We start from the raw sequence: 144,179 nt of genomic DNA, 5'->3' as shown, positions 1-144,179 counted from the left end.
TATTTATATATATATAATTTCTCCACTGTGAGACTAATAAAGGCATATCCAATCCTATATATATATATATATATATATATATATATATATATATATGGCTGCACAATACCTACTTACATATATTGTAAAAGAGATGAGGAGAATCACAAGATCATATATATATATATATATATATATATATATATATATATATATATATATATATATATATATATATATATATTCAAGCTGCCGTTTTGTCCAGAGAGAGAAAAAAAAACCTTGGAGGTCAAATGCAAGAGTCGTTCAAAATCGAGTCAAGCACACCAGTTAGGTCGCAACAAGCTTTGGCTGAATACTAGCACAGCTAAACATGTGGAGTTGCGCCTAAATCAGTCATCATCACGGCCATGGAGGCGAATAAGCTACATTTCTGATAAGTGTAATAATAAAGCACAGGAACTAAGTGTTAGTTACGATGATGCTTTTGATTCTCCTCATCTCTTTTACAATATATGTAAGTAGGTATTGTGCAGCCCCCTTCAAGGTCATGCCACTCACATCATAAAGAGCAGCACAATGTTTATTGAATTAATACAATAAAGAAAGAAAACGGTTGTGCTACAAATGCAGGAAAATATTTCCATCCATCCATTCTCCAGACCGCTTAATCCTCATTAGCATTGCGAAGGGTGCTGGAGCCTATCCCAGCCGTCTTCGGGCACTAGGCGGTGGACACTCTGATCTCTGGATGATTGTATCAAGTACAAAACTGCAGAGCAGAGTTCTATTTTTATTACAAAAACACATTGCTCTAATGGGTTGGAGTTTTTGAGGTTGCTGTGTGTCTAAAACTTGGTCCGGTAGGGTCGCTGTCCTGCTTGTTGTCCAGCTCTCTCAGGACCAACACATCTGATTCAAATAATCAGGATCGTTATAATGCTGCTTCAGAGATGGTTGATGAGATGATCGTTTAAATCAGGTGTCCTACAGCTGGGTGAGCTGGAAAACAGACAGGACAGCGGCCGAGTTTGGACAACCCCTGTTTTAAGGCATTTCAATGAATTTCAAGAGCCAACATTGATTTGAGACATGAATGGTAAATAGCTAGCATGGTCATATCGTGAAGTACATGTGTAAGTCAATGTATCACTGTATCTAAAAAGAATTGAGCAAAAAATAAAAACAGTCACAGCCGATGAATGTTTCAACCTGTCCAGAGTCTAAATTAATGGCAGTCTTTATGTACATCAAGAAGGTTAACCAGAGACTTAAAGACCGGAGAGATTATTTGCTGAGTAGAAGCCTTTGAAGATGGTGTTTCAAAATGACCAATTTAATGAAGTCATCAGACTTTTGCTCAGTGCTGCTGCGAAATGTACAAGTGACGACGATGCCCTGCGGTGGTTCAGATGCTTGTGGTCATCTGTCATTTGAAATCATTAAAACACTCCATTGCCAAGTTAAATCTAGAGCCAAGCATCTGCCTTGCCATTTCTGTCTTTTCCATTTATTGGCTCCTGGTGACTATTCAAGGTATGCTGATTACCTTCTTCAGGCATGGAGTGATGTCACTGATGACAACGGGCTAATTTGAAAGCCATCATTAGGTGGTTACTTGGACCGAATACAAGTGTTGGCCATCATTGTGGTGCGGGTGATCAGTCAGCAGACAGGCAGCAGCTCTGTCGTTTTGAATTTGAGCACTTTTACTATTGATATCATCCTACTGTCATCTGATGTGTTGGAAATCCTGAAGATAGCAGCTCATTCTTGTGAGGACAGAGACACAATACTGTACGACATGTCTTGTACATGTTCTGAGGGCTCTCATGAATTGCTCTTGCGATGAATGCATTCTCTCACTGAAAAGGGGCTTCCACTGAGTTATGCTAGTTACACCAGCTCTCTATAGACGTTGTCTCCCCCAAGACGGTGTGCGATTTAAGGCTGATACTTGTGACTTCGACATTATTTATCAGCAAGGCTAATTTGTTAAGATGTGAGCAATTTCTCCCTCAATTAAATGCTGATTACCTCATTTAAATACGTGCAAATACCACACTTTCTGGTTGGTATTGTAGTGACTCCTTCCACAATCTGCACATGCTTTGTGAACAAACATATGTTTGCTTAATTTCTTCCAGTTAGTACCATGCAAAATCCATGTGATTATTGATACTGAGCAAACAAAACCACAACACACCGCTTTTTTTTCTTCTGTAGGAAACTTGCAAGACATCTTTTGTTTAATTTTTTGGTTTTTATGTGATTGTTTTTTTTTTTTTTAATAATCTCAGATCATGATAAACAGTCAATATTCTTGTAAGCGCTGTTGTTAATATAACACATTCTTTCCATCCATTCACTTTCTACTGCTTATCCGGGGTTGGCTTGATGGGACACCCAGACTTCCCTCTCCCTCGCCACTTGTTCGAGGTCTTGAGGCATTCATGAGGCCAGCTGGGAGGCATACTCTCATCACCGTGTCCTGTCCCATCACTCGGGGCCTCCTGCTGGTCGGACATGCCTGGAACGCCTCACCAGAGAGGCATCCAGGAGGCATCCTAATCAGATGCTCAAGCCACCTCATATGATCCTTTTTCCACGTGGAGGAGAAGTGACTTGACTCGGATTCCATTCCGGATGGCTGACCTTCTCACCTTATCTTTTAGGGAGAGCCGAGAGACCCTATGGAGAAAGCTCATTTCTGCCACTTGTATCCGAAATCTCGTTTTTTCGGTCATAGCTCATGATTATAGGTGAGAGTTAAATAAGCTCCTTCTTCACCATGGCAAACCGATACAAAGTCCACATCACAACAGATTCATGGATGCACGGATCCACCTGTCACTCTCTCGCACCGTCTTGCACTCACTCAAGAACAAAATACTTAAACTCCTCCACTTGGAGTAAGATCTCACTCCTGACCTGAAGAGGGCATTCCATCTTTTTTTTCGACTGAGGACATATTCCATAAAAAGAAATAAACAAATAAATATGTAAAATGTTAATAAATAAATGAATAGATAAACAGATAAATAAATACAGTAAAGTCTCGTTATATCGATATCGGATATATCGATAGTCCCGGTTATATCGATACTATTTCTATGCACGCACGGAGAAAATTACATGAAAACAGGGTCGGATATATCGATAGTCCCGGTTATATCGATATTTTTTCGGACTCCCTTGAATATCGATATAACGAGACTTTACTGTACCTAAATAAATAAATGAATAAACAGGAACAATAAATAATTAAATAAATAAATAAATAAATAAATACATACATACATGTCGTAAGCAAAATATGTATGTTTATTAGTCAAATGGTGAGTATAGTTTTTGCATTTTTGAATGTTGCTGTGCCGATTACCATTTTGTGTTTGGGAGACTTTTACTGAGCGAGTTGCTTGTTCTGTAGCCACAAAGGGACATATGTCTTCTTGTGCCGGTCCCAAGCCCGGATAAATACAGAGGGTTGTGGCAGGAAGGGCATCTGACGTAAAAGCTTGGCCAAAACAAACATGCGGATCAAACCTCTAAAGATGGAGGACACTGATTTGCTGTGGCGACCCCTTGAAGGGAAAAGCCGAAAGGAAAAGAAGAAGAAGCAAATATGTATGTTCAAGTCCAACATTTTAATTATTCAACGACTTCAGAAAGCTCTTTCTTGCCTGAAGTAACTGTCAGTGAGGCCAGATCCAACACATTTGTCTTGAGGACAACATTGATGAAAAAAAATAGTTGGTTTCAGAATGGAAAAAAAAACATGTTTTTTTGATTGACATATGGGAATATTACATTACAATGTCTGATGAATCCATCTGGCTCGCAAATAAAACAAAATCTTCATTAATTGATTTTTTTCACTGCTCATTTCTTGTTCGGGTTGCAGTTGGCTGCAGGAGAAATTTTAATTGGATTATACAGTAGTGGCCTGTGGTGTCTGTTACTGTTGAAAAAGGTGAATGCCTACTTATGAATCAGCCAGCTTGGTCATTAGTTCAAAGTTAATGCTTCGACGAATAAAATAGCGAAAACAAAAAAAGATGACGAGTTCAAGATGAATAGACCGATTTGCCGTGGTGGAGAGAACAGGTTCTGCGGTGTGTTTAATTTTCTGTGACAAAATACCATCACTGAAACGGTCGAATGTAAGTGGCACTTTGACATGCTACGTTCGCATCAAAATACTGTACGCATGGTGTAAGCTTGCCAGCAGTAACTCTGCATATGCACCCAGCAGGCTGACTTTCATTCCGATTTTTTTTTGTTTTTCTGGATTTTTAGCAATCATCTGAACGGAAAACAATTCACATTAATGGTGAATATTTTAATAACTTTATGGCTCTCCCTGAAATAATTTTGCAAATATTTTGCTTTTATGGCTCTCTTAATCAAAAAGGTTCCCGACCCGCGCTATATGGAACTACAGTAAAGTCTCGTTATATCGATATCGGATATATCGATAGTCCTGGTTATATCGATACTATTTCTATGCACGCACGGAGAAAATTACATGCAAACAGGGTCGGATATATCGACAGTCCCGGTTATATCGATATTTTTTCGGACTCCCTTGAATATTGATATAACGAGACTTTACTGTATTCTAAAATGAATGGCAGGACCAAATCTATGTTGACCTCTGTTTATAATACATATTTGAAGCACATTATCTCTGATCTATGCCGTTATCATGTGTGTAGCATTAGAACTAGATTTAAATGCAGCGTATATTTATGAGACTGTAAGGAGACTGATTTTTGTGATACATTCAAACACCAGAGCAAAAGTCATAATGCATTCATTATTTTGCGCATATAATTTTTTGGCATATGCGTCAAAAGCAGAATGCAAGCAGTTCTACAGGGAAATGATCTTCAGAAAATAAATTTGTTATCTTTTGATGTCTTCCAGTGAGCCCTTCATGCGCTTCCAAGGCATGAATTTACATAATTAGGCAAAAGCCAAATTGATTCAAATAAACTGCAAATGTGTGCAGCAATCCGGCTGTTTACAGGTTTTTAACAAGAACCATTGAGGAAGTGTCCATGTTTACACACATCATTTACCGGAAAACAAAATGGTCCAGATGAGAATACAGTCATGCAGTGGGGTGCATTGAACACATTAACCCTCATATTATGCTAAAAAAAAAATCACGTTGATTATGTTGTGAGTCATTTTTACCCGTGTGTAAAAATCCACACAAAACAGTGAAATAATAGGTGACATCAGTATCAACTGTTTCTGAGATGTTTTAAACATTGAAAATATAGACAGCATATTTTGTATCCCATTGGGATATTTTTTTGTCGAAAGGGAAAGATGTGCAGTGCTTTAGTCAACACAAAAATGGAAATGGCCCCTTAACATAACATGAGGGTTAATCAAAGTGAGACATGTTGGCAACAAATATTATAATAATAATAATAATAATAATAATAATAATAATAATAATAATAATAATAATAATAATAATAATAATGATAATAATACAGTAAATTACTGACATTTAAGGAGACAGATCTGAGAGTAGACCGACATACCACTTACAATTTTTGTTTGAATGTGTCTGCAATACGCTTGCCAATGTTACGTTTTTTTTTTTTTTTTTTTTATGTGTGCAGATAAAAATGTCATCCTGTCGCCCAACACGAGTGCACGTTCTAATGCACTTACGCATTTATACAGTGAAGGGAACTGTTTATGGAAAAGAGCTGTTTACCTTATCCCGCCTGTGGCTTACATTCACTGACATTGCTGCACAAACTTGACCGTGTGACACAGGGGTGTCAAAGTCATTTTTTGCCGCGGGCCACATTGTAGTTATGGTTTCCTCTCGAGGGCCGTTATGAATTTGGGGAACCCATTAGAATGTTTCAATCCCTTCAAATATTACATATAGAGCACAGACCAAATTAATGAATAACTCGTTTTCAACTCTGAAGTCAAAAATAATGACTTTTATTGTGGTTGACATCCAAAAATATGAAATTTTGGCTCAGATTTTAGAAATCATCATGGAATTTAACAAGTTTGATTTGCTTTCGCGGGCCGAAAAAAAATGATGCGGCGGGCCGGATTTGGCCCGGGGGCCTTGACTTTGACACATGTGGTGTGACACGTTAAAGGACAACCGCTGACATCAGAAAAACATTTTATAGCATCTAAAATACCCAAAACACGCAGTATGATATTTTTTTTCTAATGCAAAACACCAATAAAAATGACTTAAAGTGTCCAAAATCTGTAGTGAAATACACCGGAAAATACGGTACTCAATTGCAATTGAACAAAAATATTTTGTTAAAAAAAAAAAACAACAAAAACCTGCAGGATCAATAAAGTACTACAAACGATGGCGGCTTCAACCCGAAAAAAAAAAAAACCAAAAATGAGAGCAAAAGGCAAGGATGAGATAAACTGAAATACATGAAACATGAAAAAACAAAACAAGGGTATATGTGACATGAACAAGAGAGATGATCCTTGGGAGATCAATACATTCAACAAATCCCTGAGCAAGATGAGAAATAATCTGACAGGAGATTTGGCAGACTGAAAGTCATTCAATGATCGACTGATCATGATTGGATTGGATTGGATATGCCTTTATTAGTCTCACAGTGGAGAAATTCACATTTCACAGCAGCAAAGTGATGAAAGTGATGAAGTGATTGGCAGCAGGTGTTCAGGCTGGACGCAATGATCTCCTCTGCCACCTATTGGATACACACAAAAACAGAATTATGACAGTAAAATGCATAAAAGACAAAAAAAGATATTGTCCCAAAACAAATGTTTTAAAAATAACTACAGTATTTCTTAAACATTAAACCTATAGGTTTAATATTTTTGAAATACTACTGAACATATTTTTAATCAATGCACTGTACAGAGAAAAATGTCCACAGATATGGAAGTGCTAATCCGTGTTTGTTCGTACACACTATGAGTTCGTACACACTGGCGACCAGTCAAGGGTTTGCACCCCACACCCGTCCTCTCGCCCCCATCTGGGAAAATCTTCAGGTCACCTGTGATGTTAATGCGAGTGACATAAAATTGATTGATGGAACAATACCAACATGTCCCTTTCCCAATATTTAGCTTGTGCTTGTGGTGTAAGAAAAGTTTCAGATGGTTGTTCATGATTGATTCTTGGCCACATCAAGTTCGGATCAAACGTTTTATTTCATATCCAATCTGAGCAGCATCCCTGTGTACAAAAAAAAAAAAAACTGTGTTCCTTCTCAAAAACTTTGATCTCCGCCCCCGCCGAGAACATTGTCAGCAATCAGCTGCTCGACTGACGGTATGCTCAATGGACTGACAGAAGGTGACGCCTTTGTCGAGCGGCGAACAAAAAAAATCCTCAAGATGGAAGCTGACAGATGCAAACAGCCTAGGAAAGGGGTAAAAAAAACAAGAAAAAGGTATGCGTAGGCGAATGTGATGAGATTTCAGGGGGGCTGGGTAGTTTTGAAGTTAAATCTCATTAGTATTCCACATGTGCTGTCTGCGAGGATTTTGAAGGATGAAGTCGTCTAAAAAGTAAAGCGACACAGTGGAGTTCGAAGGAAAAATCCAAGCTCGAGGGAGGGAAAGGTAAACATGCTGGTGGATGCTCATTCATAATTGCTTCTAAACAGCTTAGCTTTTTGTCTTGATTTTTAATTGCTCTTTGGTTTGTTAATTTCCAAATTATTGGCATATTTGTTCATTAAATGTCCAATTAAGTGCCACGGCTGCCACTGTGTTTGTTTAGATCAGGTGGCGTGCTGCAATTTCGGTAATCACTTTGCGTGAAATTACTCACGTTTCTACCTCCTGAGAGGCGACGCTTATCACTTAAGTAATTTGTTTGTTGGAGGGATGTATCTTTTCATCATGATTTTACAGTAATGTTTCCATCGAGGCTTCACAAGTTTGGCACTGATACTTTCATAGGCCAATAGTAATTTACACACTAACTTTTCCAGACAATTTCTAATTTTCTTCTGTTTATGCATTTTGTTTTGGCACCGGAAGAACGTTAAAATAAAATATAACAATGGTAAAGATCCATTGATTTATTTAACATATTTCTGCCACGGCAATTTTAGAATTCATTTTTAATTGCCATCCATTTTCCAATCCGCTTTAGCCACATATGGGTTGTGGGGGGGCAAGTGGGTGGGTGGGGCTATTGTTTTCCCAATGTCACCATTTTGGAAACATAACATTTTATACTACTGTATTGTTGTCACTCCTTTAACTATCTCCTTTAACGATAACTGGACTATATTGTTCTAACCTTATCATTGAGCCACAGCTTGAAACGGAACTGACCGTCAGCCTACCATAGTCTAGTAAAAACCTATAGTCAAACCTGGCACCCTGCCATTATAGATGGTGTGTCCTTTGTACATTGGCTGCTATTTCAAGAGAATTCACGGGGGAAAAATGGCATCACCGTCTTATAAAAGTTGATTCAAAGTAATAAGAAAGAGGGACAACAGAAAGGTCATCTTTTTACCATAACTTCTAACTGCAGTTTAAACAAGACTAGACAGCAAGACATGTCACACTAGGCGAGTAAACACTTTTTTTTACAACTGAACAAATATACTATAAGGAATCATACGAGCAGTTTTATTGTCAACCACAGCAGGAATAAAAAAAAGTCTTCTTTGCGCTTGACTAAATCTGTCAAGCTACGCAAGTAGTAATTTATGTGGTGAGAGACAATTCTTCCGAGTAGCAAAAAAGAAAAAATGGCATCTCACGTGACAATGTTATGCAATGAATGGAGTGTGGATCCCACAAACACAGACGATACAATGAGATCTGCAGAAAAGAAGGACTAACAAAGTGTAAACAGAAATTGCTGGCCCCAAAATTAGGAAAATCTTATATGACCAAAATGTGCCTGTAAAAGGCAATACAATTTGAATTACAGTCACAAAATAAAATGAATTCCGAATTCCGAAAATGCTAAATTTAAGATCAGAAACGAACTACAGTATACTGTAGACAGAAACAAGAGCTGCTATAAACATATTTAGAAATTATCTCTTGACCCAAACATCAAGATGAACAATATTCCAACAAGAGACTCGCCATCTTGAGACCTCTGAATTACTTGACTAAGACTTAATTGGTAATGAGACACAGGTGCACCACTGAAGAAGCACACCCTTCACTCCAGGTGCCAAAAAATCAAAACAAAGACAGATAAAAACATGACCAAGGTTTGATGAGAGGAAGGATTCACTCTCCCCCTCGACACAGACAGATTTACCTTGACAGGATCATGCTTCAAACACCAGAGCAGATGATAGAAGACATGACAAATTGGGCAAAGACAATTCCCAGATAGGCTCAATCTGTTCTTGTCCAATGTTGACATGGGAAGAGACTTGGCTGAATGAAGGTGTCATATTAAAAAATCCCTTGTAATCACAGTAATGGCCAGGTCTTATGTCGTACAAATAGACGAGATGTGGCTGCGATGCGGAGAATACAGAGTGATCCATAATGCATGAAGTCAATCAGGAATCATGTTGACGTCTGCTGGATACTTTCGTTGTATCTTTGATGTTGTTTTGGGTAGAGAGGAGACTGTTAAGAGCACAGGCTAACATGCATGTACTCTTCACTCATTCACTGCCAGACAATGTGCAAAAGAATTTGTAATTTTCAATCAAATTGCAGGACCCACAGAATCTTGAGTTTTAGGACTACATAAACATTCAATACGTTAGAAACCTTAAAGGACAACCAACGTCACTTATTTGTTTTTTAACTGACACCAGAAAAAACGTTTTATAGCATCTAAAATACCCAAAACACGCAGTATGATATTTTAGTAAAATGCAAAACACCAATAAAAATGACTTAAAGTGTCCAAAATCTGCAAAAAATTGAGCTGCGAATTGGGCATTTTCAGAAAGTCCCGCCCCCAGTTCGTGACGTCACCCCAAGACGTCTTGCATTGCTTGTGAATCAAAACAATGGCTTCAGATTCGGAGAATATGCTTTCTTGTTACACATCCATTATGAATATGATTCAAATAGTTCTGAAGAGGAAAGCATACATGTTTGCAATTGATTAAAGAATTTATTTGTGCCATTTTGAGGCAACATTGGGGGAAAGTCTCTCACCCAAAAAAGAGGCACAAAATGGCGACCTCTTGTGGCCACCTCCATTTCCACAGGCTGATAAATTCCTTATATGACGCTTGGACGCCCTCTTCTGGCCTTCTGGCGGCTTTTTGGTGCAACACGAGGTCCCCAGACCAAACAAGTCCAGCAAAATACATTGACGTGATGGAAGGACCGCTACAATGCGTCTTTTTTACGGTCAAGGGCGGTCCTTTAGTGACGTCACGTGTGGACTCGTCACCAACTCAAAAACAAGACTTCCTGAATATTCAGCGCAAGTCTTAAAACGTAAAATATAGCCATATGCGGTGGAATCTTATTAAAATACGCTCAGTCGAAGTCATTTGAAGCCATTTTACAAATTATGGACACAACCTGTCCGGAGACGTCGGTTGTCCTTTAATTCATCAGAAAGGACGAGTTCCTTCCTAAGTTATATGGGTTTGTAGTTATCTGAGCTTGAAATGGGGCGGCTGTACAAAAGGCAAATTCTGTGCCGTCGAGGGAGGGAAAACATTGCCAGAGGTCCGACCAGCGCTTTATCGGCACACCCTTTATCGGTTTTGGCATTTGGCAAGAAAAACCAAAACCCGAACAGTGGCACTGAATGAGGTAATGTATACTATATATATATATACACACACACACACACACACACACACACACACACACACACACACACACACACACACACACACACACACACACACACACACACACACACACACACAGTTACCCTGGTTTCTGGGTTTGGTCACGAGCCATTTGCAAGCTATGGCGGTCCAGGGCAAAATAGCCACCACCTGAGAAGATAAAAACAGGGGTCTTATTCTGTTTCAGTCACATAACCTTTCTGCTTTTGTTATTGTGAATTTAAACTGCATACAATTTTTAGAGATTTTTCATTAACTCTCTGTTAGGGATGCATTCACGAGCACACTAACGCTTACCACAGAAAACAATGCAGTGAGAGCACAATTAAGTAATTAGCTGCCCCGTGCAGGTTTCCTGCGCCGCATTAGCTGTGACCTAACACTGAGCATTTAGCATCTCCATGTGTGCCTCCGCCAACATTAGAATGCAGAGCAATTAGCGTCAGGCTAACCGATGCGAAGGAGAAACAACACGTCCGTAATCCAGTAGCCTTCTTCTGTTTATGGCTCAGAATGTAATTAACTACAAAGGCCTTCTGTAATTAGAAAGTACATTGCCCATAATTAAATTTCGGCTCATTACTGGCTGATTTTTACCCGGCGCACAAGGCTTCTGAGTATCATACCTTAACAAACAAACACAGAGACAAATCAAAAGCTGGCTTTGATTGATTATTGGCTGTTGGATTTGAAATGATCGTCTTTTTTTGTGGCGCCGTTCACACACAGCAGTGAGTTAATCCCAAATAGCAAACAAAGATGATAGTTTGAGATTGAACACAATTTGGTATACCTGTAGATGTAATGACATCACTGTGGCGTTAGCTATGGGCAGGCTAGGGGAAGGTAACACAACTTTCTCAGAGTTGTGTCCAAAGTGCAAATCTCACCATTAAAATGCAATCACATAATTTATTTAACATATTCAGAGACGTTTTGCTTGTTAGTTTGTTTCAGGAATTAAAGTCGCTCGTTGCTTTACTTGAAAAATAGTTGAATGTTTGTAACATGAATTCACTTTCTGTGCTTTCTGCATTTTCACGTTAACCCTAAATTGTATCCTGGTAACACTTGCTTGCAAATGCAAATATTTCTGATAGTTATAATGGGCATTACCTACACCAAAATAAAATAGCATGCAATATACATTTTCAGTGTTTAATTCAAGGAATGAAAGCTATCTAGCTAGATAGCTACATAGCTATCTAGCTAGATAGCCAGCTTTATATCTTGATAGCTAATTGATAGCAGATAGCTACATTGCCTGAGTGATAGCTAGCTAGATAGCTAGCTAAATAGCTCGCCAGATAGCTGGATAGCTCGATAAATAAAAAGAAGTGAAGAGTCCAAGATGTCGCCCGAGTCGGCAGCCGTCAGCAAGTGCTCTGATGAGCCTTGCTGTTTTTGTTGTTTTTGTCTTGTTTTGTGTTTTCTTTTGTCAATTTATGTTGTGCGTCGTGTGGAATATATACGGATTGTTTTTCAGCATTTTTGACCACGACATTTATCAAGGAGGAGACTGCACTGAGCGGTTGCACCTTTTCGGCAGCATGAAAATGCCAGTACTGTTTTTGAATGGGAGGAATCTCGGTGCCATTTGACTGTCATCACTGGACAGCTTTGGGGCCATTGTGCTTTTTTGCGGCTGTAATGGGCAGCATCTTGACAGCCCCGCTTTGTTCAGCGGAATGGTCGGTGCTTTTGGACAGTCTGCGTGGAGCGTCAGGGCAGAGCGCCGATGTACATGTGGAACTGTTGCGGCTTGGAATTGAAGCGGATTTATGTGGGACAGGAGATGTGAGACAATCTCTCTTCGTCAATGGATGCTACAGCTGAGTGTTTGCTTTCAACATTTAGCTTGTAGTCGACGTGCACATTCTACCATGATGTCCCTGATCCACTAGTGGAAAGACGCTTTGATCCTCTCCTCTTTCATCTAGAACTGCTTCATGCAACAAAGAGGGTACAGAAAGTGATTAAGAATGAATGACTGTGTCTTTGTGCTGTCATATTATTTGTTATTTAGTTTTTTTTGGGGGGTCTTTTGTCTTGAAGACGGCGCCGCGAGAGTGGCTGCCTTTCCAGCAGCTCACATATTTTGTTTTTCTACTTTCATTCCTTTCATCACTTTGCTGCTGTTAAATATACATTTATCCACTGCGAGACTAATAAAGGCAAATCCAATCCAATCCAATCCAAGAGAGGAAACCTTTCAGACACGCACAACCATTATGGTTGATTTACTGATCTATTTTTCTAACCATTTTTAGCTAGTTGTTTGTCAAGAGTAGTACTCAATGAAACCACTGAAGAAAAACTTTCATTTTTAACTTGTAGAAATAAGACAGTAACGCTGTTCTGGTGTCTTGTGACATAAAAGAGTATAAAGCTCCACAAAGAAAAAGGCTCTGTGAGGTCTTCTTAGATTAAAGCCAGTCGGAGTGTGTAAAAAAATGAACCCTGACCCACCATGTTTCTCAAGAGTTGATTGAGTGTCCATAAAACGCAGCTAAGTCGCACTATAAGCAATGCTGACATTCAAGTAAAAACTATTTAAGGTACAAATTCAAGAGAAAAACATTTTGTCACTTGTATTTGCAAGCTGGCTGAAGACATAGTGGCAATCGCTTATATGTCCTGTTCAGAATATTTAAAGTATTAATAATAATTTTGCCCCAGTACATTGAGGTTCAGAAATGTCATCATTTAACCTTGTTTTCATATCCTGCAGGAAAATAGTGCTTTCAGGGGTCAGTCGTGCTCCATTAATGACATCCACATTTTTTTCCCAAGCGACTACTATCTAAGATTTACAATAGAACTGATTTACGAACGTGGTCACGAAACACGTTACACTCGGCAGTTTGCAGGACACTGGATAGACTGGTTCAATTTACTGTCCAGCTATGTATCCAACCTTAGAAGTCTTCAGGCAAAATCAATGTTAAAATGAAGTTTACTGTTGGTCCAGTTACAACCTTGGGAGCACCACCCTCAAAATGCTGATTATGCCTAATTAGTTAATGTATGCATTTTACGGCAGCCATTGATTAGCATGTCAACCTCAGAGTGCCGAAAAACCTTCAATTCCAGCTCTGGCGCCTCCCTGTGTGGAGTTTGCATGTTCTCCCCAGTCCTGTGTGGCATTTCTTTGGGTACTCGGGTTTCCTTGCACATTCCCAAACAACGAATGGCAGACTGATTGAACACACTGAGTTGACCTTCGATGTGACTGTGAATGCTTGTTTGTTTCTGTGTGCCCTGGGATTGGCTGGCTGCCGGTTTAGGGTGTCCCTCGTCTATTGCCCAAAGGACTGTCATGAGGACAAGCAGATTGGAAAATTGGATGAAAGAATGCATGTTCTTGTTAGTTGCTATGTTGCTAGTATCGCCTTCCTGCCTCGACTGGGATTACCACCTTAATGTGGTGAGGCACTTTGCGCGTCCCCATGACCCCGGGAGCTACGTCCCCATGACCCCGAGAACTATGTCGGCCGCAGTCTTGTACTCCTGGCAGGATCACCCAAGCCGAAGAGTAGAGGCCAGACAAAGAGTGATCCAAACCCGCACCCAGGGGTAGGCATAGGCGGAGTCCCAACAGACGGACTACAGGCATTCCCCTGCAATCCCTGTATATTGTCATGCCACTTGAAACTCACCTGGTAGGAGTGAAGATGGTGGGAGTGAGGACTGTGAACCCACACCCTCACCTTAATCTATACCTTTGCACAAGATTCTTGCCCCACTCCTACTCCCCCCTCCTGGAGCAAGCGTCATCGTCATCATGACAGACAGCAAACCAGTATCGCCTTCCAAATATGAATTGGTGGATTTAGTGTGTGACACCAATAAGTCTCCAGTATCTTCCTCTCCCACAACGAATGATGGAGTACAGGCTCATTAGCAACAATGTGGAATTGAGTCTCATTAAGGCGCCCAAATGGATAGATTTATCTAATTACATTTGACACCTCATTAAGTACATATAATGCAGTAGAAAGCATGTGCACCAAGACAAAATCAAGTAATGTCTGGGGGAATTGTCAAGATTTAAGTATTGCCTGCAAAAGCACAAAAGAATATTACATAATAATGACCCGTCCATGGCAGGTGTTACATTCCAAAACCATCCTGTAATAAATGAAGCTTTTACATAAAAAGTTACTTATATGAATACTCTAAAAGTCATGTTTTTAGAACATTTATGACACACTTGAAACAATAACACAATTATTTTCTTTCCATGCTTCTTTGTACAATTTTGGCACCATCTCAAACCAAATAGTTGTGGCTCCATCCCATTGGTAGTGGTCAAAAGTGCAATTACAGTGCATCAAATAAACAGGAGAGTTCCAAATAGAGTATCTGCGAAATACCGGGATCGCGAACCTTGAGCACATGACAAACATTGATTTGCTATACCTGTCAACATACTTCCACATGGCTGCATATCATTTATGTTCTCCGATATTTAACCCTTTTAGGAGTAACGATAACGGGAATGGATAGCTTATGTTATCAGGTTACAGCAGGGGTTGGGAACGTATGGCTCGCGAGCCATATATGGCTCTTTTAATGACGACATATGGCTCGCCAATCAATCATAAAATAAACGAAGATAGGACTGAAGCCAAGGTTTATTGACAACAAGTTTTGGTGGTTTTGGTGCCAGGAGCTTCCCACCCACAAAAAAAAAACTTCTGTCTGATGGATAAAAGTTTAATTTTAATCAACGAAGCTACTGTCCGTTGTTTTCATCGGCCAATAATAGCCTATGTGATCATTGCTTGGTAAAGTGGTAACTGCCCACTTTTCAATCAGTCCGCAAAGCGGTAAAATAACCCCCCCCCCCCCCCCCCCCCGACGCAGACAATGGCGAAAAGAAAAACAAGACTATCGTTCATTCAAAGAGGAATGGACAGAAGAATTTGCTTTTATTGAAAGAGCGGGTTCTGTGGTGTGTTACAGGGTGCATGAAAAGGTTAAATAGTTGTCTTATGGGGCAAGGCAGGACCCTGGACTGGTCACCAGCCCATGATGCTCGCGTCAAGATAACGTCCGAGTTTTCACTGAACCTCACGTGTGTTTCTGGGATGAGGGAGGAAGTGAGATTACCCCAAAAATGTGAACCCGCATAGGTAGGCCCAAGACTGGATTCAGCCCACCAACCACAGGATGTCAGTTGGGTGTTCTAATGACTCAACCCTGTCGGGATTAGTAAACAGAAATCTAGTTTTAGGCCAGTAAGGCGACTGTGAATGTATCAAAATAGTCTCAAAGTCATCATTGGGCCATTCTTTGCTCCTTAGCAGGCCTGGATAAAGTCGTTTATGCTGTTCCTTAGTTCTAGAACAGCAAGTTGTGCAAGAACAACAGAAAAAAAAACATTGGACCAATGAAAAGTTGATTGAATATGTGCATTCAATTTTTTCAGAAGGTAGCAGTTTAAATTCACCCGTAAAGGTTTGAGCATATTTTATGTATGCCATGCAATAAAAATACAATAAATATCCCTCATTCATTGTGAGATATGCATATATGTACATTTTGTACATTCCGCACACAAAGAGCTATTGTAACCATATTTGGCCTCCACCTTGTTTCCTCTACCCAACAATAAACTTGGCACCTGTTCATGCATATCAGCTAATATGTGAACATTATCCACTGTGGAAATGTAAATGCATGACATGCAAATTGAATTCCATGCGTGTGGATGTTTGCGCTATACAACGACACTCATTTGCGTTGCTCTTTCTTCTCTAAAGAAAGTTGTCTTTGAATGCAATAGCCAATCTTCAAGACTTTAGTTACCACTCAGCGTTGGGCATTTAATTGTGATCTAATGTGAGAAGGCAATGTAAATCGGCTGAAGGCTGCCGAATGGGAAAAGAGGAACATGGGACGCCGGTGATTTATGCCGCCATTAATATTTAGTATGCGTATTGTATATCTGTCATACACTGTTTCATTATTTAACAGCTTAACAGTGATGGTTCAGTAATGCAACCAGCACACTTGTCATCATGTGTCTACCATTATCTCTTTTACTTGGCAATTGGTAATAATATTTCGCCTGCATCACTGAAATACACTCATCACATTATTTAATTATGATTCTTAAATGTGTTGGTACAAATAAAGACTGCACTGAAAATCGAACAAAATTTAACTTGTGTGAATCCTTGTGGGTGATCCAGATCCGTGCAATTTATTAGACCGATCCGATCTGCATAGATGTTTTGCAACATACACTACAAGTATTGTATTTTTGTTATTCTATTCAACAGTGGCGAGCCGTGGACTTCATCGCTCGGCCTTCAGTAGTGCTACGTCTGAACCAATCCAGACTGAAACAAGTGTGGTGTGATTTGCTACAAGTCCACGAAAGGGAACCATTAGTTGAGAAATAACTCTGAGTTGTTTAATCATGTCCATCTTTTCTTGAAAAGTTCGTTTTGAAAATGGCTTTAGCAGTAAATCTCCAACCAAATCAATTTCTTCTCCTTCAGTCATTGTGGGTTGACCAAACTGCTATTAAACCAACACTATATATTTGCTTATTCAGCTAGCTACTGATACAGCGTGCTAGCTCTGGCCAGTATGCTCTTGTCACTAGTGGATTGTGGTAAGAGCAGTTTTCGCAAACTATGACTGGCTAGTGACTAGACAATATAGTTTGAGAAAACTCTGACATTGACCAGCACCTGCAAGAAGGCATTGGTACTCCTTTTGGGTTGCCTACTCAAAATCTGATTGGGTAGAGCAACAGTTCGATCGAGACATTTGATGCGACAGGGCCCGCAAAACTGATTATAAAGGCGTCCAAGTAGATTTCTGACCCTGAGAAAATATAATTAACATCAGCCTCTGATTCAGATATTTTTAAGCCAGCAAAGAAGGCTTTGCAGGTCTTGATGGTCCACCACTGCTATTAAATATACACAGCCCACTCTTTGGGGCAATACGCATACACAGAATTAAACATTGAACTTCCCATGTGAAAACAGGAAGCCATGTCCCATCAGAGTGCTCTGCAGCCACGAATGCCCTTTGATTCAGATCACTTAGAATCTATGAGAACAGAGCTTTTTTTCTCTTCTGCAAAACAGACATTCTTCTTCATTGAATCTGTTTTCTTTTCTTCTTCTCACTTTGGCCAACATTCACCTTAAACTTGCTCAGCTCCCAATCTGCATCCTTAGCCAACTAGATTCCTGCTTGTAATGCGGCTCCTTGATCGAATGGAACACTGTGGTTAAAAGGAGCTTAACAGGATGGAGAGTGGTGACCTTTTGCCATGAGAGAAGGATCCCTGCTGCTTGAAGTCAGTCGGGTTAAAACGAGCCGAATCTGGTCTTTGGAGAAAAGCTCAAAGCTAAGGGCTATTTTGAAATAGTGATGGACTGCTGGCACGAAAAAAAAATCTTCCACGTGAGCCGGAGCAAGAAGTGAGGTACACCTTGAAATACACTCCACTCGTCATCGTCCTCTGAATTGCTTGTACATTTACCCCCAACCAGGCCACATTTAATGACTCACACTTACTTTCAGCCTCCACCTGGCTGTCTCAAGGATGCTTTACCAAGATCTTTCGTACTTTCATTATCATTCTCTACAGTGCCTGTTACACTTTTCTTTGCTTCTCCCTATAATTTTAGCCATACTCCGAGGGTTAAGTGCACTGGCACCTGAGATGGAAAAGGGTAAAATAGGTTCTACTTGACCTTTTCATTGCACATGAACTTTGTTCAATGAAATCCCATCTGGGTTCATTTTATGCTTACTCCGGCACGCTATACATACTTCATTAACAGATATAGGTAGAATGACAATATTCTGTTGAGTTGGGCTGTTTCTAGTTCAATCCATCAGCACACACTTTTTTTACGATCTGAAATGCGTTTAACGACGACTGTATTTACAGTTTCGAGATCCACATAAATATATACTGTTACCTTTATGTTCCAGGGTTTCTCTAGTTACCTTCTGAGCCGTTGGTATTTGTCTAGTTATACATGTTCGTTGTTTATGATGTGTCCATCACATTGGACATTCACTACAATGGCTTTCCTCTGACTTGTATCTATGATCACAATATATGGTTGCTTCGCCATTCACCTCTCGTCAGTCTGTATCTGGAAGTCCCATAGGATCTGGAGTTGATTCCCATTTTGACCTGGGCTTTCCAGTCCATACTGCGCACAGATGTTTAGGAAGACAATTCCAGTCACGTGGGTATGGAGCTCCATGTAGGCTTTTCCCTGCCAGCATCTTCCATCCATTGTCTCAGGTGCCTCACTGCACAACTGACTCCTTGGGTCTTGTCTGGTGTGGTATATCTGGGCCTCTACAGCTTTGGTGCTCAGGGACTGCTCCTGAGCAGTCAGGATAAGCGCCTCTGGGCTGTCTAGGGCTAGGCCAACCCTCTGAAATCCACTGTTAGGACTTCTGGAGATCATCCACTTCAGTTATGATCCGGTAATATATCACTTGTAAGGACTTGTCCTCCCTTGCGTGTCCCACTTCCAGCATCCCATCCTATGTTCCCCATTGTCTGAAACATTGGCCTCACATTGGTAAGAAGTTGCCTGTTACGTTTTTTTTGAAAGACATTTTTTTGTGCGGACTTTCTTCTTGCATATGACAAATTTGCCTTTTCTTAATGATCATGCCAGGACATGGTATTGTCCCCCCCTTTGTGAGTGTTTGGTATTCGTCTTTTGTTGTGATTTTTTGTCATTTCCAGTCTGTCTTTTCAAACACAAAAAAGATCAACATTTCAAACACAGACCATGTCAACAACAGCTGACTTCACATCCCTCCAATCATAATAATTATTTTGGTATTCAGTGTCCCGGTTTTCCTGTGATTGATTGCGATTGCCTATTTCTTACTCAATCAAAGTAATTTGGATGAGGGTCCAGTTACCCATTTCACCTTGAAGAAGACATACGTGGTGGAAAGTACAGTATGGCCAAAGGGTCTTGTGTCCTTTTTGTGGGGAGCCTATTATGTCACGACCTCCATCTTTTTGTTCACGCCCTTTTCCAAGTTCAATTTTCAGTCTCACTCACTTGTCCCGTGTCCCAGTCACAACACTGTCTCTTGGCACGGCGCAGTCGGTTTTGAGAGCTGAGCAAGATCGCCGGGGATTTCGATGTGCGTGACCCTGCCTGACTTTGAGCTTGATCGATACTTCGCCCAAATGCATTTTATTCGAGAAGGGAAGCCCGCTACCATCCACCCGTAGACTGTGGATATGACTTTTGCCAATCTATTAGTATTTTCTCAAGTGCAACTCGAATCACGCACAGCTTCATATATTTTTTAAAACAACCTTTTCTTCTGGCATGCTAAAAAAAAAACAGTCTCTGTGTTGAACCTCCTCAAAGAAGCTTTGGTCATCGTCTGACGAAGTAATGGCTGAAAATAAGTGTGAGATGCTGATGTAATGGTCTCTACGAAAGATCTGTTTATTTGTTGAATGGACCCTAAGCTATTAGTTAGGAATACAGAGGGAGAGAGAGAGCGAGAATTTCATTTGGTTGCACCGCCCCCACACCGCCAAATTGATTCAAGTGGCTTTGAAAGGAATTTGTCCTTTGTGGTATGTTTCGCAATACCACAATCAAAGTTTGCAGTGAAACCGAGGGACTACACGCTAAAAAGTACAATCTAACAAAGATTCAATATTGCAAATCAGGGTGAAGCATAATTTTTTCTGCCAAGAAAGTTTTTTCGCACCACGTCACTTATGGTGAGGATGTCCCCCCTCCCCCCCTCCCACATTTCCATAACCTCAGGCGTCCTAACTTGTTGAACTTTTATGACAGTGGTTATGAGTTTTGGAGAAAAAAATCTAATAATATATATGAATATGAAATATGAATGCACTAGTTTTAAGACATTATTTGTTGAGGCTGGATGTTTTTACTTTTTTTTTTTTTAAAGTGTGACTGTTAGCAAATCATTTGTCTTGAATAATAGAATATTCAATTCTATTTTATTCACTTATTTTTTGCAAATGCTTTTGCAGTTTTGACAGTCAGGTGTCAGATTAAAGTGTGTTCTTGTGAGGCGGCATTTCCATCACAACAAATAAAGGTTGTCATAGAAGGCAATTTCAATGCTGAGAGATAATGAGATGAGATTCCGCAACCAGTGGCAATTCCATATCGTAACAATCTGTGAGTAGCAGGGTGATAGTTATCAGTGATTACAAGCCTCTTTGGAAAGTCAGTTCTCCTGATCTTTATGCAATCTTTTCTGACCCTTTGTTGAAGCATTTTGTTGTTTTTTGATTGTTTGTTGTGCTTATGGGCTAACATAACTCGGGATCATTGGAGCTTTCAGCAAAATGTAATTCTTAAGCTCCGAAGAAATTCTGACGGCAGGTGGCAAGAAAAGATAACCTGTCACCAAGTTTCAGTCTGGTCTGTTTTTTTTTAAACCTGCCCTGAAGAGAACGGATGGCAGCGAGACGATAACAGCCAATTTGAAGAAACATATGAGATGGAATTTATTTATTTATTGTTCTTGACCACAGGGGGGACCACAACATGTTTTAAATGCAGAGTAAGTTGCATTGTTCAAAAAGTCAGATGACATGACTCATCTTAAAATGCTGATACATGCAAAAGACCAGAGATATCGAAAAGAGGACCGGGTCACTAATCTTTATCACATTCTGAAAAATTGCTAATGGTCGAGACTTTAAAACGGCAAATATTGATTGCATTTTGCTCACGGTAGGCCGAGTTTGTTAACTGCAAAGGTTTTGTACCAAATAAGCAAATACGTGTCATTGATCAAATTTTTTGGTTCATGTTCTTCTGGGAGGAGACCGTCCATATCGCAATCTACCCACCACCCAGCAACACGGTCATGGTGTCTTTTTTGTTTGCGTTTTCTAATAAAAATGCAACGCAGTTGAGAATCTTTCTCACACGATCCCACGCAACAAAAATGATTGCTATGAATGACAGATTTTGCAGTCTCGTGGGGTTAGATGATATTGATGACTTTTTATTGATTTGATTTTCCAGTCCACTAAAAAGCATTCATAGCATGAGCAGCATAATCTGCTTGGCATCGACAGTGGACATTTGGCACAGTTTACACATACTTGGTTGAGCTGCTCATCCCACAAATAGACTTTAAATTAGGCATCATTTAACAGTGACAGCAACAGAGCTACCATGCAGTGGTTTAAATTGCATTGGCAAAAAATGTGTGGGGAGAGAAAAAACAACAGATAATCGCAAGAGAATGGCACGTCCAATAAGTGACCACCTATTTTTAGTATAACACATTTATATTTTGTGTACAATACAAAACGTTCATCCGATCTCATCTGTGTTTACAAGTTTTCTTGGTAAATGTTGCAAATCAATCTGCGTTGTTGCAGCATATTCTCCAAATCGTAGTCTAAAGCCAGGTGACCTCCAAAGTGAAAGTAAGTCGCCGTGAGGCTTCAAGCGTCCTTCTCTTTGAGATATCAGTAAGCATCATCACCTTCGCTTTGACAGTAAGAAATGGGCAGCACTTGGGCTCACTTCACTCCTCCAGTGTGTCTCTGATGAGTGAGGACTGATGAAAAAAAATGGTTGCTTTTGATGTCTCAGCCCACCAATTGATGGAGTTCTCCCTGAACGGGAGTTATAATAGGAGTCACTTTGCCGGATGTATGTTGAATTTCAGTGCAATAATATGCGGTTATCTGAATTTAAAAAACACTTTCAGCTCAAATGTTTTGTAGTAACTACACAAAAATTTTGTCTTGTTACCACGGCAACCATTCATTGTATAGATCAGTCATTTTCAAACAATGTGCCGCAGCACACTAGTGTGCCGTGAGAGATCGTCATGTGTGCTGTGAGAAATTATCTAATGTCACTTTTTTAAAATTTGAAAAATATATATTAATCATTTACTGCCAATATTATGTCATTGTCCGTGCTATAAAGACTGGGAGGGTAGTTTAATATTCATCTGTGTGGCAACACGTAGTTGATTGCCTAGTTCCACCGAGATTGTTCGTGGTGTGCCGCAAAAAAATTCCAATGTAAAAAGACGTGCCCTGGCTCAAAAAAAGGTTGAAAAACACTGGTATCGATGATCATTCTGACACCCTGAATTGATTGCTAGCCAATTTCAGGGCATGCAGAAACGAAGAACCATTCACACTCACACCAAGGGGCAATTTGGAGTTCAATCAGCGTTTTTGAGATGTGGGAGGAAACTGGAGGACCTGAAGAAAACCAAAGCGAGCTGGGAGAGAACATGCAAATTCCACACAAGGACTCCACACTGGGTCTTGAACTCACAACCTCTGAACTCTGAAGCCAGCGTGCTAACGACTCGACTACCAGGACGCCTCAGTAAACAAAATACAAAATATATTTCAAATGCCATAACGAGATTTGAAGCAACTATTTGGGATTGATCCAATTAATTTTGCTTGACGCTCGATCTCCAGGGAGCAAGTGTGTCATTGTCACAATTAGCTTCACTTTGACACATTCAAAGTGGCATTGACCTATTCAAGGAGGTGTTTTTATATGTGTACAGTAAAGTCTCGTTATATCGATATCGGATATATCGATAGTCCCGGTTATATCGATACTATTTCTATGCACGCACGGAGAAAATTACATGCAAACAGGGTCGGATATATCGATAGTCCCGGTTATATCGATATTTTTTCGGACTCCCTTGAATATCGATATAACGAGACTTTACTGTATGTACATGTTTTCATTGATAATGCTTGTGGTTGTTTCAAACGGTGACATTCAAGACTAGTGAATGGAAGTGGCAGTCGCCCAACAGCTGAGCTGCAACTGTTGAGAAAGTGCAATATAAAGTGAAATGTATTATATATAGAGCAAAGTAAATGCTGTATCTAGGGCACTTATAATAATTGACGAGTCAGGACCAAGCAGGTCATGAGAAGCGGACATTGACATCAATAGAAATTATGACCTGAGAAAATCAAAGTAACATGTGAACTAAATACAAGTAATGTGAAGAGACGAGGCACATCTGCACAAGGTCAAAGTGATAAAAACGTAAAGTGGCCATGCTGAAGTGAATTGTTATTAAACAAAAGTCTAATGATCAAGACCTGATTCGAAATGGACACAGAGAAATCATGAAACAAACCCAAATCAATTCAAAAGCAAATTAACTAAAACAAAACTCAGAACATACTTTGAGCATATCTGATTGCCTCCTTTAAGTTTCAGGAAGTATAACTCACTAAATACTGCTGAAACTGTAGACATACATTTTTTACATCAGGGGTGGTTCCATTTTATGGTCATTGCATAGAAACACAATGACATTGCACATATCCCCTCTACATAAAAAAACACATCAAAACATCAGCAACCATATGGAAATACACAAAATAGAGCATAAGATTTAAAATTTCTGTGATGAATATGACTAAAGCACAATTATCTTTATGGGCAATAGGCACATAAAAAATATTCATTTCCCTTACATATGTAATGTGCTGGTGCCTATGATGTATGATGGTGATTCAAGAAGTTAATGGGTTTTGGGGGGGAAAAAACTGGGCGTGCACGATCTTAGTGACCGGTATCGCCATCCTGATGGCAAAAGAGTGAAAAGGTGATGTTTGGGGTGAGAAGTTTCTGTGATGATGTTCATGACTCTCATGCAATAATCTTCTGACCACCTTACTGAGTTTACGAAGAAAAAGAAAACACCCAAGAAATGTTTACGTTCTGTGATTCGCCATTGTTAATGAATGTATTGACGTCTCTCCAGTGGTGGGCCGGGCATGTCAACACGAGGCCTTCAGAACTACGTCTGAATCATTCCACAGCTGCGAGTGTGTTGTGATATACTACATGTCCACTAGAATATGCCGTGAGCTAGGAAATAGCTTCAGAGCTGTCCAACCTTTCTTAATGATGCCCATCTATTTTTGTAAAGTCCGTCTTGAAAATGGCTTTAACTGTAAATCTGCAACCAAATCAATTTCCTCTTCTCCTTCAGCCATTGTGGGTTGACAAAACCACGATTAAATCAACACATCAATATATTTGCTTATGCAGCTCGCTACAGAAACTGTGTGCTAGCAATGGCCAGTATGTTCTTATCACTAGCAGCTAATGATGACGATTAGCTAGCGACTAGCCAATCATGTGACTAGCCAATCATAGTTTGCAAAACCTCTGACGTTTCCAGTGCCTTCCAGAATGCCTTGGGTTGCCAACTCGTCTATGTCGAGTGAGCAGTGGTGCCTTGAGATACGAGTTACAAATGTTTTTCAATCAAAAGAAGCAACAGTTCACCAGATAGTGAACAATTAAGAAGAAGGCCTATCTTTCCTTTTTTTCCCAGACATAAATGATCTGTGCTGATTGGATGAGAGTGCAGCATTTCTGAGTCTCACGAAAACCAGAGCAACCAAAAAGCAAACGCGCCCTGCGCTCTCCATTAGTCTGTTTTAGTTTGATGGATGCACTCTGAGTTGTTGCATTACGCCTCTGTGTGAACGCAACATATAAGAGGCTGGAAATGCTTCACAATTGATCATCCCTGTTGGCGCTCAAAATAATTTGTATTGTTCAATGAGAGTGAGTCACAAAAAACACCTATGAAGCCATTACGGATACACCGAGAATCCATTAGTCGTAGCGAGTCCTAATAGTATCTTTGAAACCCTGATACTGAAAGCATCCTGGAGCCAGAAGCACTAAATTCAATATGATTCTTGCTCTGTCAAGAGGGAATCTGACGGTAATTTTTCAGTGAGGTGAGGTAGAAATTATATACATTTGAAAGGCGAACCATTTGACCCTTTTGTATTGGGATTCATTGGAAATGATTACTATGACCGAAAGATGTTTATCCCGCCATGTACTGTATGCTTGACTATGCTTGACTGGCGACCTGTGAATTTTATGCTCAAATTCAGCTGGGTTAGGCTCCGGCAACTCCTTGTAACCCAGTTCAGAATAAGCGCTTTTGAAAAAGGGTGGCTTAGATGGCTATATGTCCTCTTGTATGAATCCTTTAAAATGGGATTCTGATAATGGCCAGTTTTGAGTGTCGGAGTAAACAGAAAGTTTCGGAGGAAAACAGAAAACAACATTGAACTGATAACATTCTAGGCTTCTATTTTTCATTGACAGGCACATGCATACTGCACCTTAAATGTGGCATGGTTTGACTGGAAACTCACACAGTAGGTTTTCTAATTCCTTCTTTGAGGATCCGCATCGCTCGCTGAACAAAATGATGGATGAGATTTTGAAATGTTCACTTCAATCCTGATTTTCTGGCAAATGGTTCCTCTTGTGATTCACGAGACTAGTCCGGATTTGGGATTGGAAGTGATCATCAGCCTTGAGTTGATGACTGGAGGCTTTACATCAATAATCGACGAGTATTAACATGTGTGCACTTGAGGAAGGCCATGAGGATGTATCTTCCCTGATTAGAGTGCTCCACACGCACTCTCATTTATTCCTCTCAGGACAGCGCCATGCTGTTTATTTAACGACAGTTGGAGCCATATTTGGCCGACTTGAAAACTCACCACTTTGAAACGCGACACTGACTCTTTGAGAGAGCACAACAAAGAAAAGAATTAGGTGAAGCTGCTTGCCTCTTCAATCATTTGTCAAGTCCGGAAAATGGATAAGGAGGAGGGACAAGATAAGTATCAATCATAACAAAATCAAATGTCCTCTGTGCAGACTCTTAGCCAAGCGGAACGATGAGTCACTATTTTTTGAAAAGGACCCTGTTGCGATAATACATAGTCAATGTGGAAATATTAAATACCAGCTTTTTGACTTGTCAAAGATGAGACCAAGATCAATCATTTCAAAATGTTTACAATCGTTAATGTAATCTAACCTCCACAACACAAATGAAACAAAAAAGAATGTCTCAAAACGATTAAAGTTCTGCACCGGTGGATTTTTTTCCTCCTTTGCTTCCTTGTCACCATTTAAAAATAAATAAATACACAAGGACACAAGTACATAAGTGTGGCGTGTGTGGCTGGCGCTGCTCACCCGCAGAAAAACGTATCATGTGACTGTAAAGTGACCTTGAGAGTTTTGAACGGCGCTTAGAAATGAAATGTATTATTATTATTATTATTATTATTATTATTATTATTATTATTATTATCAGAATCAGAATCATCTTTATTGCCAAGTATGTAGAACACACAAGGAATTTGTTTCCGGTCGAACACGCTGCACTAGTATCGTTGTCAAAAAAACTGCTAAGTGGCACTATACAGTTCATTTTGGCTACTGTTGAAAGAGTTCAAAGAGTTAATGGCTTGGGGGAAGAAGCTGTTTAAATGTCTGCTGGATTTGGTGCGCATGGATCGGTAGCTCCTGCCTGAGGGGAGTAGCTGGAAAAGGTGGTGGGCAGGGTGCGGAGGGTCCAGTAGGATTTTCCGCGCCCTAGTTTGGATTCTCGCAGTGTGCAAGTCCTCGAGAGTGGGTAGGGTGGTGCCAATGATTTTTTCCGCCGTCCTAACTGTCCGTTGAAGTCGGATTTTGTCCATTTTTGTGGCGGCCCCGAACCAAACGGTGATGGAAGAACACAGGATGGATTCGATGACAGCCGTGTAGAAATGTTGCAGCACCTCCTGTGGCAGGCCATGCTTCTTTAGTAGCCTCAGGAAGTACATTCTCTGTTGGGCCTTTTTCAGGATAGAGTTGGTGTTGACCTCCCACTTCATGTCCTGGGAGACTGTGATTCCCAGGAACTTGAAGGTCTCAACGGTTGACACCAGGCAGTTGGATAGTGTGAGGGGTAGCTGTGGTGATGGATGTTTCCTGAAGTCCACCATCATCTCAACTGTCTTGAGCGTGTTCAGCTCCAGGTTGTGACGGCTGCACCAGAGCTCCAGCTGCTCCACTTGTTGTCGGTACGCAGACTCGTCGCCGTCTTTGATGAGACCGATGACCGTGGTGTCGTCTGCGAACTTTATGAATTTGACAGCTGGGTGCGTTGAGGTGCAGTCGTTTGTGTAGAGAGAGAAGAGCAATGGAGAGAGGACGCATCCCTGCGGGGCTCCAGTGCTCGTGGTTCGTGTTGCAGATGATATATTTATTACATACATACATACATACATACATACATACATACATACATATAAATAAAATAATTCATTGTCATACTTTTTCTTCAGTGCATTTTAATGGCTGTCCATTTATACATCAATTTACATCATCATCATTTACATTTATAAATCAATTTTCCCATCTCTGACTTTCATCAATTGCCACAATATTTGTCGCTTAATTTGATCATCAATTAGTTGTCAATTGATAATTTCATCAGTGTTATTGTTCAACGTTTTAGTGTGTGTCGACTACTGGTATTTGTGTTCGAGAAAGTATCTTAAAATTTGAATCACTTGAGAGCAAATCGTTGAGCCTCGAATGTGCAAAAGTTACCTCTTCCAAACTATGGAAAAATACACGAAAACAATCAAACAAGCTGTCGACCGACAGTCCCACTACACAGATGTTTACAGGCTCTTTCCTGTCTGCTCACGAGTTCCCTTCTCAGCTCCTGCATTTGTAAACTGTTTCATATTCATAATACGAGGTCGACGTAGGCGCCGTCTTTAGACTCCACTTTTTTTTTCCTTTAGCTTCCTCTTCTCACGCTGCAAGATGCATTATTAGAGGAAACTTATGAGTATGCTGCTGCACTTGCTCATCAAAACGCCCGGCCTAGAATGAGAACATCGCAATCACTTGTTCCCCTGGTGAACACATTGCCTCCGGCGCGTGCATATATGTGCGTGTGAGTGTGTGTCTGTGTGTGCGTGCGACTGGGTGAAAATAAACAACAAAACACGTCAATGTTTTGGCGAATGAAACCTCTGCGTCCTATCCAAATTTGATTGTATACAGGCGCAAAGAGCCCTGAAACAACTTTGTCATAAGTGCCATTCGATGCCACCCCCCCTCCCAAAAATATATGAAAAACATCAGCCCCTCATAATTAGCCAAGTACAACAGATTCATAGTTTCTGCGCGTTTCCTGAATAAATATAAAAACAAATCCAACTGTGTTTATTGTGCTGAGTCATTTGCTAATATGCATGGGCTACTACTGCCTCACTTGAGTAGGCAGTAAGGGAGTGACAGATTATTAAAAATCTATAAAGTGGTAAATTGAAAACTAATTTAATGAGTGGCAAAGGTTTTTTTTACTTAATTTTTAATTTGTGACAAACAGTCGGTTGTATGTTTCCCCCATTTGTAAATCCAATGGCCTGCACGTATTTGTGAAAATACCAACATCTAGTCAAACATGTCTCTATGCAGATTTACGCTGCATGCTGGGCCATATTTGCATCGGTCATGAAAGTAGAGCCCAAGGTGTTTTAAAGGACAACCGACGCCTCCGGACAAGTTGTGTCCATAATTTGTAAAATCAATTTAAATGACTTCCACTGAGCATATTTCACAAAGATTCCATATAGCTATAGTTTACGTTTTAAGACTTGCGCTGAATATTCAACAAGTCTTGTTTTCAAGTTGATGACGATGCCTGCCTGAATATTACATTTTTACTGCTGAAAATTGCTATATAAGTCGACGATCTTTGAAATAAAAATACTAACACGATGCTACGTTACCTTTTCTATGATATTTAATGTTTTCAAGATACATTTTGTTCTCTCTAAGTGGTAATTATTCCTGACCAACATACACAGTGTTCATGCCGAAGAGGGTGAAAATAAATATTTTCTATTCAAAGGCATTACACAAGCATAAAAACCAACCCAGATGAATACATGTTCTGGCTAAAGCTATGGTATGTGGACATGTGCACAGTAGGGATCAATATACATGTATTACAATTAAATTTGGTTAATATATTTAAACATATCTTTAATCAGAGTTTCAAGTAACATTTTGCTCAGATTCAGTTTTCTTATTTCTTCTTTTTCTTGTTATTATTACAAGGGCGGTACACTGGACAACTAGTAAGTACGTACATCAACGAGGTAATCGAATACCAAGCCAAGTCAAGTGAAAACAAGTTCAGCTTTATTGTTAAGCGTAGTCCAGGTGTGAATGCTATCTCTCGCCGATTTTGAATGACGATTGGGGTATACTTTTAACCAATCGGAGGACACAGATAAATTGCTTCAACTCAAGCATAATCCTTAATTTTAAACAATGGTTAAAGTTCCTTGGGTATTCTGATCCACGTCCATCCATTTCTGGTAGCAATTGTCCTTGTCTCTGCAAAACTTGGATTTAAGGTTCATTGAAGACCATAGATCAGTGGTTCTTAAACTGATTTCGATCGAACCCTATAGTTCGGTGAGTCGGTCTCAGGGGTTCGGTGGATCCTCTACAGCAGAGGTCCACCCCTCAGTCTCGTCTGCAGTTAGTAGGCACACTCATTGAAAGAAGGGTTCGGTGAATGAGCATATGAAACTGGTGAGGTACAGTGATTCGAACAAATTAAGAACCACTGCCATAGTGTTTATAGTAGTAAATAAAAGTGTGAGCGATTGCATGCATATGAGTGCCGTATGATTGGCTGGCAAAAGAGGAAACTCCATCTCTTGCCCAAAGTCAACTCCAGCCATGTAATGAGTTCAAGCAAAATACAGAGTCAATGGTTGGGGAAAAAAAGAAATCCACTCTAGTTTGGACCCATAACTCAAGGCTGTTGAATGTACTGTAACAAACGGCTGACAGTGATTGTCACACAAGCGAACACAGCGTGCTCTCCTTTTCTATTCCACAGCCTCTTCTCTCATTTAAAATGAAGCATATGTGTCTTTTCTTCTTCCGCGTCACTTTAGGGTCTCTTTACGTATGTGATATACTGTACAAGAAGATATATGGATCCAGATCAACCAGAATTATTTCATCCCCTGTGGCTTCACCGTCAACAACAGCCATGAAAAGATTTGCGATATAAAATATTAACAAATGTGGGCTACGGAGGATGCGCATGTGACAGACGCACCTCCTCCAACAGTCAGTGACCCGCCTTTGGACTTTGCACGCTCATTAGAGGATTTTGAAAAGAGGCCCCTTGACTGGCAGGAGCGCAAGCAGTCAACAAAGTCAGCAGCAATGATTGATTGCGCCGTGACGCCCTCATCACCGTTTGACTGCGTGGTGCTGATGTAGTGGTTTACTCGGCTCGTTTCGCTGTCAAATATGTGCAGACACACGATTGCACGCACACATTCACACACTTGCCCATGAAGGTACAAAAGCAGCAGTGTCACGACTCGTCAACATTGCATTTCATTGTGTAGCCAGCTATGTACTTTTATGATGGAGGGAAGGCTTTTTAAATTGTATTTATTTATTTATTTATTTATTTATTCATTCATTGGCAAATTATACTTCCGTGCAAAAAGCTGCTTTATTCTGACTTCTTTTTCATGTATTCCTACCTATTCACTTTCACAGGTCTTTTGTGTGATTAGTTTTCTTGAAATATGGCGTCTTTTATTTTAACTACAATTCAACATAATTTTTTTAATCAATACAACACTATTGTGTGTGTGTGTACGTGTGTGTACTTGTGTGTGTGTGATGCAGTTATTTTGAGTTACAAGCATTGTCACAGAAGCAAGAGAATGAAATAAATGTATTTTAATTATACTAATCAATGCATCGTGATACATTTTGACAATATCACTGTCATTAACTGTCTTCCTGGGGAAGCCAGTGAGGTTAACATCCCGTAGCATGCCTTAAACAGCGTTCCTTCCAAGACAGGTGAGATGTGATACATTTTTCAGTCTGCAGCAACTTTTTTAAAACCTTTTAGGCGGCGTACTACTTATGTCTGGGCCTAATCACAGCCAGACGTTTACCCCCTCCGTCTGTGGTTTTAGGACATGGTTTGCGATTGAATGTTTAGTCATTGTGAATCAAAGAGTCAATGGCTCTGCTCTCTCCCTCAGCTGAGAGGCTTACAAGTTATCAGGACTTAAAATGGCTCCATTTCCCCTCAGCATCAAGCATGCCCGTATACCCCCTCCCTACCACTACCACCACCACCCGAGGGAGCGTTTAGCTGAGCCAAAGGCCAATCAGGCAAGTCCAGGGGAACTGTAATGGCACACATCCAGAATCAATTTTCCCAGCTCACAGAATCAACTTCCCACTACCAAATTCACTTTGACACACAGTCAAAGCCATCCACTGAAAAATGGACACCATCAGATCAATAGAAGAATTGAAGAAGCAGAACAATACAACCCTTACCCTAAGAAGACCTATTGGATTTTTTTTGGAGAGCAATCAGAATCATCTTCCGATTATGTAGAACACACAAGGAATTTGTCTCCAACAATACAGGCTGCACTAGTGTCATCATAAACAAGCACATGACAAAGAAGTATGGAAGTAATATAAGTGCACCGTTGTGTGGTCGTACGTTCCACCCAATAGCAACTGTGAGACAATGTGCAAAGTATTAAGCAGAGGTAAAATGACCAGTGTAGAGCTGTCGTAGCACCTCCTGTAACAGGACCTGCTTCCTCAGCAGCCTCAGGAAGTACATCCTCTACTGGGTGTTGTTCAGGGTGATGTTCTTGTTGACCTCCCACTTCAAGTCCTGGGAGACCGTCATTCCCAGGAAGTTGAAGATCTTGACGGTTGACCAAGGGCAGTTTGGTGAAGGACGCTTCCAAAAGTCCAAGATCATCTCTAACATCTTAATCATGTTGATTGGCATGCTTCTCCACTGTTTGTCGGGAGTCAGACTTGTTGTCTTCTGCATTGTCTTTATTAATAAAAACAGAATGTTGGTGGATGGATAACAATTGCCTGCAGGGATGGTCAGCGTACTGTGAAGCACAGGGACCACAACAGTTCAAAAAAGAAGGAATCCGACTCGGATCAATGTCCAATAACTTCCAGAACACAATGTGAAGCATTTAATACATGCCACAGGGCCAGCATTGCCTTTTTTTTTTAAATCAAGTCAATTAATCAGTGATAAGAGTTCAGATCGCAAATGATTCTTCAGGTTGGTTTGAAAGCTGGATCTGACCACTGTTGACCCAAGGGGACACATTCTAAAAGTATTGCATATGTCCTCCCTCTAGTGGTATGCAAAACAATCACGGCCTAGCTATAGTCCTCTGTTAATAATAATAAGGTCAGGTAACTAACTCCCTTGAATTTCCAACAATGATTTAAAGGACAACCGACGTCTCCGGACAAGTTGTGTCCATAATTTGTAAAATGGCTTCAAATTACTTCTACTGAGCGTATTTTACAAAGATTCCACCGCATATAGCTATATTTTACATTTTAAGACTCACGCTGAATATTCTGGAAGTCATGTTTTTGAGTTGGTGACGAGTCTTCACCCTACGTCACTGAAGGAACGCCCCTGACCGAAAAAAGGACACATTGTAGCAATCCTTCCATCACGTCAATGCATTTTGTTGTACTTGTTTGGTCTGAAAACGTCGTGTTGCACCAAAAAGAGGCAGAAGAGGGCGGCAAAGCTCCATGTAAGGAATTTATCAGCCTGTGGAAACGGACTGATTAATTCCTCACACGGAGCTTGGTCGCTATTTTCTGCCTCTTTTTTGGTGATACACTTTCCCCCAATGTAGCCTCAAAATGGCATGGAATAAATTCTTTAATCGATTGCAAACATGTATGCTTTCCTCTTCAGAACTATTTGAATCATATTCATCACTGGATGTGGAACAAGAAAGCATATTCTCTGAATCTGAAGCCATTGTTTTGATTCACTAGCAATGCGAGACGTCTTGGTGTGACGTCACGAACTGGGGGCGGGACTTTCTGAAAATGCCCAATTCGCAGCTCAATTTTTTGCAGATTTTGGACACAAGTGATTTTTATTAGTGTTTTGCATTTGACTAAAAATATCATACTGCATGGTTTGGGTATATTAGATGCTATAAAACGTTTTTTCTGATGTCAATTAGGAAACAGAAAAGTAATGTCGGTTGTCCTTTAAAAGTGAATACATCGGTGGAAACGAACATGATGAAATCCAAAGCAAAAATCTGACACATCAAATAGTATCAAATAGATTCTGATAAATGAGTTTTTGAAGTCTACCTGCATATTGTTGAATTGTTTGGTCGCGGATACCCAAGTGGTTCTGCCTCTCTTTCTCAGCTTTTACTGCATCTTCCTGATGAAATCTATGAATGTTTTCACAACGTAATATAGGCCGGGGTTAGTTTGTCTGCGAAAGAAGGTGTTTGCAGTCATTTGCAGTCAACATCAACAACATCAATAACATCATGACATGAAGATGCGAATGTCAGGCAAGATGGCTTGTTTTAGTTTACTGCATATCAATGTTCTTAAGCTTATCCTCTGTTTTCTTTTGGGCTTGGCAAAAGGTGTTACCGGTCCACACTTTTGCGTGCGCCATCATATATATCCCCAGCAACAACAGCTCCTTTCTGCTGCCCTGACAACCAGTTCTCCCTGCTGCAACCTGCGTTCTTACCAATTATATCTCATCGACATGGCTACGCTCGAGGATATTTAGCTTGAGTTCATCCCTCCACAATTTCAATTGACAAGTTGTGCCTCATCTTGTAATAGTGACGCAAATCTACCACCAACTGAATACTTGCGAGCACATTTGTCACACTTGAATATCAGGTCAAGTTACCGGAAATGACTGCAAAACTTCAGTCATTCTGGCTTCCGTAGGAGTTCCGCGCCCGAATGATGATGGTGGTGGTGGTGGAAATGATGACATACTACTGGATTCATCTTTTCGGGTGGCTGCTTGTTTTTCATCCCCGCTTCCCAATGTGAAGTTGCATATGCGCCTACAGCGTGACTAAGACTGAGCTGGCAACCACCAGATTTAGTTCAATAGAAACAAACGTGGTCGAGTGGGATGCTTGCTGAGCCAAGCTATCCGTGTGAAATCGTTGTTTCCGGGCCCGCACCCAATTGGTACAATTTGGGTTTGACGGGTCTCATCCAAATAAGGGATCTTACAAGATAATGCAAATGAATCTTATTGAACTGCAAAATGTCTGTGAATATAGTTGTCTCCTCATCTACCAGTTTTGGAGGTATTATCCATTGTCATTGACTGTAATCATAGCGATTACTGTTTCTTTGTAGAGCAATGTGGAAACAGTATCGTAAGTTCGACTTGCGAATATGACTGCGGAAGTGACTATGTAAAAAAATGCCTACATACTATATTTTCCAATGCACACTTTTGTTTCACACATAACAAGGTAATTGCGCTCGCGAGTGAAATTGTTCATTGGGTTTATTAGCGATCTAATTGGCGAGCTGGCTATCTACCTGGCTATCTATCAGCTATATGGCTATCTAGCTGGCTGACTTTCTGTTAGCTATCTGTTAGCTATCTGGGTGGCTGGCTAGCTATCTATTGGCTATCTAGCTAGCTGGTTATCTAGCTATCTATCTATTAGCTAGCTAGCTCGCTTTCTATCTATTTGGGTGACTTCCGTGTTGAGTCAACGCTGGCGCGTGTGGCTGTCGCGTGTGGCTGCCGCTGCTCACCCACAGAAAAACCTATCCTGTGTCTGTAAAGTGACCTAGAGAGTTTTGAAAGGCGCTTATAAATTAAATGTATTATTATTATTATTATTATTAAATGATTTCCCATATTATGGTCATATGTATCGTTATTTTTCATATTTATGGCCTGGATGTATTTATTTTTTTTCATGCCATTTTTTTCCATTGTTTTTAATTGTAACGATTGGACAACTTTACTGCTGTGTAGGGTTTGGTCAATGGCAGACAATGACCCAGTATATGAATATTATGTTATTTATTTTTATTTTTTTTAACCCCACAATAGAGAGGAATTCTCCCATTTATCAATTTCGACACGGATGGTTTCATTAATTAATGTATTTATTTGTTTCGCAAATGTAAATGAGAGGGTTTCTTCAGCCATCATCTGTACTTCTATGAAGGTGTCGGATGTTTCGCTCCTCATCCAAAGAGCTTCATCAGCGTACTGAAGTTGTGCTGGTAACTCTGTCCCTATATACATCCTCTGCTCTGATCGGTTCCTTCTCTAAGGTTGGGGGAGCAGGAAACTACTCCCTGAAGCAATCTGATTACTTCTTAATATTAGTTCGAAAACATGGCAGAAATGTTTGCTTTTTCAATCTTTGGACTGTATTTGAATTTCTTTAAAATCCCTCCACAATGAGATTTTTGGTTTGTGATCTTTTTTTAATGCACAATTCCCCTCACAGGATGAACATGAGTCTTGATTCATTTGTTTTAATTTGGAGTTCTATTGTAAGACTTTTATTTGGTTTTAGGACGACTCGTAGGTTATTCTGAGAAATGCCTCCATGCCGTGAACCAATAACGTATAATTCAAAAATCTCTATGTAAAGCTGAAGGTTGCTAAGGTTAATTGAAACCCTTCTAGTGAGTTTGTCGGTAATGCAAAGGATTTGGACTTCAATGGCAGGATAAAAAATAAGCTTTGGAGTGTTCTTGGGCTCACATGCATAACCACTTTGTTCTTCCGTGTCTTGCACAATGATGGAGAGCAACTCTTTGAAGTGAGTTTTCCCACCGTGCTGCCATAGGATTCTATAGGTCAGAAAATGCAAGTGGCCAAGCTGCTGCTCCTGATACATCGAAAGCATTCATATCGATTTTCAAGATACACCTCAGAGGGGTGACAGGAGTCATCCGCAACAGCTCGGACACAAATTGTTGAGGTACCCAAGAAGTCAACCCCAACATTTTCTCTCCAATAATAAGTTCCATGCTCCAGCAACCTCCGCGACCCTTGTGAGGATAAGCGGACCAGAAAATGGGTAGAAGGATGGATGGCAAAAAAGTTCCATGCAGCCCAAGTAGTCCAATCAACTTATTTTTATTAATCTTGTTTTAATGGAATATGAGTTATGCAGTCAAATTCCATTTTATTTTTTTCTTTTCAGGGGCAGTCATTTTGCCACTTGCTCCTGACGAAAAATGACATCCCAGTTGCTCACTCGGTGAACAACCAATCGTGGCTCAGATTCAGAAAACAAGGATTTTGCTGCATAACTCAGGTTTGCAATAAACCCTGTTTCTAGTAGAGGCACATAAAGCATAGTATTGCATAAATAATTTAGGGTTCACTTCCTCTTTAACTCATTAATTGCCATTCCCGAATTTATTTGGGAATTTAGCACGTGACGCCATTGCCAAATTTGTTTGGGGTTTGTTTTGTTTTTTTGCGGGGGTTGCCTATAAAGTGCTGGTCAGACCACTGGCAATGTTTTTCCCTTCCACAAGGGGGCATCATTTCATTTTTTTCCATGTTAGCGCTTTGTTCGAGCTTCAGCTGTTGTAAAAGCGCTATATAAACCAATATGTATGTATTGCATTGTATTTTGGACATCCACCCTCATTTCAAGCTCATATAACCCCAGACCCATTTAACTCTTTTTTTCTGATAAAAGAAGATATCTTACGTTGCATTGAGTGTTTATGGAGCCCAAAAACTCAATATTCTGTGGGTCCTGGAATTTGAGTGACAATGACAAAAACCCTGGCACTGCAGTGGACACATTTTTGAACATCATCTGGCAGTGAATGAGTTAAGCAAAGCATGAATAAAATTGGGAGATTAATGTGACAAAAATATTTCAAGAAAGTGTCAGTCATGGTAGTAACATTAAAATCTTATAACGATGCAATGACAACAGTTGGAAAGCTTTTGCGATTAAATTAGTTTGAATAGTTTTATGACAGATGAGATGTTATACATGATAGCTATTTCTTTTCCCAAACTTTGGTTGTGCTGCGGCAAGGTAATTTTTATTTATTTATTTATTTATTTATTTATTTATTTATTTATTGTTAGAAAATGTGTTCAGAGTTGCAATTCAGATGCTTACGTTCACATGGGTTGTGTGTGGGAGGACAGATGAGTAACATTGATTCCTCCCCCTCCACTGGCCTCACTTCACCTTTGCTAAGTCGATGAGCGGCATCAGAGATCTTCTCATCGCCTCTCTCAGTGCTGCCATATTGTGATTTTGTGTGCGTCTCAGGCCTACTCACCTATACGTCAATGCCCCCAGGCAGTCACTATTAAGCTCAAGTTCATTTGGCTCTTTTAATAAGAAAAGAACTGGGGAAAAATGGGAAAAAGAACTGGAAAATATGTCCCAGAAATGTGGAATGTTGACCGACACCTGGTCCTACGCAACACTATTTAAAATTGATATGAATCAGCACCGAGCTAACGTAAATGCTGTTATGCGTGCACACGATTTTGAAGCAGCCTGAAAAAAAGGGGGGCCCCAGGAGTTCACCGTGGTTTATTTTCTGATCCTCGCGTCACAATAAAATGAGCAACACTCCTGTCAAGGCTTGTTTTCAGTTTATTCTTTTTTTTTTTGGTGGAAAAAATATTCTAAGGCCATAATTGAGCAGAATAAAATCTATTGTATTTCACTTGTGTCACGTTTCGGTTTGCGACCAACGGGTGGCAATGTCAGGCCCCGCCTGCCACTGCACAGGTGTTGGTCGTTTTAATCAGTGGCAGGTAAAAGGACTCCCGGCACGACCATTCAGGGGCGGTCATTGTTTCTTTCACCTTGTCATGTTTGTTTCTTCATGTCACGTGTTACTCATGGTTTTGTTTGCTACTTTGGGCCTTTTGTTCTGATGACTTTATTGTTTGAGGTTTTGTTGCTTTATTTAACACAATTTGTCAAATACATCCTGCCCCTTACTCCTGCCTGCTTTTGTATGTAAGAAATGTAAAATAATTTTGTTTTTGGTGGATGTCAGATGGGTGAACGGTGCACATTTATCTCTATCCAAAACAGTAGTGTCGGGCGACCACGAATTGTTTTAGAGAAGGGAATTGTAACCACCTGGGATTGGCCAATTGCCACTTGGACCTGATTGGCCTGAAGCTCAAGTGAACCACCTTTGAAAGAGGAATGAGGAAGGCACAGCCTGGAGAGCAATGCAAACTGTGGACTGCTAAAATCCGTCATCGGTTGCACCTTAAAATAAAGAAAACTCGAAATCTCCTTCCTGGATTTGGCTGAATGAACTTTTTATCTGAATAACATGGGGTCCACTACCACCGTGCAAATCGTGACAACTTGAGAGTTTCTACTGGTCGGCCCTGCAGGTCAGTGCAAGACTGATTGTTTCTGAATATCTGCTGCTTTTAACATATCACATTATCAAAGTTGCATTCTCCTTTGTATTCCTACTGACCTTTGTTGTTTACGGTTAAAGAAATGGTATGACACTAATGTATTTCACACAGTAGTGACTCAGCAGCAGCCTGAGTGGAATGAAGAGTCTTTGTGTACAAAAGCGACAAAATAAACAAGGATGTGCCGGAGCATCTTTTCAGATGAAATAGACCATAAATTATGGTGAATAAACAGTGACAGCTTCCTGAGAAACAATGCTGCAAAGTAAACATCAAATTATGCCACAGCTAATGAAGGCAAACATTATGAAATCGCTCTGTTCTCCAAATGACTTTCGTGTGTGAGTGTGTGTGCGTGTGTGTGTGTGTGTGCATACTCGAGAATATGAATGCAAGCTCCGCAAAGCCGACAAGAACTATAAACAAAACTTTGAGAAGTGTGACATTGACAAGTCCTGACGAGATCTTCTTCAAACAAATCCAGCTACTTATCACCTCTACTTCAAAACAATTGAATAAATATTTCATCGGCTGGATATTTTGTCCCTCTTAACTGAGATTCAGATTTTAGATTTGTCTTGGAAATGACAAGATGACAAAGTGGCTAAGTACTGCTAAGTGTTCACAATTGGAAGCATTTACTCTTGACCACCTTCGTTTTACAGCTTTAGTCTCACTCTTGGTCTCTTGATTAATTTCATCAGTGGAGTCTTAAGTTTTCTCATTCTGTAGTGGCACTAGATAGTTTCAGCGAATGAGAAAATGGATGGATGGGATAGATGGAATACATCCTGCATGTTGATTGAGCAACACCTCACAGTACAGAAGTCATGGGAATAATTCCTGGTCAGACCTTTCTGAGTGGAGTTTGTATGTTTTCTCTTTACCTCTATGGATTTTCTTCATCTATTTTAAAGTCCTTTAAATTGCCCTGAGGTGTGATTGTGAGCCTGTGGCTCGTTATTTGTCTCTGTGTGCCCTGTGATCGGATGGCAACCAGTTCAGGGTGTATCATGCCTACTCTCCAAAGACAGCATCTAATGTTGCTGAAAATCCATGTTCAAACCAGAGTTTGTTCAAGGTGAAAAATGTTCACAAAAAAGGCATTATTCTTTATTCTTGTCGCAAGGTCATTTGAAAAATAAACAGGCCAACCTCTTCTATGATTTGGTAACCGTTTGGTGAACATTTGAGTCCTTGAATGAACCCTAATGAACTGACGTAAAAGTAGCACTCGCTGGCTTTGAAAAACAATTGCACTTTTTGCTACTCCAATAATTGCAGGCTTAAATATGTTATTTTCACGTCTCCTGGCATATCTCACAATTTGGTGACAAATCCAGAATGAAAATAAAGGCCAGCAAAAACTGTATTTTAAATTATGATTTAACAAACAATCCCAAGAACAGTTAAAAATATAAATCATGATACTAAAGAAAGAAAAATAATTCTAGGAGAATGGCCTGAAGTTTAAAGATGGTGATTTTTTTTTTTATCATCATCCGAGGAGGAGAAGGAACTGTATGTAGAACTGTCACAGCTTGGAATTGAAGCGGATTTACATTGGACAGGAGATGTGAGCCAGTCTGTTTTTGTCAATGCATGCTACAGCTTCGTGTTTGCTTTCAACATTTTGCTTGTAGCTGACGTGCACATTTCACCATGACGTCCCTGATCCACTGGTGAAAATGACACTTTCCTCTCCTCTTTCACATAGAACTGCTTCATAGAACAAATGCGGTGCAGATTATGATTAAATGACTGTCCTTGTCTTTTGTGTTTTGCCAATTTTTTTTTGTGTTGACTTCAAAATGGTGCCGCGAGTGTGGCAGCAGCTCCTGTAGTTTGTTTTTCTACTAACTGCTGTGAAATGTAAATTTCTCCACTGTAAGGCTAAAAAAGGTTAATCCAATAATCATCATAATCCAAAATTACCTATAAATAAAATACTGTCCTACTCTTTGTGTCAATCATTCATTTAAAAAACTTGGAAAGGAACTTTGAAGCTAATTACATGTCAGTAGCACCTAAGCAAGACAAATGAACAAGGGAACAACAACGTCAAGAGGAAGTTTCTTTAAATTGCTGTCTTAACCAACACGATCATCCTGCCGGGTGGAGGCGGGCGTAGAAAAGGACCGTCGAGAGGACGGTCAGGTGGCAGCTGTGTCCCCACTCGCCGATCATCTGGCAAAGCAGCTGCTGCTTTTCCAATTTAGTGCCATGTTTCACAACCCTCCCTTCCCGAGTTCCGTCGCCCCGCCAGCCCAAATTAGCCAACATCTTTATTAATGTCTCATTAGAGCTGAGTCAGCCACTCTCGCCCCGAGCGACATTTCACTCACACACATACACACAAATGTGGTTCCATCTTTGCATCCATCTATCAGTATCCTTCCCAACTATATTCATTTTCTGTCAATTCCATGCCTCATTGCCTCTAATTCTGTGTGTTTATCTGGGAAAATGAGCCACAGTGTACTGAATAAATAAATTATCTCTTTATAATACAGCCGTTCCTCAAATTACGATTAACCTGATGTCCACGTTTTTAGAGACAAAACAACCAAATCCTTCATTAAACCGGTTTGGTGGGGTGAGGTTCAATTTGGATCGTTCATACAATAGCCTGCTTAGGCAACATAGGATTAGTAATACTGATGAGGTGATACCGGTCGAAATGGGGCAATCAGGCCAGCCGTTAGTCTGAACGACAGGAACTATCAGTGGAGCAGCTGCATGGAGTAGTTCTCTGCTCCCCCCCAACCTGAGAGCAGGGACCTACCATAGCAGAGTCCGGCACCGCCATGTCTGGACAGTGGATATATATATATATATATAGGGCCTAAACTACCAGTAAGACTTTAGTTTTCTGACAAAGCTTATTGGATAAGAAGCGAAACGTCCGACACCTTCAAAGAAGTACAGATGACGGCTGAAGAAACCTTTTCATCGATGGACCACTCCTGTACAACTGAGAGCTTACACAGACATTTTAGAAACAAGGTTCTAAATCGTCCTGGAAAACCTGGGAAATGAGTGGTCCATTTTCCAGTATTTTCCAAATTTTATGGGTGAATCTTTTTGTTTGTGTGTATAATAATAAGGTCAGGTAACTAACTCCCTTGAATTTCCAACAAGGATTTAAAGGACAACCGACGTCTCCGGACAAGTTGTGTCAATAATTTGTAAAATGGCTTCAAATGACTTCTACTGAGCGTATTTTACAAAGATTCCACTGCATATAGCTATATTTTACGTTTTAAGACTCGCGCTGAATATTCCGGAAGTCATGTTTTTGAGTTGGTGACGAGTCTTCACCCTACGTCACTGAAGGAACGCCAGTCTTCACCCTACGTCACTGAAGGAACGTCCCTGACCGAAAAAAGGACACATTGTAGCAGTCCTTCCATCACGTCAATGCATTTGGTTGTACTTGGCTGGTCTGAAAACTTCGTGTAGCACCAAAAAAGAGGCAGAAGAGGGCGACAAAGCTCCATGTAAGGAATTAATCAGCCTGTGGAAACGGGCTGATTAATTACTTACAGGAGCTTTGTCGCCATTTTCTGCCTCTTTTTGTGCTACATTTCCCGCCCCTGATGCCTCAAAATGACAGGGAATAAATTCTTTAATCGATTGCAAACATGGATGCTTTCCTCTTCAGAATTCAATTCATAATTGGATGAGTAACAAGAAAGCATATTCTCCGAATCTGAAGCCATTGTTTTGACGTCATGAACTGGGGGCGGGACTTTCGGAAATTCCCAGTTCGCAGCTCAATTTTTGTTGCAGATTTTGGACACTTTAAGTCATTTTTATTGGTGTTTTGCATTTGACTAAAAATATCATACTGCGTGTATTGGGTATTTTAGATGGTATACAACGTGTTTCTGATGTTTGTTAAGAAACAAAAAAGTGACGTTGGTTGTCCTTTAAATATAATGCCATTCAGTCCCCATTACGGACGTAACATCATTTTTCGGTTCAAAGGCAAGCTCTTCTAAAGTCTATCAGCAAAAGAGTCTGGACCAGCTAACTCGGCGAATGATACTCACACGCTCACCTTTCCCAACCTTTAAATTCACCCAGTGGCAATAATGCTGAACACAGGCGAGGATCACCACGCCAGGGAACATGAATTTATACATGTACTTATAAAACATGCAGAGACACGCAGCCAAATGTTATGCGAAGCTTTAACACCTGATCTCTATAAGACGTCCATGAAATCCTTGGGAAATTTGCTGTCCGCTTGCCATCACGAGGGAGAGAATTCGGAAAAAACCCCAGGTTTTGCTTTATGCTGGATTTCATTGTTAATGCTAATGACATTTTCAAAGTAAACACACGTGCCAAAGCCTTGCTGAACGGCCAGTATGAAAAACTCCAGGGGTTAATAAGACTAGACACCTACTGATCCCCTGTTGAGGCAATAAATGAGCTAATTACTGAAGCGGTAGCATATCTCATGAAGGAGACATTTTGCCTCATAACCCAAAGTCGACAGCTCTCGACTCGAAAAACTCATAAACTGGACCACTTGTCAGTCAAGGAACCGCTTTGTCACAATCTGTGATTTTGTTGATTTCGATTTTTAGTGTCTTTTTGGTGCCGTTACATTCTTGTTCTTCCCAGCAGTCCGATCTATTGAGTTGAACGATCCTTCATCTCATTGTCTTGTCCTGGTGTCACTCATTGTCTCACCAGTTTGCTTCTATTTTTTTCCCTGATTTCTCCTTGTCTTTGTTTCCAGTGGGATTATTGTTCCCTGAGCAACAGCTTTTTTTATTCAACTACTATATTATAAGTAAACTTATTTTTGTTTGTTTTTTAGAAACCGACTGAAGGGTGGTTGAGTATACTTGGCTTGCACTGAAAAGTACACAGACGGATATTTATGGAATACTTTTGAAATGTAATCTGTTCCAATTTAGTTAATTTAGGTACATTTATATACTTACACCATGGTAAACATTGTAAAATATACTATACACACAAATATTCTATATACAGTAAAGTCTCGTTATATCGATATTCAAGGGAGTCCGAAAAAATATCGATATAACCGGGACTATCGATATATCCGACCCCGTTTGCATGTAATTTTCTCCGTGCGTGCATAGAAATAGTATCGATATAACCGGGACTATCGATATATCCGATATCGATATAACGAGACTTTACTGTACTACTATTCTATATACCTTATGTATGATGTATACAATAGATTCTATATTTTTTTGTCAAATTTGTCATGTACGACAGATTTTTGAGTGTTTGTTTTTTGTTACCTTAATCCTTGATATTTGGACTTTTGTTTTTAACTTTTGAAAATCAACTCATTCACTGCCTTCCCAAATTTATTCGGGAATTGAAAATATCACTTCGAGTGCCATTCGCGAATTTGGTTGGGTTTTGGTTTTTCTTGCTGGGAAGCCGATAAAGCGCTGGCCAGACCTTTGGCAATGTTTTTACCTTCCACAAGGGGCAGCATTTCCCTTTTTTACATGTTAGCGCTTTGTTCGAGCTTCAGCTGTTGTTAAAGTGCTATATAAACCAATATACAGTAAAGTCTCGTTATATCGATATTCAAGGGAGTTCGAAAAAATATCGATATAACCGGGACTATCGATATATCCGACCCTGTTTGCATGTAATTTTCTCCGTGCGTGCATAGAAATAGTATCGATATAACCGGGACTATCGATATATCCGATATCGATATAACGAGACTTTACTGTATATGTATTGCATTATATTTTGGACATCCACCCTCATTTCAAACTCATATAACTCCAGACCCATTTAACTTTTTCCAAGTTACCGCTTTGTTCCAGCTTCATCATTACATTATATGACATTGATTTTTATGCTCCTGGGTCTGCAGAACTGACTGTGAAGGTAGATTTCTGGCCCTGGTAACAAATGATGGCTGAAATATTATTTGTTAAATGCTTAAATACGAAAACACACATCTGGAAGCAGCCCAACAGAGGAAAAGCAGTCTGAAACTCATGACAAAACGTTAGCGGACACCAGGGCAGACAACACTGAAAAGTTGCCTGCCCGTCTATAAAGTTGCCTGCCCGATATTTCAAAACTTGAAACACAATAAGACGACTAATTGCAAAAAAAACCAAAACATTGTTGCAAAGTATTAAGGATTGTTAATCAGAATATATAACAGAACAACACTTTAAAATTAAGTAATTGATGTACCTACCACAAATGGTCTCTTGCTTCATTTGTTGTAAATATCCTTTGCTGATGATTTTTCTTCAGTTGTCGTTTGTCCATACACTTCCCGGAAGGTTGCACAGTCCGTCGTCTGCTGCAAGCCACGTAAACTCATCTTTCCACAAAGCTCTCAATGTACGTTTACGTTTTGGAGCGTCATAAATTGTTAGCTTCTTTTGAGTCTCTCTTCTGGGGATGAGGTTTTGGCTTGATTCCGAACCACTTATCCATTTTTCTTGTGTTCTCTGTGCGTCTACTTTTGAAAATGATATGCAAATGCACCCGGAATTATGAAGTCATTCGATGCAGGCTTCTGATTGGCTGCCGAGTATGTCAATTGCCAAACAAACCGAAATTAAAAATTGACAAACGAACCGAAATTCCGAAATTTCAAAACAAGCGAATATTTCGAAGTCGGAATAAAGCAAACGTTTGATTTGATTTATTATTTTTATTTTATTTTTTGGGGGTAAAAAGTCAGCCACCTGGGCAGAGAAGTTCTGGAAGTTGTACGCCCGGCGTCAAAGTTACACGCCTCGAGCATCGGGGCAGACGGTATTTCAAACACTGGGAAAAGCAATGAAAGGAAGCTGAAAGACAATTTGGAATTATTTAACGAGAATTCATGGACAAAATATAATTCATTTTAGTCTGTGATTCAGATATTTTTAGGCCAGCAGGGAAGTCCTTGCAAGCCCTGATGGGCCACCGCTGCAATTAACACTGTATTTGCTCTCCTCCCCATCAAAAAAAAAGTACCCCCATATGTCATTCTGTGTGACTGAATACAGGACGGTCATGTGTGTTGGTGCAGTGTTGTTATTTGGAAACAAACTGGAGGTTGTCGGATCACGGAGAGTTACAGGCCCTCTCCGTGATGATGGGATGCCTTGTTCCTTTCCCTACCTCTGTCAAACGTGATTACTTCCATCTATCACTTTTAGTGCCTGTGTGTCTACCTTTAGCGTGTGTCTGTGCAACCTTACAAGCATGCACTCATTATCTTGGACACACAGACACTCTCATCTCTCGCCTGCTTGGGATTTATTTGCCACGGTGGATGGCTAGCGAGCTAACGAACAGATAGTTAATAAATAGCCATCTAGACAGCTAGCTAACAAGCAAGATAGCCACATAGCTAATAAATAGCCAGATACTTAGCTAGCTAACTAGCCAGATAGCTAATAGATAGCTAGGTAGCTAGCTAATAGCAAATAAATAGCTAGCTAGGTAGCTAGCGGGATAGCAAATAGATGGTTAGTTATGTAGATATCAAATGGATAGCCAGCTTGGTAGCTATCTAATAGATAGCAAATGGATCGTTAATAGATCGCCAGCTATGTAGGTAGCTAATAGATAGCAAATAGATAGCAAATGGATAGCCAGCCCCACTGCGTATCGGGAACTCTCGCGTCTTGGAATGAAAGCGGATTTACGTGGGACAGGAGATGTGAGATAATTTCTTTCGTCAGTAGATGCTACAACTTTGTGTTTGCTTTCAATATTTAGCTTGTAGCAGACATGCACATTTCACCATGCCGTTCTTCCTGCTGTGCAATTGTATTTTAGTGTAATATAAGATTTAAATAAAACCAGTGAAAGAAGGAGTGGCTCTTATAGCCTGAGGCGAGGGCGAGGATAGCGGTAGGGGGTCGGTGCCAGTAAGTGACTGATCTGACTGGGACTACATTTGCTTCAATTTGAGCCAGGACTTGTTCTGTTGCAGTTTGCAGCTTTCATCACCTCTACTCATGCAGCTGCTAATTGGAATTTTAATTATCACCTTTCTCCCTTTTAGAACAAAAGGTGTCTCATTAATATCAAAGGATGCTCATCCAGGCGCTCTCGCAATCACCATTAACTACAATGTCTGTCTTTCGCAGCATTCATTACACTGATGTAGACATATTGCACCACCTTGGACAACAAGGACATTTTTGATGGGCTCTGCTCATGGAAATAGATGTCTTCATTTCGGGTCATAATGGTATTGACTGGCTGCTTTGGGTTGTTATTAGAGGCGTTATTGGATGGATGCCGCAAGACACCAGAGAATGAGAGGGAGTGGAATGTTTGTTTGGGAGGAATTTGCCATCACACACACAGAAGGGCAGCAGCATCAATAAGGCCCCTTTGTTTTGGTTACAAGAAAATGCCAGCTAAATACTAAAATGTTTTGGAATGAACACAAAAGCATTGTAGGGGTTGCAGCTTGAAACAATAACCGAGTTAAATCTTGGAAAATAAAATGGAAAGACAATGTTTTATTGTCTTGAATATTGGATCGGAACAAAATGAAGCGCCTCAGAATTACCGTGGTAAAGAAGAACTGTGTTGGAAGCCACATATAGCTAACGTTAAAAGAAGAATATCCGTAGCACAGGGATCATCTACAAAACCAAGTTTGTGCTGTGTAAGACGTTTATGTGTATATCATGCTCTTCATTATTATTACTCTATATGATCTACTGTGTGGAAACTGGTTATCGTCTGTAAAACAAAACATACTCTGTTTTAAAAGTACAAAAAAAGCCATCAGAATTATTAACAGATCAAAATAAACAGAACTTTCACATTTTAAGACAATGACATTTTATAACCTGGTTGACTTAAACTGCCGAATTAAAGTACAAAATAGACAATAATCTGCTCTCCCAAAACCTCCAGAAGCTTTGTGAAATTCGCAAAAGTCGCTATGATTTGAAGGAAACCAACCTATTTAAAACATCCAAAACAAGAACAAATATCAAGCAAAGGAGACTATGTGTAATATACAGTAAAGTCTCGTTATATCGATATTCAAGGGAGTCCGAAAAATATCGATATAACCGGGACTATCGATATATCCGACCCTGTTTGCATGTAATTTTCTCCGTGCGTGCATAGAAATAGTATCGATATAACCGGGACTATCGATATATCCGATATCGATATAACGAGACTTTATTGTATGTTTATCTGTGGAATAAATATCTGTGGAATAACTGGCCTGAACGTGAGTGACTCAATTGCTAAATTCAAAAACAAATCTAAAACTTTAAACAGCTTCTTCCCCCAAGCCATTAACTCTTTGAACTCTTCAACAGTAGCCAAAATGGAACTGTATAGTGCCACTTAGCAGTTTTTTTGACGATGATACTAGTGCAGCGTGTTCTACAAATTCCTTGTGTGTTCTACATACTTGGCAATAAAGATGATTCTGATTCTGATTCTAAAAGAAAACTACAATAAAATTGCTTACATCTGAATTGAGATGGTGAATATGTTGCATTTATTAAATACAGTAAAGTCTCGTTATATCGATATCGGATATATCGATAGTCCCGGTTATATCGATACTATTTCTATGCGCGCACGGAGAAAATTACATGCAAACAGGGTCGGATATATCGATATTCCCGGTTATATCGATATTTTTTCGGACTCCCTTGAATATCGATATAACGAGACTTTACTGTATAGTGATGAATCAAAATTACAATGATATATTTATCAAATTTTGTCATGATATGAATTACAGTAAAGTGTCGTTATATCGATATCGGATATATCGATAGTCCTGGTTATATCGATACTATTTCTATGCACGCACAGAGAAAATTACATGCAAACAGGGTCGGATATATCGATAGTCCTGGTTATATCGATGTTTTTTCGGACTCCCTTGAATATCGATATAACGAGACTTTACTGTATTATTATTATTATTATTGTTATTGTTATTATTATTTATTATTATTATTATTATTATTATTATACCATTATGAATACAAGAGAAACTCAAAATAAATGTGCTGATGTGTGTTTATATAATTGTTATCCAGACCAACAGTTGTTAAAATAGATAAGTATAGCACATATAAAGGTAAAAACAGGTGTTTATGGGATCGGATTAGATGCATGTTTTACTTCTTCCTACCCTTTTGAACATGTAATTGCGTGTTGCGTTATGACAGTTTTCTTTTCTTACAATTTACTTACCTTCACTCTGTCAATTTATGACTGTATATTTTCATATGTTCAATAATTGTGGGACTATTAAAGGCATTCTGATTCTGATAATCAAACACACAGTTCAGGATGTAATCCACACTTCACCAACACACACCTAATATGGGCTCTCTACAACCTCTTTCTGAACGGCACCACTGCTTTGAATAGAGAAAGCTGAAGCGCAATAACAATATAGTGAGCGCATAAGATGAATAGATAAAACCACGAAGTGAGTCCACCTGCTCGATGGGCTGACATATTGACGACATTGCGACAGTGTTTACTGAGGTCACCCTATACATTCAAGCAGTGTCAGGCATTTCACAAAAGAACAAGACCTGCCTCTGTACACACCCAAAGACACAGCGCAGAAAACACACAACACAGACGCAAGCACACCACATTTCATTCCTGCCCTTGTTCCTCCTTTCCTGATGGAAACTGAATATAAATTAGTGAATCTCACAGGGATACTGATGGTGATTTAAAGGACAACCGACACCACTTTTTTGTTTCCTAACCAACATCAGAAAAACGTTTTATGGCATCTAAAATACCCAAAACACACAGGATGATATTTTTAGTCAAAGGCAAAACACCAATAAAAATGACTTAAAGTGTCCAAAAACTACTTCAAATTGAACCTGGAAGTGGCAGTTTCAGAAGGTCCCGCCCCCTTGTTCGTGATGTCACGCCATGACGTCATGCCTTGAAAGATTAAACTAACTTATTCTTTTCAACACCTGGCTTCCTGCTGATTTAACCATCCTCTGCCATCAACACCCTGAGAAGTCATGGACCAGGGACGAACGATCACTTTCAACGCATTACTCCTAACTTGTTTTGACCAACCTAAGAGGGCAGAAAATTGTTTATTTTTGAGGCAGCTTGCAAACGCTGTTATCATGATAGAATCAAAATGACACAGCGGCAGAACAAACCAATCAAACCCTCTGTAAAAATATGGCCAATGATATCATGATGATGTCAACCGAAATTATTAATAGCCCTTAATTTTTTCCACATTTTATGTTACTGTAGAGCTTGATGTTCAAATATATACTGTACTTTGTTAAATCCTCAAAATTATAGATAGGGTAAATTCATTTGTTTTTATATTAATTTGTTGGGAAATGGATAAACAAAAATAATGTCCGCTTCATGAAATTGATGAGAATGCGGTTCATATGGAATTAATTGTAACCCTGACAGGCCAAATTCATGTTTTGCAGAACAGTCCATTACTGGTTCTATGTTAACTACAACACACTCAAATGAGAAACCCGCACAATGCCTGTGGACCAGAGCATTGGTAACAAGGAAAGCAATCGGTCTTGATTTCTTTCCGTGTAAGTCAATGGCAGCTAAAATTTTATATCACAGTCGAGCACGTGTCTCACATGACACCTTAAAGTACTGTCACTCATCCCTGAACAACAGCTCTACACTTCTGTCAACAATAGTGACAAACACACACATGGTTAAAAATAGCAGAAACCGTCAGCTGATGAATAAATCATGAAATGAGGAAGAACTTCAACTATTTTTACCCATTTTTTCCCCTTGTCTCTCTGGGATGTTCGTTTGACTTTTTCGGTGCATTTCTCCCTCTCTGTTCGCTCTCTTTTGCATATTTCCACCCAAAGGACGTGTCAGTCTATGACAGAATGCATAGGTCACACATTCAAATCCATGTGTGGATTTCGATTTTCATGTTTTAGATGATGGAAACAGCTGCTTTGTTTTGTTGGTCACAAATTTCTGATCTCTTAAAGGACAACCGACACCATTTTTTTGTTTCCTAACTGACATCAGAAAAGCGTTGGTAAAGTCATTCTGATGAAAATATATCACAAAAAAAGTATTTGTGATGTGGTGAAGTCGCAACGATTATAGTGCTCCAAGTATGTATTTATTTGTTTACAGTATTTAACCGTGGTTAATATCAATGTAGTTTCTCAAATATCTTGTTTTTATTTAGACGCACATACAAACAACGGTACATACAAACATTTTTGTAGTAACATATGTAGTATTCTCTCATGTACATATCTTTATAGAATATCTGTTTTATTAAATGTTTGTTTTTCAGAATAAACCAATACAGGTTACTTATTCCATCCTTAAACATACTTATATAAACTTTAAAAAATACTTGTTTCAGCCTTAAACACAAATTCCATACAAAATATAGCACTGAATCAACTGAGGAACTTACTACTGGGCAAAGGGACACCAAAGCCCAAAAAGAAGTCACCGACATAAAGAAAAACCCTGACTGAGACAAAACTAAGATGAAAGCAGAGCAAGTTTGATGAACATGGAGACAGCTACGAGAAGATAATGTCATGAGGCAGGCCAACGGAGATGAAGATGGAGGAAGTTATCAGTGACACAATATTGCGAAACTAAAAACCACAGGGATGCATATCTGTGATATTGCATCTGGATTCTGATGAAGACATTTGTTTTCAGTCAGCTTGACAGTGGGAAGCTGTGGCAGGTGATAACAACTTGTTCTCGGGGAGGTGGATCACAGGAAGATGGACGGCATTGGGGGAGTGGAATGGGATGTGTGAAGCGATGCAGTCATTGAAAAATATCCCATAGAAAATCCTGACTTATAGTGAAACCCTATGATTGTGTCTGACATTTAAAAGACAACCGACACCATTTTTTTTGTTTCCTAACTGACATCATAAAAACGTTTTACAGTGTCTAAAATACTCAAAACACGCAGGCTGATATTTTTAGTCAAATGCAAAACACCGATAAAAATGACTTTGTCCAAAAAACAAACAAAAAACAACAAAGTGTCCAAAAATCTACCACAAATCAGCTCGAAACTGGGGATTTTCAAAAAGTCGTGCCCCCAGTTCGTGACGTCACGCCAAGTTGGCTTCCCTTGCTCAAGAAACAAAACAATGGGCTCACGGAGTTCAGATTCCGAGAAGATGCTTTCTTGTTACTGATCCAGTTATGAATATTATTCAAATAGTTCTGAAGAGGAAAGCATAAATGTTTGCAATCGATTAAAGGAGTCCTCCCATATCAATTTGCGCCCTAGCTCTGTTGGAAATTGACTGATTTGTCTGCTGGGAATTTGTGTCAGCAAATATCAAATAATAGTCTTGGTGCAACACACAACGATTCATCATCGCGTTATTTATGTGTTTTCCTTCTAATTTAGCCATCAACACGAAGTTTTCAGACCAAACAAAGTACCGCAAAATGCATTGTGTGTAGGTTTCTCGGTCAGGGGCGTTCCAAATGTGACGTCACGTCGGGGATCGTTATCAACTCGAAAACAAGACTTCCTGAATATTCAGCGCGCGTCTTAAAACGTAAAATATAGCTATATGCAGTGGAATCTTTGTAAAATACGCTCAGTAGAAGTCATTTGAAGTGATTTTACAAATTATGGACACAACTTGTCCGAAGGGCCGAAGATTGGGCTTTTTCAATGTTGTTCTCAAGGATTCGTCAGTATTCGCAGCCATACAAGAAAACAGCTTGAATGAACATGACTCTTACACAATCAATCTTTTTGCGAGCATTCATGAGTCTTTCACTGATGTCCTTTCTGCATTCGCCGAACTGAGAAGACTTCCCAGATACATATATTCAATTGAATCAAGAGGATTGCAATTCACAGTGATTGCCACATATGTTGGGAATGGTGATGTTTAAAGAGTGTTCTTTTTGGCATATGTGTCTTCCCCTGTGGCTTCATCTGAGTTGTGGCAAGGTTAACAGCATGGTCATTTTCTCACTGGGAGAACATTGTGGTTGATGAAGTATACAGGGCCCAATATTTTTCTGGGCCATGATGTTGGTGTTCATTGCTGTATATGCATCCATCGGTCCATTCGTTTCCTGATCTTCATTAGGGTTGCAGGGCATTCTGGACCCAATCCCAGCTGTCTCTAGGCAGAAGGCAATGACACTCTTCTCCAGTTACCAGCCAATCACAGGGCACATATAAACAAACAATCAATCACACCTGGTGATGATTTAATCTCCCATAAACTCATTCACTGCCAGACATGTGCAAAAATGTGACCACTCCAGTGCCAGGGTTTTTGTCATTGTCACTTGAATTCCAGGTCCCACAGAATATTGAGTTTTAGGACTACATAAACATCCAATACAGCGTTATAAACCTTAGACTTTCTTCTTTCATCAGAAAAAAAGTTAATTGCTAAATTATATAGGTCTGGAGTTAAATGAGCTTGAAATGAGGGTGGCTGTCCATAATACAATGCAATATATTGGTTTATATAGCGCTATAACAACAGCTGAAGCTGGAACAAAACGTTAACATGGAAAAAAAGGAAATGCTGCCCCTTTGTGGAAAACATTGCCAGAAGTCTTTATCAGCACCAAAGCATGAAAAAACTAAACCCGAACAAATTTGTGAATGGCGCTCTATGTCATATTTTCAATTCCCGAATAAATTTGTGAATGGCACAGAATGAGTTGACGAACCATGCATGCTTTTTTAATATCGGTGAAAATTGTAGTACACAGTAAACCTAAGCAGGCACGCAGAGTCATGAGTCAGAGTCAACATGTCATACCCGTAATCGAACACCACACCTGCACACTGTGAGGCTGAAGTACTAACAGGTCAACCAACAGACCGTTCCAACGCTGAATAATGAAATAAAAGGAAGTCAAAGTGCAGGACAGACAGTTGCTGATATCCTGCCTCATGATGGTTTGAATGATTTTTCTTTAGCATTTGAGTCAAAACATGACCACTTTTGTCCAGTTGTGTAGTTCTTAACCGTTTTTGAAGTACCAAACTGTGTAAGCTCTCAGTCGTACAGGAGTGGTCCATCGATGAGAAGGTTTCTACGCTTCATACATTTTTTTTTACAAATTGAAGAGATGAAAACATGCATTTATTAAATACAGACAAAAGTAAATATAAGAAATAAGTATCTTTGTATTTATTTTTTCTTTTCATAATATGAGATACTATCACAACAGTCACACGTTGACTATTAAGCAAACTGTATTCCCTGCAGCACTGACTGGACAACCAAAATGTTATCATTTGCAGCCAATGATGGACAAACAGGCCTGTCGTGACTTACCATGTTGAGTCACGTGTGTCTTACCCTCCATGGCAGAGGCTCCGTCGAACCTCTGAGACGACTTACCGAACCTCTGGGGTTCGATCGAACCCAGGTTAAGAACCTCCGGTCTAGTTTGATATGGAACACAACTCTTTGTTTTGCAGTCTTCACACTCCTGTCTTTTTCGATATAGTTTCCCATTCTCTGAACATCACCTTGGTGATAGAACGAGGAGGTGTGAGCATGTCAGGAAGTTTGTCGTGAGGATGAAGATTATTTGCTGTTGGCTGCAAAATCAAGAGTGTGGGAGGCTTTCAAACGGCCCTTTTCAAACGAGTGCAGAGGTATTTCACTGCAGCAAGAAGGACAAAATCCCATCAAAATAATTGCATTTCAAGATCGGAATTTAGTGCGGCAATTCATTTGAACAGAAAGGCTTTCTCCTCGAACCGTTGTGATTTCCTTCTTCTTTTGGCATACTCATCGTTTGTTTTTTTTTTTTCTTGTAAGTGAAGCCTCTGGGCCTTAATGGAAGTAATAAAGTCCTGTCAAGGTGACATCGTAGTCAGGGCTTCTTACAAAAAACTAACTTTAGGAGTTTCACAATAGTCAACATGAATGAGCAAAATCAAATATTTGCTGCAGGCACATCAATCCCTCTCATTTTCAATTGTATTATACTGATGATTGATCATTCGAGGGGCAAAGTACTTGCGATACTGCTGTTTATGACCCAGTTGTGTATAGGTGCAAACAAACAGTATGACAAAAATATGAATACAATTATTGAACCTGAATACCTGTTTGAAAACACTTAATGCTCGAGTCCGAGGTTTCTAGCACTCAATGTAAATCAACATCTCTTACACACAGTGTTTGAGGAGGTCAGGTACGGTTTAAGCTGTGATTTTAAATGAATGTGTGACAACAGCTCAGTCAAGGAAGGGGACATTTGAAATTAACAAATTTCATTAACGTTGTCCTGCTGATGTCTGTCCTTCTGTCTGTCCTTTCCTGTCCTGTCCTGATCTGTCTCTGTCTCTTGATAGATAGCTTGACCAATAAAGATGATTCTGCAATGTTAAAGTATGCAATGTTAAAGGACACCCGACATCACTTTTTTGTTTCTTAACTGACATCAGAAAAACGTTTTATAGCATCTAAAATACCCAAAACACGCAGTATGGTATTTTTAGTCAAACACAAAACACCAATAAAAATGACTTAAAGTGTCAAAAAAGTACTTCAATTTGAAACCGGAAGTGGCCAGTTTCAGAAGGTCCCGCCCCGATGTTCGTGGTGTCACGGCAAGACATCTTGCCTTGCTCGAGAATCAAAACAATGGCTTCAGATTCGGAGAATATGCTTTCTTGTTACTCATCCAGTTTCTGAAGAAGAAAGCATACATGTTTGCATCGATTAAAGAATTTATTCCCTGTCATTTTGAGGCATCAGGGGTGGGAAATGTCGCACCCGAAAAAGGCTGAAAATGGCGACAAAGCCGTGTAAAGAATTAATCAGCCTGTTGCCACAGGCTGATTAATTCCTTACATGGAGCTTTGTCGCCCTGTTCTGCCTCTTTTTGGTCCTACACGACGTTTTCAGACCAAAGTACAGCAAAATGCATTGACGTGATGGAAGGACTAATACAATGTGTGCTTTTTTCGGTCAGGGGCGTTCCTTCAGTGACGTAGGATGAGGACTCGTCACCAACTCAAAAACAAGACTTCCGAAATATTCAGCGCGAGTCTTAAAACGTAAAATATAGCTATATGCGGTGGAATCTTTGTAAAATACGCTCAGTAGAAGTCATTTGAAGCCATTTTACAAATTATGGACACAACTTGTCCGGATACGTCGGTTGTCCTTTAACGAGGAATTATGGTATGATAAGGACTCCAGAGAATCGCTGGCCATCAATGGGACACATAAAAAATCATTTGTTGTTTATGGCAAAGCAATGCCATGTTGTCTGGCCTTTTACTTTGCCATGTTGTTTTTGAAGGATATTTTATGTTATATTTTTCAGAAATTATTTCTCGCAATTCCTGGTTGGTTGTTTATCGACACACTGGTGTTGATGCACAGGACCGCAGAATGTCAGTGTCAAAAAGTCTAAATAAAGGGTCCCTTAAAATCTACATTCTATGAGTATGTTTAGTTGTTTGTTTTTTTTTTTTGTCTCTGGTCCCGAGCTTCTCCGGAAATAATGGTCAAGAAGGGATTACCTTCAATGGGAGAGAAGTTTGCCTGTCTCTCTAAACATCTTTGAGCATGTTCTTCAGAACACTCAACTCCCAGGATGCATTTTGTCATACTCGTTGGTTACATTTTCATAGCTTAAAATGTGGTTACAGTCTGGTCTCGGATCACATTTCCCCAAATAACATTAAACCCTGTACGCTAGTAAGCACAAACAATGAAAATGCATTTTTTTGATCTCTTATTATTATTTCTTCAAATAGACAGACAGTTGTCTATTGCAATGTCTTGAAACTTCAATATGGGAGCACTGGTTCAACCTTGGGTATAACAGTATCTCAAACTCACAGTTTAGCGGCCATTGGGCGAGGAAAACTACCCATTTCAAGAAAAACAAGATGGAAAATATTTGTGTTTTGTTTTGGGGAGAAATTTGCAGTACCAGTGAAGTCATTTCTCAACTGGAAATATTTCAATATATTTGTTATGCTTCACCGTGAACAACTTTGAGTACATAACGAGCAAATGTTAAAAAGTTCAACTTTTCAGCAGCTCGTTAAAGTCATGGATTTGAAGGATTGTTTGTTTAGGATTAGTTAATGAGTACATCTTTTACTGAGCATTTTCATCTTTATTAAGATGAAATAATAAATGTTTCTTTTTGAACATTTAAAGTACGTACTTCTTTGTGGAAAACATAATCCCACAGCAATTCTCTAGCACACCTTGCTTAAATTTAATTTGAGATCCCTGCCGTACTGTCTATTCCTGTGCAGGCAGCTTACTCTGCGATCACATATACAACAGTAAACTTTTCTGCTGAATTTCCATTACACTATCAAAACTACTTTTCCGTCGCTGGAATAAAACCACATTCTCTGTGGCTCAATAAGGCACCTCGCTGACGTTTCAATTAGCACAATTTAAAGTGCTTCTTTGCAGAGTTGGACATGTAATTTAAAATCAGCTCCTAATTAAAGTGCTCCTCTGATATAAACACCCACTACCGTCTGTACTTGAGTGAATGAACACATTCGGCTATAACACTTTACGACGGAGTACAATATTTTAAAGGAACTTTAGTCTGCTTCGCGTCAGTGAGCCGTCAATCCAGAGCACTTTAATTTAGGCAATTATTTCTGGGTTCCGATTAATAACAGTGGAAATCACTTTAACTTGGTTTTGTTATTTTTTTCACTCTGCTGTAATAACACCGGTCAACTGGTAATTTCCAATGGCTCTGTGTCTCTAAACGTAGCTTTGATGCTGCTTCTTAAATGTCTTCACTTCTTGTCTGACAAATAAGGTATCTTCCATACAATATGTTCTTGTGTAATCATATTTGCAAGGTGGTTGAATAGAAGACCCGAGAAAGCAGTGAGGTTTCGGGTGAAATTACCAAAATGGATTTAAGTAGAATACAAACACAAACCAAACACAGGCAGATACAAACGATGACCAACACAAAGGACTACACTGTGAACTGCATCGCACATATGACACAAAAGACCTACCCATCCACACCGTTACAGAGTGGGAACCGATCCCACATTGCCTGCATACAATGCAACTGTACCAAGGCCTTTACTGCTGGCCTAAATATATATGAATCCCAATGAATTATATTTTGTCCATGAATTTTTATTAAATAATTCCAAATTGTCTTTCAGCTTCCCTTCATTGCTTTTCACCTGGCGTGTGTTTATGTATTCAAGCATTTAACCAATCACATTTCAGCCATTATTTGTTATCAGGGTCAGAAATGGGACGCCTTCACAATCAGTTCTGTGGGCTCTTTCGCATAAAATGTGTCCATCAAACTGTTGCTTTAACCCACGGGTGTCAAAGTCAAGGCCCGCGAAAGCAAATAAAACTTGTTAAATTCCATGATGATTGCTAAAATCTGAGCCAAAATTTCATATTTTTGGATGTCAACCACAATAAAAGTCATTATTCTTGACTTCAGATTTGAAAACGAGTTATTCATTAATTTGCTGTGTGCTCTATATGTAATATTTGAAGGGATTTAAACATTCTAATGGGTTCCCCAAACTCATAACGGCCCTCGAGAGGAAACCATAACTACAATGTGGCCCGTGGCAAAAAATAACTTTGACACCCCTGCTTTAACCAAACAGATTTCAAGTTCGTGACACCATGGCCTTCTCGCCTTATTTCCTGGCTCACAGTACCCTCTAATGGACCCGTAGTAAATCGCACAATACCTTTTATATGAGTCGCAGCTGTAGCTGCAGTAAACGTTGTACAGTCATACAATAGTTTTCAGACGTAGCACTATTGAAGGCCAAGAGAGAGAGAGCGCACGGCTTGCCACTGACATTAATATATACGTTATGAAAGTGTGTGATTCGACAAAAAAACTAAGGCAGGTTAAGAAACGGCGCCAAGAAAATCAGCTCAAAGTTTACTTGCATCTCGGAGATAAAAATATAAATAACAATAATAATGTAATAAGAAAACTTGTTGGCCAAAGTAATTAGCTTCCTATCACTGTCTCATTTGCACCTGTATGCCAATAAACACAGATGTTGTGCTTTTCTACACAGTTAATGTTTTCTCTTATCAGTAAAATAATTTCATTTTGATCAATAACGTATGTCTGGTTCTCATTTTTCCTTTTAAATATGGTGCAACACATCTCGCAAGGTGACATGTTTGTGCAGAAAAAGATGAAAAAAAAATGACCGTGTGACCGGATCTCTGTTTTCACTGAAATTGATTTGCTCCAAATGTTATACGTGGTCCAAAGTTTGAACCAACTTCCCCCCACCAATTTGTCACTTGCAATCACACAAAGTGATCTCACAATTACAGGTGCAGTGCAAAAATCAGGATGCACCACCAATTCTGCTTGCATAATGTTGGAAAAATAATGTTACTTCCATGCTGGCTGCATGTTACTAAAGGTTTTTATGACGGTGGAAGTTTGAACTTGGAATAAACAGGTTCACTTTATATTATTTATTGGATATACATTTTGATAAATTAATATACAGCAGCACTGGTTTATTTTCCCTTTTGTTCACCCTTGAATTAATTTTTTAGTGCTTGGTTTTCCCATATCAAGCTGCTCAGTGAAAAAATTCACACTTACAGGTTCATTTATCTTGAATTATTTTCAGTTCACATAAACCACCAAGAGACATACATAACAAACACTGCAGTGGGTGAACATGTCGGCAAGGGCAGTAGAAAAGTCAATGTGGTGGCTCAATAACTCTTAATGTTATTGATTTGATCCATATACAGTATAATAAGCAAACCCATTGCTAGAGTCATGTAAAACAATAATAATAAATACATCTGCCATTCCAAAAATGATAATGGTCAATTATGATACCCTTGGTCAATTACGGACCCTCAATAATGAAAAAGATGCTGGTGAATGTCTTTCTTTTACCTTTGTAAAACCAGTATTAACTGGAATTCTTGTAGTAAAATGGTTAGCTGTTAGACACAATTAAGAAATAAGTAAAATATATTATATATCGTCAATATGAAAAAAATTACCAAAACGGTCTACATGGGATGTGTAATACTGTCCCACCTTGTTTAGGATGCTCCGACTTTGGAATATGTTTTGTTCAAAAGTGTACATTTGACTTTGGACAATGATTGCAATGTGAAAGATCACTAGATACAGTAAAGTCTCGTTATATCGATATCGGTCATATCGATAGTACCGCTTATTACGATACTATTTTCATTTCCCTTGCACATTTCTAGTCTTTTTATGTATAATTAGTACCGTTTAGTACGATACCCGGTTATTATGATAATCCGGTTATTACGGTGCTCCTTTTCATCCCCCGCCGGCCATTTTTGTTGTTTATATCGATATATCCGTCGCACCATTGGTCAACTTGGTCACGTGTCTTGTTACGTGAGCCGCCATCGGTCGCGCCATTGGTCGACTTGGTCACATGAGCCGCCATCGGTCGCGCCATTGGTCAACTTGGTCACGTGTCTTGGTTACGTGTCACGCCATCAGTCGCGCCATTGGTCGACTTGGTCAGGTAACTTGGTTACGTGCCCAGCACTTCTGTAGCAGAGCCATTTTCATTTTCAGACGCTAGCTTGTATGTAGCAGACGAGATTGAAGTGTTTGTGTTAAAAGGTAAAAATGGGAAGCAGAAGAAGATTGATGACTTTTTTAAATTGTATACGTAATACAGTAAGATGTAAGCGTTGCAGTTTCCCTGTTGTGTTATGTACATGCCCACTGTACTGTATATGAATGCAATCGTTTTTTGCAACAATGTTTCTTGTTTTGTCTGCTGAAGCGCGATGATTTTGAAAATTATTAACATTCCATACTGTGTATTAAAGGACAGCCGATGTCACTTTTTATTCAAATGCAAATAAAAATGACTTCACGCCAAGACGTCTTGCATTTCTTGTGAATCCAAACAATGGCTTCAGATTCTGATAATATGCTTTCTTGTTACACATCCAGTTATGAATATGTTTCAAATACACTGTAGTTCTGAAGATTAAAGCATACACGTTTACAATCATTAAAGAATTATATGTGCCATTTTGAGGCAACATTGGGGGAACATCTCTCACCCCAAAAAAAGGGAGCTAATGGCCAGCTCCGTTTCTTATATGGCGCTTGGCTGCCCTCTTTTGGCGGCTTTTGTTTAATGCAGTTCGGCGCAGGATCGGATATATCGATAGTCCCGGTTATATCGATATTTTTTGGGACTCCCTTGAATATCGATATAACGAGACTTTACTGTATGCCGTAAATCATGCATGTTCAGCACCAGTCATTGAGGGGTCCTGCATGTTTTATGTCTTTCTATCTAGTTCGTTCTATGTCCCTCTCTACTCCAACACACTTGACCAAATAATCAGCTCATCATCAACCTCTTCCTGGAAACAGCTTGATAACATTTGAATCCATCTTGAACGGTCTGCAAATTGTAGTGCAACAACCTGAACCCTAAAGATTTCTTGACAAAAGTAGACACATACACACTCCGTCTCAAAAATTAAATCTTGGTTTACACATAACTTCCTCAAACTTAGAAGCCACTAAACAGAACTTATCCTTGTCTGAACCAAATCCAACCAACGCGAAGCCAACAGTGTCTCCTTGCAAGTCAAAGTCAAAGTCAGCTTTATTGTATCATATGCTAATATGCATGACATACAGCACAGATGAAATTACTGTCCTCCCGGACCCAGTGTGTAAGGCACTTATGTGGCTAAAAAAGACAGACAACAGACAATACATGTAAAATGTGTCCCCCTCCCTTCAGGTCAAGAGCCTGGGTGTCATCCTTGATAGCTCACTATGTTTCCACTGCCATATAAAAAGCATAACCCAGTACGCACATTTCCACCTACGTCTCCGTCCCTCTCTCACCCCTCACACCACTGCTATCCTTGTCCACAGTCTCGTCAGCTCCCGTATTGATTATTGCAATTCAATTATTTTCAGTGTCCATCACACATTTCTCCATAAACCACAACTGGTCCAGAATTCTTCATCCCCGGATCACCACTAGAACCCCCTCCTTTTTTGGTCTCCATCCGGCAGATTCGCTCTGCAGATACCTTAAATCTCTCAGAGAGCATTGCAGCTATATGTTCACACTTCACAAAGCTCATTTAAAACAGCAGACGCTGCAATAAAACCCCTTTGCATTATTTAGTCTGTGTGTGTGCGTGTGTGTGTGTGTGTGCGTGCGTGCGTGCGTGTGTGTGTGTGATGAGAGAGAGGTTGGTTGGTGGGGGGTTGGATGGATGTACAGATGGACGGACAGTCGTGAGGGCAGGCAGGCAGGCAGACGCAATATCAGGTCACTGAATGGCTAAGGTTGGCTATCCTTATGAGAACAATAAGAATAAGAAAGCCTTTCATAGTCCCACAATAGGGAAATTTGCAAAGCTTGGCAAGTTAGCTTTTTAGAGAAATTCCAGGTCTATTTTTGTTTACTTTCACCAAATGATATATTTCAACACTCAACAACTCAACTTGGCTGACAGAGGGAAAAAAAGGTCTTCAAAATGAGAGGTAGATAGAGATTTAACTAAAGAGCACTGTTAATAATATGACTCATGTTAAGTATCTCTTTAAATAATCGCATAAGTAAAAAGTAAGTGTTGTTAGTGTTCACAATGAGTAATCGGTCATCAACTTCTGATTGAATAATAAATAGACAAAAATATCAAATCAAAAATGTTAATTCAGATCTTTTCCACAGCAATATCCCTTTAGCTAGAACTGCACTGAAGTCATTTTCATCCTGAAAGTCATTGCAATAAATTAAAGTAAGTGGTTTTCCATCAATTGCCTTTGTGCTGTTTTATGGGAGTGTAAACAATAGACTCAGTTCGGTGAGAGTTCCTGGAAAGTGAAGTGGAGTTCTTGTCAGTAAACGTCAACCTTTTTTCGGCAGACAAAAATGACAGCACACGACACAGTTGTTCTTTTTTGGGTCACCATCAATTAAAACCAATGTGGTTTGCCTCTTCTTACCGCAAATTGGAAGTGGTTGATTTATTGCTTATTTCTGCAATTTGTCATGTTGAAGATTTTGCTTCTGCACGAGGTTGGCAGTGACCCATTTGCCTGCTTGCCTCCATTTAAAATGAGTCTGAATGTGCTTACATTGAATTGAAAAGGCTGAATTATGTGAAAGCATGTGTCGATCTGACCAATTAAAAGCATGAATAAAATGGGATCACGCAGGCAATTATGGTCAGCTACCGAACAAAAGTAAAATTTGGACGAGTCAAATCACAAGTCCCCTTAGAACAAAGTATTTCCTTCTTCTTCTACATCTACATTTGCACAGTATACAGTTGACATTTTTATTTTGTTATGCTTAGAATATCTTGTTTTCTATCCTTTCACTCCCACCCCAACCCCATCCCTCTTCGATTGCTGCTGTGGACTGCAAATTTCCCCATTGTGGGACGAATAAAGGTATTCTGATTCTGATTCTTGGTTTGGAAATAAGGACTTTTAGCTGTCAAGATGGAGGAAGATGAGAAGTAAATCAATGGGCTAACTTTCTCATCTTTCACCAGTCCAAGCACTTGTGTGGACACTTGCATCTGCAAAAAGGGCAATCTTGAAGAAAACAAAGGAAGTGCACAGCATGTCACGCGATCTGAAGGAGTGGGGTGAGTGGATCACTTTAACCTTGACTGATGTAGCATAGTGTGCATACGTACCTCTTCAATCAATGTCCAGGCCTACATAAAAACGCAGAGGCTATTTTCAAAGAAAATATCATTATTCTTTTAAACATCAATTACAATGTATGCCAAACACTGACTTTAAGAGTATTGCCCGAAATGTTTTATGATGGGATTCTTTGATTTCCACGGTCGTCCTCGTCTTTGTTGTCTTTAAGTCGTCTGAACTGGAGCGAGACTAAAGGGTTGTCACTATGTGGAGGCCAATATGACAGGAAATATATTTCACCCTCTTCCCTCTCCCAAAGATTCAATTTAAAGCCTCTCTGGCATCTGGAGTTTTCATCCATTTCCTCGCCTTTGGCTCATCTTTCCTTAAGAGCACTAATGGCTGTCCTTGAGTATTTGTTTGGCCTCAAGCGCACAAAGAAAAAGAAGAGAGAACAAAAAGCGAGCCAGCCTGTTCAGCCTGGCGACAGCCTTTGACGACCGCTCTGAACGAGGAGAGCACCAGACGCACTCTTCGACCCCACGTTTAGTTTAGCAAGCAGGCAGAAGAGATCAAACGCTGGGCCAACATTAAACATGCAGTGGTGTCAAGTATGCCACACGCAATGCGGCATTGGTGGCTCTGCACAAGGTCGGTAATTGTGGCGACATGAGAAGAACTGTTTAATTTTAGAAATGGGCCGCTGTGAGATGACACGACTTTTTGAAGTTTTGACTCAAACGGAAAGCACCTCGATGGACAAGTAGTTAGCCGCCAACCAATTGTGAGGTCGCTTTCGGATCTCTGCTCAATTCCTTCTATGAGGTTACACTCCAAAACAGACTCTAAATTGTCCGTTGGTGTGTAAGTGATTGGTGTGGATGTGTTCAACATGTGAAATTTGAACATAAAGACGGAAACTTTTCATTGAACAGCAACGCTATATTGCAAATTTGTGATTGCTTTTGAGCAGTATTCTCTTGGCACGTCACCAATCATAAATACCCAAAAAATGTGCATATTGAAAGCATATTATTGAATTCCGGTTTATTTCATGTGAAATTTTGCTCTGCTCACTTGAACACAAAGCTAATATGATGTTAGATGGACGGTACATTTTAACTGCAACGTTTGCCATATTGTGGAGGAGCCTTTTATTGTTCCGCTTGTCACTTTTGGCAAAGATAGATGACTTAAAGGACAACAGACGTCACTTTTTTGTTTGTTAACTGACACCAGAAAAACGTTTTCTAGCATCTAAAATACCCAAAACATGCAGTATGATATTTTTAGTCAAATGCAAAACACCAATAAAAATGACTTAAAGTGTCCAACATCTGCACAAAATTGAGCTGCGAATTGGGCATTTTCAGAAAGTCCCGCGCCCAGTTTGTGACGTCACGCCAAGACGTCTTGCATTGCTGGAGAATCAAAACAATGGCTTCAGATTCGGATAATATGCTTTTTTGTTACACATCCAGTTATGAATATGATTCAAATAGTCCTGATGAGCAAAGCATACATGTTTGCAATCGATTAAAGAATTTATTTGGGCCATTTTGAGGCAACATTGGGGGACAATCTCTCACAAAAAAAAGAGGCACAAAATGGCGACATCCTGTGGCCACCTCCGTTTCCACAGGCTGACAAATGGGTATATTTTCTTAGAGACAGTGTATTGTAGGTGTTCAAACACCTGACATGTTTCGGCGTAGTGTCGAGATATATATATCGACACAACCTGAAAGCAATAGTTGACAGGTTGAGGGCACACCCTGATATGACTAGGCGTGTCGCCGTACAGTTCAATGTGCAAGCAGTTAAAGAGGTGTACAGTATATGACTCAGAGAAATTCAGAAAAATCAGTGATAACAGAAGTGACAGAGGAAGCAAAGGCACAATGTTTAAATCATAAATAGTAAAAAGAAATTCAGCCGTGTTTCTATTTGTAAAATAAGTCCACTCTATTGTCAATAACCAGAAATGTTGAGAGAAGCGCGCATTCAGCATGCCAGATTCATGATTTTAATGCAAGTTCCATCACATCTGATTTTCATAAAACAGATGTGATATGAACTTGCAGGTGGCCGGTCCACCACCCACTTGTGTAAGGGATATAATTGTGCCGAGGCCCAATGGAAGTTATAAGTAGTTGATATGAACAGTACGATTGATCAATGACCGTTATTTGGAGAACGCATTGCAGGAGAGCAGAGTGAGTTCAATGTTAATGGCTAAAAGCTTAGATCCAAAGATATTTGGGTGCAGGTTATCTGGCTTGAAAAGGTCTAGTCTATTGAGAAAAGTCGTGAAGTTGTCCACATAGGGGATGCCTCCATTGTGGCAGTATCCTTTAAGCCAGATATGAAGTTGTCTGATGCGACTAAACTTGACCTCACCAAAGCAAGGTGGAACAAAGGGACCCGAGATGATGACATACTTCTTTGTGTCCTGGATGGTCCGTATGAGGGAGATATAGTCTTTCTTCAGTTTCTCAGACTGCTCCAGCTGATGGTCCCACGTTCCAACGTGAGCAACCACAGCGGAGACAGACGGCTGCCCAGCCAGCAGAAGGGGGAGGGCGTCATTGACATCTTGAATGTGTGCGCCTGGGTGACAAGAAGTGCTGCATCTGCTAATGTTTACATGCCGGACCATCGAAGTCCCGACGATCAGTACGCATGCCCCGTCCCAATTGCCAAAGTCGTTCTATTTTAAAAGGAGGATATACGGAGTGATTAGACCGGTTGTATTTTGCACTTTAGATTTCAATCATAGCTTGGATCGCAGTTACCTGCTGGACAATATCGGAGAGTTCATCTTGATAATGCTCCTGGTTTTCAAAAAGGTCGTCCCAAGGTAGGAAGGGGATGTATTGATTATCAACAAAGGTTTTCCAGCAGTACTGAAAGTCTACAGAAGATACGGAAAAGAAACCTCAGTAGTCAGTTCAGTTGTAGAGAATGTCTCATAAGTATCAATTACCTTTGTTATTCATGACTCGAAGGGGCACTCCAGCGTCACTCAGCAATTTCAGGCCCTTTCGATTTTTCTTGATGTCCGTGCGGTATAGGCGTGACACGAAGATCCTGAGGTTGAGTTTTGCATTGTTTTGGAGGAATTGGACTAATGCCTGTGAGCACTTTGCGCAGGGGGACCACGACATGTAACATGTGACCTTGTTGTGGCCTCGATGCAAGGTTTTTAAGTAATCCAGAAAATTCATCTACATAAGAGAGTGAACAAATAGAAGATGTTGAGCATTTAAAAGGGTTCCTCCGAGAAGGCGCTCTAAGATGCTTTTCCATACTCACCTCTGCATGCACTTTACTAGAAGTACTGCAGAAATATCCGGAGACAGAAGTAGCCCCAGTTTGATCACTTAGTGCTGTAAAGCACAGGTAAGCTTTCCAACGTGCTCCAAAAAGTGCATTTTTGTATTGTGGAGGAAGGTATTCATGCTCAGAAGATCACTGAGGAAAAGGGAAATGAGATGTCATTCATCCAATTACCACAATTTTACCAGTAGCTACAGTTGTTGGATGTAAGCAGCCATTCACAAACTTTGAAAGCAATTTGTACACATTTGGACCTACCCTGGTGTTGCCATCCCAGTGAAGAATGTCAGCTTCCCAGTGCGTCAGAAGACAGGCACCAATTGACCCTTGCTCTGTCAAGAGCATTGCTTTATAATCGGCAATCTCACCTAGCCTGTTTGTCCGGCCTACATTGGCCAATCTAACGCGAGTGAATATGAACCAGCTTATGCTGATTCTCTGTTTCGTTTCTCTTTGACCACGTGCGTCAATGTGTGTGTGCCGGTATTTCCTCTTCAGTAAATGGGCCCCTTCTTGAGACGCTGGGGGAGGTGTTGGTTAGCTCAGGCATGGGCAAACTACGGCCCGCGGGCCACATACGGCCCGTTAGGCTTTTCAATCCGGCCCGCCGAACTTGCCCAAATTATAGTACAAACAGTGTCTAAAACTCATGACAAAAAGCTAGCGAACAACAGGGCAGATAACTGAAAAGTTGCCTGCCCCATTTTTCCCAACTTGAAGCAAAATGAGACCAATCCCATTAAGAAACATTGTCACAAAGTATAAAGTTTTTTTTAAATCAAGAATGCACCAACTACAAATGCTACCTTGCTTAATTTACGGCAAATGCGCATGGCTGTAAATTTTGCTACAGTAGTCGATTGTCATTGTGGTGCACAATGCAACGTGTGCATTGATTCCTACGAGCCACTAAGCCCCTTTCATAAGTCTCACGTACACTTTACAGTCACGGTTTAATGTAAATTTACGTTTTGTAGCATCACATATGTTGTTAGCTTCTTTTGAATCTTTCTTCTAGTTTGAGGTTCTGTGCATCTATTTTGGAAAATGACATGCAATTGCACGACTTTGTAACGCTTGCGAAAGTCCGGAAGAAAGAAGCAGGCTTCTGATTGGCTGCCGAGCCGAGTATGCAAATTTCAACTGCAGGTAGTCTATGTTTGTGTGCTCGGCGACGGTACACGTGTATTGTTAGCGCGTGAAGGCGAGAGCGTCAGTGAGGAGTTTGTTGAGCGCGCGGTCAGGACACACCATCTATGATTTGGCGGAATTTAACACAAGTAGGTATTATTGAGCTTGAATATTTCGTTGTGTAATAATATGTTTTGAATGTTGAAAGTGATTCCATTTTTCAATAAATGTTGATTTCTTTGCCCCTTCGATGGAAACTTAAAAACAGACGCAATCTTGATGAATCACAGTGCACATGTTATTTTAATCTATTTCCATTTCCTCCTCCAAGTATCTGCGAAATAGTCTGTAAATGCCATATCTTGCATATTCCTTGAGACAAATTTATTAACTGATCAGGGATATTTTTCACATTTGAAAGACAGTTAATAAATTGGGTTGTAGTGTTTTTACTGTGCTATGAGGTTTGTACATACTACATTTAAAGGACAACCGGCACCATTTTTTGTTTTTGTTTCCCACTGACATCAGAAAAACGTTTTATAGCATCTAAAATACCCAAATCAGGCAGGCTGATATTTTTAGTTAAATGAAAAACACCAATAAAAATGACTTCAAAATGAATCCGGAAATGGTCAGTTTCAGAAGGTCCCACCCCTCTGTTCGTGACGTCACGCCAAGACGTCGTGCCTTGCTCAAGAATCAAAACAATGGCTTCAGATTCGGAGAAGATGTTTTCTTGTTCTTCTGAAGAGGAAAGCATAAATGTTTGCAATTGATTCTAGGAGTCCTCCCATATCAATTCGAGCCGTCAATGACAGCAATGTAGCACCCAGAAAAAGCAGAAGATTGCGCCCAAGCTCCGTTGGAAATGGGCTGATTTGTCAGCTGGGAATTTGTGTCAGCGAATATCAAATAGTTGTCTTGGTGCAACACACAACGATTCACCATGGCGTTATTTATGTGTTTTCCTTCTAATTTCGCCATCAACACGGATCAACACGGATTAACACGAAGTTTTCAGACCAAACAAAGTACCCAAAATGCATTGTATGTCGCTTTCTCGGTCAGGGGCGGTCCAAACGTGACGTCACATGGGGATCGTCATCAACTCGAAAACAAGACTTCATGAATATTCAGCGCAAGTCTTAAAACGTAAACTATAGCTATATGCTGTGGAATCTTTGTAAAATACGCTCAGTTGAAGTCATTTGAAGTGATTTTATAAATTATGGACATAACTTGTTCGGAGTATTTCCGGCCCAAACACTCCCTCCAAATGCTCCTGGCCCGGCCCCTCTGTCAAATTTTAGAACCCAATGCGGCCCGCGAGTCAAAAAGTTTGCCCACCCCTGGGTTAGCTCATTGTGAGATATGAGTATCAGTCACGTTCTGTTTTCTGCCATAGATTTTTGTGATTTTTATTCTTTGGGTTTTCCGGATTTTGTCTTCGTATTTAAGTTAGCTGTTTTCTCCAATGTACGCCGGTTTGTGTTTTTGTTGAATGCATTTTGGTCAGAACACACTGCTCCTCCCTGCTTTTTGGTTTCCCACCTACATAACTGCTCTGCACTTACAAAAGAACAAACATAACAGAAGAAGCTCAAAATGTGCAAAATAGCAATAAGATATTCAAAGAAAAGGCCACATGGCAAAACGTCAACGTGGAGAGACCTGGAATTGAAAAAAAAACTAAACTAATGATGTGCATTGAGCCACAGGAAAAAAAGGACGGGAGGAGCCTTTCAATAGAAATGAAACTGAATCTAACTCAAGTACAGTGATACCTTGGCTTACAAACTTAAGTGGTTCCCAGACAGTGTGTAAGACGAAAGGTCTGTATCCCAAAAATTAATTTCCCATTGGTAACCATTAAAATGAGAATAATCCATTCCCAGGTCCCCATAAAACATAATTTTCTACTTTCTAAGTTTCTAAGCCTTAAAATTACACAAAATGTACCTTATTTTATGTATAATAAATGTGCTATGGTATTATAATTAAATAAATAAACTGTACTGTATAATAAAGTCATTTTATTTACCTTTGTGATGGTCGTTGATCTCTTGACTGAATGGAGTGGCCAGTTTCATCAGCATTAATCACTTGTTTGATTGAGGAACATAGCCTTCATCTTTCACCATCTTGAGGAATAATCGATTGTAGGTGCTTTCTCCGCTATAATTTTACCTACTTCCCCATCAATAGTGTTCTGTTTAGTTAGGTTGATAGCTTTTTGCATCAAGTGTATAGATGGCTTGTGCGGGTTATTTGTGGAGCCTCATTGATGGGATATTTTAACATTGGAGTCTACACTCTGCCTTTGAACGATCAAAGTTGAAACAAATCCAAATTTCACTGTTTTCTATCCATTTTGTCACTCTCTCCGTCATCTGCCTGTCTCTTTAATGTTTAAACCACCTCCCCTCACTGCTGCGTTCTTGACCAATCACGTGGCTTTAACCGAATACTGTGGGTGGGGAATAGAGGATAAAAAATGTCCCCAACCATTTTCTTTTATGGAGAATGGCTTCACTCTCTCTGTCTGTAAACACCCCCCCCCCCTCACTGCTTGTTGGCTGTAACCAAAGACTGGGGGCGAGGCCAAAACAAGCCGGCTACCATTTTTTTGTTAGGAGAACGGGCTCGTTTGCGAACGACACATCACTCATTGTGGCAGCTCCGTGTGTATCCCAAAAAATAGTTAGTATACAAGGTAAAATTGTCATAAATTTAACGTTCGTAAACCGAAAAGTTTGTAAGCCAAGGGGTTCATAAACCGAGGTATCACTGCACTTGCAATTGTGTGTATTGGATTGGATTGGATTTGCCTTTATTAGTCTCGCAGTGGAGAAATTTAAATTTACATTTACGCCGTCTTGAAGTCAAAAGAACAAAAAAACAAGTAACAAATAACATGACAACACAAAGACACAGAGAGACATTCATTCTTAAGCACTTTCGGTACCCTCTTTGTTACATAAAGCAGTTCCAGGTGAAAGAGGAGGATGTGTATATGTTTTATTTTATTTTACCTATCATCATCACTGATTACTTTTCTATTAGTAATTCAGTGCAGATACATTCATATAACACGGACGACTCGGATCAACCTTTTTTCTTAACGTGGCATGGTCTTCCCTTTGAATATTGATCAAGCTCATGAATATTCACGGGGTGCTATCAAAATAAAATGAATTCAATGTAGCGGCCCACAGAATGCTAATCACATTGCAGGATGGAGGTGTGACATTCACAAGATGCTGGACAAGGCCGTCTGCCACCATACAGTGCCATTAATCACACGCTGCACCTTGGCATCTTGTAAACCTACAGTATTCACACACGCTCATATGTATAGTCATTTCTCTATGTCTGCCTTTTATCTTTTATATTATATATATATATATATATATATATATATATATATATATATATATATATATATATATATATATATATATGCCATCACCAGAGGGAGGATATGTTTGAGCTTACACACAAGAGTGACAAATCGGTGCTCAATTTAACAGTCAGCCTTGGTGTCTGTTCTCTCTCTGCATGTGTAATGCGACACAGCACATTCTCATCGGCATGCCATTCTCACAAGTTCACACTTGAGTTATTTACATAACCAGAAAGAAAGAGAAATGATAATGTATGGTCTTTAATTGGCCTGAGAGGCCATGGTGACTGTATGAGAGAGTTAAATAATTTCCTGAGTGCCTGTTATTGATGGCACCGTTAAGCGAAGGAATAAATGTCTAAATTCTCCTTGGGCAGCAAGTGACTACGCCGCTCATCAATAGTCGTAATGCTAAACACACATTTTGGTTTAGTATCTTATCAAGCCAACCACGTTACTCCTCATGCAGTAAACTTATTTCTTCAGACATTAACTTGGACTACGGCGGCCCTCTTTCCGTATAATATAAATGTTAGCTTTAGTTTGTACACAAGTGCACTGAAAATGCACTCCTTATCTTGGGCTTATATTAAAAAGGTGTCACGAAGTTGCATTTTTGTAACATAAGTTTTACGTATTTTTTATGTTTTTTTAACCCTTTTTCTGCCTTTCACGAATGTATTCGAGAATTGAAAATATGACGTGGATCGCCATTACCGAATTTGTTCAGGTTTTGTTTTTACTTGCTGGGGTGCCGATAAAGCGTTGGCCAGACCGCTGGCAATGATTTTTCCCTTCCACAATGGGGCAGCATTTCCTTTTTTCCATGTTAGTGCTTTGTTCCAGCTTCAACTGTTGTTAAAGCGCTTTATAAACCAATATACATGTATTGCATTGTATTTTGGACAGCTTCCCTTATTTCAATCTCCTATAACTCTAGACCCATATAATTTAGGAATTAACTATTTTTCTGATAAAAGAAGAGAGTCTAGAGTTTCTTACGCTGCATTGAATGGTTATGTAGTCCTAAAACTCAATATTCTGTGGGTCCTAGAATTCGAGTGACAATGACAAAAACCCTGGCACTGGAGCAGACACATTCTTGCACATCGTCTGGCAGTGAATGAGTTAATAGCTGGAAGCTTCTTTTGAACATATTCCACCCTGGAGGAAGAACAAAAAGACCATGTCTTCAGGCAACAATGCATTTAACTGGTCACCTGCTGTGATGCCAAATAGCCGCAGCATGTACAAAGTACTTGTTCTAAAACAAAGCTCTCATACACTTTCATCCCATGGGACTCTATTCATGACTATATCAATGCCAAATAGATTTATACGAAATGAAATTCTACTGAGCATGAATCGTGAGCATGTTTTTTTTCTAACTCAAAGATTGTGAGTGATGGCCGCGGGCATGCTGGAGCCCATCCCAGCTATCTTTGGGCAATGTAGATAGGGTGCATCCAGAATGACTGGATTATTATCATTTTTAATGATTTCTTATGGGAAATAAATGTTTGGAAGACATACTTTTCGCCTTACACACACTTTCTGGGAATCAATTAAGTTCATAAACTGAGGTATCACTATATATATAAATACATATATGAAAATAAATGTATATATAAAAATAAATACATATAAAACATCTAAATATATAAAAAACACTCATAATGCAGGTTTCCGTCGACCATTTTATCAAAATAGTTACATCCTTAAAGGACAACCGACACCATTTTTTTGTTTCGTAACTGACATCAGAAAAACATTTTATAGCATCTAAAATACCCAAAACACGCCGGCTGATATTTTTCGACAAATGCAAAACAACAATAAAAATGAGTTAGTGTCCCAAAACTACTTCAAAATGACCCCGGAAATTGCGAGTTTCAGAAGGAGAAGATGCTTTCTTGTTACTTATCCAGTTATGAATATGATTAAAATAGCGTTTCAAATAGTGTCCTAGAAAATGCACAAGATGGCGCCCATGCTCTGTTGGAAATGGGCTGATTTGTCTGCTGGGAATTTGTGTCAACTAGAATCAAATAGTAGTCTTGGTGCAGCACACAACGATTCACCATCGTATTATTTATGTGTTTTCCCTCTAATTTCCTCATCAACACAGATCAACACAAAGTTTTCAGAAGAAACAAAGTACCCAAAATGCATTGTGTGTCGCTTTCTCGGTCAGGGGCGTTCCAGACGTGACGTCATGTCAGGCATTGTCGTCAACTCGAAAACAAGACATCCTGAATATTCAGTGCAAGTCTTAAAACGTGCCGTGGAATATTTGCCGTGGAATATTTGTAAAATACGCTCAGTCGAAGTCATTTGAAGTGAACATTTTGAACTCTTTCAACAGTAGCCAAAATGGAACTGTATAGTGCCACTTAGCAGTTTTTTTGACAACGATACTAGTGCAGCGTGTTCTACCGGAAACAAATTCCTTGTGTGTCCTACATACTTGGCAATAAAGATGATTCTGATTCTGATTCTGATTTTACAAATTATGGACACAACTTGTCCGGAGGCGTCGGTTGTCCTTTAAGATTTGAATACAGCATAGGCGATCATCACTTCAATTAAGTTCAAATCCACAAACACACTCTCCCATTCACACTTGCAAGTGTGCTTGGATGTGCAAGGACAAGTCATGCCCTTGAATGAACTCCCAAATGAGATTTATTTTCCAGCATGTCATTTCCGAATATGTTTGCGTATTTTAGTCATATTGCCTCGGGGTATGTTCATTACTATCATAGGCATCACTTGAATTGCCATTCCACCATTACAGGTTATTGACAGAGGGAATAAGGTGTGAAGTTAAAAAGTCAAAACAGGGTTGTTTAGTGTCTTATTGCAGCGAATGAGGAGCGGTGGCCATTTTGACCAAAAAACGCTAAATGCATATCTGAAATGTGGACAGACTCTTGACATTACCTAATGTGTCTTTATTATGTTGCCTGAGTACACTTGGAGGAGGTAATTGAGGGCTGACATTTCAATGAGCTTCAAGTTCAATCATCCATATAATTAGATAGCAACCATACTGAAGCGCAACTGTCATGAGGCGCCGGACAACTCAATCAACACATGCATGTCATCTCGACTCCGCAGTGGTATGGATGCTAAAAATGGACCTCACGGGAACAAACTGGGAACTATGCAAGGAAATCTCATAACGACAGGCAACATATTCGACTCTCCACTTTGACTTGAATAAGTTGACCGATAATCATCATGCCGTGAGCCTCAAGGTTTTGCTGAAACTTCGGAGTTACCGTGGCAACCGCAGCATCAGATCATCAGTGACATGGTGGTGGACTCCGTCTGGAGTCATTTTGTGTGTAAATGGTAGATGTCAGGATGATTGAAAGCACTTCTACCCAAATGTGAATATAATATATGATATTCAAGATGCAGGAAGGGAACAGTGGCAACACAAGTGAGCCAAGTCAACGAAACAGCAGAGAAAGCGAAGACACACAAAAAAATGGACCAACAATAACAAACAACTTACAAAGGTCAGACAGAAGATGTTGATGACTCACATTTGAGATAAATCATGAACAGCACAGATACAAATGAGAAGCAGCCATGTAAAGACACGCACAAAAACTGCAGGCAAACAGCATAGATTCATACAAATGAGATACCACCAAGGAAGAGCAAGGGCAATGATGAACAGCAGAACAAAAGTGAATAAGCACAGGTGATGAGTAACACAGAAACAGAACATCCGAAGAAGAGCTGAGCGTAAAATAAAATCCATAACAAGGACCAACAAAGAAACGGATCTGAATGAGACATGCAACAGCAAGAAATTAGGCTGGGAAAAGAGACAAGGAACAATGTAAAAGCACATGAGGAACAGCTAGTACAAAGTACAAATGAAAGCCATCAAAAATAAACAAGGAAACAGGCAAGGAAATGCAGAACCACTGCTTTGGAACAGCAGAGTAATGATATGCAACCAAAAGTCACGGCTGTTGAACAACACAAGAAGTGATCAGAATCAGCTTCAAGAAAAGTCGAATTACAGATGAAAATGAAACAGGGAAGTTGAGGAACAAGTGAAAAAGACATGGGAAGCGGCAAAGTAGAAAACTAAATGGCTGGAGTCTAGCATTTTTATATATGGGCCGTCAACCCGAGGCCTTCAGTAGTGCTACGTCTGAATCAATCCGTAGCAGTGAGTGTGATGTGATTTACTACATGTTCACTAGAGCATCCCGTTAGCTAGGAAATAACTTATAAATATGATATAAATAAATATACTGTCTTTGAACTGTTTGAATTTTTACTATGAATGTGTGGATTCATGATAACCTGATAAAATTGTAATATTATTTGCTATTTTTGCTAAGTTCTGAGCTGTCCAACCTTTGTTAATAATGTTCATTTTTTTTTGCTTGAAAAGTTCATCTTGAAAATGGCTTTAACAGTAAATCTGCAACCAAATCCATTTCTTCTCCTCCTTCAGTCATTGTGGGTTGACAAAACTGCTATTAAATCGGTACAAAAATATATTTGCTTATGCAGATTTCTACAGATACATTGTGCTAGCTCTGGCCAGTATGCTCTTATCACGAGTGTCTAGTTAGTGACTAGCCAACCATGTCACTAGTGAAACATAGTTTGCGAAAACTGACATTTCCAGCGCCTTCCAGTAGGCCTTGAGTTGCCAACTCGAACTCTGAAAATCAACTCGAACTCTGAAAATATAAATAACATTACTCTGTGATTTTTAGGCCAGCAGAGAAGGCCTTGCAGGCACTGACGGCCCACTACTGGTATAAGATGGTTTTATTTTATTATTTTTAACCTTTTTAATCTAAATTTTATTGTGCTTTGATCCATCCACTGGATATTTGTACGACAAAAAAATCAATAAAATAAACATTTATCGCTGCCATTCATATAGCATCATTCGATAAACGTTACAATGCAATACATAATGATTTATATAGCACTTTAAAGTTGTTTAAATTGTGTAAAAAGCATTCAATGTCATCAATAATCTTCAATAAGGGCATTTATCACCCACATTTTTGTGCGTAAATCTATACTTGCAATAAAATATATTCATGAATGATTCTGTATTCATATTTTTACGTCTCAGTAACAAATTATTTGGATTTAAATCAAATCCTATGATGAATATTGCTTTGGATTTTGTACAATTTGGTTTAAATCAGACTTTCTGAAATGGATGTCCTTCCGAAAACCGAGATTGCGCTGTGAATAATGTTGATGAAGTGAACTTTCATGCCGGCGGCCCCAGTTGGCTTCTGATGTGCAATGAAAGAGGAGGGTGCATCGTGGAGCGTCTTATTGGATTAGTGGAAGCCTTGTCTCCCATTGACATTTCCTTTCATTTCTCTAATTGAGTCTATCTGGAGACGATAAAACGAGATGACAGACGGGGTTGAAAGAGTACTCATCAAGTCAGCAGCGTGTGCATGGCGGGTGTAAATAAAAATATGCATATACCAACCCTGTGAGCTCAGTTGAGCTTTATGTGAGGATTTTTATCTATTTACCTAATTTGTCCCTCCCACATTGAACATGAAATCAGGTTGGTTTTTGCAAATTTCCGCATTGTGGGACTATTGAAGGCTTTCTGATTCTGATTGTCATCATCAGCATTGTTGGCACTTTTTGCCTACTTTTGACACATTGGAGCCACTCTTGGACAATTTGTTTTTTTTTTGTCAATGCCATTAATCCAAACATATTCATGAATGCATATTTGTACATTTTTAAATCAATTAGAGCGACCTCGCACTTCACACTTCTGCAGGTGAATTGTTGAGGCAGGTGTCTAATTGTGAGGTTGTTTGCTGATGCTGCAGTTTGGCCATACAAAACCCTCCTTTGTATTCTCCCCCCTGACGATGTAATTGCATACATTGTAATACGCTGATCATTCCGTTTGTTTATAATTGTGTGTGTATGTCGTAACAACATTTACAGTGTCATCTTGTTGATAGTGTTGTGAAAAAAACACTGTTAAGCAGTGATGTGGACTAGTGGTTAGCATGTCCATTTGACAGCCTCCCTGATTGGATTATTAATGAGGCAGATTTATGCCTTGCCTCTTAAAACCCTGTCTAATTTACAAAAACAGAAATATAAAAGGTCCCCAAGAACGGATTTCGAGAAGCAGAAGGTCGAGACAGATTAAATGTCAATCTAAAATCTACATTTCAGGTCATTAAAAATCATGATGAGCTGTGGATTCATCGCTAGGCCTTCAGTAGTGCTATTTCTGAATCAGTCCAGACTAAAAAAAGTGTGGTGTGATTTACTACAAGTCCACTAGAGGGTACCATTAGCCAGGAAATAACTGACCAACCTTTCTTAATGATGTCTATTTTTTTCTTTAAAAGTTCGTCTTGAAAATGGTTTTAACAGTAAATTCATTTCTTCTCCTCCTTCATCCATTGTGGGTTGACAAAATTGCGATTAAATCAATACAATATATTTGCTAATGCAGCTCGCTACGATACAGTGTGCTAGCTAAGGCCATTATGTTGTTGTCACTCGCAACTGGTGATCAGAGCAGGTTTCGCAACGCCTTGGCGAGAAGGCGTTGGTACCCCTTTTGCCAAATCAAAATCTGATTAGTTAAAGCAACTGTTTGATCGACACATTTGATGCGACAGGGCCTGCAGAACTGGTTGTGAAGGTGTCGAGGTAGATTTCGGACCCTGGTAACAAATGGCGGCTGAAATATGATTGATTAAATGCTAAAATACAAACACACATCTAGAAGCAGCGCGACAGGGGAAAACGAATGAAAGGAAGCTGAAAGAAAATTTGGAATTATTTAATAAAAAATCATGGACAAAATATAATTAACATCAGTCTGTGATTCAGATATTTTTAGCCCAGCAGAGAAGGCTTTGCAAGCCTTGATGGTCCGCCACTGTTAAAAATATATATATATGCCGCTAGTCTTGTTTACTGACAAAGAAAAGGAATTGCAGAAGATGTGTCATAAAATATTTTGACTTGACTTTTCACTTTCCATAAACAGAAAATGAATCTGAAGTCTACCAAGCATCAGACACTTGGTCCGGAAGACACACCTCAACTTATTACGTCAACTAGTACCCCTGTATGCAATACACACCAGACATTATTCTTACCTTGGAACAAAGTTCATATACAGATGCAGACAGAGTAGATATCGTCACCGGAAATGTTTCTTATCTTACGTTGGATTACTCTAAATGTGCCGAGTTGGGGTGAGGCTGCTGAGGTGGCATTGGGGAGGCAATGTCTGACAAAGGCATTGCTGTAAGACTCCACAATTAGTGTAAAATGTGATTTGTCAGGGACGAAATTTTCCGATAGATATTTTTGCAATATGCACCAAACGAACTAATCAGAAAACCTTTATTTGTCCCACAATGGGGAAATTAGCAATATATACAGAATCTAACTCATTCACTGCCAGACGTGCAATGTGTCACTCCAGTGCCAGGGTTTTTGTCATTTTCACTCAAATTCCAAGACCCAGAGAATATTGAGTTGTAGGATTGCATAAATATTCAATGCAGCATAAGAAATATTAGACTCTCGTCTTTATTCAGGAAAAAAAAATAGTTAATTCCTAAATTATATGGGTCCGGAGTTATATGAACCTGAAATGAAGCCGATTGTAAGGCAAATGCTGCCCCTCATGGGAGGGAAAAACATTGCCAGAGGTTTGACCACCGCTTCATCGGCACTCAGCAAGAAGAAACAAAACCTGAACAAATTCTGGAATGGCGCTCAACGTCGTATTTTTTTATTCAGGAATGGCAGTGAATGAGTGAAAGAAAAAAACATCACCTGGCAAAATAAGCGGGCTCTATTTATTATGAGCTAATTAATTGTAATAAATATTTTATATCTTCATTTACAGGTGTATATTTTTAATGTATTTAGTTTGGCCATGGCCTCTGGCAAATTTTCCCATTGTTGAACATTTCCCCATTATGGGACTATTGAAGGCTTTCTGAATCTGAGTAATGGCCCTTGATTCTTTTCTCCTGTACATTTAAGGTTGCATCTGATTTGGCGTTCACATGATCAGATTTTATAGCTTATCCCTCATCACCAAGTTCGAAAAAATGATCACAGATTGCCGAAGTCATCAGAATAAAGATCTCTCCACCCAGTCTATTCAAACAACCTACTACTTACTACTTATTACTGTTATTATAATTACTATTAAGAATTAGGACCGAACCCACACATGAATAGCCAAAATTCACGTGGAATCAATGCACAGGAATATTCTTTCTGCATGGGCTATTACCATGACGGCAATATTGTGCTGCCGTATATTGGAGAAGACTTGGCAATTTGAGTTGTCATCATTCTTTTTGATCTTCACCTCAGCCGGGAAGCTGATGCCATGATCTTCCTCTTCTGTTCATAAATCAGTGCCCTCCTTTACAAACAATATTATTCTTTTAAACATGTTTTAAGATTCCATGTTTTATGTGTGTCACAATACATTTGTTGAGATGTAAAATGTATTTCAATCGATTTGAGGGCCCTATTTTTGTCCAAATTGCAGCCTATTGCAAATTTAATCATTGTGGGACTATTAACTCATTCACTGCCATTCACAAATTTATTCTTGAATTGAAACTATGACGTAGAGCGCCATTCACGAATTTTGGGTTTAGTTTTTTCTTGTTTGGGTGCCGATAAAGCGCTGGCCATGGCCTCTGGCAATGTTTTTCCCTTCCACAAGGGGGTAGTGTTTCTCTTTTTTTTCCATCTTAACGCTTTGTTCCAGATTCAGCTGTTATTAAAGCGCTATATAAACCAATATGTATGTATTGCATTGTATTTTGAACAACCGCTCTCATTTCAAGTTCATATAACTCCAGACCCATATAATTTAGCAATTAACTTTTTTTTTTCTGATGAAAGAAGAGAGTCTAAGGTTTCTTATTGTATAGCAGTGAATAAGTTAAATGCTTTCTGATTCTGATTCTAACTGTACACATGAGTGGAGCTTTCTTTCTCTTTATATATTTGTAGAAGGCATTTGCAGTCGAAGCGGCTGTTCTTCTCCTTTACATAACAGACTCATTCGCAGGCGTCCATGCATCAACGTGTGCAAAGTACGTTTAAGGAACTGGAAGATCTCAACTTGTGAACAATATAAAGTTGGCTGCTGTAAAATGTGCACTTTATGACCACATCCACCTTTCTTTCGTGATCCCAATTTTGCATAATCATGTTAGAGTGAGCGAGCAGGGACAAATAAAGCAACAAACCCACTTGTCCTCATTGAATTACATAACACAACGTGGCGGCGTCATACATACGCGCCTCCTCTGGTGTATAGGGAAATGCATTATTTATGGGTGTAAACAAGGCTGCCGCAGTATTTCCTTGCTAATTAGAATTGTTGGCTCAAAGAATGAAAGCATCAAGCCGGCCGGTGTCCCTCACGGGCTTTTGCTAAAGTAGAAAAAGGTCTGCAGATGTGTGATTGGCTCACGGGTCGTTAGGTCTTCAATGGTGCTTGTCCTCTGATCATGGCCTCTGCCGCCCTGCATCGCAATTGGTCTTCTTGACGTCTTGCTCGATGAAAAAAAAAAAAAAAGCCAGGTTTCATCTGTGGCTTTCTGAAAGAAAAAAAAAAGATGACATTTTGTTTTATTTTCTTTTTACATTGAGTTGTAAAAGGCTTTTTCCTTAGCTTAGCTATAAAAACCTAGACTCTTGTTCTGTACGTAGCACAGCCAGCTACCTTATGTTGACTGAATACAGTTACATATATAAAATGTGCTTTTTTTAATACTTTCACTATGTACAGTTCTTTATGAAACATGTTTGCACAGTTACAGGATACATCTCAGTCCTCTGACATTTCTATTATGCTTAGAATACTTTGTTTTTTATCTTTTCACCCCTTCTCACTCCTTTCAAATTGCTGCTGTGGACTGCAAATATCCCCATTGTGGGACTATTAAAGGCTTTCTGATTCTGAGTTTAAGGAACTGTGACTATGCCTGAACTGCAATTGGTAAAGGAATGTTTAATGTAATCACATGTAGCATAATTCCGATGTTTTCTTTGAGATTTTTAGAGGCAAATTCCAAAATATACGTGCTCGTAGACATTGAGCTTTTAAGTTTCTCTTGTGATTTTTCACTGTCGTCAAAGTCCCGTGAAAAACAGTCCATAAAAAAAAGTCCATATGCGTCATGTTTTTACATGTTTACATTAATGGAATGTCCAAAACACAGAAGCAGAAAGTAGAAGTACTCCTGGGTAAAAGCCAATCTATTTTGAATATTAACTCATTCACTTCCATTCCCAAATGTATATTTATGGGTGAATTTAGAGAGTCTAAGGTTTCTTAAACTGCATTGAATTTTTATGTAGTCCTAAAACTATTCTGTGGGTCCTGCAAGTTCAGTGAAAATGACAAAAACCCTGGCACTGGAGTGGACACATATTTACACATTGTCTGGCAGTGTATGAGTTAATGTGTTCCCCACCTTTCAACAAACTCGGCGAAATTATGGCTGTCCTATCTGAATCATAATAGAAATTTCCCCTTTTACTCTATTTTTCGAAGGCTTCAGCAAAACTCTCTCGTGACAAATGACGCTCTTGTTTGTTAAAATTTGACAGAGCGAGTGAGGTGTGCAGATCTAAATACAATGGATTACTTTGGCAAGCAGTGTATTGCATTATTCATTTCCATAAAGAATTTATTAAGCACTGTTGTTTTATTCATGCACTAATTGCAATTGTGCTGAATGTTGTAAATGGTAGTTGAAAGATCAGCAAGTGGAATCCCTCAAGTGAAATACACACTTGTTCTACCATACGAACAATAACACATCAATCCATCCATTTTCTGATCCGGTTGTCCTCACAAGGGCGGCAGGTTGTAGTTGTCTTCGGGCAGGGGGCAGGGGACATCTTAAACCAGGTGCCAGCCATTCGCAGGGTACACAATCGAACCTGAAAATGACATAGACCAGTGGAAAATGCTTGCTCTGCATTTGCAGGTTCATACTTGCTTATATTTGAAGTGCCAGCAGTTTTTTCAAGGTAGTTTAATGATTATTTTTAAAAATAAACTATTTGACATGTTTTAGACAATTAAATTTGGCGTGTGTGAGTGTGTTTTTGCACTGACTCCAAACAGCTCCCATCTCCACAGAGTCAGCAAAGCAGTCAACAATCTACATGATGGGATTTAATGCATACTGACATAATCATCATAACAAGAACAGAGGAGTAGTCCTTATTAAAAACAAACCCAGAGTTGATTTTTTTTTCTTTCTGGAAAATTCATATTATTCTGGTCCCAATGTCAACCTGTAGAGATTGGTTGCCATTAGATTGGATTGGATATACAGTAAAGTCTCGTTATATCGATATTCTCGGGAGTTAGAAAAAAATGTCAATATAACCGTACTGTCGATATATCCGCCCTGCGCCGAACTGCATTAACAAAAGCCGCCAAAAGAGGGCATCCAAGCGCCATATAAGAAACGGAGCTGGCCATGAGCTCGCCATTTTGTGCCTCTTTTTTTCGGGTGAGAGATGTTCCCCCAATGTTGCCTCAAAATGGCACATATAATTCTTTAATCGATTGCAAACATGTATGCTTTCCTCTTCAGAACTACAGTGTATTTGAATCATATTCATAACTGGATGTGTAACAAGAAAGCATATTTTCCGAATCTGAAGCCATTGTTTGGATTCACAAGCAATGCAAGACGTCTTGGCGTGAAGTCATTTTTATTGGTGTTTTGCATTTGAATAAAAAGTGACATCGGTTGTCCTTTAATACACAGTATGGAATGTATGGTAATTTTCAAAATCATCACGCTTCAGCAGACAAAACAAGAAACATTGTTGCAAAAAACAATTGCATTCATATACAATACAGCGGGCATGTACATAACACAACAGGGAAACAGCAACGCTTACATCTTACTGTATTATGTATACAATTTAAAAAAGTCATCAATCTTCTTCTGCTTCCCATTTTTACCTTTAAACATAAACACTTCAATCTCGTCTGCTACACACACACACACAAAAGAGCACCGTAGTAACCAGATTATCGTAAAAACCACGAATCGTACTAAACGGCACTAATTATACATAAAGAGACTAGAAATGTGCACAGGAAATGAAAATAGTGTCGTAATAAGTATAATCAATATAAATGATATCGATATAACAAGACTTTACTATATAAACAAAATGTCTTATTATATTATTGTTATAAAAGCAGAATTTCCCAATGGTTCTTTTGTTTGTTTCAATCCTATACACTACAGTGCCTAATGGTGGATCCACTATGTGCTCAAGCACTTCCCACATGTGTGGGCAGGATGACATATTGTCGAGAAAACACTCGATAGGAGACACTCGAAATGTGATGGAAACCCACAGGCAAGACAAGAGCACTGTTATTATCCTCACTTCAAGAGGACATTTTCTATATCGGTGGTCCCAGGATTAATAAGGAGGAGAAAAGATGGCATATTTAATTGGACAAATCAGCATGGTGAAAATGCTTCAATCCCCCACATGAACTAACTAAATCCCATCAAGAAAGCCACCCTCACAACACATGCAGAAGGACCATTGTATAATTAAACTAAACTAAAATAGTCACCCTTAGAAGATAGCTCAGAGACATCTCATGGTGTCAATTATTTCTCTTGCTCATTTTGTACTGAGCAGGCAGACGTCGGCCCTCGTTGCAATGAGTTTCACGTTGGGTCCATCCGTCCGTCCGTCCGCTATATATACTGTATACCCTCTTTCTTCAAAAGATGACTTATATGCAGGTGCACCTTATGTGTGAATATATTGAGCCACATCAGGTCTTGCAACTCCTGTCAGCAGCTCCCGAAACCATTTAGAAGTAGTGCATAACCCCAGCCTCTACTGTAATAGCTCCTTGTAATATGATGTGCCTTATATTTGGTAATGTTTTATATATTATATTGGGAAAACTTTTTTTCATTCATTCAAGTTGTGCCTTATAGTCCCGTGCAATAACTATATGGAAAAAGTGTGAAAATACGGCATTCTTTGAGGGCGCACCTTACACTCTGGTGCGCCTTATACACCGTAAAATACGATATACAGTGATACCTCAGTTTACAAACTTAATTGGTTCTTAGAAAGTGAGTATAAGGAAAAAGGTTCATCTGCCAAACATTTATTTCCCATAAGAAACAATTAAAAATGAGAATAATCCGTTCCCATAATACATAATTTTCCACTAAATAAGACGTCAAACTACACAAACTATACCCATTTTATGTATAATAAATGTGATAATGTATTGTAATTAAAAGAATAAACTGTAGTGTATAATTAAATCGTTGTATTTAAATTTGTGGTCATTGATGTAGTTGCCTCTTGATGATACCCGAGTGAAGTTGCCATGCTTTCTCGGTGATAATACCCTCATTCACACGGTCCCCTGCTAGTTGCTTTTCATTAATCCAAATCAACAGAAGTTTTTCAACGTCTTCTATTGCCTGAGACCATAGCTTAGACAACACAGATACACCCTTAGCCATACGTAGCAATGGTCGACTTCGCATACTGGGGACGCTAAGTCACATAAACGCAAACCTTGTTCGTGTTTTCCGATGATCTCCTTCTTCTGCTCGACCGTAATTTTCTTTTGGGTCATCTTCATCTTAACACTAGCCTGTGATGTGGTCTTTTTGGTCCTATCATTGCAAAAGTACTCCATTCGAACACTGAAAGCAAGTGTGGAAATCTAGTTCCCCAGCCAACATGGCGCTGTTCGACCGTATGGTTTGGTGTTCCTCCGCCGAAAACTGGTCCACCAGCCACCGTGGTGGTTTGTGGTTTGGTTTGTCCGCTGAAAACTACTTCGTATGCCAAGATTATAGTCTCGCAAATTTTATGTTCGTAAGGCAAAAAGTTTGTAAGCCAAGGTATCACTATACGTGGGTGTGTGTGTGTATATATATATATATATATATATATATATATATATATATATATATATATATATATATATATATATATATATATATATATATATATATATAGAGCTCAATTTACGAATTTAATTGGTTCCCAGACAGTGTGTGTAAGGTGAAAAGTGTGTATCTCGAAAAAAAATTCCCATAGGAAACCATTAAAATGGGAATAATCCGTTCCCGGGTTTCCATAAAATATACTTTTAAACTAAATAAGCCTTAAATCTACACACAACCTACCTTATCCTATGCATAATAAATGTGCTATGGTATTGTAATTAAAGGAATACACTGCATTGTATCATAAAGTCACTTTATTTCCATTTGTGATGGTCATTGATGACTTGATGGAATGGCTGTTTGGAAAGAGAGCACATTACATGAGGACTGTAATTAAAGAAATAAACTGCTGTAAAATAAAGCTGTATTTACCTTTTTGATGGTCATTGATGGCTTATGGAAGGAGAATCACAGAAGGACTGTTGGTAACTTAACCTCTGGTGTGGCTTCTCTGCTTCTTTGGAGACTCCTCATCCTTTTTGCTGATTAAAAACCTCTTAATTGACACCTGTTGCTTTCTGACTTGTAAGGTCTTATGATACTGAGGCATCACATTATCGTTCATCATGTTGATGATTGTCATAGCCAGTCTTTTCTGGATGGAACTCTTCGGTAAAAGCCTGCACATCATTCCACTTTGCCAACATTGCCTTCTCCTCCTCGCCCTCAGATGTTCTCGGTTACGGGCTTTAAAATCCTGAATAAGCGCCGAACTTCCAGGTTGGAGCATGGCGATATCGGCGTGAATTAGCCGTGCTTTCTCGCATAAAATAGCTTTACTCACGCTGTCGCCGGATAGCTGCTATTCGTGAATCCAAATTAACAGAAGTTTTTCAACTTCTTCGATTGCCCGAGACCGTCGCTTTAAGAGCATGGAAACACCTTTTGCAGCAGACGCACCTTTGATAGCTTCTTTGATGCGAAGGATGGTAGCGATGGTGGACTTAGCATAGCTGCGCTCTGTCGCTAAATCACACAAAAGCACACGTCGTTCGTGTTTTTCAATGATCTCCTTCTTCTCAGCGACTGTGATTTTATTGTGTTTCTTCTTGGGCTGAACACGAGCCTGTGGTGGGTTTTTTTCGGTGCCATAATCGTAAAAGTATAAGCAAAAAGCTGCAAGGAGGCGATGGACGTGTGCATTCAATGAGAGGGGGTGTGCAAAGTAGCGTCGGCTGGAGCGCTGTTCGGTTGCCGAAGATCACTCCGCCAGAGCCGAAGGTCGTGTGCTTTCGTGTTCTTCCGCAGAAGATTATGTATTTATGTATACACACTTCCACCGAAGTGCGTAAGATGAAAATAGTTCTTATTATGAGGCTTAATATTCATAAATTTGACGTTCGTATGATGAAAAGTTCGTATTATAAGGCATTTGTAAGTTGAGGTCTCACTATATATATATATATATATATATATATATATATATATATATATATATATATATGTGTGTAAAAACGTGTAAAAAACGTGTACATGCTTAGTATATATATATATATATATATATATATATATATATATATATATATATATATATATATATATACTAAGCATGTACACGTTTTTTACACAGACACACCGAATGAAAATGTCTTTATGCCTATTTATCTATCTAATCCATCCATTTATATGTCTAAGTGGGCCACCATGTAGGCAAATACACAAACGATGAATGGATTAGGTGGATCCATTTATATGTCTCATAACATTACTATATAATCAAGCACACACGAACACACATATGCACACAATGTAGTACTGTTTCCTGTTGCAATTTACATTCTACGTCTACATGTACGGAATGCAAACATCTGCCTTATCAGGAATATCATTTACATAAGAGGATGGATGGATAATGGAAATGTAGACCTATGTGTAAATCTTGCTCTATGCTTGGTAATGCTTTAACATTCTAATGAGACACACAACGGTATGATCGCAAAAGGCAACCTTTCAAATATATCTAATTATCGGTCTAATTGCTGTATTTATTAATTAGGTCGAGTGGGGGGGTATGCGCTTGTCGATATGTGTGCGGCACACTTGGATGATGCAGAGTTCCACAGATGCTCATTTTATTTTCCTAGAGTACTGCAGGTGTGAAAATTTGGGATTGAGGGCCATTTATTTCAAAAATTTGATGTGCGAGGAAACAAAATGGAACGGAGCATCTGCCAGTTAAATCCAAGGCGGCCTTTCCTTCACATTAGTAACACCTGATGCAAAACTATCATCATTCCGCTATGGTTAACAAAACTCGCCCCCATCCAGCTGCTTGGCTTGCACTGCCATCTACTGGAGCTGTCACGCGACATTCCCTTTCCAGGCACCCATGTTTTTGGCTCAAATTTATCCTCATATTATGTTACGGGGTCGATTTTACCCGTTTCCATTTTTGTTGTTGACTAAAGCACTGGATAGCCTTTCTTTTTCCTTTCTTCAAAACAGTTCTAAAATATCCTATTGGGATAGAAAATATATTGTCTCTCTTTTGAAGTATGCTTATAACATCTCAGAAACAGTTGTTGCTGATGTCAACCATGATTGGACTTATTTTGTGTGGATTTTTAAATATGAATAAAAATGACCCACAACATAATCAATGTGATTTTTTTTTCAACATAAAATGAGGGTTAATCGCAAACAGGCAATGAATTCAGTGGAAGGGCTTCGTTTGTTCAAAGTTTAATGATCGGGTCGGAGTTGCACTTCTCTTATGTAACATTGTCAAACAAAAAAACAGGGAGCAACAACCGGATTCAGAGATTCATTGAAATTATTTTATTCTATCAAAACGTTACTACAACAATTTGTATTGCACAATTGAGGCTTATATAAAAATGCCACATTTAAAAAAATGTGTTAAATGCACAATCAAATAGAAAACACATTATAAAACAGAAAAAACATATTGTTATACTGTAATTATCAGAATAATTAGATGAGCCCTTTGTATGTGTCGCTACTCGCTGGTGACCGATTTAGCTAGCAGAAAACAGTAAATCAGTAAATAAGGACTATGATAATTGTACTTAGTTTATCAAGCAATTGCAAAATTATCAGATCATGATAAATGATATCAGATCTAGATCAATTAAGAGTCTATTACCTTCTGTGTGTGTGTGTGTGTGTGTGTGTGTGTGTGTGTGTGTGTGTGTGTGTGTGTGTGTGTGTGTGTGTGTGTGTGTGTGTGTGTGTGTGTGTGTGTGTGTGTGTGTGTGTGTGTGTGTGTGTGTGTGTGTGTGTGTGTGCTCTTGTTTTACATATGCTGCGAGTCCATGATGTCCAGATACTTGGCGTTAATAATTCTCGGAAGAAAGCTTGTCCTACAGCAAAACACACACAGAAAATATGATCAATGTCAAATAGAAGTACTAGTCTTTAAAAAAAAATGGTTTCTTATTTTAACACGTTCATACACACAATATAAAGCTTAATGCATACAGCACTTTTGTGTACACTGATAATGCAAATATATGTTTGCCTTTTACATAATGTATAGTCATGATAATCATAATATACACAGGACATTAAACATGCAGGTATATTTGTTCAGCAATGCATGTGCCCACCTGCACACACATACACGCACACACACACAATGAAAGGTCTGTTTGCATATACATTATACCGACATCAGTCATATCAGTCATCACATTTGCATATGTAGATTATGGAAATGAGAGTCTGTCCACTGAAACGTCTGCCCATTTGAATTACAGTTGAATGTCCATCTGTCAGTTTTAGCAGTCAATTCATGTCAACAGAAAATGCAAACAACTATTGACTTATTTATATGACTTATTTTATATATAATCTCATTACCAATGTCCTTCAGGATATTTACAGAAACAAAATACAGAACTTCAGCATTAAAGTTCATTCGCATAAACGAGAAATGTCAGTCAGGTTCTGAGAAGTGACATCTCAGAGGTTTCATTCACAACAGACAGGCAAGCGCTCTTCAACCGTAGAATCAAGACAAATCTCGATTCCAATTGAAGAGCTGTTAGCTAAATCCTGAAGCAAATTTTGACCTGAAATATCTTATTTTTTACACGGACCAGAAGGGTACGATGTGATAGTTCATCACCCAAGACATTTTACACACGACTTAAACGGCAAATAAATTAAATTCTGGCTCTTTTCACCTGACAGGGACGAGCAAAATCATCAGTAGGGGGAAGACCATCTTCATGTAGGGCAGAGGGTACATGCCAAAGGCACACAGGACAATAAGCTGGATCATCTGCAGCCCGGTGAAATAGTGCACTTTCCTCTGGGGCACACGGCGGATGTAGTGGGTGGGAGGATAGGATGTCTGTTTTCAAAAGTGAAATCGTTACAAATTATACAATACATGTTGATTTATGTAGTGCTTTCACAACACTGAAGCTGTGACAAAGTGCTTCTTGACAACTGTCATATACAGGAAATAAATCAGTTACAAAGATAGTTTTACTCCCTGGTGCCTTCTACTAAGAAGTAAAGATGAATCATGCCAAAGAGTTCAAGTAAGTTTTGAGGTGGGTTTGAAAGATGGGCACCGAGGAGGCTTGCCGAATGTTCATTGGCAGTGACGACAGTGACATCAAAATCTTAGTGAGAAAAAAAATGGATGGTTTGAAAGCTATTTTTATAAAACAGCAAAAACTTTCACGAAATGGCCATGTGGTTTGACGTTTGATTTGGATCGTGCTTACAACAGACTTCTTAGATCTTTACCATGTAGGCTTAGTCATGCTGATGAGGTGGTGTATATATATATATATATAGGACCAGTGCTACCAGCAAATTTTATTTTGCTGACTAAGCTTCTTTGATGGGAAGCGAAACGTCCGACACCTTCAAAAAAGTACAGATGACGGATGAAGAAACATTTTCATCGATGGACCACTCCTGTACGACTGAGAGCTTACACAGACATTCATTGGCAGGTCATTCCAGAGTGTGGGACCAGCAATGGAAAAAGCTCCTTCCCCTCTGAGCCTCTGTTTATTTTTTGGTACATCTAATAATGTCTGGTCAGCAGACCTGAGGCACCAAGAAGGTGTGTAGGGCGTATGAGCTTGGAAAGTTAACTAGGAATGAGGCCATTTAAAGATTTGAAGACAAATAATAAGATCTTGAAAAGAACTTTAAATGTACAGGGACCCAGTGAACGGATGCCAGAATAGGACTTATGTGCTCCCTCTTATGAGTACCAGCCAAGAGGCGAGCAGCAGCATTCTGGACCACCTGGAGACACTTCATGGATGATTGGCTGACTCCAAAGTAAAGCGTGTTAAAGTAATCAAGCCTCGATTTTCAACTCCTGATGCCATGCTGCAAACACCACTAAACATATTATTTTAAAAAGGCCAAAAAAACAACAGGCCTGCAGGAAGACAAAGGCTTTCTTGCATTAACTTCAATTGTATTGAAGTGAGATCAGAAAAGGGTCCGCTGGTATTGGGACCACAAAATCGAGGATATGACCCGCATCATTTTGTCTATCATTCCTCAGTACATGAAAAAAAGAAATTCAAACCAAACATACTAAATTCTGCACACCTGTTCCTTCAACAGCAGAGCCATGCGGTCAAACATCTGGTTGCCGTCTAGTGACGTAGCAGCGATGTAGAGGAAGAGTCCGTAGAGGACAGGCTTAGGAATCCACTGCAGAGGAATGGGAAGCATGAAGGCAGACAAGCCGATCAGGATGTTGGCGACCAGCGAGGTCAGACGCGTCTCCTTTACGCTGATGATACTGTCAAGATAAAACAAAGCATGCGGGAAGTCCTTGACATGCTCATGTTCAGCATTGTGACACAATCAAGATGATCACCAACTGCAGTCAGTTCCAAAAATATATTTAGTTTTTACCTCACTCAAAGTTTTCATCACTGTATTTTTTCAGTCAGTTTGTTTGAGTGTAAATTCGAATCTGCATATTTAAGAACACGTATAATCTCTCAAGCCATATTGTTGCGATTGTTGTTGTTTTTTATGAGTGACTATTCCAATATATGTAATAAGCACATTATATATAGATAGATAGAGGGAGAGAGAGAAAGACAGACGGAGGGAGGGGGGAGACATGGGAAAGGGGCATGGGAGAGACATGGGGGGAGAGAGACATGGGGAGACATCAGAATCAGAATCAAGTATGTAGAACACGCTGCACTAGTATCGTCGTCAAAAAAAACTGCTAAGTGGCACTATACAGTTCCATTTTGGCTACTGTTGAAAGAGTTCAAAGAGTTAATGGCTTGGGGGAAGAAGCTGTTTAAATATCTTCTGGATTTGGTGCGCATGGATCGGTAGCGCCTGCATGAGGGGAGTAGCTGGAAAAGGTGGTGGGCAGGGTGTGGAGGGTCCAGTAGGATTTAGTAGAGTAGGACATGGAGAGAGAGAGACATGGGAAGACATGAAGAGAGAGAGACATGTAGACAGGGAGAATGAGACATGGGGAGACATGGAGAGAGAGAGAGAGAGAGAGAGAGAGAGAGAGAGAGAGAGACATGGGGAGACATGGAGAGAGAGACATGGAGACAGGGAGAGGGGAGACATGGAGAGAGAGACATGGGGAGATATGGAGAGAGAGACATGGAGAGGGAGCCATGGAGGGACAGACATGGAGAGGGTGTCACGGGGAGGGAGACACAGAGAGGCTCTGATTTGAATCTTGTTTTTAAAGAGATTCATGATTTGAATGATTGTTCCATGTAGTTTGGGCTTTCAGGTTTGACTCACGTGGTGTAGACGTGGCCGTTCTCCACATGCTGTTCCATTTTGGCCAGCTGACGAGCGTGCAGCGAGGAATGTGGGAAGGCCGCATGCATCCATGGCAACCCCAGACAGGACATGAGGATGTTGATGAGGCCGGTCAGCACTAAGTCCCAATGGAATGTTGTGCCTTTGAGTAGTCTGCAAATGACAAATTCATTCAAATATCAGCTTTTTAAAAAATTGTTGCACTTTTTAAGCAAATACTTAAATACACCTTAAACGACAACCGACATCACTTTTTCTTCCGCCTTCGGACACTGACCTACACTGTCTGTAAGTTAAAAATCTGCTTAACATTAGATATCAAGTAGACAGGATGAACTTAGTACAATGAAATGCTACAATGTGTCCTTTTTTTCGGTCAGGGGCGTTCCTTCAGTGACGTCACGTACAGACTCGTCACCAACTCAAAAACAAGACTTCCGAAATATTCAGCGCGAGTCTTAAAACGTAAAATATAGCTATATGCGGTGGAATCTTTGTAAAATACGCTCAGTAGAAGTCATTTGAAGCCATTTTACAAATTATGGAAACAACTTGTCTGGAGACGTCAATTGTCTTTAAAGTGATTTCAGATATTTGTTGCTAAATACAGTACATGTTAAAAGATAATTCCCAAAAGCATAATCTACAAAAGCATTGTTCATTATGTTGCGCACTGGTCATTACTGGCCACTTTTTTGACCACTATCATGACGTTTTTGCAAATTGAATTCCCAGTAAGAAACAGACAACTAAGTGAAATCATTTTCATGTTGGTTTTCCACTTTAGGTATGTGCTTCATTTTCTCATTATATAACTTTTGCTAATTTCTGTGGAAGTTAATTCAAGTCTGAAAAAATGTTTCAAAGCAAACCCCAGAAGGGTGAAAGACTAGTCTACACAACTTTTGGGGAATAATATCATTTTCAAGAGACTGCAAATACTCTTACTTGTGCTCCGGTACGTGTGTGAGTGAAATGACAATGTTCTGGTCGATGAAGATAAGCAGGGCAAGAAGAAAGCCAAGGCCCACGGCGCTCAGGGTGTTCAGGCCCGACAACTTGTCGAAGGGGGGGTAGTTGAAGACAGGCCCCTTGTGGACGCTGAACACGGGGACTGTCGGGAGGGAGCGAACCAACCGTGAGACACGTGTCACACCGTAAAGAAGTCAAAAAGATTGGCACTTACTTTGTATGTCAACAAAGAGGTACGAGCCAATGAAGGAGAAAACCAGCACGGAGATTGGCAGGGCGCAGTCCGACACGACTTCTCGGACTTTGCTGTTCATATATGGGCTGAAATCAAGGATATGACTCCATCAGAGCAGGCTGCCACATTTCATTAGTATTGAGCTTTCCACTTGATGAAGCAGCACGTGGCCCATTACCCAATATCAAGAAACAATTGTAGGTTAGAATGTTGGATTGGATTTATCTATATTCGTCTCGCAATGGAGAAATGTACATTTCACAGCAGCAAAGTGATGAACGGGAAAGGAAAGAAAGAATTAGAACAAAATACAGGAGCTGCTGAAAAGGCAGCCACTCTCGCAGCGCTATTTTGAAGTCAAAAGAACAAAAAAAAAACTAAATAACAAATAATATGACAAAACAAAGACACAGAGAGTCATTCTTTCCTCAGCACTTTCTATACCCTCCTTGTTACATAAAGCAGTTCTCGATGAAAGGGGAGAGGACCAGTGGATCAGGGACGCCATGGTGGAATGTGCACGTCTACTACAAGCTAAATGTTGAAAGCAATGTTAGGCCTTTGAGAGACATTTTAAAATGAACCTGAACTGCATTACAACTGTCAGACGTGCAAAAATGTGTCCACTCCAGTGCCAGGGTTTTGGTCATTTTTCACTCATATTCCAGGATCCATAGAATATGACTTTTAAGACTACATAAATATTCAATGCAGCGTAAGAAACCTTAGACTTTCTTCTCTTAGCAGAAAACCAGAGTTAATTCCTAAATTATATAGGTCTGTTGTAATATGAGGTGCAAGTAGGGGCGGCTATACAAAAGGCAAATTCTGCCCCCTCGCGGGAGGGGAAAACATTGGCAGAGGTCTGACCAGCGCTTTATCTGTGAATGGCAGTAAATACAGACATGGCAGAAAATGACTCAATAACACATTTGTTAATGGTAAGCTGGCATAATGTTAACCCAATGAGCGCCACATAGGCAAACGGAAATCTGAACGTGGGATGACTTGATTGTGGGATAGATCACTGTGCCATCGTGTTTTAAAAAAAATGTACGCCAAAACAAGCCGGGAGATAGAAACATTTTTTTTTTCAGATTTCACAGCACCATGTCAAGTGGCTGAAACAAATGGGTCACAGTGGCTGCCAGACAAATTGAGTGCAGTGGAAAGTGAAATATCCGTCTCTTATATGGTGACGGATGGAATAAATAAAGCGGCAAAAGTGCAGTGAAACCTACTTGCGCTATTCATTCGCCCCATTTGATTTCATTTGGACAAAATGATCCACTTTATGTCTATATTCATCCAGTTGTATTCAAGCTCAAATGAATCCTCAACCCCTAATTCAAAGGATTCTTCATTTTTAACAGTGGTCAAATGCAAGCGGGCCATGCATGTCATTTCTAGGCCTTCAGTAGTGCTACGTCTGAATCACTCCACAGCTGCGAGTGTGGTGTGATTTACTTCGCATACACGAGAGGATGTTGTTGGGCAGGAAATAACTTATGACTTGAAGAAACTTAAAAAAATACTGTCATAAAAATGAATGTGAGGATTCACGATAACCTCATAATATTGCAATATTATTTGCTATTTTTGCTAGCTTCAGAGCTGTCCAACCTTTCTTAATGATGTCTAGCTATTCTTGAAAAGTCCATCTTGAAAATGGCTTTAGCAGTATATCTGCAACCAAATCCCTTTCTTCTCCTTCCGCCATTGTGGGCTGACAAAACTGCTATTAAGTCAACACAAAAATGCTCACTACAGATACAGTGTGCCAGCTCTGCCCAGTATGCGCTTATCACGAGCAGCTAGTAAGGCTTTGATTGGCTAATGACTAACCAATAATATGACTAGCCAATCATAATTTGCGAAAACTCTGACATTGCCAGCGCCTTCAAGCAGGCCTTGGGTTGCCAACTGGAACTCTGATTGGTTAAAGCAACCGTTTCATCGGCATTGATTTTTTTATGCTCCAGAGCGTGCAGAACTGATTGTGAAGACGTCCAGGTAGATTTCTGGTCAGAAATGATGTCTAAAATGTGATTGGTTAAATGATTAAATCCGAAAACACACATATGGAAGCAGCACAACAGGGGAAAAGCAAGGAAAGGAACCTGAAAGACAATTTGGAATTATTTAATAAGAATTCATGGACAAAATATAATTCACATTAGTCTGTGATTCAGATATTTTTATGTCAGCAGAGAAGGCCTTGCAGGCCCTGACGGCTCATCACTGGTCAAATGTGATTGGCTCTAATCCGGATCGTAATCAATGACTGAATTTGATTTTGCACACGTCAAATGGATTTCCAGTTCATTTTATTATCCTTATTTTCATCAGTATTATTCTCAACATCTGATATAGCTTCTTCATTTTTGCTTAATTTCTCTTGGTTACACTGATTCCGATATATATGTTGCCTTCATCTCCTAAAATGGCAGTCTTCTCTCCTCCCAATTCATTAATTAATTCATTTTCCGATTGGCTTATCCTCACGAAGATCACGGGAAGTGTCGGAGCTTATCCCAGCAGATTACAGACAGTGACCTACCTTCTCTTGACAAGATAGAGGGCATAACCCAGCCATAAGGTGCCCAGCATCAGCAGCAGGCACAGGATGGGGATTTCTCTGGAGCAAATCACCAGCGACTTGGGCAAGAACACAGAGACATGCCCTTCACTGGGGTCCATTGTCTCATCCGTTGTCTGGTTATTCATCTTCTCCAGAACCTCTGTGATCTGGTGAAGGACTACTGTGCTGTTTCCAGTTGCCAGCGTGGGTTCATGGAAGTAGTGTTGGAAAACTAGCAGGGAATAAATAATTCATTTGAAAAATTTTCATTGTAACCACTTTGTTAATGCATTGACCGAAGACACACATCAATGATGTGTGTCTATTATTATTATTATTATTATTATTATTATTATTATTATTATTATTATACATTTCATTTATAACCTTTCAAAACTCTCAAGGGCACTTTATTATTATTAATATTATTATTATTATTTTATTTATCTCAAGGAGAAATATTTATTATTTCTAATCAATGTGAAGTATAGGTGGGACTGTGCACAAGCGCGCACACACATAGTATTATATAATGATAGATAAATAAATAGGATTTGATTTCATGCAACCACCTTACAAAATGAAATGAAATGAAATAGATTTTTTAGAAATCTGTTTAATTAAAAAAACTAATAGTTTCACGATTTTAAAATTATTATTATTATTATTATTATTAATTAAAACTATAAAGTGTTAAACAAACATTGCATAAAGATTATCTACGATTAAGATTAATTTATTTCTAAATCAAATGTGTTTCATTAAACATAAAAAAATGTAAGGTTAAAACAATTAAATTACAACGAGCCAGAGTGAAAACAAATTCACAATTATCTTTAGTAAACGATTCGACATTTAAGTCTCAGAGGAAAGAACAAAAAGTCATTGAACGCCCAAATGCTGATGATGATAAGAATCCTTGTATCTTTTTTTTGTTGCACTATTTCCATAAAGTTCCAGGTCATCTCTATGTCAAGTCAATCTCCATAATGAAGATACAAACATATTTAATGAACTCACTTTTAACTGTGCCTTTCACTGCATCCCCAACAAATGCGATGGAGATGAACAACGCAATGACCTCCTCTGTGGAGCTGGGGAAAGAGAGCCATGGCAGGGTTATTTCTCAGTGTGCAGACATAACAATGCAACCCAGTGGAAGGAAACACCACATTGTTAAAAAAAAGGAAGTCATAACATCCACATGTCAAAATCAAAGTCCTTGCCTTGAGGTCACACGTTGGTTTATTGAGCAAAGTGTTCCGTGTTTAAATATCTCATGGATACCACACCAGGCGACTAACTTGGTGTAAAAGCAGTGGAGTGGGTATCCACGAGTCCACTCACCGTTTGAAGAGCTTCATCAGCAGGCTGACGTTGAAAAACCCCCCTAGGATCAGGAACAAACTGTTCCACAGGCCGATGCAAGCGTAGAAAGCGTCAAAGTCCAAGTTGTAGTCATCACAGATGCCCCGGATAACTATGATCAAACCCAACTGTTGTTAAAAAGAAACAATCCTGATGTTGGTTCAACATCCAGAGGTGAGGAAGTCAGGTCAGTTGGTTTGACTAAAGTCAGACTTTTCAAACTTCCATGGCTAAAACTGATGAAAGACTCGCCTTGACATTGGCATCATTTTCATAAGACTCAATGTATCAAAAGCTTCAACTCCCGTACGTGACTTGGTACGTCTACATGGCGCTGTTTATAAGAGTGTGTGTTGTTTGTTTTGGTTTTGGAATGAAAATATTCATATATTTTTTTCATGCAGTTCATACAAACCTAGCAATCCACCGCCATGCTAAGTGCAGAGTCCACCCTGTGGACTGAGTATGACTGAGCATCAAAGACTATTATATTTGTATTCAAGGTTGATGTTTTTGAAGCAAACTGCAACATTCAAGATTTTCAAGTCAAAGAGAAACACACGCATGTAACTTCATCCATTGACACACAATCTTTCATCAATAGCTTCTTGACTGTTATGTGTTTAATTGAGCATCAGTAATATGGTTTGTGGCAATCTGGTTTTGGTGCCTATGAAAAAAAACTGACTGCGATTGTGTTACAGTAGCGCAGTTGAGGACATGTACTGAATGCAAAATTTCAAATACACATTGTGCTGTGACTGAACAAAATGGTATAACTTGACTTAAATTTCGCTTAACACAAGCAATGGCCTCGCCTCACTCACTTGAAATTGAATGGGGACTCGACTCGGCTTGCTTTACTTTTAACAGTAACTTGGTCCTTGTTTAAAATTTGAAGTAGAAGACCCGCCGAGTACGCAGTTTAACATGACACTAGAGCGGTGGTTCTTAAATTGGGTTCGATCGAACCCTTGGGGTTCGGTGAGTCTGTCTCAGGTGTTCGGTGGATCCTCCGTCGCAGAGGTCCCCCCCCCCCCCTAGTCTCGTCTGCAGTTAGTAGGCCCAGTCATTGAAAGAAAGGGGTCGGTGAATGACAATATAAAACTGGTGGGGTTCGGTGCCTCCAACCAGATTAAGGACCACTGCACTAGAGCTTGCTGATTTGTTGGTATGTCTGCAAGGGACAGTCACCAGGTGATCCGGTGTAAGTCACCCACTGCAATTTATTTGCACTTGTCTTGTACATTAGCGTTCTACCTTGTCGCTTGGTATGCGACGGGCGTAAGACTTGAGACCAAGTGATGAAAATCACATGTGCAATTTACTCCTACCTCTTTCAATATCTTAATGGAAGATGAGTATAAATACGCACCACTTATGAAGATGGCCAAAGGGGCAGTGGTCAGTGGAATGACAAGTGGCGCACCGGCAAACAGGGAGTAGATCACACCTCCGATGCTCTGGCCGACAATGGTTTTCTGAACATCTGTTCGAGACATTTAAATCAGTGGCTGCACTCTGCTGTACACTGTGGATTACAACTATAGTTCAATGTATGTGATTGTAACATATGATAAAAGCTTAGACTAATTATAAGGTCACCACATGTATAGATTTTAAAATAACATGAAATGAACACATCCATGAAGCAAGAAACATGAATTAGGCATCTTTTATATGCTGGATCTGGCCCCCTGGGAATTGATTTTAACAACTGTGGTAGAAAGCATTATTTATTGTTGGCAACTTTGAAGTGTTTATGAAGTCAGTACCTATTTCCCCTCTTGTGCTTTCGTCGTTGAGGGAACCAAAGGCGATGGCTGGCAGAAGTATAGCGATGTAAAGGAAAATAGCCGTAGTGGTGTACTTCAGCAAAGAGCGGTCTTTCCCAATTATACCTTCATTCAGAGTCAGTTGTAAAAGAAAAAATGAAAACAACACTGAAAGCACAGCAATGACGAGAGATGAAACGAGGTTAGTTACCATCTGTGAAGTCAGAAGGGTAGAGCGGTAGGCGGCGGCGAAGGTCATCATAAACACCTTTACCAACTTTGAAGAAATCTTTACACTACAATAAATAACAGACCATTAAATACGGTACATTAAAGGGGCACAGACCATCAAATATGGTGTAATATTTTAACAATTTTTAAGAACAATACATACAATGTAAACATGGTACACTACAAATGCAGATATGTATGTCCAGTACATAATTGCTTCACAGAGTACTGGATTAAATATTATCTATATTTAGCACGTTAAATATGACATGGTGTGGTCTAAATATGACACATGAACGTGTTAATCAATCAGGGGTAGATGAGCATATTGCAGGGGATATGTTGAACGATTTAATCGTCTAATTTACAGATCAATCTCATGGGGCATTGCCATGTCAGAATCACAACAGTGGCTGGAGACCGATTCATAGTGTCCCCCACCTACCGCCCGAAGACGGCTGGGATAGGTTGCAGCACCCCCCGACCTTCATTAGGGCTCGGGGAACATGCAAACTACACACAGGGAGGCCGGACCGGGTCTTGAACTCACAACCTCTGCACTGTGAAGTTGGCATGCTAACCGCTCGACTACCTTCCCGCCCTTGGTCAAACATGGTAAAATACATGTTCAGATCATTAACCATTGTCTACATTGGTCAGCATTGCTAACAAACTACTACACAACATTTCTTTGTCACGGCTTTTTAACAAACATTTATGCCATCCTTATCACGGAACCAAAAGTATGTCAGTGTTACAACCCAAATAAGCTATCTCCTGGGGGAACTGTTTGAGGTGTTTGGAACATATACACAAGTGTTTGGTGTTTTGTCATTATATGGGTCTGCATTCATTCTGCTGCCAGGCATGCTTGGCAGACATTCCTCAAAACGATCTCAATGTTATTGCCCAGGTTTGATCAGTCCATCATTTGACATTTGATCTGGTTGCACATCTCTCTGGAGCACTAACGATAAAATGTCAATAGAACATAAAATGTTGTTTTGAACATGTTGATTTATCGTTGACAGCATGGGTTCGCAACCCAGTAGACATAAAATCAGGGAAGGCAGGCCAGACAATTATCTAACGATTTACTTTGTGGTTTCCTCTTCACATGTTTTTTTTTTTTCTTTTGGGATACAACATAATTTATCGAATGATGCCCTGGACCAGCAAGAAAAACCTCATGGGCCCTCTGGGGGGTCATAGAATCCAAGTTAGAGCACCATTGTCCTCCTGTTTAGCTTTTTTTCTCCATTTGTGTCATCTGCCCTGTGATTTTTCCACCAATTACCTTGAGTTCTTTGCCTCTCCGTGGATCAAAGTCATCCACTTCGTCGACAACCACCTTGTCTTTGACCGCAGATAGTTGCTGACGGTGCCGGATCAGCTCTTGTTTGAACTCCTCCAGGGTTTTCTTCTCCAGAAGCTTCTGTCTGAAGGAAATGTCCGAGAACATGGTGGCGAATGTTCGTCCGACTTCAATGGCTGACTTGGTACTTTTCTGTGAACGATGGAACATGGGAATATTCTAAGAATCTTTGTTGGCAATGAACCATACAGAAGATTGTGAACTCTACATTTGGTAGACGGCACCTGTGTCATACACTCAGGGCTTTTTACTATTTGTGGTCCGTCGAGGGACCAGAAATAGTAACCAAACCATATAGTAGGGTCAGTTGGTTATTACTCCGTAATAAATTGGGATGATCTTATCTCATTTTACTCACACATTTCCTCGCTGTGTAATCTAGGCCTGCGTAGTTGAACGAAAAGCAATTATTTGGTTGTATGATGGGAGAAATGTGGACATGTAGTTTAATTCTACGTTCTGTTATCGAGGGCGAATGGCATTTGTTGGTTCTGCATGCCACAATACATCTCTGCCATTGCTAATGGCAAATTATTTGATGTAAATAAATCATTTTTGCTTCAATTAAGACCAACCAATTAAGTGAAACTGGCTAATATACTGAGCATGCAAGATGATCTCTCTGTACCCCCCTCCAGCCCATAAAAACAACTTGAAGCTCATTTATTGAGAGGGCCAGGGAGTTGGTGCTTAACAAATTCTTATGAAGAACATATTTGGTCTTCCACTGGTAAAGCGGTAATTTGGACTTAGGTCAATAGGTCATTATAAAGTGCCCAAATGTCACTGCTTACGCCAAGGTTTAATCGAGCACCTGCGCTATTAATAATAACCAGGGAGTCATTCATCTATGTCTGCGATCATCATGATAACCCTGCCGCCTGTCTCCCAACAAATAATTGCGGCCATCTTCAGCAGTTTCGGTTTCAAGCACGAGAGCTAGAGCTAGTACCAATTTCGCTGTTGGAAAAAGAAAGACTGGTGCTAACCTGGGGCACTGGCTCAAAACTAGCACGAGCACAACGCGGCGGAAAAGGTTAGAAAACACTGCATAGTCGAGTGTACTTACGGTTCTGGGTGGAGCTAGGATGAGGATGACGTAGCGCGCCTCGCTGCAGTTGACCCCCCAATTCTGCGGCCTCTCCAGCCGTGCGATGCAAATGTGGCGTTTCTGCAGGCTACTTACACTGCATCTGAACAACAGACAGTATGTGAACGCTTTTGATACCTATTAAATTAGACACAGCAGTGTTTTCACAGTCATAAAGTCCATGGCTTTTACTTCAATGTTATCTTTTAAATAGTTATTACAGCCCAAATGCAACCCACTGACAGAAAATACACCTTCGGTATGCTATATAGATGCATACGTGTAATGATAGATAACATTGAGCTTGCCATTGCCATAAACCAAAAAACAATGAGTGATATGCTGTTTGGAGCCAGTTTGGGGCCACTCCCAAGACAGTCATGCAAAATCACCTCTGATTAAACCTCTTTCATCTGTATATTTGCTTACATTTTGATCATTTCAGCATTGTGAATAGGTGCTGAACCTCCCAGAGGAAATTTTCAATTGTACTATTTCAGAGCCGATATTGCTAAATCCTCTTTTAAATGCTTTGATCTCCACCGCTTTCGCAAGTTGCAAATTGATAGCGCGAGTGAGTGTGCACTTTGACACCTTCTATTTAAAATATTAGTAAATCTGGCCCATTGAGTCGGTTACTAAATAATCATTTAAAAGTGCACATTGAAAAGAAAGCAATGTAGCAACCTCTGTTGAAAATGGTGCATGGGGCACAGAGCTACCAGTCAGTGACCAGGACATGAACTCACAGAATGCAAAGCCATGACTGTTGGTAATGAATGCCTGTTGATGTCATGGTCACCCCCTGAATGGTTTCTGACAGCAGATGAACTGTTGGCGGTACAAAAAATAAAAAGTTGGAACGAATACATTCCAGATCACCTGTATCATTTTCATGCTTTGCTTTCTTACCATTCATCTCCTTCCCTCCCGCATCTGTGAACAGTGAGCACAGGACCTGGTTGACGTCACAGCCTTTACAGCCATCCTCCACCATGCTACTCAACATCCGCCTGAGGACGCCATCCAACGTGGTTGACCCCTCATCCAGCAGTATGCTTGCCTGAGCCAGGAAAGTGTCCACATCTCTCTTGGCACGCACCTCCTCACAAAAGTCCATTGGCTTCACATACTACAAAGCAGAAGTAAGACTCAATCGGCAGGTAAGTGAGCACCTGAAAAAAAGTGACTGAGTGTGTAATTTGTGGAACTGGAATTGAGTCCTATGGACTCAAGTCATCGAGTTGAGGACTTGATTAGGTAAATCTTATTCAAGACTCAGCTTGACTTGGTATTCATGTAACCCCTGGCTTAGACTTCAGTCAACTCTTGCCTATTTAGATTTGGAAATTTACTTTAAACATAGTGTTGTATTTGTTTTTACTTTTGTATTGAAGTGCGCTCAAACCTGGCATCTCACTATTATTCTATGATGCCAAGTGCAGAGACCACCTCATGGGAGCAGTTCCGAGAACTAATACATTTGTATTCAATGATGGTGTGTTAGATAAAATCTGTGACGTTGGGTGGACGGGGTCGACGTGCAAGGTTGGCAACTCAAATAAAGATACAAGGAATACGTCCAGAACATTATCTTCTGGAATGGATGAGTGTGCGATAGGGAAGGCACGGAAAACGCAAAAGATTCCAAAGGATAAAAGTTCGTTTATGGCACACAGCATGTGTCAAAGTAATTTTTTGCCGCGGACCACTTTGTAGTTACGGTTTCCTCTCGAGGGCCATTATGAATTTAGGGAAACCATTAGTATGTTTCATCTCCTCTACATATTACATATAGAACACGCAACACATTAATGAATCACTAGTTTTCAAATCTGAAGTCAAGAATAATGACTTTTATTTTGGTTTACATATGTCAATTTTAAATTTTGGTTCAGACTTAACCAATAATCATGGACTCGACGTGCTTGATTTGCTTTTGCGGGCCAAATAAAATGATGTGTGGGCCAGATTTGGCCCCCGGGCCTTGACTTTGACACCTTATTTACGGCGTGCATAAATGGTTAATTTCATATACTTGCCATGATGATTCGAAAGAAATAGGTTGAATATAAAGGTGATATTTACCTTTCTTGTTGTGTTTAAAAGGCCAAAGCCTGGGACTTCTTCATCTGTGACTAAAAAACATTACAACAAAAACAAACACAATTTGGATCGTTTCTTCTCAAGTCGCCCTTTTGGTGACTGTAAATAAACATGCAGTATGTCAGCGTTTTTCAAAACGTGAAGATATGGCAGGCTTTGGGTAGACAAATATAAAGCATGAGAGACCATTAAATTTGGTCCAAACATGATACACAAGTCAAAATTAAATGTGCCATAAATCCAGTAGATTCGACATACATCATTCTTTAAATTTGATCTCATCAACCTTACTCTGCATGTCGAATACGTTACATTTCTGGTTCTGTTGTGACTGCTTCATTTTTGTAGTATCATCACAATAAATAAATAAATAAAAATACTGCTTGAGTTATCTGAGATGTTATCTGATCTGAAGTGTCATCCCACACAAGTACTGATTTGGAGCTTGGAGCTTCTACTGTGCTAGTTTATAAATAATCATTAGTGTTGTTTGTCATCTCTTGACACAATCGTGCTACACACCCGACATGCTGAGTTGGCTCCCCTTGTCAAGAGTTCTTGGACAAGGCCCTGAGAGTTTGCAGTCTTGTCAGAAAATAAAAGCGTCCACAACTGAATTTCTTATCCCCGGTTTTTATAATATTGATTGGCAATGATGTATCCAAATGAAATTCCAATACACTATCCTTTGAATATAAAATACAAAAAAACGGAAGAACAAAAATTACGATCCACTCGAAAAAGCAGTGCTGGGTTACTCTGTCTCTCGTGGGATCAGGAAGTCATGCCACCTCCCCTCAGGAGATAACGGGTTATAAATCAGTCTCAGCTAACTCCTTGTGGGGAAGAGCGCCCTATCCCAAGACATATGTATCCCAATGTGATTACATTGTCTTTTTGTGTCATCAGTGTAATCGAAGCGGCTAGTGCGTGTGGGTGTATGTCCGAATGTCATTCATTCGTTCATTTTCCGGACCGCTTTATCCTCACAAAGGTCCCGGGGAGTGCTAGAGCCTATTCTCTCTGTCTTTGGCCAGCGATTTGCTGGAAACCAATTCATTGAGCCCCTCTCCCATTGCCCAAAGACAGCCACGAAAGACCCCTGCACCACCTGCGAACCTCATGACGATAAACGGATCACAAAATGGATGGATGGATATATTTATAAGGGCAGCATATTTTAATGAAAAAGTAAAATCTAAGTGGAGTTAAATCTTGGAGATTCTCAAAACGCTGAAGTGTCATAGGATTTGGTGATGTCACATGTGATTCTTTGTTTTTAGCTTTGAGACATTCTAATCCTCTGTGAGATCATATTAAATCATTAGGAGATCTCTTTGTCCTGTTATGATACACTCGTACTACACACCTGACAGGCTAAGTTGTCTATCGTCATCGATCGGGTCCTTTTTCTCTTCTTTTTCTCCATCACGCAGCTCTGTGGATACACCAGTTAGCTACTTTTCAATGAATTGTGTCTAAAAATAACCTACCTACACAAAGCAATCCATATTTATTGGTTGGCCCTCTGTAAGTGAAACAGGTCCTTTATTGATCCGCCTGTGTTATATTAGAAACATTAAAGGACAACCGACGTCACTTTTTTGTTTTTTAACTGACACCAGAAAACGTTTTATAGCATCTGAAATACCCAAAACATGCAGTATGATATTTTTAGTCAAAGGCAAAACTCGAGCAAGGCAAGACGTCTTGGCGTGACATCACGAACAAGGGGGCGGGACCTTCTGAAACTGGCCACTTCCGGGTTCCATTTGAAGTAGTTGGACACTTTAAGTCATTCATCCTGCGTTTTTTGGGGTATTTTGAATCCTATAAAACGTTTTTCTGATGTCAGTTAGGAAACAGAAAAGTGGTGTCGGTTGTCCTTTAAGGGTACCTACAGTTAACCAAGCATTGTTTTGAACCCTTGCATCAGACCACAAGAGCAGAGGGGTGAGTGGTCCAATAAAATAAATAATGTATAAAAATCTTCTTTAAACAATACCCGCAGCAAGTCAACACATTCGACCTCCCTGTCAGTTCATTTATTGTCCAGATGGAAACTTATTTATGAAGAAATGAAGCAAAAAGCCCTCTTGAGTGATGAGTGCTCCCATTTGAAATTATCCGCCTCATTGTTTGGTCATTAAGACACTCAGCAAGCCAGCAAGGGGACAGCATGCATCAACCAAATCCTTTTAACTATCAATTTGATAGCCTTGCTATCCATCTTAAGATCTACTTACGAGTACTCTCATTGTCTTCACTCGGGGTGAGTGGTCCAAAAAAATAAAGAATGTATAAAAATCTTCTTTAAACAATACCCGCAACAATTCAACAAATTGGACCTCCTTGTAAATTCATTTATTGTCCAGATGGAAGCTTTTTTTTATGAGTAGAAGGTACACAGTGAATCGGGAAATGAAGCAAAAAACCCTCTTGAGTTATGAGTGCTGCCATTCGAAATTATCCGCCTCATTGTTTGGTCATGTCTATCGTCATCGATAGGGCCCTTTTCTCTTCTTTTTCTCCATCACACAGCTCTGTGGATACACCAGTTAGGTACTTTTCAATGAATTATGTCTAAAAATAACCTACCTACACAATTCATATTTATTGGTTGGCCCTCTGTAAGATAAACAGGTTCTTTATTGAGCCGCCTGTGTAATATTAGAATATAGTTAACCAGGCATTGTCTTGAACACTTGCATCAGGCCACAAGTACAGAGGGGTGAGTGGTCCAATAAAAGAAAGAATGTATAAAAATCTTCTTTAAACAATACCCGCAGCAATTCAACAAATTGGACCTCCTTGTAAATTAATTTATTGTCCAGATGGAAACTTATTTTATGAGGAGAAGGTACACAGCGAATCGGGAAATGAAGCAAAAAGCCCTCTTGACTGATGAGTGCTCCCATTCGAAATTATCCACCTCATTATTTGGTCATTACTTAAGACACTCAGCAAGCCAGCAAGGGGACAGCATGCATCAACCAAATGCTTTTAACTATCAATTTGATAGTCTTGCTATCCATCTTAAGATCTACTTATGAGTACTCTCATTGTCTTCACGAGTACGATGACAGTGCTGACAAACTTTTCATCTCTAACTTTTTTTTCACTAAGGCCACTTTTGAACAACTAGTACGAAAAAAGGGGGTGATCTTTTTCAGTCATGAGATAGGAGTCAAGTTTGCCTTTCATCAAACAGTTGGGACAGTATAGGATAAAAAGTTCACATGAACAAACGGGAGCAGGATTATTAAGAAGCAATTAAAAAAACCTGGACAAAGGTGAATATAAACTCACTCAAGAATGTGATTGAACCCTACAATACACGATAATCACTCGTGGTACTAGCACCAAAATGTTAACTCGTAGGTTTCTCTCACTAATAATATTTAATTGTCCTGCTAGTTTGCAAAAGTCCGTAAAGTGCTTAAGAATGAATGACTCTTTGTGTCTTTTGTGTTGTCATATTATTTGTTATTTAGTTTTTTGTTCTTTTGACTTCAAGATATCGCCGTGAGAGTGTATTTTGTTTTTCTACTTCTTTGTTTCCTTTCCTCTTCCTTTCATAACTTTTTTTTGCTGTGAAATGTAAATTTCTCCACTTTGAGACCCATAAAGGTAAATCCAATCCAATCCAAAATATGTCTAACGAGAACTCACACTAATGTATTCAACTTAAAGGACAACCGACGTCTCTGGACAAGTTGTGTCCATAATTTGTAAAATGGCTTCAAATGACTTCTACTGAGCGTATTTTACAACGATTCCACCGCATATACCTATATTTTACGTTTTAAGACTCGCGCTGAATATTCCGGAAGTCTTGTTTTTCAATTGGTGACAAGTCCTCACCCTACGTCACTGAAGGAATGCCCCTGACCGAAAAAAAGGACTCATTGTAGCAGTCCTTCCATCACGTCAATGCATTTTGCTGTACTTTGGTCTGAAAATGTCGTGTAGGACCAAAAGGAGGCAGAAGAGGGTGACAAAGTTCCATGTAAGGAATTAATCAACAGGCTGATTAATTCCTTTGTCGCCATTTTCTGCCTTTTTTGGGTGCGACATTTCCCACCCCTGATGCCTCAAAATGACACGGAATAAATTCTTTAATCGATTGCAAACATGTGTGCTTTCTTCTTCAGATCTATTTGAATCATATTCATAACTGGAGGAGTAACAAGAAAGCATCTTCTCCGAATCTGAAGCCATTGTTTTGATTCTTTAGCAAGGTAAGACGTCTTGCAGTGACACCGCGAACATGGGGGCGGGACCTTCTGAAACTGGCCACTTCCGGTTTCAAATTGAAGTACTTTTTAAGACACTTTAAGTCATTTTTATTGGTGTTTTGCATTTGACCAAAAATATCATACTGCGTGTTTTGGGTATTTTATAAAATGTTTTTCTGATGTCAGGCAACAAAAAAGTGACGTTGGTTGTCCTTTATATTTTGCTCTTACACTAGGAAAAAGGTGGCATATTTGAAGATCTTGCTAATGCCAGTCCTACAAATGCAGTAAAATGTGCTTCTTTATAATAACATGGAGCTGTCCGACTAAAATGTCAACGTTGTCCAGAGTCAAAGACTGTTTTAAAAAAAATAATAATTATAAGTTCAATGTAATTAATATCCTCATTAGTAAGTCTTTTCACCGCAATGACATAGGCACACTAGTGGATAGTGATTATGAATTCCAAAGTGTATGTACTGTACTTAATTCTATGGGTAGAATACAAAATGATTATTGTCCATGCAAACATTTGTAAGGCAGACCCGGAAAGGAAAATGACTGCATTGCATTCAAAGAAAACACCACAAATAGAGTATATAGAACAATACAAACCCATTTCCCGGAACACATATCCATTCTTGGAGCTCCCAGTTGATGGGGTCTCTGTGGGGCATAAAAGGTAACCATATTTATTTATTTTGCAGTCAAATATGCTCCATCCAGTGACGTGCAGTCAGGGGAGGCAAGTGAGGCCATGCCTCACCTGTCATCATAGAAATATCAAATGAGAAAATAAATTAAACTGTTATATTTATTAAGCGATTTGTACTTTAAAGTTCTTTTCCATTTAACTTCACCATTTTTGGATTTTTTTTTTCAAAATCGCTGAATTTTCATATTTACCGTTCAAATACTAAGTAGAGACGAGCGGTGAGGCAGCAGCCGGCTGAGCCTCACCATGGATTGTGCAATGACTATGCTAACTGTGCTGGCTTGCTCTGCAGTGAGACTGCATTGCTGTCCCTTTGCATATCGCTGTTAAAGTGTTCAAACACTTAGTATATGAACTAAATTTCTACAGTTTGGCTGGTGTATATAATGTTGAGTCACTTTACATTATAAACACTGTACTACAGTGTTTATTTTATTTTATTTTATTTTATTTTATTTTTATCAAAACTTTGTGCATAGGGGAAGCACACAGTTTTCCATGACAGGGGGCGCTGGTGATTACAGATTCTTCTTGCGCCTCCTCAGTTGCAGAATAATAGAATTAGTGAGAGCAAGCTACAGTAAACAGTTAGCAAGTTAAGTGCAACCATCCAGTCATTTTTTCGTGTTGCTTGGCCTTATTTTCAGAATGGAGGATTACATATCTAAATTGAAAGAAATAGAGAGACTTAAAACTGAAGAAAGATAAGGAAGGCTTCTACAAAGAAGTTATCGTTGCCTTTCTTCAGATGGCGCGGCGCATGGACTTCATTTATAAGTAAAGGTAACACGATCACGTTTTTTTTAATTCTTTGTTTCTATGCTACAGTTTATATAAAGAATGCTGACATGACATTTTAAACAAAACACGTTAACTGTTGCCAATCAAATGGTGAATAAGCTACTCTGTAGAGTTTATATGTTTGTAAATCTGACTGTGATAACGTCAGTGCCTCACCAGCCATGAACCTCACCGCACGTCACTGGCTCCATCACTCATTGAAAACTGTTTTTTAGTATAAGGTTCATTCCTCCATTTCCTATTCGTCGTTTTAGTGGAATAGTCCTGCGGTTCGGGGTTTTTCCTTTCGAGGTCGCTTTTGTCTCTGTTTCGATAGTGCCAGACGCTCGAAATGTATTTGCAAATTGGGAAAGTTATTAATTAACCAAACATCCAGAATACTATAAATCAGTGGTTGGCCGTCAGGGCCTCCAAGGCCTTCTCTGCTGGCCTAAAGTATCAGAATCACAGACTACTGGCTACTGTTGAAAGAGTTTAAAGAGTTAATGGCTTGGGGGAAGAAGCTGTTTAATTCCAAATTGTCTTTTCCCTATTTGTGCTGCTTCCAGATGTGTGTATTTGTATTTAAGCATTTAACCAATCACATTTCAGCCATCATTTGTTACCAGGGTCAGAAATCTTCCTGGAGCATAAAAATCAATGTGAAATCAATGAAACTGTTTCACCAATCAGAGTTCGACCTGGCAACCCAAGGCCTGCTCGAAGGTGCTGGCAACGTCAGCGTTTTCACAAATTATGATTGGCTATTTACTAGCCAATCATAATATCACTAGCCGCTAATGATAACAGCATACTGGCCAGAGCTAGCACACTGTATATGTAGTGAGCTGCATAAGCAAGTATATTGTGTTGATTTAATAGCAATGTTGTCAACCCACAATGGCTGAAGGAGGAAATGGATTTCTTTGCAGATATCAGGTTAAAGCCATTTTCAAGATGGACTTTTCAATAATAGATCATCATTAAGGTGGGACAGCTCCGAAGCTTGCAAACATAGCAAATACTATTGCAATTTTATCAGGTTATCATGAATCCAAACGTTCATAGTAAAAAAAAAAATTTAAGTTTAATGACAGTAATTTATTTTAAAACAGATTCTTATCTTAATTTAATGAAGTATTTCTTATGTTTCTAGTCACAAGTTATTTCCTGGCCAATCACAACCTCTAGTGGACATGTAGTAGTATCGCACCACACTCGCAGCTGATGGATTGAGACGTAGCACCACTGAAGGAGTGACATGTACAGCCTACCTCTGCTGTAAACACAGTATTTTAGTGAAATCATAATTTGAGAAAACATTTATCAGGCATGCATAGACATGCACCCCTTCGTATTCACATTGAAACATAGACGTTGATGCCCATGCCATGTATGTTTAAGAAAGTTATGCCAGCCTTCTTTTCTAAAATTTTGACTAATTTTTGGAGGCCAATAGAAAAAAAATAATGTCACATGCTTTTTGATAAATTCCCACCTCTAACACAATGTGGGGAGGATTTTTTTCTCTCCAAACAGTAGAGGGAAGCAATATCATTTGGCAAGAACTCAAAAACATACTCTACTATCATTTACAATGATAACCAGAAAGCAGCTGTGCCCAGTGTTTGTTTATCTGTAAAGATGAGCTGTTCGGCTCTGAACCCTCCTGAACTAGATTCTGTCTTGTAGCAGATTAGCACAAAACAGTCCCACGGTCTCCTTTTCCCCTCACCGGAGATGTTTGGGAGCCACACACCTCTGGCAAGATATTTTTGGGTGCAAGGCTTACTGTGTCGGGTCGCCAAAGCTCCAGTTTAGCACAGCCTTTCATTAAAATAGCATTGAGAGCTTATTGAGCGACATGAAAAAGCAAAAGGCATTATTTGGGTTTTACTATAGTGTTCCGTCAGTTGATGATTTCCAACCTTTTGAGGGACAAGGCACATATTTTAAGTTTGAACAACCATGCAGCAAACCACCAAACAGAATTGTCATTAAAAGAGAATATATATGGATACAGCAAACTGTCCCTAACCATGGACAGTGTTGTATTCATCTTCACTGCCTGCTATCAGCGACAAGAGGATGTCCTTGAGCAACAAACAGAAAAAATAACTCTATGAGTATCTTCGAAAACAAATTGTACAAGCTTTGTCTTTCGAATATGTAACTACCGTCACTCATCAGATTTGATCAAGGTCACGTCACATGCTTTTGGAGCTCAGTCACCCAAAGTGATTGCTGTGTTTGCTCTTCAAATACCAATGTAGACATTCGGCCGTGAAATCAAACAAATAGCAGGAAGGAAGGCCTCACAGCTTCATCTGCTTCAACGTCTCAAGGTCTTGCAATTGAAAACCACCTGATGTTTACTCATCCGGCACAGTGGACGTAGCCAGTGGACCAACAGTAATCTCAGCCATCAATGCTATCAGAAAACATGAGTGGATAACAGTCTTGTGAAATCAGATAGGAACACTCACTTGTGAAATGCTATCTTGAAAATGGGTACACAATACAGTACGTCATATCAATTGAAACCTGGCATTCCAGATAGAAAACACGAGACATTTTTCTTCTTCCTAATCTTCTTAACCTGCAACCTATGAACGAGATTTAACCAGTTTGCAGTGACCAAAAGACTCTTGTGTAAGAAAATGGTGATGAAAAATTGAACGGAGTGCATGTGTTAGCTGCCTCACATCAACCCTTTTATTGCCTGGTGATAAATATTGACTTTGGTTGCTTTTTCACAACACGGGCATGCAGCACATCGCATAAACTGTATAATAATCAGAACATAACGAAAGCAAAACCCATTTTATCATAAATCCCTCCACACACAAAGCAGAGTTCTCTAGTCCATGTTCATCGTGGGAAATTTTCCAAACTCACATACACACTACATCAAAATTAACACCAAAAAAACTTACCGGCTGGCACAAAATGGAGGACTTTTTTACACTCCATGTTCTCCAGGGGTGAGATGCTCTCAAGAGGGCAACCCATAATTTTGATGTTTACCTTGCCATGCTCTCTCTCTCTCTTGCTCTCTCTCTCTCTCTTTCTCTTTCTCTTTCTCTTTCTCTTTCTCTTTCTCTTTCTCTTTCTCTTTCATTTTCTCTCTCGCTCTCCCTCTCTATATCTCTATCTCTTTCTCCCTCAAAACTCTTTCTTTCTCTCCATCTGTCCCTCTAAATCTGTCTCTCAATCTCTCACTGTTTCTCTCTCTCTCCCTCTAAATCTCTCTCTCTCTTTCTTGCTTGCTCTTTCTTTCTCTTGCCAGCCTTCTTTTCTAAAATTTTGACTAATTTTTGGAGGCCAATAGAAAAAAAATAATGTCACATGCTTTTTGATAAATTCCCACCTCTAACACAATGTGGGGAGGATTTTTTTCTCTCCAAACAGTAGAGGGAAGCAATATCATTTGGCAAGAACTCAAAAACATACTCTACTATCATTTACAATGATAACCAGAAAGCAGCTGTGCCCAGTGTTTGTTTATCTGTAAAGATGAGCTGTTCGGCTCTGAACCCTCCTGAACTAGATTCTGTCTTGTAGCAGATTAGCACAAAACAGTCCCACGGTCTCCTTTTCCCCTCACCGGAGATGTTTGGGAGCCACACACCTCTGGCAAGATATTTTTGGGTGCAAGGCTTACTGTGTCGGGTCGCCAAAGCTCCAGTTTAGCACAGCCTTTCATTAAAATAGCATTGAGAGCTTATTGAGCGACATGAAAAAGCAAAAGGCATTATTTGGGTTTTACTATAGTGTTCCGTCAGTTGATGATTTCCAACCTTTTGAGGGACAAGGCACATATTTTAAGTTTGAACAACCATGCAGCAAACCACCAAACAGAATTGTCATTAAAAGAGAATATATATGGATACAGCAAACTGTCCCTAACCATGGACAGTGTTGTATTCATCTTCACTGCCTGCTATCAGCGACAAGAGGATGTCCTTGAGCAACAAACAGAAAAAATAACTCTATGAGTATCTTCGAAAACAAATTGTACAAGCTTTGTCTTTCGAATATGTAACTACCGTCACTCATCAGATTTGATCAAGGTCACGTCACATGCTTTTGGAGCTCAGTCACCCAAAGTGATTGCTGTGTTTGCTCTTCAAATACCAATGTAGACATTCGGCCGTGAAATCAAACAAATAGCAGGAAGGAAGGCCTCACAGCTTCATCTGCTTCAACGTCTCAAGGTCTTGCAATTGAAAACCACCTGATGTTTACTCATCCGGCACAGTGGACGTAGCCAGTGGACCAACAGTAATCTCAGCCATCAATGCTATCAGAAAACATGAGTGGATAACAGTCTTGTGAAATCAGATAGGAACACTCACTTGTGAAATGCTATCTTGAAAATGGGTACACAATACAGTACGTCATATCAATTGAAACCTGGCATTCCAGATAGAAAACACGAGACATTTTTCTTCTTCCTAATCTTCTTAACCTGCAACCTATGAACGAGATTTAACCACTTTGCAGTGACCAAAAGACTCTTGTGTAAGAAAATGGTGATGAAAAATTGAACGGAGTGCATGTGTTAGCTGCCTCACATCAACCCTTTTATTGCCTGGTGATAAATATTGACTTTGGTTGCTTTTTCACAACACGGGCATGCAGCACATCGCATAAACTGTATAATAATCAGAACATAACGAAAGCAAAACCCATTTTATCATAAATCCCTCCACACACAAAGCAGAGTTCTCTAGTCCATGTTCATCGTGGGAAATTTTCCAAACTCACATACACACTACATCAAAATTAACACCAAAAAAACTTACCGGCTGGCACAAAATGGAGGACTTTTTTACACTCCATGTTCTCCAGCGGTGAGATGCTCTCAAGAGGGCAACCCATAATTTTGATGTTTACCTTGCCATGCTCTCTCTCTCTCTCGCTCTCTCTCTCTCTTTCTCTTTCTCTTTCTCTTTCTCTTTCTCTTTCTCTTTCTTTCTCTTTCGCTTTCTTTTCCTCTCTCGCTCTCCCTCTCTATATCTCTATCTCTTTCTCCCTCAAAACTCTTTCTTTCTCTCCATCTGTCCCTCTAAATCTGTCTCTCAATCTCTCACTGTTTCTCTCTCTCTCCCTCTAAATCTCTCTCTCTCTCTTTCTTGCTTGCTCTTTCTTTCTCTCTCCCTCTCAATCGCTCTCTCAATCTCTCTCTCTCTCTCAATCGCACTCTTTGTCTCCCTCTGTCTTTCTTTCTCTCTGTCCCTCTTCATGTCTCTATCAGTCTCTCCCTCTCAACCTCTCTCTCTCTCTCTCTCTCTCTCTCTCTCTCTCTCTCTCTCTCTCTCTCTCTCTCTCTCTCTCTCTCTCTCTCTCTCTCAATTTCTCTGTCTGTCTCCCTGTCTCACTTCCTCTCCCCCCAGCATCTCCCCCCCTTCGATATCTCTCATTCTTTCTCTCTCTCTCACATCCTCTCTTCTCCCCTCAACATCGCTCCCCCTTCTACACCTCTCTGTCTCGGTCTCTCTCTCTGTTTCTCTGTGTCTCTGTTTCTCTCTCTCTCTCTCTCTCTCTCTCTCTCTCTCTCTCTCTCTCTCTCTCTCTCTCTCTCTCTCTCTCTCTCTCTCTCTCTCTCTCTCTCTCTCTCTCTCTCTCTCTCTCTCTGTCGCTCTGTCTCTCTCTCTCTCTCTCTCTCTCTCTCTCACACACACACACACATACATATATAACCTCCTCCGGCAGCATGCATGACAAAGAGGAAGTGGTTAGGTGATGTGTTGGGGTGGAGTGCAAGGTACCTCTGCCTCTTCCTATTAGCTGCCTGATGTTACTAAATACTACTACATACTTCCCCGGAAATAACAGTAGGAGCACTTGCATCAGCTCAGAGATTTGCCTTTACAAGTATATTAATGATTGGTTTTGATTAATAAGAACTGGGAAGTGTGATTTTTTTTTTTTTTTTTTGTAGTTATAGTTTGCATTGCCGCATATCACAGTGAGAGACATTTCTTATTTGATGAGCATCATTGTCAGACAACTAACCCTTTTTTATCTGTTTTTGTATATGCAACCCTGGCCAATGCAAAAATATGGCTTTACTGCAATCTTGTGGTGACTTTGTGCCAAGCAGTTACGGTGAATTGAGGAGAGGAACTAGACTTATCACCAATAACTGATTTAATAGCCTACTAGCTGATGGCCAGTAAAGAGAGCTGACCTGAACCCCATTCAAGATTTATGGGGGTGTTTTCAAGAAGAATGTGAGGGAACAAAAACTCTGCTGGCCAATATCAAAGCAACTTGGGCAGCAATTACACCATAAGACCCCACAAATTACCGAACCCATACTTACTACTTTCATCAGAATCAGAAAGCCTTTAATAGTTCCACAATGGGGAAATGTGCTGTTAACAGCAGCAATTTAAAGGGGGAAAAACAAAAAACTGTACATAGTGCCAGGGGTGGGTTGGAGGTGCTGGGTGAAAAGATAAAAAGTGCAAGTATAAGAAAAGCATATCGATATATGTAGCTGTGTTGCATCAACATAAGGTGGCTGTGCTATTTACACTTTAATTTAATACACTTTTCCACAAGGTCCACATTTGTGGGTTGAAGTTTATTTTTTATTGTCACATAAAATAGTACAATTTTGAGGAATACACATTTTTTGGGGCATAATCATGAAATTGCAACAAATAAATGTTTGGCATATTTCACTTTTTGTGTGATGAGCTAACATATAATAACATAACGACGAATAATTTCACTGAAGTGATATCAATATTCTTTGTAATTTATTTTAATATTTTATTTGAATATTTTATACACCTCCCCCACTGCGAGACCAATAAGGTACCTTGTACATCCAATCCAATAGACGCTAACATTATGTTCACTGTCCTACTTTGCGCCATAAGTGCCTCTAGATGGCAGCACAGTTTATGAAAACCAAATCCGTACATATTGTAATTGCTACATTTGGGTGATCATGGTTGGGATTACTGTAGTTTTGGAACATTTTGTGATATTTCAAATACAGTGATAAACTGATTTATGTAGATTGATTCTAATTTACTGATTTTTAAAGTGACATTTTACCTTGCCCCCTTTCAGCCGCTCTGCCCCCAAACTCTGGAACTCACTTCCACACAACATTTGTAATATTGATTCTCTTCCCACCTTCAAATCGTCTCACAAAACCCACCTGTTTAAAAATCATATTCTCAGTGTAAATTAATCTCTTCTTTTAGGATTCATAATTTTATCTGTGGTTTAACTGTTCTTGTCTTTGTGCATGTAAAGAGACTTTTTAAAATCCACTTATAAATAAAAAATATTTTTATTATTATTTTCCACAGAACCAATATTGAATTTATTTCTATTCGTGATCTCTTCCTAAACAGTGGTGCATCATGTTCCTTCATTCTATTTAAGTCCACCTGCTTATTCAGCATTTAAACACACACAGACACACACAGCCGGCTTTAAATCACTAACGTATGGACACCAATTGGCAGCAGATGACCCTAATTGGGGACAGAGTCCAAAGTAAAGTTTTTGTAAGTTTGAGATTAAATCCTTTTCGGTGCTTCGCTTCTTCTCGTGTTCATATTCGAGAAGTGGGCGTGTCCAATTTTGAAATCTTTGTTACCGCACCATTTATCCACTGCTACCCTAGTAATTTATCCCACAACTTAACTGAAGTTGATATAAACGTTGTGGAGAGAAACAAACATTTTCCCTTATAAGTGTTGAGTTTAATCTCTTTAAAAGCCATTGCCACTCACCCTAATGTGGGACATTTCCACAAAGTAGGGCCATGGTGAAAAAAAAAATACATGACAGGATTCCTATCAGAGTTGTAGATAGAAAGAGTAGGAGACAACTGTGCTTTTGAGCATAAAAATAACTTTTGACAGTCAAGTCATAATTTTGTTTCGGTCTTGATCTAATAACTGTACAGAAGTGAGTTTCCCCTCATTCCTCTAAAATTAACACAACGAAGTCTCGACAGAGACAAGGCAGCATTCCCTCTGCAAGAGAGGACAATCACAAAAAGCAGAAATCCATGCCTGACTGGAGCATTGACTGAAGTTTTCCTGGAACCAGTCTTTTAAAGCTTGATGCTGGGACCAAGTTTGAAAAACAAAACCCATTGTCACCATATTCTTATAATATCTAGATGTGTCAGGACTAAAACTGGAATAACTAACACTGCCTACCTGTCATGTGGAGACGTATTGTATGGTGTTAATGAGTATGCATTAAATATTGAAATAGCACCCATAACCAAGACTGCGTCTTTTAATACGAAATGCGAAATTAGAACACCTTTTTGAGATATTTTTTTCCCGATAGTCCTCTAAAGTTCTCAATAGATATTAACTTTGAATAAATTACAAAATTTCCGTTTTTAAAGGTATGCAGATTACCGTATTTCCCAGTGTATAAGGCACAACCAAAAGTGTTACAATTCAAACAAAAGTGTACAATTCAAGTAATATTGAGCCACAACAGTCATTCCTCAGTCATTCAACTTTCATTCCTTTCATCACTTTGCTGCTGTGAAAAGTAAATTTCTCCACTGTGAGACTAATAAAGGCATATCCAATCCAATCCAATCCAATCCAACAGTTCTCACAACTACTGTCACATACATGTTAAGCGTCACGATTACGTCGGTAGACTCCTGATTTTGACCACAGTAACCACAATACTCACTTTATAAAGCAAGTATTGACACAATACAGACAGTTCATTTGCAAGGCGAAACAAAAAAAAAAGTAAAAAAAAATACATTTTTATACTAATTGAATATATAATATATATATACAGTAAAGTCTCGTTATATCGATATCCAAGGGAGTCCGAAAAAATATCGATATAACCGGGACTATCGATATATCCGATCCTGCGCCGAACTGCATTAAACAAAAGTCACCAAAAGAGGGCAGCCAAGCGCCATATAAGAAACGGAGCTGGCCATTAGCTCCCTTTTTTTTGGGTCAGAGATGTTCCCCCAATGTTGCCTCAAAATGGCACATACAATTCTTTAATGATTGTAAACATGTATGCTTTAATCTTCAGAACTACATTGTATTTGAAACATATTCATAACTGGATGTGTAACAACAAAGCATATTATCCGAATCTGAAGCCATTGTTTGGATTCACAAGCAATGCAAGACGTCTTGGCGTGAAGTCATTTTTATTTGCATTTGAATAAAAAGTGACATCGGCTGTCCTTTAATACACAGTATGGAATGTTAATAATTTTCAAAATCATCGCGCTTCAGCAGACAAAACAAGAAACATTGTTGCAAAAAAACGATTGCATTCATATACAGTACAGTGGGCATGTACATAACACAACAGGGAAACTGCAACACTTACATCTTACTGTATTATGTATACAATTTAAAAAAAAGTCATCAATCTTCTTCTGCTTCCCATTTTTACCTTTTAACACAAACACTTCAATCTCGTCTGCTACACACGAGCTAGCGTCTGAAAATGAAAATGGCTCTGCTACACGGGTGCTGGGCACGTAACCAAGTCACCTGACCAAGTCGACCAATGGCGCGACTGATGGCGTGACACGTAACCAAGACACCTGACCAAGTTGACCAATGGTGCGACCGATGGCGTGTCACGTGACAAAGTCACACGGCCAAGTCGACCAATAGCGCGACCGATGGCGGCTCATGTGACCAAGTCGACCAATGGCGCGACCAATGGCGGCTCACGTAACAAGACACGTGACCAAGTTGACCAATGGCGCGACGGATATATCGATATAAACAACAAAAATGGCCGGCGGGGGATGAAAAGGAGCGCCGTAATAACCGGATTATCGTAACAACCGGGTATCGTACTAAACGGTACTAATTATACATAAAAAGACTAGAAATATGCAAGGGAAATGAAAATAGTATCGTAATAAGCGGTACTATCGATATAACCGATATCGATATAACGAGACTTTACTGTGTGTGTGTATATATATATATATATATATATATATATATATATATAATTTTAACACGCACCACAGAGTCACGAGTATGAAAGTCTCTCTATTTATGATTTCTGAAACTTAACATGCTGTCACCCCAGCCTCTTCTGTAGCGCATTATAATGTGGTGTACCTTATATTTGGAAAACTTTTATAGATTTCTATATTATATTTGAAAAACTTTTTTCATTCATAGTCCGGTACGCCCTATGTATGGAAAACGTTTGAACATACACCATTCATTGGGCGTGCGCCTTATACTCCGGTGCACCTTATACACTGGAAAATACAGTACTTCTTTTTGCATTGGAACTCTTCATTAGGCCCAGTGAGCACATTGTACATATGAGTTGCTTCTCTATATTGAGCCTTTTTGGAGCAGATTTTCACAATTTGTGGGCTGGCCTGGAAAATATTACCCGTAATGTACAGGAAACCATTGCAATATGAATGCACGCACGGCCTGTCATTGGTTGGAACACGCACAGTATGTCCCCCGAATTGATTATAAATATATAATGATATAATATTTTCATCACTCTACATTGATGGGACTTGGACAATTTCCATCTTCTGGGGATTTATAGGACTGTGAAAAAAAGCCTGGACAACGTGCAAAAGGCAGTGGGTTCACAGTAACACTCATTTCACTAAACAATTTGTGTCGCTGTCCAATAAGTATTATATATTTCACACCTGATGGTGAAACTAATGTTATTCAAACATTTGTGGTATGCTCACAGTTGTGACAATGCCTGCTTCGATGAATGATTCTGTAAAAAGCAGCAGATGCGAGTCAAGTCTCATGTTCCGCATTTAGAAAATCTGCTTTCCAATGTTTGCATTTTCAAGTGTCTGCCGCAAACCTCAATTCCCTCATTTTCACCCACAACAGCCCCCGTCACTGAATAATACTCCTTTTCTCCATGTGGCGACTCTGCGGCCTTTTCTCTCAGTTGTCTGCATGCGTGTTTGAAATTTCGCCTGGTCAAACAGTGACCACTAAACAATGAGCAATGAAACGCTGCATTAATAAACTAATCTTCTGTGTAAGGGTAACCTTTGTCGAGCTTATGGTACAGTAACACATTAATCTAACTCCAAAGAACAGTGGGAGGAGCGCAACTAGAGAGACAAAAACAATCCATTTACCCTGAAACTTTGTATTTCCATAATCTATCTCTCATCTCATTTTCCATACCGCGTATTCCTCATTAGGGTCGCGGGGGTTGCTGGAGCCTATCTCAGCTGTCTTCGGGCACGAGGCGGGGGACACCCTGAATTGGTTGCCAGCCAATCGCAGGGCACAGAAAGACATACAACAGTCACTCTCACACTCACACCTAGGGACAATTTGGAGTGGTCAATCTGCCTGCCATGCGTTTTTTTTTTTTTGGAGTGTGGGAGGAAACCGGGGAGAACATGCAAACTCCACACAGGGAGGCCGGACCGGGACGCGAACCAGCGACCTCTGCACTGTGAAGATGGTGTTATTTTACCCCCGAGACCTATAAATGTATACCAATTTGTCTTTTTGCCTGTCAAACATTAAAATATGTGCAGACACACAATGCAGGATATCACAAAGGAAGTACTAACCACTGGCAACCAAAATGAAGAGTTATCTAGGAAATAAGACACTACACAGTGTGCCTCGATCTTCAGACATTCGATCCACTTGCAAGACTGCTTGTGTGATAAGAGTCACAGGATTCATGCGGTCACAACCGTCGACTCTTGTAAAACCAAGGACCATTTGGTTGAGTTAAAGAGACATTGAAAGTACAATAAAGTACAATTGCAAACCCATTTAGAATGAGCACACAGCTACTTACTGTGGGGTGACAATGTGAAGCAAACCCATTGTACCATTGAGCACATACTGACTTTTTAAATATTTTCAAATTTAAGATGAATGCATTATTGACAGTATGTGATGCATGTGAGATGATAAAAACCCACCACCAGACACACCACGATATCTCAACAGACACTGGTTGAGTCCCCACCAAATAGTCACTGAGTCACATACTACCCCTCTGTCATGTGGTGTTCAACAAGGCTCAATTTTGGGACCAATGTTGTTCTCACTATACTTGCTCCCACTGGGTTCCATTTTAAGAAAACATGGAATTTCAACCCTGATATGCAGATGACTGCCAGATCTACATTATGTCCCAGTGGGCAAAAAAATACATTTTCTCGTTAATGCCTCCTGCCTGTAGGAAATCAAACCCTGGATGGCACAAAACTTCTTGAACTTCAATGAAAAGAAGACAGAAGTGATACTGATTGTTCCCAGTCCCCAATGTACACCTCATCCTGTTGACTTGGGCCCCCCGGCTCCTTATCTGAAATCAACAGTCTCAAAATTGGGTCTTAAACTGAACAGTGATTTTAAACCTAACCGACAAATTTGTGCTGTTGTTAAATCCAGCTTCTTTCATCTTAAGCAACTCGCTAAAATAAAACCACTCTTTTCTTATCTTGAAGCAGTATTTTATGCCTTTGTCGCATCTACTGTAATGCACTTTATTTTAGAGTCAGCCAATCCTCCATGAAGCGTCTCCAGGTGGTCCAGAATGCTGCTGCTAGCCTCTTTATTGGCACTCGTAAGAGGGAGCACATAACTCCTACCTTAGCATCCCTTCACTGGCTCCCTATACATTTGAGTTCTTTTCAAGATATTATTTGTCTTCAAATCTTCTCCTTACATCTGCAAGCTCACGCACCACTACACATCTGACCATATATTATTAGATGTGCCAAAAACTAATCAGAGGCTACGAGGGGATCGAGTATTTTCTGTTGCAGGTCCCACTCTCTGGAATGACATGCCACTGAACATTCGGGAAGCCCCCTCGCTGCCCGTCTTTCAAACCCATCTCAAACCTCACTTGTCCTCTTTGGCATTCGACTCAGCATGATTCTGACTTGATCTTGGTTTCACTCCTTGGTGCTTTCTACTTACTTTGTGACTGCTTTCTTTCCTGTATGTGTTTCCTGTCCATGTTAAGTGCTTTGTTCCAGCTTCAGCTGTTGTTAAAGCACTATATAAAACAATATGTATTGTATTGTATAAATAGCTGTCATAGGCTAAAGCATGACTGTGTGCGATTAAGCAGTCTCAGATCATGGATGGGGTTAGTTTTACTTATTTGCAAGACAGACATCATGAACTGTCCTGAGTTCTAACACTGAAAAGGATATTGTTTGGTTCATAATCACTGAACTTGTTTAATTGATTTTTTTTTCAAATATAGGAGGTCTGACTCCTCAATCTAGTCTGAGTTTGCGTCTGGCACAAAATGTATAAGGTTTGGCCAGTGGCGTTGTAAGAGTGTGTCAATATGCAGCACAAACACGCATGCTCAACTACCATCATACTTATTGCATTTCATTTGATAGTTCTTTAAGGTCAATATTTGGAAACATTTGTCTACAAATTGTTACTTGAATTATGACTGTTGGGTTCGTGACCATTCGAGTTTGCGCACACATTTAAAGGACAACTGACACCACTTTTTTGTTTCCTAACTGACATCAGAAAAACATTTTCTCTCATCACATCTCATCTCATTTTCCGTACCGCTTATTCCTCATAAGGGTCGCGGGGTTTGCTGGAGCCTATCTCAGCTGTCTTCGGGCACGAGGCGGGGGACACCCTGAATTGGTTGCCAGCCAATCGCAGGGCACACAAAGACATACTCACTCTCACACTCACACCTAGGGACAATTTGGTGTGGTCAATCTGCCTGCCATGCATGTTTTTGGAGTGTGGGAGGAAACCGGAGGACCCGGAGAAAACCCACGCGGGTCCGGGGAGAACATGCAAACTCCACACAGGGAGGCCGGACCGGGACGCGAACCGGCGACCTCTGCACTGTGAAGCCGGTGTGCTAACCACTCGACTACAGGGCCGCCAGAAAAAAACATTTTATAGCATCTAAAATATCCAAAACACACAGGATGATATTTTTAGTCAAATGCAAAACACCAATAAAAATGACTTGGTGTCTAAAAACTACTTGAAACTGAACCCGGAAGTGGCCAGTTTCAGAAGGTCCCGCCCCCTTGTTCGTGGTGTCACGCCAAGACGTCTTGCCTTTCTCGAGAATGATGGCTTCAGATTCGAAGAAGATGCTTTCTTGTTACTCATCCAGTTATGAATATGATTGAAATAATTCTGAAGAGGAAAGCATACATGTTTGCAATCGATTAAATAATTTATTCTGTGTCATTTTGAGGCATCTGGGGGGAAAATGTAGCACCCAAAAAAGGCAGAAGATGGCGACAAAGCTCCGTGGAAATGTGCTTATTTGTCTCCCGGGAATTTTTGTCGACGAATATCAAATAGTTGCCCCGTGCAACACACAACGATTCACCATCGCATTATTTATGTATTTTCCTTCTAATTTCGGCATCAACACGGATCAACACGACGTTTTCAGACCAAACAAAGTACCGCAAAATGCATTGACGTGATGAAAGGACTGCTACAGTGTGTCCTTTCTCGGTCTGGGGCGTTCCTTCCGTGACGTGACGTCAGGACTCATCACCAACTCAAAAATAAGACTCACGGAATATTCAGCGAGAGTCTTAAAACATAAAATATAGCTATAATTTAATTAATTATGGACACAACTTGTCCGGAGGCGTCGGTTGCCCTTTAATAATAATAATCCATCTCATTTCTAAGCGCCTTTCAAAACTCTCAAGGTCACTTTACAGTCACAGGATAAGTTTTTTTTCTGTGGATGAGCAGCGGCCGCCACACGCATGGCATTTTACTTTATGTAACTGCAGTAGGCTTTTGCATCATTTAATAAGTTAAATGATGGTTGAAATAAATAGCAAACTTTACAGGCGATGGTGTGCCTTTTCAGCACAAACGGTTAGTAATGATGTATGCTTGAAGCAGTTGATGCATAAAAATATGGATGGGCTTTTTCTTGCTTCCGCATACCAATGAAATGAATACAATAGCTTTAGTCTTACCTTGAGCAAAACGATTCAGCGTGACTCCTGATGTGTCACTGGCTTTTTTTTTCATTTTCATAATGCGACGCTCCTCCAAAACTGTTTAAAAAAGTGATATTTCACAAAGACTTTGGTCCACAACAAGAGCAAACTCAAATAAAGTTGATGTTGGGTTAGGCAGCTCCAGATTGTGAGGGCCACAGACAGATGGGGGCCGGTCACCACCAATGAGTAACACCTTAATGTTGTCTCTTCCAGTCACTTTGAAGCAAGAGGTAATAAGGAAGCAATGGGGAGAAACGGGTTGATGGGGCAGTAAGGTATGAGGGCACTATAGCCAATAGTGGTCTCTTTTGCTATTCTAATGTCACCTGGCGGCAAAGCTCAGGCATGAGCGGATTTGATACTCCTAACAGCTGTCTGAAACATTCCAGGGAGACTACCTTGAATAGAAATTAAAAAACACAGGGGAAATCTAGAAATCATCCAGTCGTAGAATGTACATATTGTTACACAAGACGACATGGATAAACTACATGTACAGCATATAGGAAATAGTGTAATTTTGGAAAGCGCACACCATTTCTGGTGGTTAATTCAATGCCAGGTATTATGAGGTATAGCCATTTATTTTTTCTTTGGTACAAACTGTGTGTACAATTATGACTGTTTATCATGTTTGATTCTGGCCTCTCTATGTGGAGTTTTCATACAGTATATTCTCCTTGTGGTTGTGTGGTTTTTCCTACCTCCAAATAACCATATTTGGTTCAATGCGACAAACTGTGACAAATCTGAGGATGTCAATCGGGATTGCCTCCAGCTCACCCATTACAACAAACACTTGAATAGGATGGACAAGCCCAGACCATATATGCCTCTCAAGCATATACCTCGGTTTTCGACCATAATCCGTTCCAGAAACCTGTTTGAAAACGGATTTGTTTGAAAACCGAATCAGCACTTCCAATTATAATCAATGTAAAATAAAAAAATCATTCTATGTCTAGAAAACAACTTTTTAAAAGCACTTGATTAGGGGCTGATGGACGATGCGAAAACAACAGTCGAATATTACAAAGTTCTCACCAAACATGTCTGCTTTTTCCAAAAATCATTATTTAAAAATTCAAACTCGCCATCGCTTTGGACGTTACACGATGAAGCGTCTCACGACTGCTTTTAAAACGTCTGTTCCCAATGTAACGCTACACAATGGTAACAAGTCCGATTTGCGTAGACCTCAACTGGAGACGTCTGCTTTTTTTTAATTGTTATTGAACAATACAAATAACATCCACACACAATGAAACGCTATACGAGAATAACTTCCAATTTGCGGAAATCTGAGCCAAACACGTCGGCTTGTTCTTTAAAATAAAACATTCAACAATACAAATGCTTCGGTCACAATGAGGAAGGCATGACACGAGGTGACGTATAAGGATGTGACGTATAGGGAAGCGCAGGGTAGTGAAGTGGTGCATTCAGGTGCACTCAGTTTGGTTGAGAACTGAATTTCGGTCATATACCAGGGCATAAAAACCTCAAATGTTTTCAAGTCTGAATAGTGATCATTTTGTCACACATTTTCATACACGCTCGCACGCACACAGACAGACAGACAGACAGAGAGAGACACACACAGAGTTGATCATTGGAATTTGCGCCACAACATATTCCTTTATCAAGTAGAGTACTGCTATTGTATGAAATAAAGTAGATAACCCTGTCTGATATTTGTTGTGATTCTTATCATGTGCCATTTTGAAGACAGTTCATGAAAATTAGTGGTACTTTTTCCTCGCCACATGAATTGATGAAAATCATCCACCTTCATGTTTAATCTGTCACCTATTGTGTTAGATCCTTCTGAGAAAACAAATTGATTTAACTTGTAAACGTTGCTTCCTGCCCCGGTGCCAAGACAGTTGCTTGAAAAGGTGTTCCAATTATCACCACATTCACATCTTGACTTCAAGCTGTTTTCATCTCGCCGCCCAACCTTGTTTGAAAGCTTTTCACAGATCTCTTGAATTTTCCACATGAATAGTGTCTTTACCGTAGCTAGATATTTGTCATTTTTGTCATAGTTCTTTGAAAAAATTGGGTATATGTTTTCTGTTTGTTTTCAAATTTAAAGTACAGTCCACATGTGGGTGTTATTTTTATAAAGTACTGACCAAATTGAAAATGCCTTGCTTTCTTTGACAATGAAATGTTTTTCATCAATCAAATGTTCAAATTTTGAGGTCTTCCGAAATATGATGTTGGAGGTAGGAAGATTCTACCTGATGCCAGCATTCTAACTGCACTTTCAATAATCTTGTACAAACATGGATTTCATCCCTAGGCCTTCAGTAGTGCTATGTCTGAATCAATCCAGACTGAAAAAAGAATGGTGTGATTTACTACAAGTCCATTAGACGGTACATCAGCCAGGAAATAACTTTTCTTGAAAAATCAGTCTTGAAAATGGCTTTAACAGTAAATCCATTACTTCCCCTCCTTCAGATATTATGGGTTGACAAAACTGCTATATGATGCAGTGTGCTAGCTCTGGCCAGTATGCTCTTGTCATGAGCGGCTTGTGATCGGAGTAGTTTTCGCAAACTATGACTTGCTATTCGCCAGCCGATCATAGGTTGCAATAACTCTGTTGTTGACCAGCGCCTTCAAGAAGGTGTTGGTACCCCTTTTGGGTTGCCAACTCAAAATCTGATTGGTTCGAACAACATTTTGATTGACACATTTGATGGGACAGGGCCCGCAAAACTGATTGTGTAGGCGTCCAGGTAGATTTCTGACCCTGGTCACAAATGATGGCTGAAATGTGATTGGTTAATGCTTAAATACACATCTACAAGCAGTACAACAAGCGAAAAGTCATGAAAGGAAGCTGAAAGACAATTTGGAATTATTTAATAAGAATTCATGGACAAAATATAATTAGCATCTGTCCATGATTCAGATATTTTTAGGCCAACCGAGAAGGCTGGATTTGACTCCTATTTCAAAGCCATACTTCCCACAGGCCATAGTATTATGTGTTGTAGTCCTCACTGTGATATTATGCTATTTCTTCTTGGTAAAAGTGTGTTCCAGTATCCATCAAGCCAATTTCAGTGCATATTATACTGTTCGTTGTTGTGGGGTAATGGAGTAGCTTTCTTCCGATGAAAGAAAAGAAGGATTATACCCTCTTTCTCGGCATTGATACTACACTTTCTCTGAGATTCTTTTCTTCCAAATGTCTAAATCAATGTACCAACACCTCATTCATAGACATTCTAAATTTACATCCTGAGGGTAAGTTTTGGCCCGGTGCTATGACTGATGACCATTCCAGGAGTAGTCAGTCTTTAATCAAATCAACGAGCATTGTTTACATCTTTTCATGATCCCCGAACAGACAGGTAATAAGAAAAATGAATAGATGCAGGATGATTTTTGTTCTTACTTTATGCGTGGCTGAGCAGTTAAACACAATGAAGAAATGTTCGTCTGTGCAGTATTACAAAGTACTACGTGGGAAAATACCAACTGCTTGTAGGAGTTAGTTTCTTTTCATTTGGCCTTAAAATATAATTTAATCACTGCGAAGTCAGCCATGCTGGCATTAGTATTGTGATTTTATTTCCATCTTTCTGCTTCACCTTATAGAACTGATTTTCCATTTCAAAGACACACAGACTTCTTTTTGCACATTCGGAGGGTGGTCATAAATATATAAATACCAGTGTGTAGTGAAAGAATCTAAAATAACACAACTGTACTAAAAAATCGATGAGAAGGTTTCTTCAGCCGTCATCTGTACTTTTTTGAAGGTGTCGGACGTTTCGCCTCCTATCCAAGAGGCTTCGTCAGCGAACTACAGATTAGCCACTATGGGTAAAACTGGTGAGCCCGTAGCACAACCATGAATTTGTTTGTAAAATTTCTCCCTAAATTGAACTGACGAAGCCTCTTGGATAGGAGGCGAAACGTCCGACACCTTCAAAAAAGTACTTCTCATCGACTGAGGTATCACTGTATGTTGTTTTGCCAGTCGAACAATGTCTTAAGCTCGCTGACTTTGGCCAGTCAAAGAAAGTGTTCTAGGTGGAGTCCGACAAACTTTGATTAACAGTTTTGTTTGAAGACTGGTAAAGTCTGAAAATGAAATCTCTGTGTCCCTTACAATTTTTCAGTTGATTGCATGCCACTGACAGCTTATAAAGGTCAATTTGAAGTTAACTATAATTAGTTAATCACATATATTAAAAAATAGGACTGCAGAAAAGCATGAACAGACTGTACAAGGTATCACACGCACAAGTTGCCATTGTATAATTTAAGAGTCAAATGGAACTTTCAGTGTGATAATTATACAAATGTTAATTACAGGCATGCGGAACTTTCAGTGTGATAATCATACAAATAAATGGCAATTACAGCCATGCGCCCGGATAATAGTGCAACTTAAGTATGCTGTTACGGAGGAAATTATTCAATCTGCTTCACCTGAAAATCTTTTCCCCTTTTCTTCTTGTTCTCTAGCCTAAAAGCTCCATTTACATTGAAAAGAGGTGACGAGTCTTCACTGTGCCCAGTGGAGCCATGTTGGAGCCATTCATGAGCCGCATGTCATGTTAATCCCCGGTTGCCACCGTTGTCTACGCCGCAATTCACTTCCATTCAATGAGCTATCAGTAAAAGTTTCAAATGGTTTCAACAAGTTAGCGGATATGTTAGTCCAACTTAAGCACCCACTCATTTCCCGCCCTACATAAATGAGACCATCTGTGATATAAAAGACGCTTCTCGAAAACGAATCACTTAACATTTCGCCTTATGCAGGATCCGCTGACGTGATGTACGTACTTCCATACCGGCTAGCGTTTTGCATTTCATTTACGTAGCCCTTTGGGGGTAGCACCTTCCCAGACAGTTCTTTGGAAAAAATGACTCTCCTAAAGCCTGAGTAAATTTAATGTTGATGTCTACCGAGTGACATCAACATTAAATTTACTTGTGAGGACCAACTAGCCTTCTTGGATTGTAAAGTAATTATAAAAGAGGACAGAGGGCTAAAAACAGAAATCTTTAGGAAGGCTACGCACACTGACCAATACTTACTTTTTGATTCTAACCACCCTTTATAACACAAACTAGAAGTTATCAGAACCCTACAGCATAGGGCTAAACTAATACCAACAAGCATTGAAGGGAGAGAAAAGGAGTCAAAATCAGGAGAGCACTCACTAACTGTGGGTACCCTCAGTGGTCATTCAACAAATGTCAGAAAAAAAGAATAGGGAATGAAACCAAAAATTCTCAAGATACAAAAAGGAGAGGAGTAGCAGTACCTTACATTGCAGGAGTTTCTGAAAAACTATAGAGTCCTTTGGCAACACAAAATTCCTACTTATTTCAAACCGATGAACACGTTAAGGCAAAAATTAGTGCATCCAAAAGATAGGCCGCCAAATGAAAAACAAAGTAATGTAATTTATTCAATACATTGTAAGAATGAAAATTGTAAGGAGCAGTACATTGGGGAGACTCAACAAATTCTCAAAAAAAGACTATCAACATCGCAGGGATAATACGAGTGGGCCTCAATCGGCAGTACATTTGCACCTAAAAGCTAGCAACCACTCAATGAGGTTAAAATCTTAGCGAAAGAACATAGATGGTTTGAAAGGGGAGTAAAGGAAGTGGTTCTCATAAAACAACAAAATCCTTCATTAAACCGGTCTGGTGGGGTGAGGTTCAATTTGGATCGTTCATACAATAGCCTGCTTAGGCAAAACAGGTTACACAACATTCGTAATGCTGATGAGGTGATACCGGAGGGAGGGGGGCAAACAGGCCAGTCGTTAGTCAGTAATGTCGGAACAATCAGTGGGGCCACAGGGAGTGGTCCTCTGCTCCCCCCAACCTGAGAGTAGGGACCTATCATAGCTGTATCCGGCGCCGCCATGTCTGGACATTAGGGATATATAAATAGGGCCGATACGACCAGTCAGGCTTTAGTTCGCTGACAAAGCCTCTTGGATAGGAGGCGAAACGTCCGACACCTTCAAAAAAGTACAGATAACGGCTGAAGAAACCTTCTCATCGATGGACCACTCCTTCACAGACGTTTCACTAAAAAATGCTAACATCTGTGTAAGCGGTCAGTCGTACAGGAGTGGTCCATTGATGAAAAGGTTTCTTCAGCCATCATCTGTACTTCTTTGAAGGTGACGGACTTTTCGCTTCTTGTCCAAGACGCTTCTTCAGCGGACTAAAGTTTAACTGGTAGTTTCGACCCTATATATATGATGAGGTGATACCAGTGCAAATAGGGCAATCAGGCCAGTCGTCAGTTAGAACAATAGAAGTAATCAGTGGAGCCGCAGGGAGTAATACTCTGCTCCCTCCAACCTGAGAGCAGGGACCAATCGTAGTAGAGTCCGGCACCGTCATGTCTGGACAGTAGGGATATACATAGGGCCGAAACAACCAGCTAAACTTTAGTTCTCTGAAGAATCATCTTTGATAAGAAGCGTAACATCCAACACCTTCAAAGAAGTACAGATGACGGCTGAAGAAACCTTTTGATTGATAAAAAATGCAAAGTACCATAACTTTGTTCACCAATGCGTAAATTCCTTAATGGCCACCAAGTGGACAGGCCAACACAAGTGAACCCGAAGCTAAACGTGATTTTTAATTTCACCCGGGACAGTGATTCTTTGTGATCGTTAACCCAAAATGAAGGCAGCCTGATATGAAGAGCTATTATGAAGAGGTCACAAGCGCTAGGCTCAGTTAATGAATAACACTTAGGTGGGTAATGACTGACCCCGCGTAAGGTTGGCCCCTTGCTGCGTATCTGCTCTGTCTCCAAGCATTCTATGGTGAACACTATCTTAGACCATAGCTAACTGTTACGGACAGACAGAGGTGGGGGATGGTTTGGTTAAATGATGTTGATTGGTGACATATTTTCTGGGTCAGCAATGAGGTAGCACTAATAAGGTAACAGATCATGGGAAGGAGTCTACTTTGTGCACCGCACACGCATACACAAAAACTTTGTCTCACATGCAAAAAGTAATTGATGACTTTGTTCGATATGTTTCCCGTCATGGTTTTCTTATGGGAACAATTGCATCTGATTTAGGTCGAAACGCTTTGTCGCAGTTCAGCAATAGTTTTACAAGGCTGTTCTCTATTCTCATAACATGACATGTGCTCCACCTGACAACGAGGAATACAGTCTGTTATAGGTGTTATCAATCGGCAAGACTTACTTATAAAACAAATGAGTACAACTTGTTTCATTGAATGACTTTGAATCCAGATTCAAAGCACTTGAGACATCTGTAACCTGACATTGACATCTGTAACCTGTAAATTGTCGATTTTAAACTGTGTTCGAAACTGAAATGTTCCATAGACATGTAGATAATTAGAATTGCATTGAAACTGTATTTTTTTTTCTTATCACGTGGCAGAACTCCCTTGAACCACACATATACATACACGCACAGTGATTTTGCACTCGTTGCACACATGTAGTGATGCATCAGAATCTGGTTGAAGTGTCGCGCAGAGCATTAGGGGGCAGCATCGAATAAGGCTGTGAAATGTAAGTAAACCCACATTTCGTCTATTTTCTTCTACACACGTGGGAGATATAGTATAATCAGTTATGATTTCAACATATGACCTGTGATTGACAGGCGACCAGTCCAGAGTTAAGTCTGCCTTTCTGCCCTAAGTCATCTGGGATGGGCTTGCAGCGTTAACACTGTAAGACAGTGCTCATAGAAAATTAATGGATGAGTGCTGTGGTGGTGATTTGGAGATTTTGAATAGGTTGTCAAGCATGCAATCTTCCTCAAAGGTTGTTGGTAACAATTTTAGCTGATTGGTGTGCTTTGTGTTGTGATTCCAAATTGTTTAGCCTACACGAGTCACTTTTTTGTTTTTTAACTGACACATGAAAAACGTTTTATAGCATCTAAAATACCCAAACGTACGGACTTGTCACCAACTCAAAAACAGGACTTCCTGAATATTCAGCATGAGTCTTAAAACGTCAAATATAGCTATATGCGGTGGAATCTTATTAAAATACGCTCAGTAGAAGTCATTTGAAGTGATTTTACAAATTATGGACACAACTTGTCCGGGGACGTCGGTTGTCCTTTAAGCTTTCGTCAGTATGACATTATAAATAATTGCATAGAGTACGAATAAGCAATGTTTTTTTTTTATGGGAACTAAAGCATACCACCATAACATAATTGCACACCGTTCACAATCCAGTGGTTAAAATCCTGTTTGAAACAGCGTTGACAACAACTTCACCACTGTCATGTAATGTCCAGGCTGCCGTTGCATGTTCTGTGAAGTCACAAACATGTCAGCCTGTCCCCCAATTTTCATTCCGCCACTGTGCACATTTTCCTTGTTCAGGTGATCGTAACAGCTTCATTTAGTGATGTGCAAGTTTGTTCCCAAATATTTCAAAATGCGGACTCTGGGACTGAGCCAATCAAGGATAGAACACTGAATGAGTACAAGAGCAAAAAATGAGTGCACACCATTTTGGTGTGCACTCCATTATTTGACTACTGTCAGCGAACAAGTATTGAAAATGTCCTAAGTTTCTTCTGACGTATCTTCTCATCAGAATCAGAAGGCCTTTAATAGTCCCACAATAGGGAAAGTCACCGATCCATGCGCTCCAATTCCAGCAGACATTTAAACAGATTCTTCCCCCAAGCCATTAACTCTCTAAACAGTAACCCAGATAGAACTGTATAGTGCCTTGATTTTTTTTTTTTATGAATAGTGCATCGTGTTCTACCGGAGACAAATTCCTTGTGTGTTCTACATACTACTACATACTGCAATAAAGATGATTCTGATTCTGATTTGCATTGCATTCACGGGACCCTCAGCCAAAGTCAGTATTGAACAACCTTTACAAACAAATCACTTTGATGTTGATTTTTGTATTAATTAGATTAGATGAGCCGTTATTTGTCTGGAGAAATTTACATTTCACAGCAGCAAAAACAAAATACAGGAGCTGCTGTAAAGACAGCCACTCGTACGGCTGCAATATTTTATGTTAAATGTTCTGTAAAGTGCTTTCTGAAAACTCTTGTGAAAGTAGAGTATTAATAAAGATGTGTTGGACTGTATTGATGCCTTATGTACCGGTACTTGTTTTTGTCCTGTTTGATGTGTGAAGCACCAGACTGTGACTTCTCCCACTAACCACAATGAAGTTTCTCACTAATGAGGTCAAAAGTGGCTGATCTTTGAAAATGCGCTGAGGAAAAGCACATGGTCGAAGTTAGAGGAAGGTCACATGTCTGGGTAAACTAAAACAAACCCCAAAAACGACATGTCCATCCATCACCCTCATTCACACCGTGTGCATGCTGCTCAAGGTAGGTGCAATGTTTATGAGATTCAGATCAGTCCAACATCAGTTTAATTGCCGGTGACACAGATCTAGAATATAACATATCTGTAGAATGAAGCTGTAGATCAGTTTTGGTTGTCACTGTGGTTGCGCAGCTTTTACGCCATAGTCAAAATGTCAACAGACTGTCTGTGAAATACTGTGGCAGACAGTCATTGTAAAAGGGCCTCAGGAGGAGGTGAGCTTACTCAGAAAATTGCCTCCACAGGGAGAATTTCATGTGTCGAGCAATCTAGTGAGCTCCCGCGAGGCCCCAGTCCAGGTCCGTGGGGTTCCGGGCCAGTGACTGATTTGCTGTCATCACTGTCCAGCTGCTCCCACGACATAAAGGTGTGCTCCGCGCTGCAGATGTTTGCTGCTGTCTCCAGAACTATTTAGTGCAGTTTTTTTGCGACAGATGCTTGTGTGTAACCGAATACCTGCAAACTGAAAACACCTGGGTGGACTCATTCGCATGCATCACACTAGACGATAAACATTCTCTTCTTCCTGCACGTAAATCAACTTGGCAAAAGGCTCATTTTGACACATGCAGTTTAAAGGCCAAAAAAGAAGTTCTAGACACTAAATAAATAAACTATTCATATTCATAAAGTCTGCCAACTAATCGACATGACGGAGCCTTTTCAATTTGATAATTGCGTCGTATGAAATTGCGGTGTTGATATAAAATTGAGAAATTGTTCAGTCCTACTTCTACTTTATCTTTAGAATGCCATTCCCACAATACACCAGTGCAGGGGTCGGGAACCTTTTTGACTAAGACAGCCATGAAAGTAAAATATTTAGAAATGTTTTTCAGTGAGAGACACACACGCACGAAAGCACGCACGCACGCGTGGCCACTTTTAAACAAAATGTCAGAATGTATTATTTAAAATAACTTTGTGATGGTACTCACCATTAACATGAATGGTTTTCCGTTCCTCATGATTGGTAAAAGTCCAGATAAATGATAGGAATACTTACTGATAGGAATTACTGCTAGCTCGCCTGCACACGGCTCATTAGCTTCCACACTGGCTTTCATCGATGGTATTGTTTCATTCTACATTAGAATCAGAACCTTTTCTCTCCACAATGGCGAATCTTTCGGTTTATTCTTTTTACTTGTCTGGCTTATTTAAAAGGGTCGTTTACCTGTTTCAACAACGGGCAGTATCATCCAATCAAAATTGCGCTGTCCGCCAACCAGTGACGTGCAGTCAGGGGAGGCAGGTGAGGCTGTGCCTCACCTGTCATCATGGAATTTTGTCATCATGGAAATGACAAAATAAATTGTCATGGAAATGACAAAATAAATTAAAGTTATATTTATTTAGTGATTTGTACTTCTTTTCCATTTAACTTCACCATTTTTGGATTTTTTTTTTCAAAATCGCTGAATTTTCCCTATTTACCGTTCAAATACTAAGTGGAGACGAGCGGTGAGACAAGCCTCACCATGGATTGCACAATTGCTCTGCAGTGAGACCGCATTGCTGTCCCTCTGCATATCGCGATTAAAGTGTTCAAACAGTTTTAGTATATGAACTAAATTTCTACACTTTAGCTGGTGTATATAATGTACAGTCACTGTACATTATAAACACTGTACAACAGTGTTTATTTTATTTTATTTTTATCAAAACTGTCTGCATAGGTGAGGCAACAGTTCTCCTGCCGCATGACAGGGGGCGCTGGTGATTACAGAGATTCTTGCGCCTCCTCGGCTGCAGAATAATAGAATTAGTGAGAGCAAGCTACAGTAAACAGTTAAAGTTAAGTGCAACCATCCAGTCATTTTTTCGTGTTGCTTGGCCTTATTTTCAGAATGGAGGATCCTTCATACAATAGCCTGCTTAAGCAACACAGGTTAGGCAACATTCATAATGCTGATGAGGTGATACCGGTGGGAGTGGGGCAAATAGGCCAGTCGTTAGTCAGGAATGTAGGAACAATCAGTGGGGCCACAGGGAGTGGTCCTCTGTTCCCCCCAACCTGAGAGTAGGGACCTATCATAGCTGTGTCTGGACATTAGGGATATATAAATAGGGCCGATACGACCAGTCAGACTTTAGTTCGCTGACGAAGCCTCTTGGATAGGAGGCGAAACGTCCGACACCTTCAAAAAGTACAGATGATGGCTGAAGAAACCTTCTCATCGACGGACCACTCTTGTACGACTGAGAGCTTACACAGACGTAATGGAGGATTACATATCTAAATTGAAAGAAATAGAGATACTTAAAACTGAAGAAAGATAAGGAAGGCTTCTACAAAGAAGGTATAATGTCCTTTCTTCAGAAGAAGCAGCGCATGGACTTCATTGACAAGTAAAGGTAACACAATAACGTTCTTTTTTTAATTAGTTTTTCTATGCTACAGTTTATATAAAGAATGCTGACATGACATTTTAATCAAAACATGTTAACAACCAAATTGTGAGTAAGCTACTCTGTAGAGTTCATATGTTTCGATGAGAAGGTTTCTTCAGCCGTCATCTGTACAAAAGTGAAGGTTTCGGACGTTTTGCCTCCTATCCAAGAGGCTTCGTCAGCGAACTAAAGTCTGACTGGTCGTATCGGCCCCATTTATATATCCCTAATGTCCAGACCTGGGGATATATAAATGGGGCCGATACGACCAGTCAGACTTTAGTTCGCTGACGAAGCCTCTTGGATAGGAGGCGAAACGTCCGAAACCTTCACTTTTGTACAGATGACGGCTGAAGAAACCTTCTCATCGATGGACCACTCCTGTACGACTGAGAGCTTACACAGAAGAATCTGACTGATGACGTCAGTGCCTCACCGGCCATGAACCTCACCGCACGTCACTGCCGCCAACCTAGGTCAGTATCATCCAATCAAAATTGCGCTTTCCGCCAACTGCAGCCCAAACAGGAAATGAACGGCGAAAAAGCGAGAATACGTATTTCATATTATCAACGAGCCAGATGCAATCATCAAAAGAGCCATATATGGCTCGCGAGCCATAGGTTCCCGACACCTGCACTAGTGTTTAGTCCAAGGCCCACTGACCAGCCCTAGCCCTCCAAATCTTTATATGTAGTCTTGCTGCCTGATTATTAGTATTACGACATGGAATGTAATGGGTAAACCGCCCGACGAGCAGGCATCATGACTGGTGACATGCTTTTGGCAGTATTTCAAACTTGTAACTTTATTTGAATATCAGTGTGGCACAAATCAATTAATAACAAAATAATGAAGCACAAATGCAAGCTCCAGCAGAAATGAAACTGCCTCTCTGAGGCTATTCAGTGGAAGCTGACGCACGAGTAAATGCCATTGCTGTTATTATAGCACTTTTTGAATTGGTAACGCTGAACTTGTCTGCGTCATTCGTTTTCTAAAAGAAAACCAGCCATTGATGTTCCGCCTTCACAAAAAGATTTTTTTTTTTAAATGGATGTTTCTTTGATTGTCACAAGCCAGCTCAATGTCTGAATCAAAAATGATGGGACACGATCAAGTGACTTGATAGAATGAAAAGCAGTGTGTGATGCGAGGTTGCAGGGGTGCAGGTGTGAGGCGTGCACGGTTGCACGGCAAGTGTCTGTGCAACAGTGTGTGAATGAGACAACCAAACAAAGCCAGAAACGAACAAATCAGGGGGTGCTACCCGAGGGTAGAGAGCGAGGTTGATTAGTGAGCAGCACATATCCAATGTGTGAGCCAGGTGGCTCCAATCAAAAGGGCTCGCCCCTGCATGCCTGAGGAATTCGCCCCAGTCGGACGGAGGAGGGGCCGTCTCATCCATCCATTTCCAACACCGCTTACCCTGTTTGTTTTAAATGCGATTGGTTCTGTTACTTTTTACATACAGAAGCATAACAGATGTTCACATTTTATTCCTTGATTGGATAGATTAAAATCCAAACTTTGAAAGACTGTTCATCAAGTTACAAACTGCCATTAAAACCAGTCCCCCAAAGACAACAATGTTTTTTTTTTCACGTTATGACTCTTTACATTTACATTTGTGGTCATTTTCCTTTGATACATTGAAAAAAATAGCTTTGCGTTTTATTATTTCTACCATTCCTACATTAGAGTATTACTGGTTCTCTTCTACTGGCACAAAACTCTTGCATATCATTGGTTGCACATTTAAGTTTTTATGATGATGACCAATTACTCAAAATATAATGCATTGTATTTTGAGTAATTGGGCAATTTGTGTTTTGAAAAATTACCAGTAACATGGAACAGATTCTGTTTTAATTTTCAAATACAGTAAAGTCTCGTTATATCGATATTCAAGGGAGCCCGAAAAAATATCGATATAACCGGGACTATCGATATATCCCACCCTGTTTGCATGTAATTTTATCCGCGCGTGCATAGAAATAGTATCAATATAACCGGGACTATCGATATATCCGATATCGATATAACGAGACTTTACTGTATTATGTTTGAGTTTCCACTCTGTTTGCTTCTGAAGCAGATTTTCACAGACAAAAACAGGCCTGTCGTTGAGCCGTGTGTACATGCTTCATGCGCATCCACATGAATTCCCTCAGATGTAGGCACACAAATGCGAACATGTTTACGCATCTGAAGGTGGAAATCAGCGCAAGCAGCTTGTCGAAGATTGAAAGGAAGACTGTGCTATAAATATTCACTTTTGCATACATACAAAAGGGGTGAGGAGGAGGAAAAGGATTAGAAAAGCTATGGTGCAAAATGTTGTAAATTTCACCAGATCTGGACACCAGCAGAGTCTTGTATGGGAAACAGATTTGATTATCATGGATTTAAAAAAAAATATTAAAAAAAAATAACAAAATATGACAGTACAGTGTATTTACATGCTCCTAGACGGGCCCTCATCATTCAAAAATCTTGACATACATTGACACCAAGAATATTTGACCCCTGCTGATTTCTGTTTTTTTGCATATCTATCGTGCATAGTTTTGAAATCACCAAAACAATTTTAATATCTACCCAAACAACCCAAGTAAATGTAAAATGACAATTCAATGAAAAAAATTAAGCCACCAAATATCCTAACAAAAAAAAAGTTCCGGTAATTGCCCCTCATTGTCAAATTCCCATTAGGTGACTGACATATCATAAATGTGTGGAAGGTGTGTTCAATTTCGCAAGCCACACCTATAGATAAATACCACCATACTTGTTGTATAATGAAATCACTTGAATAGAATTTGTGAGGGAACTTGAATCCATCGACAACATCTCAAGAACCAATGCATCGTGCCACGTTCTAAAGAAGCTCAAGAAGAAATAAGAAAAAAGGCATCTAAATTTATCAGTCTGGAAAACGTTACAAATACATTTCTTGCAGAACACCATCAGAACTATTATCCACAAATGGAGGAAAATGGAACCTGTAGCAAACCTTCCTTGGAGTGGACAACCAACAAAAATTATTCCAAGAGTGCGACGATGACTCATTCAAAAAAACCTTGAACAACATGTAAAGACCAGTTCTGGTCAGTGGTCAGGAGACAATACCATAGGAAAGACACTGGCCAAAAATGACGTCCATGGCAGAGTTCCCAGGTAAATATCCTTACTGCCAGCATAAAACACAAATTGGTCAATGACATCTTGATAACTCTCAAGGCTTTTGGAGAAGCACTGTGGACTGACTGATCAGCCAAAATTTGAACTTTTTGGATGGTGTCCGACCCTTTACATCTGACACAATGACACAGCATTTGATAAAAAAAAGATTATGCCAAACATGAACTGGAGTGACGGCAATGTGATGGTCTGGGGCTGCTCTGCTTACTCAGGATTCAAACATTCCTATAAGTGATGGAACAATAAATCATGAAAAGTGCCAGAGAAACCAAAAGGAGAACATCCAGCCACCAGTTCATACCCCAAAACTCACGTGCTCTAGAATCATGTAGTAGGACAACAATCTGAAATACACCATAATGTCCATCACTAAATGGCAGAACAAAAAACAAAATTAAGGTTTGGGAATGGCCAAGTCAAAGTCCAGATTCAAATTTAGTTGAGATGCTGTGCCCTAAAATGGGCGGTTTGGGGAAGAAATCCCTCCAATATAACAGAGCTGAAACAATACTGCCAACAAGAGTGGGCCAAAATTCCTCCATCGCATGTGAAGGACAAAATAACGCAAACACTCAACTTCAGTTATTGCTCCCAATGGTGGCATAACCAGGGGGTTTGAAAGTTTTGTATTTTTTGTGTGTATTTTTTGGTGCCTTACTGAATTGAATTTTCATTTGAAAACTCAATTTGGGATTTCCTTGGCTTGATTCTGAGTGCCATTAAAATGTATTTGATGATTTGAAAACTTTGTGTGTGTGATGGAAATGAAAAAAACAAAAACAAAACAGATATCAGGGGCAGCAAAAAGTTTTTGTGGCACACTAGATGTTATTTAAAATCTGGTTTGTTTTGTTAACTCATTCACTGCCATTCCCAACTGTATTCGGGAATTGAAAATATGACGTGGAGCGACATTCCCGAATTTGTTCGGGTTTTGTTTTTTTCTTGGAGCGCGTGCCAATATAACGCTGGTCAAACCTCTGGCAATGGGTTTTTCCCTTACATGAGGGGGCAGTATTTGCCTTATGTCCATATTAGCACTTTGTTCCAGCTTCAGCTGTTGTTATAGCGCTACATAAATCAATGTATTTGTACCGTATTGTATTGTATTTTATTGTATTTCGGACAGCCGCCCCGACTTGCACCTCATATTACTCCAGACCCATATAATTTAGGATTTTTTCTTTTTTCTGGTGAAAGAAGGGAGTCTAAGGTTTCTTACGTTGCATTGGGTCTAGCAATTTCAGTGAAAATGACAAAAACCCTGGCCCTGGAGTGGACACATTTTTGCATGTCTGGCAGTGAATGACTTGATATACTGTAGTAGACAAGATTTCACATAGATTATAGATTATTTTATCGTACTTCATAGTGACACAACAGTTACAGTACAGTATACAGTATATGTGTAGTGATCTTTAACTTAATCATGGCCATCTGCAAGGCTATGCAGTTGTCTGAATGTAATTGGATTACCCAACTGGGGAGTGGTCGCGGAAGAGTGAAAGGTGAACTCACAACCACCTGAGTATTATGTTTTTTTTTTGGGGGGGGAGTCGTGATTACGATAGACAATGACTTGTTATCGTCTCAATAAAGACTGTTGGTTGATCATTGCTTGTCCTCTATTCATAATGTGAGAAGACACAAAGATACTGCACTTGGCAAATCACAACTTGCATTTGTCCTCAACACGAAAACCAGACAATAAATGTGGAATCAAGGCATGACAATGTTTGCAGGTTTGGCCGATTTTAATCATAAATGCATCCAAAATATATTCAAATGAACGTTTGTAATTATGAGCAATTGGTCATGTTCTCATTTTGATTGTAATACGTTGGAATTCACAAGGGAACTTCAGCAGTCATATTGGTTATTTCTTTGTCTTGACTCTCTTAAACGTACGCATTGTTTTCAATGCATTTCAAAACAACCACTGTTATTAATTCACTGCCTTTCACCCTCACTCTTCCTTTCACCACTATTCCTATTTGGCAGAAAAGGCTCTGAATCCAACTCAGATCAATAAGAACAATCAAAAGTTGCTCAAGGGTGTTGAAGCCTCATGCTACTTACCACAAAATCATTTTACTTGCACCGTTTCATCTCACTGCCACGACTCTACCGTATTCCTGTGATTTTTTTTTCTTTTTCTCCACATTGTGCAATATTAGAAAGTGGAAGAAATGATTGAAATTGATCCCGTTGCTAATTGGGGTGAATGTGTGACATTTGTTCCCTTATAACTGCCAGCGCTCCTCCTGACCTCTCAGTTTGAAAGACAATAAGTGTCATCATGTCTCATCAATTGTCAGGAAAGAAAAAAAACATTGAGCAGTGGGTGATATAACTGAAAAGTTCATTGTAGAGCTCGGAATAATTAAAATTAACTACTATAGTACTATTTCCTTTTGCTATTATTTATCAATAATTAGGAGCAGATTGGGCCATGTGATGGTGGCATAAGAGATCCATTTCTCTTTCTGCCGCAAGACACTCTGCTGTTAAAAAAGGTGATTATGGAAAGTTTGCTGATCAAGCTATCTCTGCTTTGGAAGAACTCTAATTCTCTCTCACAGTGAACTCACATTCACTGCATTAAGTGTCTTAAAGGACCAATGTCACTTTATTGTTTTTTAACTGACTGTCAAAAAAACGTTTTATATCATCTAAAATACCCAAAACACGCAGTATGATATTTTTAGTCAAATGCAAAACACCAATAAAAATGACTTAAAGTGTCCAAAATCTGCAAAAAATTGAGCTGTGAATTGGGCGTTTTCAGAAAGTCCCACCCCCAGTTCGTGACGTCACGCCAAGACGTCTTGCATTGCTGCAGAATCAAAACAATGGCTTCAGATTCGGAGAATATGCTTTCTTGTAACACATCCAGTTATGAATATGATTCAAATAGTTCTGGAGAGGAAAGCATACATGTTTTCAATCTATTAAAGAATTTATTCCGTGCCATTTTGAGGCAACATTAAGGGGAGATGTCTCAACGAAAAAAAGAGGCACAAAATGGCGACCTCCTGTGGCCACCTCCGTTTCCACAGGCTGATAAATTCCTTATATGGCGCTTGGACGCCCTCTTCTGGCCTTCTGGCGGCTTTTGGGTGTAACACGAGGTCCCCAGACCAAACAAGTACAGCAAAATACATTGATGTGATGGAAGGAACGCTACAATGAGTCCTTTTTTCGGTCAGGGGCGTTCCTTCAGTGACGTAGGGTGAGGACTCGTCACCAATTCAAAGACAAGACTTCCTGAATATTCAGCGCAAGTCTTAAAACATAAAATATAGCTATATGCGGTGGAATCTGTAGAATACGCTCAGTAGAAGTCATTTGAAGCCATTTTACAAATTATGGACACAACTTGTCCGGAGACGTAGGTTGTCCTTTTCGGAGAATATGTTTCATGTGAAAAATTCTGTCTTTTTTAAAACTGAGACACATTTTGTATTTAGACACTTTTTGTATTTATTCCATAAAACTGTTTTTGTCCTCCCCAAAATATACCATCCTCCGGTGCTATTCTTTGTGATCCTTAAATGAATGTGAAACGTCACATCGGGTCCTGTCATCATTTATTCACTAAATACAATTCACAACTACTGAAATCCAAGGCACCACTTCTTCATAATTGCCACTTTATGGCTGAAACGTTTTTTAAAATTGGCAAAATCTTGTTTTTTTTCCTGATTTTCTTTTTTGTCCACATTATGAAAAAAATTATGTCAGTTAAATGTCACCACCATCCCACTTTTTTTTAATCAAAATCTAAAACTAAGCCAGAACCATTTTTGAGATTTCGCAGAGTAAAACCAGACTAAAACCTTGTGTCGAATGAAAATAGACTTAAAACTATCACAGAGGTATGATTAAAATGTGATTAAAACTAAGTGGCATTTTAATTTAAAAGAAGAGAAATAAGTAGGAATTTTGTGGCATTTTTGTGGAAGTGTGGAATTAAGTGTCATTTTAATTTAAAAGACTTAAGATAAAGTCTAAAATTGTTGCCAAAAATAACACTGCTACTTGGTCGCAATTTCAGCCATTGTACTTGCATTTCCATCCTGGTTAGCATGCAAAATAAGAGCATCAACGTGGCCTTCTTGAAGACTCAAGTGCTGCCGCATAATGGTATTTCCATCTTGGGGAAAAAAAATCCCCTCGCCCGGCATTCTTGCCGCTGGGACAGGTAGCATTTGCACAAATTGGCCAAACAAAGAAAAGTAATAATAATAATATAATAATACATTCAATTTATGACCGCCTTTCAAAACTCATAGGATAAAAGTGTCATTGTT

The 144,179-nt window shown here is 39.6% G+C and overlaps 2 protein-coding genes across 8 annotated transcripts; both read right to left on the bottom strand.

Annotated features, from left to right (window-relative positions):
• Window positions 1-64,677: 64,677 nt before the first annotated feature.
• LOC148901275 (uncharacterized) lies at window positions 64,678-67,182 on the bottom strand. Its single transcript, XM_089016709.1, is given in 6 exon segments — window positions 64,678-66,387; window positions 66,473-66,591; window positions 66,664-66,904; window positions 66,993-67,123; window positions 67,126-67,164; window positions 67,167-67,182. Coding segments are annotated over 6 exon segments (1,071 nt in total). The 3' UTR covers window positions 64,678-65,862.
• Window positions 67,183-88,755: 21,573 nt separating this feature from the next.
• On the bottom strand, window positions 88,756-125,077 carry LOC148901274 (solute carrier family 4 member 11-like). Of its 7 annotated transcripts, XM_089021757.1 has the most exons (20): window positions 112,793-113,096; window positions 108,977-109,027; window positions 105,493-105,561; window positions 104,106-104,155; window positions 102,930-103,149; window positions 102,767-102,848; window positions 101,997-102,120; window positions 100,850-101,059; window positions 99,533-99,617; window positions 99,322-99,447; window positions 98,922-99,035; window positions 97,526-97,658; window positions 97,199-97,272; window positions 96,158-96,410; window positions 93,577-93,683; window positions 93,339-93,504; window positions 92,370-92,543; window positions 91,188-91,383; window positions 89,786-89,955; window positions 88,756-88,960 (listed from the first exon to the last, which is right to left on the bottom strand). In XM_089021757.1, the coding sequence occupies exons 1-20, from the start codon at window positions 112,866-112,868 to the stop codon at window positions 88,894-88,896; spliced, it is 2,547 nt and encodes an 848-aa protein (XP_088877883.1). In that variant the 5' UTR covers window positions 112,869-113,096; the 3' UTR covers window positions 88,756-88,893. The 7 variants fall into 7 exon arrangements, with proteins under 7 accessions (XP_088877883.1, XP_088877856.1, XP_088877846.1 ...); XM_089021730.1 differs by lacking the exon at window positions 112,793-113,096 and adding an exon at window positions 124,849-125,077 and having other exon boundaries at window positions 102,767-103,149; XM_089021720.1 differs by lacking the exon at window positions 112,793-113,096 and adding an exon at window positions 114,665-115,062 and having other exon boundaries at window positions 102,767-103,149.
• Between the last annotated feature and the right edge of the window lie 19,102 nt (window positions 125,078-144,179).

The sequence above is a fragment of the Hippocampus bargibanti genome, linkage group LG02 (genome assembly GCF_051943395.1).
Source record: "Hippocampus bargibanti isolate YZ-2025 linkage group LG02, ASM5194339v1, whole genome shotgun sequence".
NCBI classification, from domain to species: Eukaryota; Metazoa; Chordata; class Actinopteri; order Syngnathiformes; family Syngnathidae; genus Hippocampus; species Hippocampus bargibanti.
The sequence above is the reverse complement of the archived record's forward strand: the minus strand, read 5'-3'. Positions and strand labels throughout refer to the sequence as shown.

Coding starts and splice junctions, on each gene's coding strand:
- LOC148901274 (XM_089021720.1), bottom strand. CDS start 114,740: ATGGGTTGCCCTCTTGAGAGCATCTCACCGCTGGAGAACATGGAGTGT. Junction 103,150..104,105: donor TTTTAAACACAACAAGAAAG/GTAAATATCACC, acceptor TCTGCTTTGTAG/TATGTGAAGCCAATGGACTT. Junction 96,411..97,198: donor AGTGAAAGGCACAGTTAAAA/GTGAGTTCATTA, acceptor ATTCCCTGCTAG/TTTTCCAACACTACTTCCAT.